This window comes from Seriola aureovittata, chromosome 5 (genome assembly GCF_021018895.1).
Source record: "Seriola aureovittata isolate HTS-2021-v1 ecotype China chromosome 5, ASM2101889v1, whole genome shotgun sequence".
Classification (NCBI taxonomy): domain Eukaryota; kingdom Metazoa; phylum Chordata; class Actinopteri; order Carangiformes; family Carangidae; genus Seriola; species Seriola aureovittata.
This window is the reverse complement of record NC_079368.1, coordinates 1,536,257-1,662,622: the sequence shown is the minus strand read 5'-3', so window position 1 is coordinate 1,662,622 and position 126,366 is coordinate 1,536,257. Positions and strand designations below refer to the sequence as shown.

Below are 126,366 nucleotides of genomic sequence, written 5' to 3'. Positions count from 1 at the left end.
ACATTTCACCATTGTAATCTGCATATTTGCGTAACCATTTTCGAATCCCCACAGACTCGTGCAGAGAACCACATGGTGTCTGATATTTTCTGGGAGTAGGAGCCTGGTTTTATCCATATCTCAGAAAAACGGATCTCGCAGACAGTTTTCTGTTTTATGTGTTGATGAATTTAATGCAAGGTAATTCACGACTAACCTGCACTGGATGTTTTCCCCTGTAATGCATTGTTTCCCTGCTCCTTACCACCTCATCCAGAAACTGCACTTTTCACTCTGCCTCTAAAATACAATCAGTAATCAGTTATGAACATTATGGTTATTGTGAAGTGAGTAAGACAGATGTTAAGTCAACAACCTGGCTGTAATATATCTGTACTGAACATAGCAACCTGTGCCAACCATACTGATAAATCACAAAGCAATACACTTAAGAATTGCAATTGATAAATTCATTTATAATAATTAATTCAATTTTTTTTTGCTCTCTCTATATATATATATGGTAAATATTCTTATAGACAGCAAGACAAAGGTTATTCAAGCAGCAGGAAACCGTGCCTTTGTTCGGGCCTGTTTTCAGCATGTGTGTGGCATTGAAGGAACATGTCACCCAGGGCAACAGTGTGGCTCAATGATGTGTTTTCATGGAGCTCTATGGCACAGAGGAATAAGGTCTACCAGGCTTTGGATACGTAGACGAGTCTTGTTAGTGGGACACGTTCATTGTTGGTTTGTGTTACAGAGAGAAAAAAAAACTTTAATACTTACCCTTTTAAAATGCATTTAAAAAGTGCAGCAAGAATAACTCATTATCCCTCAGACAGCTGCGGTGGCTGACAACGGCAGACGCGCTGCAACGGCCCAAAACACTTCAACCAGGAGAAAACAAGCTGCAAGTTCAGAAACGAATCAGATTCAAAAACACATACAACAAAACAAACACAACAATGTAAATGTGCTGCAAATGAAAAAATGTGCTGCAGGAAGACAAAACAAAGACATGAACAATAACATGCTGCAAATATAGAAAACATGCAACAACACACGAACCTCCAAAACGAATGCAACAGAAGAGCTCCAGGCCTCCAGGGCAGCTCGAAGTGGAACACCTTCAGCACTAGTTTTAGGTTCAACCCAAGATGCCAGACCTATGATCTGACCTTTGATCTTTGACCTCGGACCAAACAAGAGTATGAGGAAAGAAATAAGAGGTGACATAAAAAGGTTTTTGTTCTTTGTAACATTTGGTAATATATCATCAAAGAGCAACAGATAATATAAAGTGTTAGCATTAGCTTATATACAGTCTATGGGTGTTCCACTTAGAGCTCCCCCTGGAGGCCTGGAGCTCTTCTGTTGCGTCATCTCGATATGCAGCGTTTTTTCTGTTGCATTAGCTTTTCCAAGTTCATGTGTTTCTGTTGCTGCATCGTTTCTGTTTCCGCAGCTTGTTAGCGGCCCCTGCAGCACGTTGTCGTCCACCATGAACTGCTGATAGAGAATTACTGCACCAGTCAGAGAATGTACCACGTCTCAAAGAAATCAAGGTTCGCTGTTTCCCCCTCCCTACCGTCCAGGCTCCTCCCTCGTTGCTACACACCTGAACATTTTTGAAATCTCTATCAACTTCTTGTTACACCAAATATAAAACATGTGTAGTTCAGTTTGATTAGACTTTTTATTGTGTCGACAGGAAGTCTGTTTGGGGAGTATTTGGACATACTTCACTCTATCTGCCGATAGAAAAAAAAAAGAACCAATACAAGAATAAGTGATTTGCTCTGAAGGATATTTTTGTGCTGAAACAGCTGTGCAAGGGAAACACACAAGAGACATTAGCAGTTACATCAGCCACAAAGGAGGTTACATAACTGTGTTTAACAAAATGCTCCAGCCTCTCACCACTTACCGTATATACAGCTCTATAAATCTGTGTACAGTCTTATCTGTAGAAGCTATATTGCTAAATTATTTTTGAACAGGTTGCATTCACAAAATGCAAAAAAAAACAAAAACAAACCATAATCTCATTAACACATCATTAAAACAGCAGAGTATTTCTCACCAACATATAATCCTTGATCCAGACTATTTAGTGTTGCATTACATCTTATCACTAAACTCCTACATTTCTCTAGTACTATCTCAGTGAAGTGGGATTATATCATTAGACTGCAAAAATATAACCATCATCCTACGCCGTGCGTCATGTGACATTTAAGAGGATGTTGATAAATCAGCACCACGCTCTAACAGAATCAAGGACTTTATAATCCTCATGAAGGGCGGGTTTACTGCAGGGCAGTGCGTTTTAAATATGGGGTCTGATATTTCTGATCAGATATCTGACAAATATTCTATTCTATTATTATTATTATTATTATTATTATTATTAATAATAATAACGATAATAATAATGATATAATAACAGCAGTGAGGTGGAAATCAGATGATTGACTAAATATTAAACTATCAATGAGAAAACAAGATTTTTGCATTTCTGTAGGCATGTAATGATATCTCTGTTGTATTAGTTTGGATTATGGTTATGAAAACAACAGATACTAAAACATGTCTAAGGCTTATGGAACAAGCAAATGCGTTTAAAGAAACACAACAAATAGAAGCCAGACGTGTGACTTATATCTTCTACAGCAGAGTTTTGCAGGTGCTGTACTCACCAACATGCTCCTGCTAAGTTAGCTTTTTAGGTTGTCCTGAACACAGGTTAAAAATTGATTATGAAATAAATTCATGCTGTGGATCATAGAAACAATCTGTTGGACTTTTGTTGAAACAAGGTCCAATAAATCAAAGAATAAATACAGTAAATGCTTTTAAAGGGTCACTCCAGCCAGGCTTTGTCCACACTACTACGTTTTAGTTCTAAAACGCTTCACTTTTGCTACGTTTGCTCCTTCCATCCACACGACTCCAGAGTCTCTAAATCAGAAACTCTGCCGGACCTCTTTTAGTTAGAAAACTCTGGGGTTGTGTTTTATTTTGGGGTGGTGTTGTAGTCTGGACAGACACCCATGGTCTCTCCTGATTGGCTCTCATCAGCCTGGACCCCCAGTGGTGAATACAACATGATAATGAGTTACTGACCTTGTTGTCTTTGCTAGCAGCTGTTGTTCACTTACATTCTGTATGTTAACGATATTACTGTCTTTACTGTTCCTTGTTCAGAGGATTTTGTTTGACTAATCAACCACAGAGAAGACAATCTGCTTCCTGTTTACCAGTGGTGGATTTAGATATGGGCAACATTGGTATCTTTTCAGGTGGTAGCATGGGAGCTTGAAAAAAAAAAAAAAAATATATATATATATATTGCGTTTGCGCTATCGATCTCATTACGTCGATGACATCATGTCACCGTGGAGCTCGGAGTAGGTGAACTTTCTAGTTTGTGCAGGGTTCTGCTTGCTGAGAAGGTCTCCTCTCAGAGGTGGTGCGAGATGGTGAGTGGGTGGCGGGAGTTTGATCACAGGTCTCCTCACTGCTCCCCACTCCCACGGCTACCAAATAAACCACAGTTCATTCATAATACTGTGAATACCGACCTGTAGTTTCATTTTTCTGGGTTGTGTGAAATCGTTAAGACTATTGAGTAGTCATGTTTGAAGTGTGCAATAATAATAATAATTACAAGGGGTTGTTCGCCCAGGGATACGCATACCCAGTGTACATGAAAGGTCATGTGTCTACGTGTTTTCAGGTGTGTCAGTGTGGACGGAGATCGTTTCTGATACGGAGCTAAAACGTTTCGTTACGGCTTTAAAGCGCTGTTTTAAAATGAAAACATATTAGTGTTGACGTAACATTAGTGTCACGCTGACATTAGTTTGGAGGATAGATTTTTTGATGTTGAAATAGCAGCAGCAAAACATGATGACACATGATGCAACTAGCATTTACTCTGCCTCCTAACTTCACCTCTGATTTTTTTGTATTCATAAATTTGTGGTCAAGATTTTTTTAGACTTCAAAATAGCTCCTTCAGAAAAACAGAAGACATTAAACAGCTGTTTTGAAGGTTTCATGGGCAACTCCTCATTAATATCAACATGTGGTTCTTGTGTAAAACAGCTGATTGGACCTTTAACTGGAACTGTGTCTGATATTTTGCTCCAGTACTGCAGACACATCTTCACATTTTACACCTATAACATCTGCATATTCTTGTACTCCAGTTTGATTTGTCTGTGCGTTCATTGAGTGTCTTCACCTCTGAAACAGATGCACACAGCATCACTGCAACCTGGCCTGTTAAATCACAGGTCTGTCAACGTGCAGAGATTTCTGATGAAAAGGCTTTTGTTTTGTATCGCATTGAATTGCATTGAACATTTCCTACTATGTAAACCACTAGTTGTTTTAATACGTAGTTTGAAATGGTGGGATTGACTGCAGGACCTTTGTAGTGGGCTGCTTAAGTGTCGCGAGATGGATCTAATAAACTGGCAAGTTTCATTTTTTATGATGATTTTTTTTTCCTTTTTTTTTTTTACCAGAACTGTGAAGACAACCGCTCACCAGTCAGTGACTTAGTCGTTCTGTTCAACCTGACCTCTTCCTCACAGTGTAATCACAACAATCTGAAGAGTGTTTCCTGTACGCTGCGTTTACAGCTCCCTGATTCATTACTGCGTCCTCGTTAGCATCCCGCAGAGAGCATGATAATGATATGATCTCCATCATCTCCGCTGTGCTGGGGACGGGGTTTCATACAGACAACCCTGTCTAGTAGAAAAGATATATTTTTAATTGAATAATGAATGAATGAAGCGCTACATTTATTAAGAGCAGTGGAGTCATAGAGGTGGTGGGGATGTGTTCACTTCCATAGGCCTCTGTACTACAGAAGCACTTTGTTAGGGGACAGATGGTGGTTTTGGTTAAATGTAAATACACATGTTGTTTGTGAAATCATTGTGAACTTTTTCTGTATTAGACCAAGATCTGTTTCGCTAACCTTCCCCCAGTGCTGCGAGAGTCGTAACAGAATGATAAACAGTTTCATAATGCTGGAAACAGTTAACATTTTACTTCAACGTAAATCAACAACATATCCTCATTAAGTCAGTCATGATTACTTATTCTACTGAATGTTGCTGTTGCAGTGTTTTTGAATATAAAAGTCATTTCTATGAGACAACAACATTCTACTAAGAGAATAACATCCTCTTACAGAGAATATTAAAATGCCCTTCTACTGTTAAACTGTTTAATATTATGCTACAGGCCCCGTGTGCTTAACCCTGTTTCCTGTTGACCCGTATGCAAAGTGGGCTGCGTGGGTCTGCTTCGTGACTGGCCGCTGTTACTGGAGGGGGTGTGTCCGCCCATCGTGTTGCTGATTGGAGCGGCTGAAACCCTCCTTACTACTTATTATATTTTACCTAACCAATTCCAGCAGGTTGCGTTGGGCTTCCCCTATTGTGAGCTGGGTTGTAACAAATTATAAAACGTTGTAGTCATAGCAATCTACTGTATACCAACAAACTATCACTTGTATCAGAGGGACTGAAGGGCATATGAAAAATACTGCTAAAATACTGATCAAATGTTAAAGAATGTACATGTACATATTGAGTATGATGTGTTTATGGGAAACTAACATTATGAAATACAATAGGTCCACTTTTATCCAGGGTCTTCAGTCTCGGTCTCCTAGAGATGATGTTTATATAAAACTAATTTACAGCAAGAAATTTGTTTTGTAGTAAATGTAGCTGTGACCAAATTATGTTTGTCATTAAGGGTAATGAGGATATGTTGTATGTTGTTCATTTACGGATTTGGCAAGTTGTAATGTGGCTAAACTTGTTTTCAACCTAGATGATCGTGTTTGGCTCCGTCTCACTTTGCATTCAATTCGACCACAGTGTTATTTTTGCTGATCAAATGAAAACTACAATGATCTGATCTGATTTGATTAGATTTTTTTGATTTGATTTGATTTGATTTGATTTACTGTGATGACTGTGTGACTCAGATGATCCTCCTACCTGCCTCCATATATTGTATGAAACATTTTTATGTTTCATACAAAGGACAACTAAAGACTGAGAGTGCAAAGAATGTAACATTAGATTAAAATGAGGGCCATGATATGTATGTGTATATATATATATATATATATATATATATATATACATATTATGATTGAGTTCATATGGTTCCCTCAAAGCAGTAAAACAGTGTCTTCTTAGCTGCATAAAGTCCAAAATGATATCATATCAGAGTCCCGGCTCAACCACCAGAAAGTCAATGTAATCCTTCTCTTTGGACTTGAAGGCCTCTGCGATGATCCGGGCGGCTTCCTTATGCTCCCGACCTCTCAGGGAGATGCCGTTGACCTCCAGGATGACCAGACCCACCTTCAGCTGCTCGCAGTTATGAGCTGAGCCTCCTTTCTGGAAGGAGGGAAGGCAGACAGTATTTAGACAGAGAAAGCAAGTGTTTGCTGTTACTTACAGCACAAGGTAGCTTACACCTGAAGTCATAAAAGAGATTACTGTTATAGTATTTTGAAATTTATCGTTTTATACCTTTCAAGATTTCACCATAGACAATAAATTTTCTTTTAGTCTCCAGCTGTTCCGGTGCATTTGTTTGATTTACAGCTGACAACAACAAAAACCACAGCATCTAGCATTTAGCATCTAAACTGACAGATGTCAACATCAACAGCTCAGTTTTGAAGCTTAATGTGGGGCAGCTGACTGACAGGTCGAAGCCAGCGAGCTTGGAGAGCTACTGTATTGTGATGATGGACTGGCACTTGCATGTTCCCATCTGTCAGTGGTTGTAGACTGCCAGCTTGTCAGAGTTCATCATCCCACCGTGTGAGAAGTATCCAGTCTTCTAGCGCCACATGTTTTGTTCTTTTGTACTGTACCACTTCCTTGGCTTCATGCAAATAAGTTTAAAATGCAGAAATTTGGTTATTGATTATATGCAAAAGAATCTCCATGTAAGTCACTAACTGTGTCCCAATTCAGGGGCCACAGCGACTAAACTGTCCCATTCAAAGGCTCCTTCAGATTCAGCCGAGAAATGCATCTTTCTTTTCTTGGGCAATGAAGGCTCCAGCAGGGGGGCCCCTTCTTGGCCCAACCTATCCCAAGATTCATTGTGCACTGATAACGAAAGCAGACAAGACTGACAGAGAGCCTGAGGATTACACTTTTGAATGTAAGTATTGGGTTTCAGCTCAGTTGAACAGCTAACAGTACAACTGTTAAAACCAAGGCCCTTAAAACCTACGACGGCTACGAAGGGCCACACCTATATAGACCATGCACTCCGAAGGATGTGGCCCCTGAACTGGGACACAGTTACTGTTTGAGCCACTGTAACTAAGAACTAATCTGTTAATGATTTCACCAAAGAGTGTGTGCAGCCGTTTAGAACAGAGAATAATTACATTCCCCTGAAATGACAGGAACATAATTGGCTAAATGTGCAACGTCAAACTGATTATAGGGCACGTTGTGTCTGATGGTGACTGTTGAATCGGCTCACTGGTACTGACTGTCAGTGTCTTCACAGACATGGGTGACAGGGATGGCTGAAATGGAAATCACCGCACAGTCAAAGGTGCCCTGTTCATACACAAGTCTGGGTGGGGCTGGGTTCTGCTCAGGGGACCGAGGCTGCAGCTCGTTCAGTTCTTATGTGATGTTTGCGCCTCTCATCCTCACACTTATGGAAATGTACCGTTTTGCTTTTTTTTTTTGTACTTGAAAATGTGAAAGGAGGGGCGTCGTGTGGCGTAGTGGTCTAAGCAGGCGCCCCATGTGTAGAGGCTACAGTCCTCGCTGCAGTTGGCCCCGGTTCGAGTCCCGCATCGGACGGCCTTTACTGCATGTCATTCCCCCTCTCTCTGCCTCCCCATTTCCTGTCTCTCTCCACTATCCTGTCCAATAAAGGCACAAAAGCCCAAAAAAATATACTTTAAAAAAAAAAAAAAAGAAAATGTGAAAGGGGTTACAAGAAGGCTGATAAGCTAAGAATCAGATGTTGAAGGAAAACAGAAATTTCATCTGCAAAATTTTCCACTCAGGCCTTATACAGCACTTTGAAAGACAAGACACTGAATCTTCGCACAGAACAATGGCTTCAAACCAAATCTCAGCCAAATACAACTGTAAAACTGTCTCACCTGAATGGTGACTATGCGTGGCATAGGTTGGCGTGTATTGGCTCCGCCCTCAATAGCGATGCCAAGGGTGTTGGCATTTTTCACCACCCGTACCAGGGTAGCAGTGGGCTCCGTCAACGGTGAGCCAGTCTGCTGGGAGAGGTCAGTGATATTGAGAGCAAGGTTGAACTTCAGATCATCATCAATAATTTGTTTTTAGATCTAGACCAGAAATCAACATCCTCACCTTTTATCAACAGATTCAACTGTGCAGCACCATAAATGTACTGTTTTAAATCAGGTTTCTGCTTAACTACACATTGAATACTCAGCCAGTAATGCACTGATATAATAATTATAATTATCAGCTGCATGCGGCTACTTGAAATATTACTTTTTAACAAAGGTGCAATAAATGAACTGAATCTTGACGTCAGTGTGTTGAGATGGTGTGAAGCAGAGTTTGCCATTGTTCATTTTCCGTGCAAGTACTGTAGTAGTAATATAGTAGTATAGCATTTTTTTAGTCAGAGTTCAGGATGGAGAACAGACACAAAAAGGTTCAGGCAAACATTCTAATGCTAGGGAATAAGGTCAGAACACAGGTGGCATACCACTTTCCTTCCTGTGCCACAGGAAGGAAAGTGGTATGCTATAATCTCCCTTACAAAAAGCACATGTGAAATTCTACATCTCACATGTGAACTGAAGCATTTCACATGAGATGTTTGAGTTCACATGTAATGTAGTGGTGCACATGTGAATTTAATTTCACATTTGTTTTTCAAATGTATATATTATAATTCACATTATAAACTTTACATGCGAATACAAACTTTGCATGTGAAAGTGATAGTGAAATGTGAAGTGCAGCATTTCACATGTGGTTTGCTTTATATGTGAATGCTAATTGTGAAAAAGATAATGTCACGTTTGAAACGAATAGTCCCATGTTATGTTGTGATTTTACATGTAAATCTAAGTTTCATGTTAAGTACAGGTTTCACATGAGTTTCACATGTAATCCCAAAGGTTTCACATGGGAATTTACAAAAGGCTTCACACATTACACCACAAAAATGTTCCAAAACCACATGTGTTCTACACATTTCACATGTGATTTAATATGTCTTCACATGTTAAATTTCACATGTGCAAAATAATCATATGTACAAGTGATTACATGTGAAATTTATGTGGTTTTTCTGTAAGCACTAAGTAAATGATATTCAACCCCCCCCCCCCATCCCTCTCGAGTTACCCTTGTGCAGTGCCCTGCCCTGGTGGCTCTATTCTCTACACAGTCGGCACTCACAGAGATCAGCAAATATTTACACACTGGACACGACAGCTACCACACGTGTGAGATCTGTCAGAGCCGCCGGCACCTTTTGCTTCTCAGTTGAACTTGTTCTGCATCTTGAGCTGGTAGACTTTTTTTGAGAAGCCACCGCTCCATATTTCAGCCACTTTGCAGTAGTTAGCTAATGTCTGGCCTCCAGGTTGAGAACAACTGGTCTAAATGGTTTATCAGGGAAAAAGAAGCATGTGTGCAGGTGGGTTTGGTGACTGGGAGAGGCAGGAGTACTGTGAGTGCAGGTGGGAAATGTCTGGGTGGGTTAAATTCTTTGAATTCAGAGAAGAGTCATTAAAGCTGCAGAGTCTGAGGACAGACGACCTGAAGCTCATCAACACTTTGGCAGTTATTGTCACCTAATTGTCGCTCTATTCAGAACTTCATCTCTATAACTGCCACACAATGATACGTTCAATCCTCTCACCGTTATGAGACAGCACACAATGTGGCGCCGTGTAATTAATCACACTGATCTATCTGCAGTTAATAGGTTACGATGTAAGTTGTCTTTGCTTAACTTAATTCCATAAAGTAAAAGCAGTAAAACAAGTTCTAGAGAAAAAACCCAGTTATAAACTGATCAATAATCACCCAAATATTACCCAATAATTTATCAATTTGTGATCTCAGCACCGTGGGACAGGATGCAACATGAAGAATCATGATATGTTGAAGTGGTTATGGCAGTGTAGGGGCCTCACTTGTCTGGTGGCCCCTGAAGTAAGTGCGTGGGCCCCTGGCTGTTCAAGATGGCGCCTCTGGTTCTTGCTGGGTCGAGGGCTGCCGTCCTTACTGAGGCCTCCTGCCTCGGCTATATCCACCCCGCTGTCCTCACTCAGGGTCTGGCCACTGTCGGACAGCTGGGACAGTGTGGCCCCTGGATGAGACACTGTCATGTTAGTATACAAACAGCGACAGGGGTCAAGGGTGTGAGTCAGGTTTATATCAGGCTTCATAGCTAATATTTATATTTCAATACACCTGTGTTACATTATAGTATGATGCTACTTTACTTTTTCTGATCTGCTTTCATTGATGTTGATGATATTCACCGTTGATGCAAACCTGTTGCCTTGACTTCAGTATTATGTACATTTCCAAAATACATTCTAATTTACTAGTTTTACAGTCGTCGATACAAATACAGCCACACACTGTTTTTTTAACATTAAGTTTGAACTGCACTGTGAACATGTTGTGTATTTTGTAGTATGTTGCATAATACATCACTAACAAATTACAGATTTTCCTAGTAACTGTATCTTGTACGTTGATATACACACACACACACACACACACACAGCCATGTTCTGTACCTCTTTGTTGTGGTCTGGAGTCTGCAGACAGCCAGTTCATGTCCGTTAGCATAACTTTTTGAGTGAGGGCAGGTGAGCAGAGGCGGTCAGGACTACAGGGTGGAGCAGCAGGTGTGATGAGAGAGGGGCAGGGGGAGGGACATGGCGAGGGATGGGGTGATGGATGAGGGGATACCATGGGAGATGCTGCTTTGGAAGAGGACGCAGACTTTGACAAGATGAAGGATTTCTCGTAGGAGCTGGATCTGGAGGAGAGCTTGACGGATCCCTGTGGTTTTGCAGAGCTGGAGGAGTCCCGGTGGTGCAGGAAGCCCGGGCAGGTGTGATGTCCCGAACTAGATCTAATGTGGTTGCCGGGATGGTGGTGGAAGTGATGAGCAAAGTGGGGGTGGTTGAGGTGTTCAGCATCGCAGGGCTGGAAGAAAGTGTGATGGAGTGCATTGAGAGAAGTGTGGTGGGTGGCGGAGGCAGGGGAGGGCTGGTGGCTGGTGGGTAGGGATTTTAGCGACTTTTGGAGGCAGTCCTGGAGCAGCTGGGTGGGGCCAGCGAAGAGTAGGCTGGAGCCGGGCTGCACCAGCCGGGCTGGAGACTTCCTGCCCAGCTCCTTCTCCCTGGACAGCCTGCTCTGGGCCTGGAATGGAGCACTCCTCCACAGAAACTCACCAGAGGCCTGTATTTCATCCTGTCAGCAAAAAGACGGCAACAGAACGTGTCCCGCATGAACAGAGCAGCTCCTCTCTCTGAGCCAGATACGTAACAAGATGAAAGAAAGATTCAGAATTCTAAACCTTAAGATTTCAGTGCTGGATGATTTGGTCATGAGTTTGAACTGACTATTCAATTTTCTGAGAATGTGATGAAGATGATCAATATTCATCAAAAATGCAGCTCAGTGTAAAATCCACACTTCTAAACCTGTCTATAATCGGAAACATAATGATGACTAGTTTGATTTAAGAGGATGTGCTAAAGGTGTTTTTTCTTTTATAACCAGCAGTTTATCTGTTTGTGCACACGACTAAACAACCAGACTGAGAAAATATGAATTGCTAATTGAAGCCCTGCATCGACGTCCTGACGGCAGCCCTGTACTAACACACAGATGTGAGACTGACGTTCATCTACAGTACATCCAAAAATGTCGAGCTGTCTCTTTAATGAATAACACTACTAATATTAATAGTGATATCAAATGCTGGACACTGTATGTCCACTTTAGCATTAAGAGAAATGCGCACATGCAATGGTTTAACACTTCAACATGACATGTAATGCAGACATCGCTTCCTGTCGACTGCCTGTGTAAAGCCAAGCTGTTTTCTGTCAAGCTGTTACTGAGATATTATGTCCACGAGAATGGGACGAACAGACGTACGTACGTATGGACATTAGGACAGACAACCTGAAAACAATAATGCCTCTGGCTCTGGCTGTTGACCTTTTATATTAGGACTGTAAATATAAAGGGTCAAAGCTTTTTTGTATATTGTTTGGCATTTTAAAACTGATTGATGTTGGTCATTTTGGTTCATTTCTCCACAGACCAACACTCACTTTTGATGACTTGAAACAAATTTTCTACATCTACAATCCACAGTTCTGGAAAGTGATTTGGATATCTAAGGTCGCTGCCTGACTTTTCTTATAGTAACACCAACACTCAACATTTCTGCCTCGACATTCAACATCTAAGTTTGAACTGAGCACAGTCCTGCACCATAGATTAACTCTGGCTAAAAAGATATAAATATAAATGAGACATCCAGTCAATTCATGGTCAGTTTTCCATGAACTGTGCTGCTCCAAAGGGGATAAACTCTGCGCAGCAGCTCTGTTGTGTATAGCCTTTCTTATTCTCACCCTCAGTGCAGAGTTAATCCTCCACTTCTTCCTGTAGGATGTGATGACTATTAAAGCTTCAGTGAAACTCCTAATAAGGATTTTAACTCTAGTAATCTAATCTGTCCTCTGAAAAAACTATGATCCGTTAAACATCGCATCACAAACAATGTGGTTTTGCATGCATCATTTTTTTGGCAGATTAAATAAAAACTGACACATACCAGTGTGATGTTCTGTAAGCTTTTAGTGTTTTCCTCCTGCTCTTTTTGTGTCCAGTCACCAACAGAGTCATCAGTCTGAAAGAAAGCGAATGAGTATGAAGCACTGTAGCACTCCAGGGCCGAGTCTGGAATAACAACGTTAGCCTACTTAATGCAGATGCTACATGGACAGGATCTGCCCCACAGGACAGTGTGTGAGTCCAACAGGGTTTAGTCAGTGAGAACAAAGTGTTCGAGAAAGTTTCTCTGTAGCAGCTGAATCAGCTGAGGCTGTTTAAGGCTGGAGGCTCTGTCGTTTCATCACTGCAGAGCATTGTGGGATTTGTCTCTGATGTAGACTACTCCTGACCTGCTTATCATCATAAATCCAGGTTGATGTGCAACAGCTCCCATACACTGAAATTTATATAGAAATCGACTTAAGGTTGTCTTCGTGAATTCCCTAGCAGCTGGGCTGGTGCACATCATGGTTTACCCCTAAACACACGAACAGCAAGGCGGCGTTTTAACCGCTGTGAAGGTGGAAGCTGGAGGAGCTCAGGAAAACACACCCAACCATCGTAGTGTGGAGATAATTTGAATGTAGCAGCTGTCTACACAGATGCATTGGCTCACATTTCACTCTGTACAAACAAAACCCACAAACCGAACCACATATTTATGCCTCAAGATTATTTTCTTTCAGTCACATAACTAGAGTGATTGTGTGTTGGGCTCTTAACGCCTCCTGTGTAGACAGAGGCAGGGGACACACACAGGCTGGGTAGACGTGTAAATCTTTTGTCATAATAACAATAGATCTTCAGTAAAGAAAACAAGGCTTATGAGATTATCATCACAACCACAATATGAGTGTGTCATCAGGGCAGTTTCACAGACATCATCACCAAAATCAATTTAATAGCATCATCAAATAACTAAGCATTCATAACCTGAGGACGGTTGCAAAGCGTTTTTGTATTTCTGACTGTTTGTTCTAGACCAACCACACTTTTATACATTAAACTTACATCTGACTAATGACCCATACCATTTAAAGATGATTACATATGATTCATAATATTGATCTAAATAGAAGAATTCAGATGTTGCAACTGACCTCAACCCTGGGGACAGATGCAACACAGGTCACAGTTGCAACATATTATGAAAACATTAAATTTCACTAAATAACTTTTGTTTAACTGAGAATGTGCAGTATGAGTGTCATCACTCTTGCATGTTTCTGATTGGAGGAACCATCCCCAGTCTCCATCTATAAGCACTGTAAATCAAAGTACTGACTGACTAACTCCTGACTCCTCTGGCACTTACCACACACAATTACCCGCCTGATATAAGACATGAACCTTAACTTTACTGTCAGTTAAGCAGATTGGCAGCAACTGATATTAGATGTGAACTATTATTAGACCACATTTATCTTCCAAAAGTCATTATGTCTTGTGTTTATAACATCAGAGGTACACCACCTGTAAATTACCAGACAGCTTGATGAGCCGCAGCTCTGAAAGTGTCAAACATAAATCTCACTCCAAAAATTATTATTTACCTGCCTGAACAATGGAGCTACTGGACAGCTCTAAATTGTTCAAAACTCAGCAGCTCACCACACCAGTCTTGGCTTCACTGCATTGGCTTCCCATCTCCTTTAAAATCAATTTTAAAGTGCTTGTAATGACATAGAAACTTTTACACATGTTTGGATTAATGTAGAGTGATGGATTTCACAAGTGTTAAGAAATGAATAAGCACCTCTTTGTGGCAGCCTGCTGGTATTCTCTGCATTACTGCATCATATCACATAAATCATTTAATTTTTCTGTCAGACGATTTGGGAAGCAGCCGTGTAACTAGAGGCTGCAACAAGGTGGTCAGTAGTGCAAAATAACCTCAACAATGTCTTTTATCTCTATTGTGCTCTATTAAGCCTTATCTTTGTATTGATGTCACATGTTCAGCTGTAGTAGATAAGGGATCTACCGTCACAGGGACAGTCTGTCCTGCATCGTGGATCACAGGGGCTGTGTGGTTGCAGTGGCCCTGTAGGTGCGGCACTCCCAGGCCTCCTTGCCAGGGCTGGTGGGCTTCCATCTCACGGTGCAACACCAGCCTGTCGTACAGCTCCAGATCCTGGGGAGCCACCAGGCTCCTCACCTCTGACAACATGGACAGCTGCGGGGAAGGAGAGGAGAAAAAAAACTGATATTTATATTTATATTTATTCTGTATTTTTTATTGTTGATCATCAGTTGTTGCATTGATGATCAGGGCCTGTATTCACAAAGCATCTTAAGGCTAAACGTAGCACCTAACTTGCAGATTTAGGAGAAACTCCTAAAAATAATGGGCGTGTCAGTCCTAACTTTAGGAGTTAGAAGCAGTGGAGAGGACTCCTAACTCACTACGACCAAATCACAAAGAATCTTAAAGGGCAGCTGTCATTCCACATCACAGTGTTCTGGAAACCTTACACGATGCTGAATTACTTAAAAGATACAACTCAATCACGAGGGAATAATGATCGTAAAATGCTTTGTGAATACGGCCCAGATGTTTTCTTCTTTGAGTCTGAGAGGTCAACACACTGCGACTCAGGAAAACACAACCAAATACAGGAATGAGCAGCCAAAACAGGAGACACAAACACATATTAAACTGCAAGTAGCACAGCTTACAATGGAAATGTTTCCAGGGGACAATAAAAAGTCATGCACACTGCTAGAACAGGCTAGTTTTTGCCATGGTCAGTGGTGGTGTTTGTTTGGTCAATGTAACATTTATCAGTTCAATTTTCAGAATAAAATCAAAATACATAGTTGGAAAATTGAAGTCAATTTTCTAAAATTGAATCAACTTTGAATATGTCTAATATATTATTAAGATTTTGGACTTTCTCATCGTTCTATCTATAGAATGGTGGATAGAAAATTGGGAAAAATAGATGAATAGAGTAGTATTGATGTTTCTGGTTGCTTGAGAGGCAGTGGTGTTTTCCCCCGGAGGCCAAGTGAAGCCAGGCTTCCCCTTTTACAGACTGTAGTTGTCATTTAAATAAAAACAGTTAGACTGTGTAAATACTCTGTGCTGTAGCTGCCATCCCTCCTCTTCTCTGTTACCTCATTGAGGTAACTAGCGCCCCTCTAACTGATGTGTGAATGTGTGGTGAAGCTACGGTGGCTGTGAGCTATAAGCTTCTTTAGACTAATGTCACGTCTCTGAGGAGGCCAGGTCAGAGTTGGCAACCCCTGATGAAAAAAAAATGAATAATTAACCAATCAGATGAAGCTACCGTCATGCCACTGCCAAACTGTGATCAGTCGGACTACGCCAAGGGAAACCAGCCGCCCTCTGGCCTCACACCTATGTGACCAAATCATTTATAATGTCACTGACATTGAAATTACAGGAGTTAAATTACGTGTGCTAGTCCTGCTAGTCTTGGCTTCCTCAATCATGTTCCCCACTTAACACCACAGTTGAGATTTCCTATGTTTATGACCACCCTCCCTTTTTGACCCCACTGAGATCAGCTGTAGAGTCGCTGCTGCACCTTTGCATGTGTGTTGAAGAGCTCAAACAGAGCCATGGTCAATGACTCCACTCCTATGTGTCTGTCCTGGTACTCCTGCAAGTAGTAGCACATGGTCTTCCTCTCTGGCTCCGTCAGCAGCATGTAGGCCTGCTGCTCCAGAGACAGCTGCACACCTGGCGGGCCCACACCTCTGTGCACTGTGGGCTGGATGGACAGATAACGTGACACATGATGATGGGAGAAAAAGACAAGGGTCAGTATTATGCAGATAGAAAGTCTTAGATGTGTGCAGCTTCCATCCCCCCTCTCATCCTCCACACACACATCGCCGTGGCTGATCTGATCACACTCAGGAAAAAGTCATCACTTTAACTTGTTTTCCATCAGTGGTTCATAATCTTCAACAGCAGCTTGACTTGAAAACAGCTCTTCTCACTGTTGGTAGATTGAGTTTCAGTGAGATCCTTTGACCAACTGTGAAAAGCTTTGTTTGGGGAAAAGACTTTTCTCTGCCATAGTTATTGCCATGAAAAATCCAAGAAAAATTAAGCAATTCATAGATGGAAGACATTCTATATTTAATAGCTTCTGCTTGACATGCTTCAATATCAGTATCAATATCAATATTCAGTATGTTGACTGTCCCACAAGGGAAAATAAGACACTGGATCTGTTGTATGCAAACATCAAGGAGGCCTACACTGCCTTAGCTCTACCACCACTTGGCAGATCAGATCCTAATTGGTTTTCTTCAACCTTCCTACAAGCCCTGTCTACTGATGCAGGCTGCAACCACCTGCTCATTCAGGAACTGGACCCCGGAGGCCAGTGAGTGTCTAAAGGACACAGATTGGAATGGCCTGTTGGAGTCACAGGAAAATGATAACAGCAAGGACCCTGACCTTGATAAAATGGTTGAATGCACCACGGACTACATTAACTTCTGTATGGACACTGTAACACCAGCAAGGACTGTACACTGCTTTCCAAAAACAACAAGCCCTGGATCACCAGTAACATCAAGACCCTCCTCAACCAGAAAGTGGAGGCCTTCAGGGATGGAGACAGGGAGAAGCTCAGGTGTGTGCAACATGAGCTGAAGAGATGAAAGCAGGTGAAGGAGGACAGCTCAGCTCCCAGCTGCTGGAGACGTCCTGTCCTGTGTCACTGAATCTCTGCTTTTTAAAGTCAAACTGCTTTCTGGAGGTTTCTACTGGTTTTAATCCCCTGGTGTGTTTGTTGTGGAGAGGAGGACACTGTGTGGATGATTCAGCTGCTTGTAAAAACTTGCTGAACGTCTGCTTCATAAGTTATCAGAGAAACAATCAGAACAAAGGTTAGCATCAATGTCAGCTCCAACTCTTCCCTGAGTCTCTGTCCTCCGTACAGTGTCGCTCAAACTCTGACTTTAAATGTCAAACTGCTTCATTCAGTGTTTTTAACACTTAGGATCACTGGGTCTGTTTGATTTCCTGAACCACTCACACTGAAGGAATCTAAATGGGGAGGAGCTTACTGTAATGGTGGTGAAGACAACACCTTCTGTGGTCCCTATTACACTTACACTTACTATTACACTATCACTATTTCATGTTCATTCATTCTTTTGTTATTGTTTTGAGTGAGACCCCTAGAGGCAGAAGGTACTGACTGTGAGTTTAATGTCCAAATGTGATAATCTGAGGTATCATCTGTTGGGACAGGATTGAATAGTATTAGTATTAAGATTAAATTCAAGTTACAGATGTTATTTGACTTTGTTGACTCAAGCTCAAAGTTGTAAGATTAACCTGCCTCTAGTTCCACCTCTGCTCAGGAAAAAGATATGACATGCACAGATGGATCTACAGCATGTTGGAGTGTAGGATCTGTCTGAAAGGTCAATGATTAGTGTTAATATGTATACAGAGGGCAGTGATGCATGGCTGCCTTTCTTACCTTTCCTAATTCAAGTGTAGCTCTGGCTGATGATGGTCTGCAACAAAGAAGAAAACAACGCAGAGTATATTTAAGAAACAAACGATCCTCACTTTAGTTTATAATCATCCTACAAAACACTTTGTTGAGAGCAACCCACCAAAGTAAAAGCATCAACATGAATGTATTGTCTCACCGATTCTTATGCATCCAGAAGATTACAAAACACAACATTACTGCCCAGCCTGCGGCAGGCCCAGGCAACATGAATTTAATGAAGTGTGGAGCTGAGAGCCAACTTGAATGATTTATTAGGCAGCAGCAGGCAGAGGAATTTATACTTTCGCTACCTCCCAATCAGGGCCAGCTCCATTAGGGACTGGCGACAGATGGATGAGGGAGAGAGAGTGGAGTCTCCACGCACTGCTCTGCTGTCTGACACAATGGAGACGTCAAACACAATCCTCCACGACAGGGAGAGTTTTTTTTGTCCTCAAACAGACCCACTCCCAGTAATGGAGGTTCCATTAGATAAGATTATGTTCACAGAATGACAATGTTTCTGTTTAAGGGATTGATAGTCACTGACTATGTAGTTCCTTCTATTCAAAATAAGACTAGGTCTAAACCTAGTCTATGTCTGGACCGCCTCTGGTCAAATCATGATTTTATAACTGTGACATCGTCTGACCAAATTACCAGACACGTAATGAAAGACAAAGACTTAGCTGTGATTTCAGATGGATTTACTGTAACATGATCACTCAGAGATTAAGTTACAAGAGACAGACTGTAGTAAAGATTCCTATTTTATTTTATTTTGACACTACTTTTCTCCTTTACCTCACTTTCTTTCTTCTCCTTTCCTCAGCACTGATTGACTCTTTTCACCCTGTTCACTCCTCATTTACTTGATTGAGTTCACCTGTTCACTCCCTATTTAAACCCTGCACACCCTTTCACTCACTGTTTTCCTGATCATCACATGGGGAGGCAGTGCTGGTAAGCAGATTTTCTTTCTCTCTTTAGTTTTATCCATATGCATGAGTATTTGAACTGAGTATTATTTATCCTTATTCCCTCAAGATGGACATTTGATTAGTTTTGACTTGACTTCTATTTTTTTTTCTTTTAATTTGTTTCTTTCAGATTAACAGCCCATGTGTGTTTGCCCCTCCTTAATGTTTAAGTGCAACTTAATTGTGTTGGAAAAGCAAAGTTTCAAGGCTGACGCATTCTGACCGATGCCCATGTCTGTACACCTCTCCTTCTGAACCTCCTCCTTAACACACACTTTCTTATTCAGTCTCTCTCACAGAGCACAGCCTCCGTCTGGATCCACAATAGTTTAGTCCTTATTTAATTCAACTCCAGAGCATAAGAGACTTTTACCAGAGGCAGGTCTTACTGCATTACGTGTTAATACAAACTCAACACTTCCTTAAATTTCAAATTAAAAGCCCTCTAGTGTTTCAGTAGACAACCCTTTAGACATGTTAACAGGGCTTTTCTTGCTGTGCTGCAGTAAGTGTACTGTCTCATTTCTGGTTGCTGGTGTTTCTGTTGTTTACATGCTATTCAGATCTGCTATTTTCTTTAGCAGTTAGCAAGGACTTTGCTCTCCCTCCCTCTCTCTGCTCACTGTGTATTGTGTTGATACAATGATGAATGATACATGGAATCAAAGTAGTGTATTTGCTGTAATGGAGGCAAGGCTCAGTGTATCGGAAGCACTCCTCTTCCCTGCAGTTCCCGAGGAGCCAGGAAACAGAGTGGCTCAGCACTCCACTGACCAGTGGTGGAAATGTAGCCAGCCAGTCATTCTGTTCTGAATAGAAAACTGATGTGATGTGTTAGTCTCTGTCTCTCCATGTTCAACGGTCTCCTGCAGCATTGGGAACTTGTAGGAGCAAACACAAGCTGACTAATCACATGTTTGTATTTTGTATGTTTGTAGTTGCCACAGCCCTGACGTGGTTACATCTTTAAGAGAAGTACACGAGTCATGGTACAGCGTAGTTGTTGCAATGTCTGACACAACTGTAAATCAGCCACAATAGAATATTGCAGTTTCCTGTGGCTTTAAATGTCACTGTGAGGATCAAACTGTGGAATGATCCGATGCAAAAATGACTAATTCAGTCAGTGACGCTGAGAACTCAGTAGACTCAGGTTAACTTTAGGGTTTAAGGTTTAGTTTGTTTGTATACTGAACACTTCCAATTTAGAGTAAAGATTTTAGTCACAGGGTGTTGGATTAAATGTAATCTGGTTTCCCCCAGTACCTTAAGGGTTAGCAATTTATGTCAATGAAAAAAACACTTTAACTAGGTCAGTAAACCACTCACACAGCTCAGTTATCAGTCACAACGTCTCTGTTCATTGCTTTAACAGTTCTAGTATTAATATAATGTACTCACCTGGTGCTGCAGGTACTGGCACTGACACTAGTGTGAACACCAGCACTGGCAGTGGGGATGGTGACAGAGCTTGGGTTAGCTGTAGCGTTGGTCTCAGCGATGCCTTGACTGCAGATCCATTTGGTCTCATCCACCACCGTGCGTGCATGAGGCAGACGACCGACATCCCTCACCTTCATCAGCAGGTGGCGTCCCGATTTGAGGATGTGAACCGCCTCATCGTGGCAGATGATGACAAAGCTCTGACCGTTCACTTCCAGGATCTGGTCACCTACCTGTAACAGAGCAGTTTCACTAAAATAAGCACATGCTCATCTGCAGATGTCAGGTAGGGCACGAAAAATCTGCATGTAGCATCTCTGGATGACAACCAGAGGCGATGCTTAACATTTTCCATCTCTTCTACATTCAGAGATCTTATTAAAAAAAATCACATGTCTAGAATGAAGTATGAAGTTAGACGTAGGCTGGCTCTTGTGTGGGCTCTTTAACCTGCAACCCACGGTCCCCTTGTGGTTTATTTCATATGGAAAAATATTAGATTTGCTCTTTGATCGTAGGAGAATGCACTGTAGATTCTTTTAAAGGTCCCTTATTTTCAACACCACTGAACAGCGGCGTCTCTTCGTTGAGGAGCTTGTCAGTGTTTTTAACAGTTCTTGCTTGAACATTTTAGATTTTTAGGACGTGTGGTGCGACTGCTGAGGCTGCAGTCAGCATGGCTGTTAGTCTGAGGCTGAAACACGTCCTCTATCCACCGTTACAGGATGTTAGAGAGAAGGTTATAGGTGTTATTGAGCAGTCTTGGAGACACAGGTGAGGACAGCTACTGTGTCTCCATTGCACACATAAAGTATTAGTGTCAGTGTGGAAGGATACAAAGTTCTATGGTCTACAGTATGGAGCTCGAGCTGATTAAACACTTATGCATCTTTTACTTTCTACTCTTTTAGTGCTGAATCATTTTGTACATGAGTTTTGTACAGTTGATCTACTGAATGTGTAAATGCCTCAGAAACTGATTGAGAACTTTTGAACTGTCACATGAATGCCTTTCGTAAAATAATATACTATTAACATTTTCCAATCATTTAGGGTCCTCTGATAACACTATACTGACAACACTACATTTGTTTGCTGATTTCCAACAACAGACTTGAGAATTTTAGCCAATTAAATACTTTATGATGTTTGAAGCCTAAATACAATCGTCAGACGCAAAAAGCTAATGTTAGGCTATAAACCAACTACACCACGGTCACATGACTTCAACGTAACCACTACTTTGATTTAGCTCTGACCTCTTCTACAAAAGCCTTTCCTCTTACACAGTTAGTGACAGTTTGTTTAAACACAACGAGGCTGTGAAGGCGGACTGGTGAGTCGATCAGTTTTCATGTTCAACGTGACGGCGTTTAACGTCCCCGACAACCTCTTCAGTCTTACTTAGCACTCGTTAGCAACCGGGACGTTAAAGACCAAAGAAAGTATTTACTGATGTATTTTATGTTGTAGAATAAAATGTGAAAATTGTGTTAACACGGACCTTATTTCAGTCATCTAACTAATATCCATTCCATCTAGAATTACCTCCTCATGGTTGTCTGCCTCCTCCACTCAGACTACTTTATATAGAGTCAAATCATATCATATATGAACTGTTTGTGTGAAATTTAGTCATAATTGCTGTGTGAAGTCTTGAGTTAAGGCCAAAATCATGTTTTGTGAAGTCACCGCTATTTTGACCTTTGACCTTCAACCACCAAAATCCAATCCAATCCAGTTCATCCTTGAGACCTAGGGAACGTTTGTGCCAAATTTGAAGAAGTTCCACCTTGGCGTTACTGAGATATCGTGTCCACTAGAATGGGACGGACGGACGGACGGAGGGAGAGACGGACGGACGACCAGACAACAATATGCCTTCTTGCCGGCTCTGTCGCCCGCACAGAGGCATGGAAATCCAGAGACTTGGGAATGAGTGAACAGGAAGTGCTAAACTAACTATTTTCCAGATTTTAGGACTCAGTCCTGCGGCACTGTATATACTGAGTCACCTGACCTCCTCCTTTGGTCCCATCATAATTACTATGTCCACTAGAGGTCACCTAACAATTACACAAAACCCCTAATGGCAGAAGGGTTGTTCCACTGAAAACATACAACAACATATTTGCTGTTAAAAAACAAAGCAGTGGGTTGTGAGGTTAGATACATGGAACTGGAAACTGTTCTCTTTGAGACTGTCCTCCTATATTAAAAAAAAAAAACAACAACCCCAGAGGGTGTTAGCAACTCATTACAGTGAAACTCAAGGTCATCCTAACTTTCCCATCTGGCTGGGTCGTCTGCAGGGTGCCGCACTCACAGACACACACATACAAACTAATGCTGCGCTGAAGCAAACTATCCTCCTTTGGTGGTCAAATTTAAGTAGAGGATGTTTGGACTGAATCATGTGTCACCCAGTGCCTCTGTCAGTTTGTTCAACACTCAGGAGCAAAACACCCTCTAGTGTCAACCACTGGATAGATTCACATGAAGAATACTGAAGATATCCAGAGACTAACAACCCTGCCAGCAGCTCCGTGAGGCTGTACTTAGACACCATGCTGTTTTAAGCTAAATGCTAATGTGGGTGTATAAACATGCCAACACTGATAATGCTAACATGCTGATGTTTCACTTATATTATGTGTACCATGTTCACTGTCTTTTTTCAGCATGTTAACATTCACTCATTAGCACTACACACAGAGTAGGACTGAAGCTGATGGGAATGTTGTAAGTTTTACAGGTTTTTCCCTCTAAAACTTTATGAATTTCAAATGTGTTGGACTGAGTGGGAATTTGAGTGAGAAAAATTTTTAGTGACCCTCTCACAAAAATTTTTTTTAATCATCTTCACACCACTACATGTGTCAATTTGAACCACAGGAAAAGGTGTGTATGCCATGGTTGTTGCCTCACATTTGAGTTTGGCCATTCAGAATAGGTATCAACGCAAATGTTTTGGACAATAGAAACTAGTTCCTTGTTTGGCATAATGAGTCCTTGAATCCCACTATGACTCTCTGAGGCTCTAACATCAGAAGAAAAATCATTATGTTGTCTGATATGTCCACCACTTTTGTATTTTTGACTTTGATTATTAATTTGTAGCTATGGGGGGCACTAGCAATGTCATAGTTTGCCCTGACAGAACTATTTCTGTTGACTCATTATGTTTGGACCTTTGAGCGTTTTCCTATTTTATTCTGAAAATACTTCCCTGGTGTGTGTTGTGGTCAATTTACTTCCTGTCTTTATACTGTTTCCCTCCTGTGTGATTGTCTGCCCCGCCCTTATGTTTTTTACCTGTGTTCAATTAGCCTTACCTAGTCTCTCTGCTCCCTGTTGTCTGTGTCAGTTCGTCAGTTCTGTGTTTTTGGCATTTCTGTTTTGCTTCTGTTTTACCTGTTAAGTTCCCCGTGTTTTTTGGTCATAAGTGACTTTTTTTTCTTACCGCCTTGGGCCCGTGGGAGCGTATATGCTTCCAAATGTCACAATATCTTTAGAGTGTTATTCCTCTTTGACTGTTTGAGCTAGAGATGTGCCATTTTTTTCTCCTTACACTATAGATACTATCAGCTTTCTATCAAGCCCCTGTGAATAACTTACTTCAATCATATAAATATAAAAAGCATAGATAAAAATCTGGGCAAATACAAGTTTGAGACTTGGTATCGGCAGATACTCAGTATAAAAAAAAGCTGATCTAGACATCCCTAATTAAAAGTTGTTGGGACTTTGTTAAAATGGGAGCAGTACTGTTTATTCTGAGCTTTGAGTGAGGAGAAGTTCTTCTGAGTTTGAAGTGACAGATTAAAGACAGAAGGATGTGACCAGTCAGGTATTTAGTGCAGCAGAGGCTTTGGAGCAGATTTTTCAAGGAGCAAACAAAAAAAGTCCATAAATACTGCTCCAGTCAATGAGCATGTCTCATGAACAGATAAAGAGAAACTTCAAATCACCTCCACACCAATCCAAACTTCCTGTGTGTTCTGTGTTGTTGAAACCGTCCTTCTTTATTATGGTTTACACCTTTTATCTATAAAATAAGGAAATATTCAAGGTCCGTTTTTTGTTTTATTTTGCTTTATGGGCTAATAACCTCTGTTATAATGTGCTGAAATCTTTATTAAGTGACATGTAAAAATGACAATGACAATTTTATTGGGAAAAACACAAAGGTATTGTAACAAATTCTTACAATATTTCCATGTAGCATCAAATTGGTTTGAGTGATCTGTTTGGGAGATCGTTTAGTATTGATCATAAAGCTTGGGGCTTTGTAAGATATATATGTTTGGAACACAGTTTTTCTGTTAGTCCCAATCCAACATCATCAGGGATATTTTCCCAGACTTGATAAAACTCCTCACAGAGTCATAGAGGACATTATGCAGTTATTATGATAATGAATTATGCAACTGTTTTTCACAGACCAAGTAGAACTCCTCATTACTAGTAAACTGACCTTTCTGTGTAAAATGCATCATTTAATGAGCATCGGATGCTCCAGGGAACAATGCTGTTTTTCTGCAGACACACTGATACTTTTTTGTTTATAAAGGTTTTAAGCTCTCACCAGAGGTCTTATATGAAGAGAGGTCATAGCTAACCTCATTTATATCCATGCCTACATCAGTAATGGTTACCTCCTTGTTCATCTGATGATATAATCCTGTCTCCTTGAAAGCAATTTAGCCTAATGAGATTAAATCATAGGGAGTTGTCCTGTATAAGTTAATGCTCAACAGAATTCAGATATAATAAAGGTAGAATTGGGCCTCTTTATAAAGACTTAGACAGAGACTGAGTCAGAAATGAATTATGGACACCTCCCTTTCATCACCAACATGATTATGTGAAGCAGAAGCACCATGAATGAACCGCCATGACAGAGCCCTTTGAAGGTGAGAGAACCCTTGATTTACTTGTCGACAATGACTAATCACAAACAGGGACATGCAAACACTGGCTATAGGGGCTCAAGACACTGTCCCTTCCCCCGCATTGGCTGAAATGATCTTCTTCATGGTGTGATAGGTGTCACACCTCTCAATTTCTGCCCCTCACCTGCACCCTCCTGTAATGAGTTACAAGTTGTTTCATTGATCACCCGCGATAAAGTGTGAAATTAAGTGTGTGTGTGTGTGTGTGTGTGTGTGTGTGTGTGTGTGCGTGCGCGTGTGTGCGTGTGAGAGGCGCTAGTATTTGTCCTTTTCACAGAGGGAGGGCAAATTGCTATTTTCAGCAGCAGCAGCAGTTAGCTGGCCTGCAGTGGCCTCCGGGTCGTTACAGAGAAGAGATAGTGTTTGTTAATGACAAGAGGACCATCCAGCCCCAGGTGTTAAAGGAACATAGCATGGTAATCTTAGGATGTTTCAGGATTAATGTTAATGTCCTCACTTCCACCACTGTATCACAGTACAGGGTCAGATTTCTGCACCGCACAAAAATAACTTAAATGACTCCCTCCCTGTTTGTATTAACACTTAAAAGCATCTCTCGCTGCCCATGCCAGAAAAACAACAGCATTTATCTTGTGTTATTCTGACAACCAACCTCTTTGTGCACTAACACTGCCTTACATTTTCCTATCCTATCTTGAAAATAAAATTGTGACAACAGGAGATCCTGTCTTATTTTTTGCTGCATCCACTCAGTAACGTTATGGATCTAGATTGAAGAGGAGAGCAGGAGATAAAGGAGGAGTTTGCTGCTTTGATGCCCAGTGTTGACACTGCATGTGGAGCACTGATGAACATCCGTCATGATATTGAATTGATGCAGAGGCCGATGTGCGAGAGTTTGATGTAACGGGCAGACGCAGAATGAACTTCAAACAGACAGGCACAACGGTTTCATTTCATTGTCTCGTGGTTTTTCTGGTTGTTTACTGCAGCAGCTTGGTTTGGTCTTGATGTTGTGTTTTGTTATTTCTATCTTTAGTCATTAGTTAGGCAACTGTTCTTATGATGAAGACGCTAAATGAGGAAATCTGTTGCTTCATGTCGACTTTTACCGCACAGTTCTCTGGGATATTCAATATAGTATATGATAGTACATTGTAGCCTGTTGTTTTTCAGGCCTGTTGGTTGATCTTTAAAATGCATGTGGTAGCTAATCCGAGAGATTATGAGTGTGGGAAAACTAAAGGTAACCTACAAGCAGACAGGCAGTTCTTCTGTGTACTATGGAATATGAACCTGCTGTGTTGGATACACATGAGACTTGCCATGGTTTGGTCCAAGGCATCTCCAGAAAAATCCTTGTTTGGAAATAATATACAGCTGCATCCTGCCAACCATCTTACTGTGTCGGACCCTGTTTGCCAGCAACGACTCTACTGCAGGCTAACACAATCTGGAGGTCACAAAAGGCGGGTCTCTACAGCAACAGAGACAAGAGATGACATCCATACAGGCCGGACTAATGTGGTTACGAGAACATATTCCGGCAGGAGCTGAACATAAGACAAAGCATAAGAAAGAGGTGAGAATTTATCATTTTCATTCTTTACTATGGGTACCATGTGGTGAAATCTGTGGTGGGAAGAGCTTCCACACAGACACAATGCATAAGCCTACAGCACGGAGTCCTGCTTACAACCAGTTCTGGTAAACACGACTTTCAGCTTCCTTTTACATTACACAAATATTTCTTTTTCTTCTCTTCTTTTTTTTTGCATTTCTGTAAATACTGTTTTCATTACAACTTCTGGCTTTCCTGCTGATATAGTGTAGTATATTGTAGGTTATAAATAATATTTATGATATAATAATGTTTGTTCTAAAGATGCTGTTTAAATCTAAAGGTACTTTTATTTTCACATTATTTTCAGCTGTAAACACTCAGGATTCCCTACACTCTCAACTTCCTCAACTTTTCTGAACTTAAATGTAGTAAAAAAAAAAGTATCTAAACTATTTCCAAACAGCTTATGGAGAAAGTTTAAAAATTGAACTCATCACTGAGCCCAATTCTTTAGTCAACTACTTTCTGCTGCTTTCCTCAATGATAGTCTAGATCTGGTTCAGACTTGCAGCCACCGTTGTATAACAATGTATTCATATAGTTATCACCATCGCCTCTGGTCATGTCAGACACTGTTATGGATAGTCTTGTCTATGTCACTAAAGAGGACCAGACTGTACTTGAGTTGGGGAATTATGTGGGTCAGCTGGGAGCTGGGAGGTGACAGCATGCTGGAATTTGCAGCGACCGGGCCCAAAAGTTAAGCCAATCAGACTGAAACCAAGCAGATAGTGCTGCGTGTAAAGGGGATTATGTCATCAACAAAGATAAACTTCAAAGAAGCAAGTGAGTGCTCTCCTCCAAGTGGGAGGTCCAGAGAGGATTCAGAGGACGAGGAGCTCAGGTAGAGAAGAAGAAAAAGAGAAATATTTCTGTCAGCCTATTGGTTGTTTCATAAATAATCACACTTTACCACAACTCAGCAACATATAGAACATTGGTCTATTTTTTTTTAGAGATTTTAATGAGGAAAGGTTACATATTAGATCTTTAAAGTTCAGCTCAGTGATAATCCACCAACAGTTTATCTCCTAATTACAATTGTAACAGGCATAAACAACAACTGTGGTTGTATGGGGTGGGGGGGGGACTCTGAATCTCATCTCCAGTCTGAAGTTAGCGTTGGGGGACAAGGCGTGGCTGTCTTCTTCTGGGTGTAGATTAAACGCAAACAAACTGTATCCCTGTTGAAAGCCCTTTTGGTCAATGCAGAGAGGCTAATCTTTACAATGTCCTCCCGTCGTTGTGAGCATGTCGTAAAACTTTCTTGGTTGTTGTTAAATTGCGACTGAGAAGCCTTGGCAGGAATCTGCCTGCAGTCCCGACGAAGGTCAGAGTATTGTCTTGATTACATATCACTGAGTGTTCTTACATTTCTACGTGATAAGGGTTAGAGAGCGTTACTGACCGAGGTGCACAGTGCGAGCGACTGTGGCTTTCTGGACAGAGAGGCCCCCTGTATTTCTTTATTGGTAATTAGCGTTGGCAGGGGCCATGAGACAGAAGGTGTTGATTGCACGGGTCAGCTTAATTCTCAAATCCAGCTGCTTAAAATTAACAACAAAAACATGTTGTTGCGGAGAGGACCTCTGGATCTCTTCAGACTCCAGGCTGAGCCGAGCTCTCCGGACCAACCCTCTATTGGGTCTATTATTAGTGTCAGAGTCCACATCACTGGTCATGTTCCAGAGCTGAATTGACTTATGTTCAGAATAGTTTATGGTCAGTACAGGTGAGTGGCGCTGACTTGAGATATCAGTCTATCTCCCAGAGTTATATTGAGCAAAAATGGAATTCAGAGGATGATTGATGAGGGAGAGTCCCGAGCCAGGTCTGAAGTATTGTTCAAGTCCAAATCTACAGGAATAAAATATTCTATAGGACCTCTGTCAGTAATGGCAGCTATAGGTAAAAATTTCTGTGTAACACTTTTCTGTTGCACAGAGATATATCTTGGACATCTGGACGGAGAGCCTTCCTTTAGGCTTGATTTTTTCAACAAGTTTTCTCTTTCTGGACAGTGTGTCTTTCTTACACGTTGCTCCAGCGGGTGTTTCGTCACTCTCCGGGCTGAAATCATGATACCAGAGTCTTCTTGACCCTCCGACCCTCTGTCTTGAGTACAGATTATTTTACTTGTGGCTCAGCACCATGAAAGGCAGGAGACTTCCTCCTGCTTGATCTCAAAGACGCCTGCATTATGGCTGTCACAGAGGAGGCAAAGCTTCTGCAGTTTCACAATCGGTGGCTAAAAGCGGATGTATTGTCCACCTGCCTGAAATTCAAAGCTTTTGTGATTTGTACTAGACTTTAAAAAAAAAAGTCAGAATCATTTTTGCTAAAAAACCTCCAGTTGTCTCTTGAGCTAAAGCAGGTCGGCGTAACAACCCCCTCTGAACCTTTAACGTTAGACTTCAGATGCATCTTCATTCACAGGCTCAGAGGGTTTGTCAGGCTCTCTATCTAAAGAAGCTTGTCTCTGGAGTTATTGTTATCTTATGTTGTCTGTGTATGTGATGCCATGCTTCCAATAGGTTCACTGTCATAATCCTTCAGTTTGTACACAGGCGGGAGACGAGGTACGAGGTTCATTCAACTCATCTGTATAACTGTTTGTAAATGCTGGCTGGACAGCACCAGCATGGCCAGCCCTATAATCTTGAATGTCGCTGACTGACTGACTGACTGACTGACTGACTGACTGACTGACCAATCATATTTCCACCACAGGAAAATTTGAGAGGTGTGGAAGGGAGCTGTGATGGAACAGTGACTTAATCCTTGCTGCATTGTCTTTGAGGATTTACATCCAGACATTGACTGGGACGTTCAACATGCCCTGAAACACCCCACATGTAGAATTAATGCAGAATTAATCGACGACAAACTCTCCATCGCGGCCGTTTTCATCATTGACTCGACAGCTCATTCGATAAAATCAGCTACCAAAGGGGGCAGATCCTAGTCTCCCATAAAACTCTGTCTTTTCTGCGTCAGATACATCCGGCTCTATGCTGACCAATTCGCGAGGGAGGGCAGTGATGTCGTCACTGGAAAAAACTGTCATCTTAATTTGTCACGGTCTTGATTTAATGAGAGTCGGCCCATTTAACTCTCTCAAATTCATGCTGATAACCAGTGCTCCCCTCAGGATTGTGTCATGGGACCTGTGTTAGCTGAATCTTATCAGATTTAGATATACTTCCTGGTTACAATCCACTGCTGAATAGAGGGCCAATACTGACTCGTATATCTGTTTAATTTGGCACAGCAGTTTGAGTTCCTCCATTTTTTGTGGAGAAAGAAGCCGACTCACGGGACAGGACAGACAAAGCTGTGTGTCAAGTGAAGTAGTACCGTGAGATACTGAGAGGGAAGAGTTTGCTCATGACCAAAGGAAATCTCTCCCAAGAGACAGAATTCAACCAATATTAAAATGTTATATTCAGACAGAGAAGAAAAGATCCCCGAGTATATACCTTCTACTACTTAGTATTCAATATTACAAACACTGAATTAAATGTGTTTGTGTTCATATTTCCAATTTGGAGTCAAAGCAGAGATCTTTCCAAGGATAGAAAGCAATTTTTCATTGAATGTATTTAGAGCAGATCTATATCACTTTCTAATGGATATAACAGTTCACTCTCTTTAAGTAATGAATGGGCAACAACAACTGTCACTATGCTGCACAAATATAAATTAGTATTATGACTTCAGCCAGGGCTGTTTATGTAGAGCTGCGATGATAGATCTACTAGTTTCCCAGCATCCTGAGTTCAGGAGAATTTCACATCACAATCTCAAACTGTGTCCAAGCAAATTCTGCTTATTTCAGCTTTATAACAGCACGACTATCAATCTTCAGTCATTTCATTCTGGCCCTAAATGAACCAAGTGAAAAGATATTTAAAGGTGAAAAGGTATTTACATTGCTAATTCATCTGTTAGAGAGAGGCATGCAGGACTTTGTGTCACAAAAGTGATGGACCTTTGACCTTTGTCCCACCACTAACACTGCCCCGGCCAAAGAAAGGGTGGAATTAGTCAGAACCAATGAGAGAGGAGAGGGTGGAGCTAGTCTGAAGCAATGAGAGAGGAGAGAGTGCAGTTAGTCTGATCCAATGAGATGAGAAGTTGGAGTTAGCCTGAACCAATGAGATGAGAAGTTGGAGTTAGCCTGAACCAATGAGAGGAGAGGTTGAAGTTAGCCTAAACCAATGACAAAGGAGTGGGTGGAGTAAGCCTAAGCCAATGAGGGAGGAGAGAGTGGAGCTAGTCTGAACCAGTGAGAGATGAGAGGGGGAAGTTAGCCTGCACCAGTAAGAGAGGAGAGGGTGGAATTTGCCATAATTAATGAGTCTGAAAGTCTTAGTTTGAAGCATTGAAAAGGTCTGTTTTGAAAGCGTGTTTTCTTTTCCAAACAGTTCCTTCCCAGAATGCTCTGTGTAATAAACCGTATGCCGTGTCAGGTTATGGCGTAGACTGTAGTCATACAGTTATTTTCTTGAGGCAGTACATACCACAGTGTCAACTCAACTCTTATCAAACTTGCAGTGGAAAAGAAGAGTTTGGTTTGGCCAGCACTAATGTGGATGAAAATCCCTTGTATTTGGCTTGGGATGATGGCCTGCAGCTGTATGTAGTAAACCATCCATCTTCTTTACTACACAACACTGCCACACAGGGAGGGAGGGAAGGATGTAAACATGGGAAGAGGAATGGTTTTATAGGAAAGGATATACTGCCTCTTTCTCTTCCTCCTGCTCCCACTCTAATTGCAGGATCACTCAATCTTCTGTAGCCAGACTACCACACACATTCATGCACACTTAAAGGATGGACAGCAGCTCATGTCCACAGACAATGGATGGCTGCAGACTAGTGAATGGAGGCACATCAGTGAAGTGAAGAGAAACATCCACTACATTTCTTTTTATGTGCACCTACTCTCTTTCACGCTTTCTGCTCTCTCCCTTTTTCCTGCTTTCACGTATTCTTTAAGAGCATGTCAAAAGCTCCAGTTCTGCAGCATGACCAGCCAATCCTCCATGGTAAAAAAAAAAAAGTACCTCCTCAATTCTCTGTCAAGTCAACTGAGAGGTGTCACACAGCGTCATCCAGGGAACGTTTTGAATTTTTAGTGCCTTCCAAAGTCTGCTTTTTTTAAATCAACCCATAAATTGGATGTTTTATTTTTTTCCCCAAATAGGACAAAATGTGATATTGTGAGGGAAAGTGAAAGCCATATTCAGGTAAACTATATGGTTTACAGGTAGGAAACACTGGCTTCTCCTCTTCTTCCCTCAGGCAAGTTGCAAAATAGCACAGAATGAGAGTGGCCTGCTTGTTGAGGCAGAAAGCTGACCTGAAAGCACACGGCACAGATTCAGCCGGGCTGCTAAAGCATTTTTGGAGGCCTGTCATGGCGATGAAGTCAGCTGCTTGACTGAGGCCGTAAGGCAGGTAGCAGATGTTAGCAACACTAACAGGTTTAGCAGTGTAATAGCTAGCAGGTGGCAGGAATACTAATAGGTTCATCAAGACACTGGTGGCAGATGTTAACAGCTGACATGATGCCAGAAATCTTCATGTCAACATCTCATTTAATCCATGACTAAGATTTAAATTTTGTTCATATTTCAGGATGTTCTACCACAATTCAAATGCCCTTATACTGCTGACAACCTTTTGTGTTTTAGATATTCTTGAAAGAACAATCAATCAGTGATGAGACCATTTCATTCCTTTTCAGTGCATATCAGACAGTCAGAGTAAAGCTACTGGATGGATGTTGGTAGTCTCCCGAGTTTTCATCTAGCAAATTGCAGATGAGTCCCCAGATTAGAATTTAAAGGTGTCCAATAATTGATTTACCTCTACATACCTGTAAATTTTACAATATTCCAGCTATACTGATGTTTGTAGTTAGCATGCTAACATGCCAATATCTTCAGTATACTACGCTGTATATTACTGTAACTGCTAAACATCAGCATGTTAACGTTTTCATTATGAGCTTCAACATATAGCACCTTACAGCCTCACACATACTTTCTGTCATCTGACAGGACTGATACAGTTCTGTTTCAATCAGGCTGCTGCTCTGCTAACATGCTAATCCTGCTAGCCTCCTGTGTGGATACAGTGTTATCCTTGTTAAGACTTGAAGACTTTATTTGACTATGACTTAGGGTCAGATCTGACCAGAATTAGAGGAATAAACACACACACACACACACACACACACACATATTTCTTTGAAGGAATAACACCGTACTTTTTCCTAAATGTGATAAAATACAAGATAAATAAACAAATTAATAGAGCATTCTACAGTGTTGCAAGTCTTCTGAAAGCACTAATCAGAATTAGCCTGCGCACTAGCCAGATTTTAGCTGAATAAAGAAAGAATAAAGGTTAAGTCAGGGTACCTTCAGTGCACCAGCGTCTGCAGCAGATCCAGGGTCCACTCCAGTGATGTAGATCCCCAGCCCATACTCAGCACCACCCCTGATCATTAGGCCCAGAGAGCGGCCATCATCCATATTCAGGTTTACCTGCACGGAAGAAAGACATTCAGATCTCTCAGCTTTGTGAATAAACCAAACTCTTTAACGTAAAGATGATGTCATGATCTGCCCTGGAAGGAGTCTCTCTCTCTGGAATTTATGTTTGATGTTTGTTCCTGTTTCATTAACTTGTGTGCACTGTGTTCCCTCTGTCTTTCCTTGAGTCCTCATCAGTTCGTCTGTTGACTTTCCCTGGACTCTCCTCTTGTGTCTGTTCCCTTTTCCCTAGTGTTTCCATGTGCTTCAGTTTCTGTTTTGCTTGTCTTTTGGATTCTTTTAGTGGACAGCCTCACTGTTATGGACCCCTGCCTTCCTCATCTACATGTAAGTATGTGTAATAAGTCATTTGAACAGTATCAGCTCAGTGTCTGCATCTGCATTTGACAAATCATGTCTCAGTGTGGTGATTTAGCACGGTGTGTCAATCACAATCAGTGCATTTTGTCGTCACTACTACTGTGTTTTGTATATGCATGTCAAAGATATCACAAGTATTGATGTTTTTAGCATGGATGCCTTTCAAAACTGGCTTATAGATACATTTTTGATCAGTTTCACTTTGACATGAATCCCTTCAAATCCTTCAGCAATAACAGTTTTTAAACAAGACTTGGACTAACCCATAGTGTATGTCCGGACATAGTCATGGACCGCCTCTGGTCAAATCCTGATTTTACAACATTGTCTGACAAAATCACCAAACACATAAATGAAAGACAAAGACTGATCTGTGATTTCAGCTGGATTTACTGTAACATGATCAGAGAAAAAGTCAGAGGACACAGACTGTCTTTCTTTTTTAAATGATTGTTTTAGGCTTTTGCCTTTAATACAGTCTGAGAGAGAGAGAGAGAGAGAGAGAGAGAGAGAGAGAGATAAGATGTCACTAAGCAAAGGACCACAGGCTGGACTCAAACCCAGGCTGCCACAGGTTAAGGATTAAAAGTGCCAGGTGAGCTACTAAGGCAACCACCCGAGACAGACTATCTTTCTTATTTAGTGTCTCACACAGAGCACAGCCTCCATCTAGCTCCACAACAGTTTAGTCTTTATTTACTTCAACTTCACAACGTAACAGACTTTTATTAGGCAGGTTTTTATGTCTAACTCCCTCTGTTTGATATGTAGAGCTGGTTCTCTCTCTCTCTCCCTCTGTATTGCTCTCTCTGCTCAGTGTCTTATGTTTAATTATTCCTCTGCCTCCTTTAGTAATAATGATACATGCAATCAAAGCAGTTTATTTGCTGTAATAGAGGCAAGGCTCAGTGTATTGGAAGCACTCCTCCTCTTCCCTGCAGTTCCCTACAGCAGCTCTGTAGACTTATATTGCAGCCCCTGCTGCCAAAAACGGTCATGATGCAAATATTCAAGTGTAGTGGCGATGGCTGACTCTGTGTGACTCTGTGTTCACTGCAATGGTAGCTGCTAATCTGTGTGAACCAAAAACAGAGATTTAGCTATATAACATCCTTATATACAAGATGACCTGCTGCTTGGTTTGTCTAGTGTTCCTTCTGCAGTGTGCATAACTGCAGTAGCTTATCAGTGCATGCTGAAAACTCAGTTCCTTTGCTGCTTTTATTAGTCATTACTATATGATAACATACTTTTGTAGCAGCAGAATGGACCTTTGCTGCTCAACAGTGCACTTCATGTGGTTGATGCTGCTGTACAACATCTAAACTTGTATCTGTTCACCTCCACATATTTCTCAAATATGTATTTGCCACAAACACATGAACCAAACCTCATCCCATTTAAGTGAGACATCTCATTCAAAATATTCATGTATTACTACTGTATATAGTAATATACTCTCTGCAGGATGTCAAGCGCATGCTCAGAGGGTTATCACCAATTCTGTTTGATTCTTATGGACAGAACCTGCAAACACAGCCTGGGGGCAGTTAGAGTCTGGTCCAGCTGACATGAAAACATAGATTGCAGGTGATGTGGTTCTGGTCGATGAACCTTAATGCAAAGTTAAGTACTGAAAGTTGCTCACCAGTGAGAGGAAGCTGGAATGCAAGATCGTCAGGTGGACAGGTGGGAGAGGGAGTTGAGTCTGAAGGTGAAGCTCTCAATTTACCTACGGATCTATGTTCCACCTATCTCAAGACTTGAGTGACCCTGATCTTCTTTTTCCACAACTACCATGCAATTGATTATGGTAATCATTTACTATAGCCATTATTTTGCATATTTTATTTAATCATCTCTTGTGGAGATTCTGCAACTGATAATACAGGAGGACTTTCATTATTTTCATTATAGGAGAGCCACTCTAGAGTGTTATCTTCCATCACTGAATGGTCAGAGTGCTGAGTGCACTGCCTGTTATGGAAAGGAGAAGATTTTGATTGGCCACCACCACACCGAAGTGTCAAAGCTTCTGCCTCAAATGATCAAAACTATATGCCTCATACAACCACACTGTGCATCGCTGATCATGAGCCACTGAATACTGCTCTTCATGCTTTTACTGAATGCTTTTAGGAAAATTCACTTTTCAATATGTTGTGAGAAATAATACACACTAATATAGTGTGTGGTTTAGGTTAAGAGGATAGTTGACTAAGGACAATCACATGTGGACCTGCAGACTGTGTCATTATAAGGACAGATTGAACAATACTTTTCTGATATAATATGCATTCACAGTCCATCTCTTAAAAACCGTCAGTGTTTGTTTCTTTTAAGCATGATCTTCCTCCTTCACCCTGATCTTCATCCTTCACCCTCATCTTCCCCTATAAGGTAGTTATAGTCACCTAAACCACACATAGTGGTAACAGATCATAAAAGTGCTCAGGTGAGCACTCAAGTATTGTTTGTAATGGTTTTTGAAGAAATTGACTGACAATGTTGTCCTGTCTGTTTAGAAAGAGACTTGTTTCTCTACTAATGTTCACAGGAAAATGAATGAAAAAAGCTTGTCTAGATTCCTAATTCGATACTTGTGACAACATTAACCTGCTGCATTAATCAATTTTCTAGCACTTGAGACCAGCACAACATCGGACATATTATCGCCTCAGTTAGAAAAGAGTTGACTATCTACACATGCAGCAGGTACACAGCAACATTAGCATTCATTTGGACTTGTTTTTTCTCTCCACCACCAGCTCTGGTTTTGTCTCCAACAACTCCTGAGAGAAATATGTAACTCTTATACGTTCCCCAGCTAGTCGCTAACTTTACCTGTGTGCTGGTCAGTGATGGAAAGGAAGTGTACGCTGGATTTTATGGGCCATAAAACCAATGAGGCTTGAAAAGTTAGCGCTTAACAGAGCTGAGGGGAAATGTGGACTTGGTGAGAATTCTCTGTGACTTTGTCCCATCACGTTACACATAGTCATTAGATAATAGAGAAAATATTGATCAGTGTGGCTTTATATAATAGATAGTCTTTCCATTCACAATGTGTCATTTGTTGCACAGGCTAAAATTAAACAAAGCCACTGTTGAAATTCTGTTTTGGATGATTGTTCAATGTGCTGTAACTATCACAAAGTGATCCTGATGGAAACTGGAACAATTGTGAAAATCTAGATTCACTCAAAAAGTGTCCTTACAGATGACATGAAGGGCTAGTGCTACATTTCTCATACAAGAGAACAGTTCTAATAGACCCGAGTAATAAAATAAGACATATTGTATTTCAACAGACATATCTGGCACCTCACTGAAAAAGATTAATATCTTCTCCATATAAGAAGCCAAAAAATCATTTATATTGCATATGGCAGTGACAGCTTCTCAGACCTCTGTCCAAAAACTCCACTTCTCCCCTCAACCTTTAATTAGCTCTTCTCCAGGTCATCCAAGCTCATCTGAATAGAAGCAAATATAAGCAGTTTTCTGAAGTATCCTGCTGTACCAACATTTAATATAACAGGTGTAAATCAGCTCCTGAGCAGCTTTTAGAGGGATGATTTATCTGCATAGTTGCATTCTTAGGCACTCCCACCACATGCTTAGGCAGCAGTTTTAGCATAGTCCTGATTGCTACCAAATTGTCAGTGCATCATTATTGGATCAGGCTTACCAAAAGCTGTATAAAGCTTGGTGATAACTTGGTTTTCAAGATATTGATCAATGAACTTCAAAAGGGCGTGGCTCAACACATAAATAGACCAAAATGGGGGCACTATACAAATGCGAAAAAAAAGGGCCTGAAAGAACACAAATCAGACTGTAAATGAGAAAATGTTTGTCCAATCCTTACAAAACTCACAGGAAATGTTCCATTATAATGTCAATCAAATCAAATGTAAAAAACTATTTTGAAATTGCTCAATAAGAGGAACCACCAGCTCCAAACCAAGCCTCAACCTCTGAGACTGAAAAATGAAGCCAACAATGAAGTGCTGAAACCTGCAGTTCCTCTAATGACCACTAGAGTCTACCTCCAACAGTGAGTCAATCCCCACAGTTTTGGTCTCTAGAGCTTATTTCCTCCTTCATGACAACTGTTTATATAACTCACCTGTTTACTTTTTATTAAGGCTTCAAGTTATATAGAATTGAGGGTGTGGCCTCTTTGAGTGACAGGTGGGTGAGTGTATGTTTCCCACAAACCAGCATTCACCGAAGTCTCAGCTCTTTGTACATGTTTTAATTAGCTGGGAGTTAGGTGGAGTCGGACACTGCCAAGACGACGACGATGGAGTATCTCACTCATTGATTCAAATGAGTTTGTCTAATCATCACAAAACTTGGGGCGGGGGTACCACAAATCATTTCTATGTGTCTTTACAATATTTTTATGGGGCTTTTATTTTGGAACTGGGCTTTTTTGAGAATGGTAGCCTCTGTCCTAACGGCCTTGCTTACTCAAACATAAAGTGCATAGATTTGTGGAATTTAAAACACAGCAGTAAGATTAATTCTTACTTATTCAGTGTGTTGCTGCGTAGGCCTAACATTGGTAGATTGATGAATGGATATATATATATATATGCATATAATGAATGAGTAAGTTATAATGGAAACAATGTAATTGGATGGATGTGGGGACAGTGTAAAATGTACTGCGGGTGTCACAACCTAATTTACTATATTGTCATTTGCCTCTCATTTATATTGAGAGGTAAATTTTGTCACAACAGGGTTTCCTACCTATAGACTTTACTTGGACGGGCGGCCCAGGTATACTTTGACATTTCCTTTCTATGTTTTTTAATCGGTCAGAACGACGCCATCCACAATCGGTTAACTATTCTCTACTCGCTCCCCTGTACTGTTTCGTTCTGCTAACGCGCAAAGACAGAACTAACAGAAAGAGGGAAAGAGGGGGACACGTGGTGTTATGTTAGATGTGGATATAGAACACTCAAGTCAGTTCTTAATTCCAGTCGATGGTCAGTGAAGCTGCTGGCATAGGTAATGAGACAGCTGAGGCAGAGGCAGCAGGTCCTAGTGTGGTAAAAGGAATATGTCACTGAGGAATATTAAATAAATGCAAATGTTGTGTCAACATTCACCCCCCGCCCCCGCCCCCACCACCACAAGTATATTTCAGATTTGTGGGAATCGATGCACAATGAACAATATGGAGGCAAGTGTTGACAGTAATATGCAAGAAATGACTATTTTTATTTTCAGTTTCAGTAATAAGCACCAAAGGGTCAGAACCCAAAAATTGCTGTACTGTGGCTGTGTTTATTATCTGTCTTCTGTGGCTCAAACTGCTGTGAGCTGGAATGAGTTACAAACATGAAACTTGGCCTAATAACTGGAAATGATGTGCATGTGCTTCCCAAGAAATATGAGCCAAATCAACCACATGGTGGTGCTATAACTGAGGTTCAAAAATGCAATTTTGGAAAGGCCAGTCCCTCAACCATGTGTCTGATTGACTTGAAATTTGACACAACAGTCAAGCTCAATGTGCTCTACAAAAAAGCCTGAACCATACAGCACCGCCACATTGGATTTTTTGCTAATTCGCTTCCATTGCTCAATTTGCTGTGAACAGGAGCGAGCCAGCGGAATGAAAATAGGCACCATAATTAGAAATTATGTGCAATTGCTTAGTGGCCTCATGACATTAAAGGCCACCAGGATGGATATGGGGTTATTTTCGTGCCTCATTCTGAGCAGGCAGTGGGACTTTCTGAGCATGGACAAATACATATTGCAAACACACAATTATACATTGAAGAGAAAATATTTTTGAGCAAAGAATAATTTCCCAGAGCAAACAAAAATCTATTCTGTGCTCAATAAATGTATTTCTCCGTTTGCTATTATCCACATAGTGGCACAATAATCATGACTGTCACTCAGTTTTAGTCAGCTGTCCTCTCACAGATCTCTGCTTTGTGCTCACTCAACATGGTGCAGCGTTACAATGTGCCACAATACCAGCCAATCACAGACTTGGAGGAAGTAATCAAAACAATGATCTAGCAAAACCAGTTGTCGAGATGGAAATTCTAAAAATCATTCAGAAAGATAAAACTGGAAGAAGTCTGGGAAGTGATGGATTCACTAATGAATTCTATATGGAGTTCAGATACTTAGTCTCTCTCATCTTGTGAGGTTTTACAAACAGAACAATGGCCAGAAACATGGAATGCAGCAATCATCACCGTTATACCTAAACAAGGAAAAGACCCCCCAAAATGTTCATCATACAGACCAATATCCTTCTTAAATGTAAAGTTATTTACATCAATAATAGCAAATAGACTCTCACATATACTTCCAAAAACAATTAACTTAGACCAAACAGGCTTTGTCAAGGGCGTCTTTTAAGTGATAATGTGCGTCACACTCTTAATGTCATGCAACAAAATGAAGCAATGAAGCAACTAACTATCTATCAACTGTTGATATTGACGTTAGACCGCAAAAAAGCCTTTGACTGGGTGTCATGGCCCTTTATATTCTGAGTCTGTGAGAAATTTGGATTCTATCAAACCTTTTTCAAACTAATAAAATGAATGTATTATAAACCAAATGCAAGAGTAAGAGTAAATGGTACGCTTTCTAAAACCTTCACTTTAAAAAGGGGAACAAAACCAGGAGATCCATTATCGAAACAAATATTCACCTTATGTATAGAACCCTTAGCTGATAATATATGAAAAAATAGGGGGATAAAAAGTCTAACAATAAAAGATGAAAAACATTATACACAGATGATATCATATTGTATCTTACAGATATATATAACTCTCTACCTGTGTTACTAGATGGAATTACAAACTATGGTGGACTCTCTGGCTATAAGCTAAACTATAAATATACATATACATACTGCATATGCACACATAAGCTTACACACATACATACATAAATAATTTGTTTGTTTTATGTCACCATTTCATGTTAAATACTTAAATAATCTTCTCACCCTCTACAGAGGTGTTTACAGGTGCATTTGTGTACGTATGTGTATAGGTGTGCATGTTTGTATTTGTATATGGGTACCTGATAGTATAGATACATAGAACATGGAGATACACAGCATGATCAGTAACAACTATACTGTCGCTTACCCTATTGTGTTATGTATTCACTGTGTTATGGATTGAAGTGGGAAAAAAAGTTTAAATAACAAGAAATCTATAATGTTTCATTGACATTAACTAAAGTACATAAAAACTGCACAGATGGGGATGTCCAGTAGTGTAAATGTGACAAAAGTATAGAGGCACTTGAATGTAGTCTCTAACATTTCTGTTGTGTTGTAAAGATTAGCTATTTTTAGCAATTTTATTTTTAGTTATATTTTAACTAAGAGATCAGTGTGTAATGGTTAATGATGAACTATCTGACCAGAAAACATGGTAACAGGTGTATTTTTCAGATCACTGAATTTGAGTAAATCTTCTCTTGAGGGGCAGCCTGTCTCAGGCCTGTGGTGGGTGACTTTGCTGTGGGATGACTCAGTCTTTGAAAACTTCACGACACCAAAGGTCATGATGACAATGACTAGAGAGAGCCATATTCCAGTCCTGAACTGACTATTGTCAGACATGAGTGGGAGGACAATTACTGAAACCTTGGTAACATCCCGGATAATAAATTGTTTTGAATCTCTTTTGATTTAAATTTCAAAAATCCTGCAGCAGTATCTTTTTTTTCCATAGACAAATACTCCCTTATAAAGTCTACACTGCATTTATGTCTCTCTTCTTCTAATGTTTCATTTGTGTTGAATTGTACGGTGCATCACACCTTCTACACCTGGACCTTCTTTTTCTACCTCGCCACAACAAAACACACAGACACAAACCGTTCTTACCGTCCTCTCCTCCATGCCGGGCCCTAGCCTCTGGTTTCCCTCCTGGCTGTCGGGCGGTGGAGATACACTCCGGCCCTGAGGGTCCACCCAGCTGTACACGTGGTTGGTAATGTAGCCTCCAGGGATGCGACCCATAGAACACACTGACATCGCCAGTTTCTTGCATCCCTTCAGCACCTGCATCAGGAGAGGAGGGTGTGGTTATGGGTACATACAGTAGACCTCACGACCTCATGAAGAGCAACTCAACACCCTCTGAAATCCTGTTACAGATGAACCCCAAATTTAAAGTGTCACCTTACTGCAGTGATGTACAGGTGTATGCCAGAATATCAGTACACCTTGCCGTTACTGTTGGGCGTGAGCACACTTCTGTCCACACCCACTACAGCCATCAGTGATGCTGGGTGTGGTCAGAACTATAGAAGGGGGTAGTGACACCAACAAGACAGAAGAAGAACTGGGGGAGTCCGGGCACCTGTTCAGGGTTAGAACAGCGATAATAGCTCAGCAGATAACTGCATGTTTCAGGGGAAATCTTTCAAATGTGGATACAAGTTCTAAACTTGGCACAAATCCTCTCTTGGATATTACTCTTTTGATAAAAACACATTAGCCACTCAGAAATTCAAGATGGCCGCCATACCCAACATAGCTGACATTTCTGGCAAGGAAATGTCATTTTTTGCAATAAATTCACCCACAATTTTCCCATATGAATGATCTGAGGTGTCAAATCAAACATTTTAACAAGGTAGAAGGTGAAATTTAGTACACTGTAAAAAATGAAACCAGTGAAAATTTGAACAGTTTGCCTACATTTTACAAACTAAAAGACCTGCTGAATTAGAACAATTGTAGCGTGGGACAGGTCAAAAACCTCGTCAGCATGAAAATAATTTAAATAATTTATAAATATAATTGACAATAAGAGTTGTGGATTTGACGTCCTCATCGTCAAAAACATAGGATTCAATTGCAAATTCATTGAAATCTGTCCGCAGGGTAAAACTCTGAGTTAAAATATGTGTTTATGTGCTGGAAAAGGTGGCCATGTTGGAAAATGGCAGCCTTTTGAAATTTCAAATGGCTAATGGGATTTTTAATGGCCCCATAGGAATAAACAAAACCAATTTTGATTCTTGTATCCACAGATTATTACAGTTATCTGCTGCACTATAATAAACTGAAGGTTACAACCTTAAATTAACACAGTTCTCACAGTTTGAGCGCACTGTACACTCCACCCAAGTATGATTGATGTACTCGCATGCAGAGCAGCAACTTCCTGCATGTACATACAGGATATTTGGGTGCTGTTCAGGAGGATATTTTAGTCTGCCTTTCTGCTGCAAACTGGGTCTGGTCTACGCCTTTTCCCCGACTATATCTGTGATGGATGATGCTCTTCCTGCAGCTCTCCCAGATATGTCACCATTACAGTGGCACAACAGCTTTTTGATGGGACATGAAAAGTTCTCCATTTTGTGTGACAGCTCAGTTATTTCTGTTTGGAGAGGTATGAGGACAGATGAAGGAAAGCTGCTGTGACAGGTGATCAGTCTCTAAGACGGAGTAATTATAGATAATTAAACAGTTGGCTTTATGGTCCCAGAGCAGGGTGTCACAGGTCCGACAGAAGACAGTGGCAGTTATTTCTACTCGTTGATGAATGGAAATGGGCTCACTGGCAGAGAAGGTTAGACACGTGTTGATGTGAAGGTTTTAGGTCTGGGTGTTGAAGATGAATGACTCATACAGTCTTCAGACACCAGGGACTTAATGTGAAATAAGCAAGAACACTGAAATGCAAATTACACATTAGTTAACACAAATTATATCAACCTCAACCAACCACACAGCTGCTCTCGACTGTTTATATGTGATTAGTACAATTAACAGATGGGTTTAATTATTCAATCATATTTACGATGGTTTGATTGCTTTTATGTCCAACCACTTTATGAATCAACTGCGGCAGGGTGGCAGGGTGGAGAGCCAGCCATCATAGAGACATTATGTAATGGCCATGACTCTACGTCATTTTACACTTCAGATTACAGCTAGAAAAAAATCACTGTTGTAAATCATCCATAATTTAGCCAGAGTGAACTTTAATAAGGTGCTCAATGTTTTATCAGGTTGCAGCAGCACACGCAACAGAAGCTTAAAGAGTCTGTAAAGCTAATTTGTGGATTTTTTTTTTATAAACACAATTCAAACCTAACTTGACGGAGGGACACCTCGCCCTCTCGCTGTGTAAGTTGGCGCCCGCTACCCACCACAAGCTGGAGAATTTTGGGCTTTGGCATGCAACGTTAAGATTACCAAAACAACCAGCTGTAACATCTAGCAGCAGCAACAGCAGCCTATGAACAGTATGCGTAGTGGTTTCATACCTAACCTGTTTGCTTTGGTTAAAACAAACTCAGGCTTCTATGCACAGATACTGAAGCCTGGTGCAAACCAAACACACAGTCACAGCAACCTGTTCCTTTGACTTTTAATCAAAGAACCAGACATTTTAAAATATCAGAAATGCTCAAAGAGGAAGTCACACATATCGTGTCCTGTCTGTTTGGAACAGTAAATGTAGACGTTTTCAATAACTGTTGTGTAACAACTGGATCCTCCTGGAAGTTCTCAATCATACTGATAGAGACCTAAATGCTTCAGTGTGCTGTAAACAAACTAGCTCACATGAAGTCATTTCTGTATCACCTCAAAAGGCAAATACGCAGATATGGTGAAACTGTACATGTGAGTGAAATCTTCAGAGAGCCACCAAGTCTCCTCTACACAGTACAGTGTCCATATGTAGTAACTGCAGAATTATGAAACTTTTCTATGGTTATGTGTTGTGATTTTGGGACTTCAGGACCCGAACCCAGACAAAACATGGTACAGGTAGATGCTGTGAAGGTGCCTTAATAAAAGAGGCTGTCCAAAACTTACAAGCAGACAAGCAGGAAACTAAACTCAGGTGATCCAAACTCAGGTAATCAGGAATGGAACACCGCTCCCCTGTGTCATATTCATCCAGCCATCACAACCTCCTCCTGTCGTGGACTTTGTCTCTTTATACTACGTCACCACACTTTTTCCTTTGCGCCCATCATAATTACTGTGGCCACTAGATGTTGCCTGGCAACAAAAGTTAACTATGAGTCATAATAACCCGCTACACAGACGACCTATATATTATATATTATATATTATATATTATATATTGTATATTGCACATATTACAGTCTCATCCAAAGAGTCATTTCAGGGGCAGATCAGGACAGTTATATTTAGGCTCTCACAGCATTTAGTTCAGGTTAGAAAGATCCTGGTCTGGTTTAATACAAAAACAAGTCCAAAGTGACTTCAGACACAAAGTCTTGCCTTAAAGTTATAATCTGAAATCTGAAATCTTTTCCACATTAAAATGTCTAAAAACAACTAAATCTTTGTTCTATGTGTTCTTGAGTTGTGTTCTTACATTTTCACAAATGTTTCCATCAATTCTCCAACCACAGAGTGTTTGTCTGACAGGACAGAAGCTCAACATTGACTTTTATTGAGTTTTAAGTCACATACACTTTTGACACCTTGGTGGTTTTCAGCTCTATATTTGAACCAGATGAAGGATTTTAGTCGTCGGACGTCTGGATCTGAAGTTATCAGAGAAACAAGCTGAGGAAATGTTAGACAGCTCAGCTCCCAGCTGCTGGAGACGTCCTGTCCTGTGTCACTGAAGAGCGTCTGTGAATCTGAGTTTTAAAGTCAAACTGCTTTATTCAGTGTGTCCACTGGTTTTAATCCCTGGTGTGTGTGTTATGGAGAGGAGGACACTCCTGTGGATAATTCAGCTGCTGGTAAAAACCTGCTGAACGTCTGGTTCAGAAGTTATCAGAGAAACAATCAGAACAAAGGTTAGCATCAATCTCAGCACCAACTCTTCCCTGAGTCTCTGTCCTCTGTACAGCGTCGCTCAAACACTGACTTTAAATGTCAACCTGCTTCATTCAGTGTTTTTAACAGTTAGAATCACTGGGTCTATTTGATTTCCTGAACCACTCACACTGAAGGAATGCAAATCGGGAGGAGCTTACAGTGAAGGTGGTGAAGACAACAACTCCCATGAGACCCCTAGAGGCAGAAGTTACAGACCGTGTGTTTAACCGAACCACAGATTCTGGATGTTAACCCCGGTCTCTCTCTCTCACTTTGTACACCCACCATCCACCCCAGCCACTTACTGGTGACTCTGCTGCTGGTAATAAATAGTAGCACTTGAATCATTCATTCATTCATTCATTTAAAAACTACGCTGCCTCTGAACAGTGACAGAAGTAGTAGCAGAAATTAAAATCCTTTTCTCTGTGTCACCTGCAACTGATAAATCAGAGCGTAAAGTGGGTGTGATTGTTGGATTTTTCAGTTTGGAAATGTGTTTCTACAGCATTTTATTTCACTTTAGCAAAGATCTGAGAAGCAGAGTGATAAAGCATTTATTGCTATGGTCATGTCATTATTATCGTCAGTACAGTAGCTGTACAGTGAGGTCAGAGAGGTGAAGACCCTCATATCATTTATTAGCCCCTCTGCGATTTTACAATTCAGTGGCAAAAGCAGCAGGAACAAAATGCTGCTAATTATGTGCTGACTCATTATCAGTCATTATATTCATTATAACCCATTATCAATTGTTTACTTCAGCTTCCTCATATGTGTCCTCTAAGACAGAGATCTGAAGCATTGGATTCGATTTCCCATCATTACCTCTGACATCACACAGTAAAGACAAACAAGCCATTAAAGGACGTACCCACCATTACAGTGTCTCCTCTACCCAATTATAGCCCTGATAAAAATGTAAAGTAACAGGCTCCTCAACACACTCAGATAAAAAGAGCGACCCAGATAAACTGGAGGGTTGGCGATGGTAGTCTGCAACTAGAGCTTAACTAACAAATAACAGACAGCAAATGCTGCGTGACAAAGAAAGTGTCCTCCGGTCCATTCACTTTGTTCAGCGTTGTATCACAAGAGTAAATTAGAGGTTGAGGCAGAAGTAGCTGCTTTCTATTCTGGGCCCAGCATTTCTGCAGGCTCAGAGCCATTCAGAGATAGAAAGAGGCAAAGATCAGCCCCGTAACCGGCAGAAACCAGTGACACTCAAGAGCAATTTGGGCTATATATGAATCCCCACGGTGCTCCAGCCGGGATGGAGTGGGTGGACGAGGAGCTCTCAGTGGGTCTTGCATGGAGCAGGATGGGTAGGTGGATGTGGAGAGGATGTGAGGGAAGTGTTGCTATGATAAAGGTGATGGATGGGTTTATTTTTATGCCGAAGGAGAGGAGGTGATGTGCAGGACAAGAGGCCAATGCAGACATCAGCGCTAGTCCCCCAGTCTACAGGGGCCACTCTGAGGGCCCTTCACTGTGACTGAACCGCTACTTCACCCTCAAACCATCACTTCTACTGAAGTCTCTGCAGGTTTATTCTCGGCTTTTTCTGGAGATGGACGTACGGCCCCGAGCAGAGAAGAGTGTGTGTGTGTGCGTGTGTGTGTGTGTGTGTGTGTGTGTGTGTAGAGAAGTCGACCAGTGAAGCAGCAGTACAGAGTAGCACAGGCTCTGACAGCTGTATCCTCTCTGACTGTAAACACATACAGAGGTAAACAAAGGTTGTGTAATGTTGTGTTCATGTGCGTTTGTGTGTGTGTGTGTGTGTGTGTGTGTGTGTGTGTGTGTGTGTGTGTGTGTGTGTGTGGAGAAAGCGCTTGAATTAGGATCAGGGGTTAGAGAATGCATTATTTCAGTGAGTGTCCTCACAACTATAGTAACACCAACGTGCGCGTGTGTGTGTGTGTGCATGGGTTTGTGTGTTCGTGTGTATGTGTGTGTGCGTGTGTGTGTGTGTGTGTGTGTATGTGTGTGTGTATGGAGGAAGTATATTGAGTTAAATTGACTGTCACTTCAAATCTCCTGAGCCAGCTGCTTTCCTTTACTTGTTCATTTATCACAGTTACTGCACCTGATTCTCTCTCTCTCTCTCTCTCTCTCCCTCTCTTTCCTTTGCAGTGTCTCTCTCTCCGTCTCTCTCTCAAACAAACAAACACACATTCCCGCGTACATAAATGTGCATGTACGTATTAAAGTAAGCTTCTGCATTTAGCCCTGCTCCTCCACATCAGGGGGCTGATTCCCGTCGGCCTCTCCCGCGCACTGATGCCTGTTATCTAGAATATGCACTTTGAAAAATGGAGAGCTGTGTTCAAGGACACTTGACAACAGTAGCATCCAGCAGTGGAGTTTTGATAGGGAAAGCAGCCAAAGGAGCTGAGCAGTCAACAAGGTTTGTTCTGTAACGAGCAGTCACATGATGTTGGCCTTATCAAACTGACAGCAAAGGATACCCTCACCCACTGAAATACTTCCTCCTCCTCTTCCTCCATGGAGCAATGTGAGGCAGAGCTGCTGAAGGCCTGATGGGATTGATGTCATTATGTAATCTTATTTTTCCACACACATGTAGAATGAAGCAGTTATTGCTTAATTAAAATTCGCCCTTTTTAATTTGGCATAACCAAATGAAAAAACAGATGCTGAGGAGCTGTGAGGCCAAAAGTCTTTTAGTTTCTGTAAATGTATTTGTTCAGCATGGGACTACTACATCAAACTATATCAGTAAATATATGGCTCAAAAAAGTTTCTTTTTTTTTTTTTTTGTCCTCACCTAAAAAAGTCATGTTTGATAACAAAAACTAGGCCAGAACCACAAGGCAGAGATTCAAATGCACGACTCAGACACAAAAATAGGTTTCAAAAGTCTCATTAGTCTGCAAAAAGGGTTGTTACTCGAGAGAGCAAACAAACACAGGAACAACAATCCAAAGGAATCAGCTGAAGCAAGGTCAAACAACAGAGCTGAAGTCACAAAGCAGGAAAACAGACTGGAAACGGATGGAACTCTTGTCACTTTAGGAACAAAGTCAAACTGGCACAAGAGGAAGAGAAGACAGACTAAATAAACCAAGAGAGGGGACAACGTGCGTATAAATCCTAACTGTGTGTAATTCAGCGCCACATGGTGCTTAAGTTTATTTTTCATAGAACTGCTATCATGCATGTCTCTTCCTTTGAATACTATTTGGCAATGACATACATTTTCTCTTTATAGTCAGTCATCAGTCATTTTCCTGTGAAAGACTTCGCATGAATAGTGTTGGACTCTGTCACCTCATGAATATACCTGGAAGAATTTACAGGTCAGACTCTTCCAGACCTGCAAAGCTCCATGACTAAAACACAATCCACTTGTGTATTACAACAGCGATGAATGCCACAAGAAAATGGTAACACATGGCTATTGCATTATATATTATTACATATAAGCATATTCCGTACAGGGACGGGACGAGGACGACCAAAAAACCACAACATTCTGTTGATGTCGATGATTTAGCTCTATCTTGCTTCCTGTTATGCATATTAGAGGACAGTTGTTCGACAGTGTCTTTGGCATTCTTCATGTACTTGTCTTCTTTCTTTGTGATGTCTCTCCAATAAATGGTTCAAATGAAATGATTGTCATCAAGTTAATTTACATTAAATGTCATATTTCCCCTGCCATACAACTTCTCAACTCCATTACACATTTCTCCAGTCTCCTCTCTGCATTATCAATGGAGCATAAATATGAAGAACGCAAAGATGGTTCCAGTATTTCTTGGTAATGACGACACAAAGCTCTGGTAACGCATAGAACAAAAGTAAAGATCTTTCCAATGTTTTTGTTCTATTACAGAATGTATACAGTAGTTAACTCTGCTGGAGGCTGGATGGCAACTGCTTATCAGTGTTTGTGCCAATGTACCATCGTTTATGGTGGTTAGTGAAATCCGGCCATAATACCATTGGCTGCCAGGTTACTCTGAGGCAGACACTGCGCTGGAATTTGGGGACATGTTAACCACCTGAAACTTTGCAAGCTTCATTCAAGGATGGTGGCCTTTCATTCCCGGTACAGGCTGCTGAGGAGCTGCAGCCATTGCATGTTGAAAATGCTCAGATTCATATCTAGGAGGAGGTTCAGGACTATGTAAGAGTATGAACCCCCAGCTTTATGGTAGTGTAACCTTAATTATTGTGCAAATTTGGATCATTTTAATTATAAGTTTACCAGATTAAATTGTGTTGTATATTAAGTGGTGCAATATTATTTGAATTTATTATATTATTAATAAATTTTACCTCATTGAGTTTATTATATATTTTGTTATCAGTTGCAGTACTTCATTATTTCATATACATTTGAAGGTGTAACATTGAAGTTGGTTATTAACAACCTCTTTAGTGTGGAGCACTTTTGGTCCTCACCTGCCATTGTCTATGAGTTACACATGTCCTGCTAAGAGAGCAGAATAGAGGTGAGTCAACTCTCCTGCTGCAGTGATGGTGACTGTAGAAGACAGTTAAAGAAAATTGTAGCCCGCTTGTCACCCACAGCCCAGAGAGACTGGAGAACACTACTGACCAAGACATAAGAGTCCCCAAATCAAATCCGAACAGGAGGAGCAGATTTTGTTGCTTAGACCCTGGCAGGAAGTAGATCGCCATGGAACGAATAAGGTGCTTCCAAAAGGAAGGAAACTACCCCCAGAGTCCAGACACTGGTGGTGGTGGTGAGGAAAGGAGCTCAAGGACGGAATATCTTCATGAGAGAAAAACTTCTGATTGGAGGGTTTGATTGGAGATTGTCAGGCTTCCACAGTTGAGCCAGTGAAGGAGTGGAGGTGAGTCACAAAACCTTCACAGTGCTGAAATGATCACGCTCACATCACTGCAGTTGCAAGTGCATTGTGGTGGCAGAAAATAGAGGAAAGAAGTGGAGTAGAAGATTCTGGGAATAAAAAAAAAATTTGTGCCGGTAGACGCAAAACATTTAGAATTGCAAACCATTAAACAGACAGATTGGACCAATGAAATCAATCCAATCCTATCACGCATGAAGTCAAAATCAATGATGTGGTTAAAAACGATGAACTAAACAATAAATTACACAAGGCTTCCAGCCAGGCACAGAAAGGAAGTGGAAAGTAGATCTGAAACCAGTCTCTGATGAAACAGAGTTCCTTCACAAGCTTAAATACCTCAAGCTGCTCTCTGCACCTGAGGACGACCACACCCTCTTCCCTGCTGCTCCCCTTTGTCTTATCATCAGTGACTGCTAAGAAGACACCTTTCTGTTGCTGGTAACGATTGACTCTAAACACAGCGGGAGCTTCCTGCTTCGTAGTGACGTGTCAAGTTAGAAACCTCTGTTTGCTCTGTCCTCCGCGACTCCCCTTAACTGCACGCTGACCAGAGTGGCAAGCACAGTGCACTGCAAATCACATCCTGTCTGAAAACACCATGAGACACGTGTCTCTGAACTCCTGGGGGACGTCCTTTCTTCAGCTCCACCACAGTTTACTGGCCATTTCTGACATTAGTTCTGTTTAACAGATAAATGAAGAAGAGAACGCAGAAGAACAGAACACCAGGTCAGCTCCCTCCAACAGTGAAGAGGGCTGCTGTACATAGACGCTTGTCAGCAAGTCGAAGGACAGACCATAATACTGTAGGCAGAAATACTTCTTCTTGGTGGTACGTTCATTATTAGAAGCCAGACAACACAAGTGTGTAACTATCTTTTTTTTTTTTTTTTGTAACTATTTGCAAATGTTAGCTAACACATGGAATGCTAATTTTAAATGCTAACGGCTAAAACATTATACTTGTATAAGCTAGTTATCTATGAAGTTATATCTGTTTTAATATAATTATATTAATCTGTGTTTCTGTTCGTTCAGCCCAGTGTGACAGTCGGTTCTGTTTGTTTTCTTTTATATTTGTAATTACAGATGTGTATGAAAGATTTCATTGTGAAGAGGGGTGCTTTAAAGAGAGGACAAGACACATGGAAGACCCGTCCTCAGAGAGGGAAAGAAACTGCTGAGGTGAGAGGTGAGGTGTGAAGGTATGTTTTGATTATCATACCCATTCAGGAGCATCATCATTGCACTTTTATTCTTAAAAAGAAAAAGAATCACTCATCATAAATTGCCTGTTTGCTTTCTGAATATTTTTATGAAATGTTAAGCAAATTGTGCAGTTTTCATATAAGTGCAGCCCAGAGGGCAGGAGCTGCTGCTGCTGCTGCTGCTGCTGCTGCTGCTGCTACTGCTGCTGCTGCTGCTGCTGCTGCTACTGCTAGTGCTGCTACTGCTACTGCTGCTGCTGCTGCTGCTACTGCTACTGCTAGTGCTGCTACTGCTACTGCTGCTGCTGCTGCTGCTGCTGCTGCTGCTGCTGCTGCTGCTGCTGCTACTACTGCTAGTGCTGCTACTGCTACTGCTGCTGCTGCTGCTGCTGCTGCTGCTGCTGCTGCTGCTACTGCTACTGCTGCTGCTGCTGCTGCTACTGCTACTGCTAGTGCTGCTGCTGCTGCTGCTACTGCTGCTGCTGCTACTGCTACTACTGCTGCTGCTGCTGCTGCTGCTGCTACTGCCGCTGCTGCTGCTACTGCTAGTGCTGCTGCTACTGCTGCTGCTGCTGCTGCTGCTGCTACTACTGCTAGTGCTGCTACTGCTACTGCTGCTGCTGCTGCTGCTGCTGCTGCTACTGCTGCTGCTGCTGCTGCTACTGCTACTGCTAGTGCTGCTACTGCTGCTACTGCTGCTGCTACTGCTACTACTGCTGCTGCTGCTGCTGCTGCTACTGCCGCTGCTGCTGCTACTGCTAGTGCTGCTGCTACTGCTGCTGCTGCTGCTGCTGCTGCTGCTGCTGCTGCTGCTGCTGCTGCTGCTGCTAATGCTACTGCTAGTGCTGCTACTGCTGCTACTGCTACTGCTACTGCTGCTACTGCTGCTGCTGCTGCTGATGCTGCTACTGCTACTGTTACTACTGCTGCTACTGCTGCTGCTGCTGCTGCTGCTGCTGCTGCTACTGCTACTGTTACTACTGCTGCTGCTACTGCTGCTGCTGCTGCTACTGCTGCTGCTGCTGCTGCTACTACTGCTACTACTGCTGTTGCTGCTGCTGCTACTGCTACTACTGCTGCTGCTACTGCTGCTGCTGCTGCTACTGCTGCTGCTGCTGCTGCTACTACTGCTACTACTGCTATTACTGCTGCTGCTACTACTGCTGCTGCTGCTGCTGCTGCTGCTGCTACTACTGCTGCTGCTGCTGCTGTGCTGCTACTACTGCTGCTGCTACTACTGCTGCTGCTACTGCTGCTGCTGCTACTACTGCTACTACTACTGCTGCTACTGCTGCTACTACTACTGCTGCTGCTGCTGCTACTACTGCTACTACTGCTGCTGCTACTGCTGCTACTACTACTGCTGCTGCTACTACTGCTGCTGCTGCTGTGGGAGACAATCTTAAAGAGATCACCAGACATTACACAGAAAACAGACTGCTCCTCTGACGTTCACTGCAATGTCAGATGATTCAGATAAGGCCGACATCGACCTTGAAAACAGCAGAGACAAGCAAGGAAGAGAGCATAAGTAATGTTTTAATCTCAAAGTTTTTTGATGTGTAGCACTGAAAAAATGTTCAAGGATTCTGGTTAATTTCAGTCTGGCCTATTGTGGCTCTATGGGTCATGCTAACTTTGGACGCTCCTCCTCTGTTGTCTGACTTAATACATGTTGACCAGGTCAGCCGTCAGGTTGTCCCGGATGGAGCTCCTGAATGCAGTGTGCAAAATCATCATCCCAGGCGGCTAATTTCAAATAGTTTTGTTTGTTTTGTTTGTTTTTTGGAAAGCTGCGGGAGCTTGGTCTAGTTGCCCTGACATACATACTTAGCACAATGTTTTGCACGACTCTTTTAAAGTGCAAAGTTAACCCACAGTTAATCCATAGAGCCACAATAGCTGCAGCAAAAGGACATACATCAGGTTGAAATAAACCACAATTATCCTTTAAGACTACAAACTACTGTTTGTTTTTATCCACATTTACTGACCCTGCTTAACTTTATGACCCTTGTACATTTGTATGGTTGTATTGTAATGCTCACCAAAGCTCCACCTTTGTGTGTGTGTGTGTGTGTGTGTGTGTGTGTGTGTGTGTGTGTGTGTGTGTGTACTTTTCTCCTTAGGCTTTTGTAAATAAGGTGATTTGTTCAACTTTTTATAGTTGAACCTAACGTTTACCAACTGTAACCAACTTGAAACTTGTTCCAGATGTGAGTATGGAATCCCTGTTTAGCGGAGGAAAATGAAGAAAATGATAATGATAAAGATAAAGATTTAATGTAACAACAGCGTTGCAGTGTTTAATCATTAGACAGCTCTAATAAGGGTTTTTAATGACATCCTCCTGGCAAATGATTCTGGGGATTATGTGATTCTTGTCCCGCTGGACTTGACCGCAGCATTTGATACAGCGGACCACAATATTTTAGTAACTAGGCTGCAGCACCTTGTTGGAATTTCTGGTAGTGCTCTGGAATGGTTTAGGTCCTATCTGGCAGACAGAACCATGTGCGTAAACCTTGCTGGTTGTGAGTATTTTGGGGTTCCACAAGGCTCAATCCTAGGGCCGTTGCTGTTCTCCCTATACCTGCTTCCTCTGGGTTCTATTCTCAGAAAGCACGGAATCGCCTTCCATTGTTATGCTGATGACAGCCAAATGTATGTGCCACTGAAAAAGAAAGATGCCTTCTCTCTGATTCCACTTCTAGCATGTCTTGATGACATTAAAGCCTGGATGGCTTTAAACTTTTTGAATTTCAATGAGAAAAAAAACAGAAGTGATGGTGCTTGGTCCCAATAGTTCATGTGATCCCCCTCCTGTTGATTTGAGCCCTCTGGCATCGTATGTGAAGCCAACAGTTTCTAACTTGGGTTTTAAAATGGACAGTAATTTTAAATCAGACCAACAGATTAGCGCTGTTGTTAAGTCCAGCTTTTTCCACCTTAGGCAGCTGGCAAAAGTGAAGCCAATTCTTGCACGAGAGCACTTTGAGACAGTAATCCATGCCTTCATCACATCACGGCTGGATTACTGTAACGCACTTTATTATGGAGTCAGTCAGTCCTCCCTTGCACGTCTCCAGTTGGTCCAAAACACGGCCGCTCGTCTTTTAACTGGAACACGTAAGAGGGAGCACATCACCCCCATTCTGGCCTCCCTCCACTGGTTGCCTTTTAGAGTTCATTTTAAAATTCTTTTATTTGTTTTTAAATCCCTAAATGGTCTGGCCCTACCCTACCTCTCTGAGCTGCTTCACCCCTACGCTCCTGCCCGGTGCCTCAGGTCAGCTGATCAGCTGCTCCTGGAGGTACCGAGGTCTAAGCGGAGGCTCAGAGGAGACAGAGCTTTTTCTGTTGCTGCTCCCACTTTGTGGAACGACTTACCTCTCCACATTAGACAAACTCCCTCACTGTCCATTTTTAAAACCCGTCTAAAAACCTACTTTTATTCCTTGACTTTTGATCCAGCATGAGACGGCATTTGTTTTATTGCTTTTATTGTTTTTTATTTGCTATTTTATCGTTGTTTTTATGTTTTTATGTTTTTATGTTATTATGTACAGCACTTTGTATCAGCTTTGGCTGTATTTAAAGTGCTCTATAAATAAAGTTGAGTTGAGTTGAGTTGAGTTGAGTGTAATACAAATAAAGAACAAACCAAACTAGGTTTTGGTAATGCCCTAACAGTAAAATTAAATATACTTACACTTTTCTTTCTTTTAGAGCTTCCTAGAAGCTCATCTTACACCTCAAGTTCAAGCCCACATTCCAGCGAGCTGTGTATTCCTGCATGCTCAGACACGGTTAGAAAAAACCTGATGATAATCAAAATTGTTAAGTTTTAATAAGAATTTATTTCAGCTGTTTGTCTCTGTGTCTCTGTGTGTCTGTACAACCACTTGTGTAAATCTAGTAGCATGGTGGAGCAGTTGGACCCTCACAAGATTAATGTGATCATAGGTGTGTGTGGCTCCTGTACATCATGTCAAGGACATCTGACTAAAATAAACAAATGTTATTGGTAAAAAGTTCATGTATTAGAAAAATTATAATTGTAAGTAAAATGTTGGCTGGGTACTTTTGTACTGAAACAGAGCTGAACTAATTCTCAAATGATTGCTGTGGTACTGTGAAATGCCATGTAGACTGCAGTTCAGCAAGTCTCAGTGTTTATGCTTATTAATTACAGTTCATCATATATGAACTTCTTGGTTGAATTTTTATAATGTTTTATATTACATCTCTTATCATGTTGTTCACGAATTGAAAGAACTGAGGAGGTCAAAACACCAGCAACACTTGCAGTAAGCGGAAGAATTTTATTATTGGACCAACATGAAAGAACTGAGCATTAAATGGGTTGGGTGCCATGTGGAAAATCATTTCAGCTTGAAAGGTTACCAATTGTCAGAGAAATGTCTTGATGTCATGTTGTGTTGCAGGAACTTTGAAGAAAAAGTAAATGTATTCAAACAATGGTCCCCAGTTGCTGATTCCTGAGTTAGAGCATTGAATAATGGCCAGAAGTGTTTCCACAGAACATTATGATGTCACAGTGAAGTTGACCTTTGACCATTTGGATATAAAATGTCATCAAGTTATCATTTTATCCTGTTAGACATTTGTGTTAATTTGTGTCATATTTAGGGTTATGAGTTATGGCCAAAAATATATCTTGTGAAGTCACGGTGACCTTTGACCTTTGACCACCAAAATCTAATCATTTCATCCTTGAGTCCAAGTGAATGTTTTTTTTCCAATTGCCAACTGCCCAGGCTGAAAAATGAAGCCAACAATCAAGTGCTAAAACCTGCAGTTCCTCTAATGACCACTAGAGTCTGGCTCCAACAGTGAGTCAGTCCCCATAGACTCCCATGTTAAAATGTCCAACTTTACAGCAGAAATAAACATGTTCACAGCCTGGTACAGACTTTGAAGTTGTCAGGACCAGCCAAAATAAAATGACCTCACACTAATGGTTTCTAACCAAAATTATCCTCACAATCATAGAAAGACATGTACACACACACATACAACTACACAAACACACAGACATACAGAGTGTTTATTTGCCTCATAAATGCTGTTACAACTGAGAGTAAAAAGGCTAAGAGTTAATGAGTCCAATTAGCCAATCAGAATAAACTTTGTCCATTTCTGCCCAGAAACTGTGTCAGTAGCACCTGCTGAGACACTGGTCGCTGTGGTCACTGTGGCCATAGGGGGGACGTACACACAATCTCTTCTTTTTTTTTTTTTAAATTATATCTTTATTTGGAATGGACAGAAGAGTACATCTACATGGCATCAACAATACAGCAGAAGTAAATGCCATTCCAGTTTTTGTTTTAAATACAGAAAATGTGCAACATCAGACTCAGGGCTTATAAGTTCAAAGCATGTACAGTCACAAATCGGGGGTCAGACCCTGTTCGATCTATGCAGATCACACTCTCCTGTAGTAACATAAACTACGTGAGATTGGTGTTAGATTCGAAACAGTGAGAGCATAGTTATCTTCTTTACGCCCATGTTGACAGGTTGCCCAGACTAGATCGCTTAGGGAAAATTCTGATACATCTTAGTGAAAGGTAGACCAGTTAACTATGTACAGAACCCATGGGGGGGGGAACCCCTGCCGCCGCTGTCATAGAAATAATCCTCAAAAACAAGTCATAAATTAAATGAGTAAATTACAAAGCGATATTACCAGTGAGATCATATAAAGTCTGCTCTCGTGGGGGCAATGAATGAAATCCAGTTGTTCCAGATTTGGTCAAATTTGTCCCTTTGAAGTCTTATTTGATAGGTCAATTTTTCCATCCTATATATCTCCAGAATAATTCCAATCCAGTCATCTAGAGTAGGCGGAATCGGGCTTAACCATCTTCTTGTAACTGATTTCTTACTTGCCACCAAAAGAATTTGCAGCAGTTTTATCTCTCTCCTACATTGAAAAGAGGGAACATAACCCAGGTACAGGACATCAAAACTCAGAGGTATTTGAGTATTAAAGATTTTGCTTAAAGAAACCTTGATATCCCTCCAGAAAGCTTTTAACTTGGGACAATCCCAGAAGATATGGTAGTGGTTAGCAGCAGCCGAGCCACATTGTCTCCAGCACGGCATAGCTGTACCTTTGTACCTCTCCTGATACGGTGTTCTGAAAAATCTAATAATATTCTTCCAGCAATGTTCTCTCCAGTCCATAGAACTGGATGTTGTCCACTGGAAGGACCAGATGTTACCCCAAGCCTCCTCAGAAATCTCAATCCCAGATTCCACTTCCCATTTATCTTTAATGTATTGAGTGTTATTATTGTTGGCGTTGGAGAGAGCTATGTATAGCTTTGAAATTGATTTAGAAGGGATCATGGTCATAGCCCTTTTCAGAATGTGGTAAAATTCTACTTCAACATTTGAGAAGTTAGTTAAGTTACATTCATGGTCAATATAGGAGCGTAGTTGAAGGTATCTGTGGAATTCGATCCGTGCTAAGCCATGCTTGTCCCGCAAGGTATTGAAGCTGCACACAATGTTTTTTTGAGTAAGTGAAATGAATATTGTGAGACCATACATTGTCCATGATTTAAAACCGGAGTCGTGTCTATTGGGAGTAAAATCAGAGTCAAAAGCAAACCGTCTGAATATTCTCACACACAATCACTTCTGTCTCCCTAGGCAGACAACAGCTTTTAAGATTAAACTTTTCAACTAAAATTGAATAGTATTGAATTAATTTCTTCACTACCAGCATCACAAGGATTCAATAAAGTCAATGATATATTATATGTGTACCTACTGTTTACGGTTGAGGTTTTATCACGGTTTAAAAATTCCCCTCAACTAAGAACTTATGAGCTCAGTTTAACATGGCTGTTTAGTGGCAGCTGCGGTCTGGTTACACATTGAAATTTTTACGGAAGAAGAAGAAGAATATGACTGATTATAATCTATGCCTTCCATGCTATGCACAGCAGGCACATAACAATCGTCCACAGCACAACTATGATGACAGTGACACAGTGACACACAATATCATTGGGATCACTTTCAGAGAGATTTGATGAACAGTAAAAACACTGACAGCTAATCACAAGAAATCCGAATTTCCGGCATGTCATGTTCAACACTTTCAGAAAAGGAAATAATTAACTAAACAGTTATTAGCTTTATTGTGCTGACTCTGAAATTGTATCACTGGTTGAATAATTAAAAAGCTTCCACCTGACAATTCTGATTAACAGCATATTTCCACAAACTGAGCGAAATTTTCCATCTGTAAAACCCTATGGAGCTATTCTCTACACAATTTTATTTTATGTTATTTACTGCTGAGCTTCAGAAATACAGAACACAGTGAGCCTCAGCTCCCAGAATCCTTCTTTCACACAGAAATAAATAGATGCAGATCGATGCTCTTTCTGCAGAGCAAACATCACTGAATATCTATACCCCAAAATATCTCTTCCCATTTTTAAGTTTGATGTGGTGAGGCAGATTTTGTTGATACACACTCTGTGGAGAGTCTGCGGAGAGGTTTAGTATTCTGTCAGAGTTTCTAAAAAGAATACACAACTGAGTGCACAACTCTCACCAGGGAAAGAGAGAAGGCTGGTGAGAGAGATCAAGAAGGAAAGTGAGAGAGGGGGAGTCTGGGAGGCAAACATGAGGAGTTAGTTTAGGAGTTTACACGAGTGTTGCAAGTCAGATCAAGGTGACAGCTCAGACAAAGGGAAACAGAGCATACAGTGAGAGTGACAGTTTGGTAGCAAACCGTCCACACTGGCTGTGGTAAAGTCGTATATTCCAGCAGACATTATATTGTAGACTAAAGGCCTCAAACAAACACGTCTTACTAAGAAAGAAAAGGTTCACACCTGCTGTGAACAGCTACAGTCAGCGGAGGGATAAAAGCCTGCTGGCCTCCTCCTAGCTGCATTCGGAGACGTTCAAACTGCCCCAACTCCTCCACCTCCACACACCTGATCAACCACTGCAGGAAGTGGACGTGACTGTCTGATTGTCTGTGAGGGAATGTTAGAAAAATGTTCGGACTCAGTCTCCCTTGATTTCCCTGCCAGACGGTTTCAGACTCGAAGAAAGTAGCATAAGCAAACATGCCTGTGGTTTTGGTTGAGTTTGCAGTTGCAGCCTGTGTGTGTTCAGCTCATGATTTACTGGGACAGCGTACACTGTCAGCAGCTGGACGGATCCTGCTCCTGCCCTCAACAGGCAGTCAGTGAGTGAGGGAGTGCTCATCAGCGTAGTTCAGAGGTGGGGTCTCCGTGAAATCATAATTTAGTGAACTTGATTACAACATATTCACTTGGGCAAACATGACAGAAACTGCTTTAATGTAAGTGATGATATTATAATCTTTAACTGACACATTTGGAGGCGATAAACATGTTCATGGAACAGAAGATGGAGTGATACAAGACAAATCAAAGATGTACAAAATACACAAGTCACTGCAGGGGGGAGTGAGACAGAGAGAGAGAGAGAGCGAGGACAGGAGGAGGTGAAGAGTCAACATTCAAGATAAACTTTATTGTGCCACAGAGAGTGAAATTAAAAATTCAAATCAATATTTCATACATAAAATAAATGGATGTGCTAATAAATATGGTAAATAACAAACAGCCATAAGGTTATTGAAAAAGTACATAACCCCCATTTCACATACAAAAACATATGTCTAAATATATATGCACACATGCTGAACCATATATATATATATATATATATATATATATATATATATATATATACTGTACAGTTCTAAAAGTACTCAGACAGTTAATAAAAATCATTCAGTGTGTCCTGGCCTTATCTGCCACCATTTAAAAGTTTTATTGGCATAAATGAATTTGTAAATCTATTTAGTCTGACCCTCAGAGCTGTGGGTGGTATTCAGCATGTAGAACGTTAGTGTCCTGTTAGCTTGCCTCAGGGTGGCCTGTTCATCACTAGACTATAGGGACAAATGCGGTTTTACCCCTATAATCTTCCATGCAGTCTGCATCAGTCACACTAGTTTAGACTTAAGCTGCATGGAGAAGCTGTGATGCCTGATGTGATGTGACTCTGTGAAACTGCCTGATAGAAAACTAACATTAAATATTGATCAATACCATGAGTCGATGTAGGAAGTGCAGTCGTTTTAATCTGCGACAGAGATTACCCACATGGTTAGTTACTGAGTTGTCAATAAAAACATAAAGATATTTGTATGAGCAGACATGTGAGATGGACCCCCTCCCCTGGGGTCAAACACCATCTCCTCCATCTTTAGATTACCTTCCTTTTTTTGTTAAAGCTCAGATTGCAGGATCATTTGAGAATCTGATAATGTGATTGTTATGGTTCTGGCTTCTACACTCATTAGCGTATGAGGTAAAAAGGACAGATGAACTGATACAACCCTGGGGAGTCCCTGTGCTCAGGGTTCTAGGTTCTGAGCGAGCACCCGTGACACTAGCCCTTTGTCTACAATTAGTTAAAAAACAAGTGGTACCATTTAATAATGGACGGACATTAAAGTTCTTCTCCAGACATGTTTTAAACTCTGTAGAAATCCTACGGAGAAACTCTGCTATGATTAATATTTTTTTGAACATGATTTCCACACAGTGAAAAAAAAAATCTAAAACTGGGTCTGAAGCTCATGAAGGCCTGATCCAGAAATCTGGATCAGGCCTTATACCCCTCCCACTACCTGCTGGCTCCAGGTGGACAGGTGAAAGAGCAGCGAGTATGAAGATGGTTAGAGGAGGAGACATCAGAGAGTCTCAGTCAGACCCAGACTCAGATGAGGAGTCTGTTGAGACCAGAACCAGAGACTAGCAGACGGATCAGAACGGTTAGCGCAGTTAGCATATTTTATTTGTTTATGTTGTTTGTTAGCTTGTAACTGTCAGTGTCTGACACAGTGTTAGCGGTTGTGCTAATGCTAACTCTCTCTCTGCACTGACAAGGTTTCAGGTTTTTTTTAGCCCCGCCCCCCGTCAAAGACATGCATATGAGGCAGGGTCCTCTGATTGCTTAGATATAAAAAATATCCTGTTTATGACTGTATCATGTACCTCTATTATACCTATATGCAAACTGAAAGGGATCCAGTGAACCAATAACTCGTTTTTATTATAATCATAATTTTGTCAAACTACAAATAAATCCTGAAGTCAAATTGAGATTATTATTGTTTGATTAACATTAATAACTGAAAACTTGGTATTTCATTATTTGAATCTATAGAGTTTTACTTCAATTCCATGCCATTTATTAGTTACAATTTATAAACATTTATAAAGATTGCTTTTATGCATGTCTAGGTACCAGTAGGCGTATTGACAATAATTCCCCATAATCCCATTATAATCCCTCTCCTGCCACATATTTGCATATGGATATGAAAATGGAAAAGGAAATATATTCCCACAGTTTAATCCGCGAGTTCAGCTCTGCAGTCACAACAGAACTGGTTCTCATGTTGGTTCACATTACAGTAATGCTGCTATTAATACAAGCAGGTCAAAGCAGCTTTCCACTTGAGTTCTGTTTTGAGCATCTGATCAAACAGCTCCACAAAAGAAGAACTTCTGACTGTCATGAATTTTATTATTATCTCTCTTACGTCACTTTGCTACTGTGTTTCTTTATATATATAAAATGTGGCTCTTTGTGAAAGCTCCGGATAAAGGTCTTTGACCTCGTTCCTGCTGGTGTATAAACAGCATCATAGAGGTCTGTTTGCTTCTGAGTGTGGGATTTCAGCAAAACAAGCTTACTGAACGGATGGATGGAGGAGGAGGAGGAGGAGGAGGAGGAGGAGGAGGGTATAGGAGAATACTTTCTCTTTGTGTGTGAGCAAACACACAATAGAATCACTGACTTGCATAACAGTGAGTTTAACATACACTGATGAGCCAAAATATAATGACGACTCGCAGATGAAACTAATAACAACAGTGCATGTTGAGGTGTGGGGTAAGTGAACAGTTGCTTCTCCTGTTGGATGCAAGTGGCAACCCACCATGACATCCCCTGTTTGCTCTTTTGAAGCCTCGAGTTTAGCATTTTGGCCGTCTCCATCTTGGTTTCATGGAGCCAAAAGGGGTTGTAAAGCACACCCACCTACACCATCTTGGCTACTCTGTGAAAAGTAGCTGCCAACACAGTTACCCTGTATAATTCGAGGTAAGACTTTACAGGTTAGTCTTAAACTAGTATTAGAAGCTAATTTCATACGTCTCATTTGGCAAATGTCACGTATAAGGCCAGGAACACACTGGATGTGTCGCGTGTGCGTGGCCGCTGCGGAACATCTTGGTTTTCATTTCGGAATTTTGCAATTGTGCAGGATAATTTATCTCAAATTTATCTTTTCCAAAAAATGAAAGACTGCAGTATTACCCAAACTGGCAGATTTCAGAATGTCACTTCCTGGTTCAACATTAACCTGCAGTACTCAGTTTTACAATGCAATAGACACTCAAGTGGCATCAACCTTCACTACCAAAAGAATGAATAGGGATTGGTTTAAAACTTACACACCAAGGAGAGGCCACTCCCATTCTTTTTTCTCATTTATATTTTCATTTAAACAATCTCCTCAATGTGACTGATTTACAAGTTGATGACCTGCTTATCCGTTTGAATTATTTAATCTTGAGATCTTAAACAAGGTAAGAATTCAAAATTTTGCTTTATTAAGAGCAATGTGTGTTTTACATGCATATTCATGATTAGTGGCACGTTGGACAGCAACTTTACAGCCTGTAATGTTAGCTAAACCAAGTGATTTGCATTCATCCTGCAAAGAGCGAAACTTTTCTTGGCTCCACTTGACATGTGCAACATTAATATTGTTGTTAAAATCATTTTTGCTGTCATGTATGGAAAAATACAGGTGAGTATGATTGGCCTCGTTTCTCTAATGTTGAGAGGGCATTGTAGAGACACGCCATGTGGGCGGGGGAGGCTATACACATAATATGACGATGGTGACGCGTGTTGGCCTGGCCTGTCTCTCCTCCACACCTGATATTTTAAAACAGCTTCATGTTCGTTTTCGGTTCACAACATGTAACGTTAACGGTTGACTTGAGCCATTTCAGACATGCACAGTACACCCTGACGTTAGTTAAACGTATTGGCGTCATACAACTCTGAGTAGAGCTTGCTAGACCATATGCGCTGTCCAGTGAAACTTTCAGGGGAGTGGGAAAGTTGCGTACTGATACCAGAGGAAGATTTGATTCTTTCATCCGTTATATAAAGCAGTATAGTACACCACCAGTATGTTTAACAGTCTGTAACTTGTTAGTTTAATTATGAATAATGATTACTATAGCAACAAAAATAAATGTAAAATCTCACCTTTTCCTTTGTGTTTACAGGTTTGCTGTTGTTCCCTGAAAAGGTTAAAATTTTTGCTGAATTTGGTAAGTCCCCAAATGAATTTTTAGGTTAGTGTGATCAATTCAAAATATTTACTTGTTGATACTACTTTAATGAAATTAATAAGTACCCACTTTTAAAGGCGTTGCTTTCCTGTTGAAGAAGTAACTGACAACAAACAACTGTTTCTATAAATTAAATGCAAATGTACCATGCAGCATTTAGTAAATTTAATTAATTAAGAAATAGGTAAGGTGGTCTTTTTCTTTCTTTTCCAGTCCTCCAATGAATGTGGAAATGCAAAGACTGTGGTACCTCTGTGTCATGAAGATCTCAGCTTCTTAAACATTATAAGCTTGAACACAGACATTATGGACGCCACCATTCCTCTCCGTGCATCCATTTCAACTGTCCATGTACCTGCAAAACCTGGAATGCACTTTTGACCCACTTGTCAAGATGTCATCAGCCATCCTCACTAACTGAACTGACCACCCTTAAATGTCTCTTATGCAATAACAATCAACTTTCAAATTTAAAAGACTATTTTCAACATCAGTGGCGATTGCTCTCAGACTGCAAGGGAAGCTCAGCTTCCCCTAAAATGTCAACAAATTAAGTGGTCAAATATGTGCTGTTGTGTGAACATTTCATTGACTAAATATGCGCTAGAACACGTTCATCTTTTGTTCAGAATCAGCTCCTTATCACAGGTAACCGACACGACTTCTTCTCATTCATCCCCGCAGCGCCACAGAGCTTTACACAGTGTAGACGCCGAGCGTCTCCTGACTTCAATGGGGAAGCAGAGAGTGGGTTGTTCCACTGCAGCCAAACTAGACGGTCATTGGATAAATGCTGGGCTTTGTCCAATGTGATAAATGCCCACTGTCCCATAGACCCCCAGAGACGCTGAGCCCGGCTGGCCCGGACGCTCGGCTTCTGCATGATGATTGGATGATCTGTCTGAGGCTGAGTCCCTTTTTGATTGACAGCGAAATGAGCGAATCAGCGATCTTGAAGTATTAGCATCCACCGGAGCATTTTTCAAGTTTTTCATTCCGTTGTTCGGAGTTGATCTGGAGACGTTACTGATCCTCAGCGACTTTGTCTTTGTTAAAAACGACTAGCGTTGTGTTTGGCGACTCTCTTTTGTCATTCTGCGAATTTACATATAAATAAACGGACACATTTTATGATGTAGGCCGAAAATGAGCTTCCCCTCCTTATAAGACCAGCAGCCGCCACTGTTCAACATATAGCACAGCATCTAAAAAACTGTGAAACAGTGGTTTGTGTGTTTCAGGGGTGTTTGTACAGAACAAATATTTATGGTTCATTTCGAACGCACAGAAGCAGAAATCATAAGGATTGTTCAATAAATGACTTAAAGCCTGAAATACTTGAGTAACAGGGGTCAAGCTCGAGTCTTTCTGTTGAAAATCAATATACTGACAGTATCCAGATTGATAGAGCTGAGCCCTCAGATGTTTTAAGTGCAGAGGACTTGGGTGATGCAAGCTATGATGTTCAAAATTTAAATGACTTGCCAAATAATGTCGAACTAAAAGTTGCCTCTCTCTTACTGAAGCTAGAACATATTTATCTTTTTTCTAGTGTGGCTGTTGATGAACTTTTACAAGAGTTTGACTATTTAATAAGCACTGCTTCTGTCCCTTTTGTCCATCAAACTATAGCTCAGCACTTAAAAAATGGCAACTGTCAAGTCGATGAAACTGTTCTGCAGGACCTAGCATCTACCCCTTTGTAAGTCCAATCCAATTACAGCTTCTTTTGGTGGTCAGGGCCATCTTTCCACTGCCTGGAAGAGAAAGACTTATTACAAAAAACATTTTAAAACTGTAGAATCTATACAATTTGTTCTTGACCCCCAAACCAGAAAATCATTTCAGTACATTTCTATATTACAATCTTTGAAACAGATCTTAAGTTGTCAAACTGTTTTGGATAAAGCAATAAATTTGAGATATCCCCATCAAATTCAGTCTGATAAAATTCAGTATAACTGCTTTTTTGATGGTATTAATTACAAAGAAAATAAGCAGTTGTCAAAGGAGTGTGCTATTTCACTTATTTTGTATGTAGATGATTTTGAAATCTGCAATCCCCTCGGCACCTCAAAAAAAAAAACATAAAATCTGTGGAGTGTATTGGACTTTGGGGAACTTACCTGCTAGTTGTCACTCATTGCTGTCTAATATATATTTAGCTGCACTTATTCATAGGGAGGATGTTAAGAACTATGGTTTTGATACTGTATTGAAGCCCTTAGTAGATGACCTTATCACACTAGAACAGGAATGCCATGGTTACGGCCCGCGGGCCGGACCCGGCCCGATTGAACATCACATCCGGCCCATGGGTTGATATGGGAGAGCATTTTTTTTTTTAATTTAATGTTTTATTTATTTTATTTTATTTTATTTTATTTTTAAATCTAATGTTTTATTTTTATTTAAATCTAATGTTTTATTTTTTATTCTAATTTTCCTGGAACCCGTCAGTTGCATAGACTGCCTGGTGTGACTTTGAGCCCGGAGCGGGAGACAAACAGCGCAGTGAGCCCCCCCCTCTTTGTGAGAGCTAAAGTGAGCTCTGCGGTCTTGGCCATTAGGTAATATGTTGTCAAATATGTTTAAACTTAAATAAACTAGCCTAACTATACAGTAGTTATGTCTTGTTGTATTAGTTTGTCCTGGTATTGATGTGATGCGCGTCCTTGAATAATGCGCAAATAGATATTCAAATAGTTTGAATATATGTGTTTTTTAGAGGGAATATTCGAACATCATTTTTGAGCAGTTTTGACAACCCTAGCATGGATAGGACAATGTTACATTTTTCAGAGGTTACTGTAACTTGCTTTAGGCATTTATGTAATTGTAGGCCTCCTTGTGAGGCTATTGTGGTGCCAATGCAATTTCTTTTTGATGTGTAGGCCTTAATGAATAATTTCAAACATTGATGTTGAGTCAGTGTTTGGTTTTTTCAGTTCGAAAGTGTAATTCGGCCCGCTGAGGTCTCACGTGAAAAAAATCTGGCCCCCTGACCAATTTCACCCTGGCATCCCTGCACTAGAACAACAAGGACTGTTTATTGCCAAGTTGGGGAAAACTGTGAAAGGCTTTGTTCATTGTGTAGCAGCAGACAATCTTGGGGCTCACGGTATTGCAGGTTTCGTGCAAAATCTTTCAGGTAAATTTGTCTGCAGATTTTGTACTGCTGAAAATGTAGACATACAAACAAAAGCTATTGAAGAAAATTCATTGGATACTTATTTTGGTGTAAAAATGTTTGTTGTCAGAAAATTTGTCATATTTCAGTGTGAAACAGAGTTTTCCCTCAGATATAGCTCATGATCTCTTTGAGGGAATTATCCCTATTGAGATTGCTCTTTGTCTTGATGTGTTCATTTCCAAAAAATATTTTACACTAGCAAATTTGAATGAAGCAATAACAGCATTTCCATTTAAGTGGACTGATAAGACAAACCGTCCGTATCCTGTGCCTGTCACCTACACTACTAAGAGAACAACTGGAGGAAATGCCCATGAGTATTGGAGTCTATTGAGATTTCTTCCTCTCTTGATTGGCCCCATAGTTTCCTCAAACGAACCAGCGTGGCAAGTGCTCTGTGATTTAAAGGACATTGTAGAACATGTTGTTGCTACTTTTCACACTGAGGACTCGATTTCTTATCTGAACTTCAAGATATCTGAACACCGGGCAATATTCCAGGAAGTTTTCCCCCATGAAAGAATTCAACCCAAACATCATTACTTGGAGCATTATCCACAGCTGATCCGCCAGTTTGGCCCCCTTGTAGCACTATGGACTATGAGATTCGAGGCAAAACATGGCTTCTTCAAAAGAGTAATCCATCATACAAACTGTTACAAAAATGTGTTGCATTCATTAGCTCAAAGGCACCAATTTCAGACTGCATATACTCTGCACATGTGTAGCTTTTCTAAGCCGTCTCTGGACGTTACTGATGTTTCGACTCTTCCCCTTGATGTTTTGAATAAGGATATTGCACTGGAAGTGAAACAGAAACACCCACATATGGACACTGTGAACCTTGCAAAAAACGTGTCCTACAACGGCTTCAACTACAGGACTGGAATGGTGTTGGCCCATGGGTCTCTGGCTGGACTTCCAGAGTTCTGTGAAATACTTCAAATGATTGTGCTACAAGAGACACTAATTTTCATTGTCAAAATATTGGATGCCTGGTACCTGGAACATTATCGAGCCTACGACTTGGTCATATCTACTGCTAGAGAACTAAAGCTTGTTGGGGTGCATGAGCTGAAATCCCTACCCTCCGGCTCACTACATCATTGGTGGATGGCGCCTCATCTCTCTCGGATAAGATACATACATGCATAAGTTTGTATGGCTGTGTTGTTGGAAATGTGGGAGAAATTTTCAAACTTTTTAAACTTGCTTTTCTTTTATCAATGTCTATTTAATTGTCAGGCAATGCACAATTTTCTAAAAATGTCCACTTTAATCGCTTGTGATCTAATTTATTTATGATAAACTAGGCAGAAGTTTTAAAGTATGTTATACAAATGTGATAGACTAACTGAATAACTGAAATAGCTGAATATCTTTACATTTACAATATGAAGTATGCATCAGAGATTGACCTAAATGGTTCCCTATGAAGTTGTGAAATATAAGGCAGTGCTCTGCACGCTCCCAGTTTGTAAAAGCAGAGCATAGTGATGGCACAGAAGCAGTGTGATAAACTGTTGTGGATAGGGCCAACAACAGAAAGTATTTTAAGGTTACGGTTTAGGGTTCAAAAAAGTCAATATCAGTTAAAGTGTACTACATATTTAGAATATTGTCAGTGCTTCACCTTGGTGATCTGTGGTGTAATAGAGTACACAGCAGGCACAGTTCTGCTCATGTGCAAGAATATATAAGTTCTATGGATGAAAACAACTGGTTGACAACACATTGATTATTTCAGGTGGGAGCTCTTTCACAAGGCTAAAATATCTCTTGTTGGCCTCATCCACAGCAGTTTATCATTCTGCTTCTGTGCCAGCACTTACAAATTGTCCCTTTAAACAAATGCTAGGAATTTCCTTAAATGTACATTCAGTGTGTAATTTTGCTTTTGCAGCTCTCCCTTTTCACAATTCTGGTAAAAAAAACTATGAATCAATGACTTTGTGAACATGAATTAGTTGTAGGTTATATCCAATTTTGTACTACAACTAATACTACTGCTTTTTTCTTGTTTTTACTAGATCCGTTTGGATGGGCTGACTTGACAGTGAAAAGGCCAGCCAAGTTGCATGTAATTCTGAATCCTGATGACACCAGGAAGCTCATTCTACCTGATGGAATTCCAGAGACAATTGAGCAGCTTATGAATGAAGTCAGAAACGTGTGTGGGTTAAATGGGAATTTTAGACTGCAGTACCAAGACAAGGACTTTGGAGATCCACTAGTGAACCTGACATTTACGGATGAACTTGAGGATTAGGCAGCCATCAAGGTCATTCCAATAGCTGATGATAGCAGCCAAGAGGTTATTCTCACTTTCTGTGATGGCTTTGCATTAGGGATCGACCGATTATCGGCCGGGCCGATTATCGCCGCCGATATTCAGCATTTTGACGCATATCGGCATCGGCCTTTTTTAAAATTCGACAGCCGATAAGAGATCAATTTAAAACTGGGTTATTTTGGCTATGATGCAGCCGCGCCTCTCTGTCTGCTGTCACTACTCTGTCGCCAGCATTGTCCCACCCACAGCACCATCTGATTGGTTACAAGCAGAGCCACGGTAACAGCCAATCAGCAGTGTAAGCGGTGCATGAACAGTCCTTACACACACGGTGGAGAAGGTCCGGAGAGCAAATACTTGTTTTGAAGGTAAGTTAAGGCAGCAGAGTTTCCCGAAATTGTAATAAAAATCCCAGTCCTCTACAACTGACAACTACTAGTAAGATTACTGTGAGCCCATTAACGTTATATAAACATAAGCGGCAGCTCTGCTGCTCGCAGTCCCTCCAGACGTGCCTGTTAATCACTTGAAACAAGGTTGCTGATAATATCGATATGTCCGGTTTTATTGCAGGGAAGCCCGTCGAGGTGAAGGCTGGTTAGCTTTTAGCGTAACGTTAACCCATCGGTCCGCGGCTCTAGATGCTCAGCAGACTGTAGCAATGGGGAGAATGTCTGTTATGGTAGAGAAAAGTGTGTGTTTGTGTGGAAGTCACATGAGAAACTCTACAACTCACGACTACTAACGTTACTGTGAGGCCCAAGACGTTGGCGGCAGCTGTCTGTTCCTACGATAAACACTGATTATTAAAGTGAAGATGCTTTAGGCTATTTAGTGTTTAATCCCTTGAAACAAGGTTACTGATAACATTGATACTGAAATAGTTATAAAAGTAAGAAGTGTGTGTGAGAAAGAGAGACACAGAGAGAGAGAGAGATTGCAGGGAAGCACGTTGAGGGGATGGCTAGTGAATAGTGTGTTTGTGTTTGTGTAAGCCACATGAGAAGCTGCAGAAACTGACAGCAAGTACCGTCTGTCTGAGAGAAAACTGTAGGGCAATAATGGCTGTTTAACTACCAAGTACTTTACCTTTTTCTGTGTTGATTGAGAGATCCCAAGCAGCAGAAAATGACATATTGTTAGATGAAGTGTGTCCTGAAGCTGTCTTTGATAGTTTCTTGTAGAGAGGAGCAGGATATTGCTGTTCAAGACTTAAGACATAATGTAACTGCATCATAAAGCCTACATGAACTGCATTCTTCAAACTGCAAACTTCAGGGAACTATTTATTTATTTATTTAAATTTTCAGTTAACTTTATAAGAGATGCTGCTGACCCTGGGAACTCCTTGCACTTTTTGTTTTTGTTTGAACTTAAAACAAAGATAAGTGAAAGATTAACATTTCAGTTATATTGAAATTTTGGAAAACTTTATTTACTGTAGAAAACTTTAGTGAGCTATTTATTTGTTTAAGTTTTCATTTAACTTTATAAGACATGCTGCTGAGCCTGGGAGCTCCCTGCATTTTTTGTTAGAATTTTAAAACAAAGATATCTATTGTCTAAGAAAAAAAAAACTTTAACATGTTGCAAATCTGAAAAGCTGTTAAATAAACATATGATTAAAGGCATTTGAACAAAGTTAAGTGGAATTTTTCCATTATTCAAAATTTTCACGCCAATATTTTCCCTTTTATTGCAAATAAATATCGGCTCCAAATATCGGTTATCGGCCTCCTTGACTACTAATAATCGGTATCGGTATCGGCCCTGAAAAAACCATATCGGTCGATCTCTACTTTGCATCTACTCAATCAGATGATACAGAGGTCTTGTCCACACCCTCCAGCTCTGCCTCTACAAGAACCCAGATGTGGCCAAGAGAGTTTCTGATTCCAACATTCTCTTATGACACTGAACTGCAGTTAGAAAGAGGAAATGCAGCGTACAGGTCAAACATGACGAGGTTGACACTGCGTCTAAAACCAATGTCAGATATTCTGGAAAAGGTCACTGAAGACATCTACAAGTACAAAGGCTACCCACAAGATTCTGACTTCAGTGACGTTGCTGAAGCATTAATTAAGAAGCACCCATGCCTCTCTGAACCTGGTTTATACAACGACTGCTACGGGTGGAAGCAGCAGCTGAAGACAAAAATGGGCAACTCCCGAACTCAACTAAAGCACAGCGGTTGTGCTGAATTCCTTGCAAATTCACTCAAGTCAAAAGCCCCGGAGGATGCATTGCCAGCAAAAAAATTAAAAAGACAGAGGAGAGGAGAAGGCAACCACATACCCGACATTCCAACTGGAGAGACCCCAGACAACTTGGAAAATGAGAGACTGTCACTTTTAAGTGAAGTGAAGAGGCGGAACAATCGCACAGTGATAAAAGATAAAATGGCAAAGACATTTTCACTACGAAGATATGAAGTTGTGGGAAAGGGAACTGGAGTGGAAGAGTTGAAAGAGAGATGGCCTGCATTGTTCACAATGGATGAGGTAAGTAACTTTTTCAAATCAATGGCAATAGATCAGTGGTGGTCTGTAAAGTAGCCTAAATGATACTATCCACTGTCAGTACCTGATTTGTACCTTAGGTTAAACCCTGGAGTCGCTTGCGTGAACAGTCCACCATTACGGACTGAGGCTGAACTTGGACAAACCTGATAAAGCTGAGAGCCTGTTTTACTCTTGCTGCTGGGCTGTACATCTGCACCTTTTACAAGCACCTGATCCTTGGGATATTGTTGGATATAATGGGTGTAATGGATATTGAAATGTGTTTGGAAATGTAAAATTAAACTGCAAGAATAGCTGTTAACAATGCTCCGATAATCAGTTTTTAATTTATAACATAGTTAAATTGCTCTTGACTTTATCAAGTTTGTCGAATTAAGCTTCTGTTCATAATGGCAGACAATTCTGGGGTTTGACCAAAAGTACCAATCCGGTCCTGACATCCCCTATCGTAACAAACTTGCTAAGAAACTGAGCCAAATCAATTCAAAGTGCATGTTTTGGCCCCTGACGCACACCACATACACCACACAGTTGTAATGTTATATATAATGTAATAACATTTACATGTGCTATTTTGTTTTTTAAAGATCTGTGCTGAATTCATGAGAATAACAACTGTTCCACTTGAACCGCGATTCCTGGCTTCCTTGGATAAGCACCACAGAAAGCTGATTGAGATCATCAGAAACAAGGGAAGAGCTGTCAGAGAGAAGACTCGGGATATTCTTAAAGTTCTTGATCAGGTAATGTACTTGCCCAATACATGAAAATTTGCCTTATATCACATAAATAGTGACATTGTAAATAGAAGCAAAAAGTTTCATTTTTACAACACATTTGACCTTTTAACTTGTTTGCTCAAAACTTTTGTAAATCACAACTGTAACTCCAAGTGCCTACAGTTTGCATCTTCAGTCAAGTTACAAAATTGGACTTAATTTTACATTATGGGTGTGTTTGTGCTCTCACCTGTAGAGCCTCGAGGTGAATCTAAAACGAGAACGCCTGCTGAAGGGCCTTATTGTGTACCTTGGGGAAGATGTGGACAAACTCTTCATGGAGTATTTGGTAAGTATATGTATTGATCACTTAAGCTTTAGACAAAATTAAACAATAAATATTGTAACTTGCTCAGATACTGCAATGTATGTGCACTGGCCTCCTAACTAGATGTAATGTCACAAATTATGCTCATAGGCCCACCCCTTAAAATTGGATTTTGACGAGCTGAGAAACTTTTCACTCAGAGCAGATGAATGTGAAAACAACCTTCTTTGTCAGACATCATCAGACCATTGTTTTATTTGCAATGAAGTCAAGTCTTTGCTATGAGAAAATATTTGAAGGAGCCACTGTTAACCATCACCTGGATAAGTTATTAAATTTTCACATTACTAGAATTGCAATTTGACTCTCTTTGTTAGTTTAGACTTGATTAGGATTGTTTGTGTAGACATTTTTATCTTGGTTAATCAGACACTGGTTTCATCTGAATAACTTCATATCTTATCTTTAATCAGGTTGGTCAGAAGGATGAAGCAGAACAAGAGCTAGAGCGGTGCACCATAGCAGTGTTTGTCATCAGGGAGGAGAAAGATCTTCCACACCCACCATGTGACATTGGGATTGTTATTGAAGGTGTGCGCGTCCTCAATGAGTTGCCATCACTTGCACATGGATGTGCCATGTTATTTGGCCTCATCTATGCTCTAAACCTGAGCCATCCAAGTGAGTTCAAACACACTTTTGATGCACTGCAGAAAGTATTCATGGAGGTGGAACCTATTAAGTTGGACTAAACTGAAAATATTAAGTTATAACAACTTAAAAATAACAGTGTATGTTCTTTAAAATTAATTTTCTTTTTACTTTGAATCAATGTAAATTTTTGCCTTTGGCAAAATAAATAATTTTGATTGATATTAAATCAAAATTTATGGTTTCAACCAAATCAGAAATGTAATTTGAGAAAAACTAATAAATTTAGGTGTAACAAATTACATCCATTTTTAAGTTGATCCAAAGTATCACTTTTTTCAGTGCAGGAGGAAGTTTGCCATGTAAAAATAGCTGTTTATATTGTAACCATGACAACAAAGACCATGTAACGTTGAGGAAGTTCTTATTTTAACCCAAATCACCATCTATTACATGATGGCTATTATAGTAACCATGGCAGCAGAGTTAGGCAGGCTGATGTCGGTACAGTCCATGTGTTTATTATTGTAACCATGACAACCGATGTCCAGTATGCATGCTGTCGTAGGATACATTCCTATGGTTTGTGTCAGAGGGTTTAAAAAACGACCTATATGGTTGTTCAGGTTGGAGGAGTTGTTAGTCTTCGTTTTTTGAGAAATCAGGTTTTGTCACTTCAGCCTGACGAATGGCTACAATCACTGTAATACCCTTGAGCCTTCACTACCCTGCTGGAGAACAGTTGTGAAGTCACGTTTCAGACAAGGGGAAGAGCCTAGGTGCAGGGGGTCTTAAATCCTGAGCAGCTTCATTAAAAGCTGTAATGAATTACTTAACTCGTGATGAGAACGGGGCTGTGGACACACAGCGAGACGAAGGCCTTGAATTTAGCAGGAACTGGAAATATTAGCTTTATTTACATGCCTCTGAATATTAAGGGAGTCTAATAACTATAATTAAGGATAAGCAGTAAAGATAGATTCTTTGGTTGCAATAAAACTTGACAATATTTCCATTTGTCAACAGAAGGAAGAGATGATGTGACATCGCACTGAACAATGTGATTATAACCATAAAGGTTCCACAAATCTTGAGAATAAGTATTTGCTTCCTTTCTGAAAGAGAGATCGAAATCAAAAATGTCTGTGTTGTTTACACAGTGTCATGATCTGCCCTTGAAATTACCCTTTGTTTGATATTACTTCCCTTGTGTGTCTGTTGGATGTTTTAATTCCTGTCTTTGTCTAGTTTCCCGCTTTTGTGATTGTCTACGCCGCCATAATATACTTCACCTGTTCCCAGTTATTCTTGCCTTGCTTTGGGTGTTTGTCAATGTTTGCTATCCCTAACTAGACCTGCAGGCAGGTATCAACGGAGTCCAAGTCCCCGAACCATCCGCACCCAGTGGCCTGTCAAGGCGATGCAAGTCGGACCTGGAGCCAACGCAAGTGTCAGGTTGAGAAATAGACTAAATAAAGATGGTCATAGCCTCTGTGACATCACCCACAGGTTTCTGAAGAGCAATTTTGAAGCTCAGAGTGAGCTGCTCCACCATCGCCATCTTGGCAGTGCCTGACTCCGCCCCTAACTCAGAGCTAATCCAAAAAGGGTCAAAGAGGAGGGGCATGTGTGGAGCCAAGACTTCTGTGGGAAGCATACCTCACCCACCTGTCACTCAAAGGGGCCACACGCTTAATTTAGCATAACTTAACACCTTAATAAAATGTAACCAGGTGAGTTATATTAACAGTTGTCATGAAGGAGGAAATTAGCTCTAGAGACCAAAGCTGTTTTTGTACCAGGCTGTAAACATGTTTATTTCTGCTGTAAAGTTGGACATTTTAACATGGGAGTCTATGGGGATTGACTCACTGTTGGAGCCAGATCAGATGGTCATTAGAGGAACTGCAGGATTTAGCACTTCAGTTTTGGCTTCATTTTTCAGCATTGGCAGTTGATGTTTGGGTTGAGAGCAGCACAGATATTGGAAAACATTCAAGCAAGGTTGGAATGGTGTCAAACTTTGTGTGTAAGCGCCACCTAAACGACTCTCACTCGTGATCATGAGAGGACAAATAGTCGATGATAACGTGCAAAGTTTCATGCAAATTGCACGTACAGCCAAATAGTAGTTTTAAAAATTACCTGAGGGTATTTCATGATTTTTCAACAAATTGCCACTGATTGGTGCCAAATATTGCAAATGAACCAGAACCCCTAAGAATCTGAGTGATTACAATAGGGTCCCCAGCACCGCTGGTATTGGGAGCCACTCTGCTTTGCATGTGTGGCTCCATCCCCATTCAGCTAATGAATGCTAATAACTCCAGCAGCAACAAAAAATATAAATGATAGCCACTGGTATCAGACAGAACAACAGAAACACTTTCTTCCAGACATTACAGCCGCTGTCCTGCACAAATATTGGAACCAAGTATTCAGAGCAGACTGAACCCTGGAGCATTTTAACATAATATTCCACCTCACGTTCCGGAACTCTGGCAACATTTCACATGTACAACAGCATACAAATGAGAGAAAATCACAAAAAGCATAATATGTCCTGTTTAAAGTCTTTGTTTAAAGACAACCTGTCAGATGGCTTCACTGCAGGCAGCAAACAAACAGCTGCTCCTTCTATATGCTACAAATATCTAGGCTTTCCTGAGATGAACAAATAAGCTGCAATCCATCACCAGCACTCTAAAAGAAAAGGAGCTGTTTAGCTTTTTTCCCCCTCATGCTGGATTAATTCAATAAAGCCTTGTAAAGGCTGCTGAAAAGCTTCATTTGCTCTTAAATAAGATGATGTCCAAGGCCTGAGCCATTCCGCCTCACCGAAAAGTGTTGTTTCTGATTGGAAATGCTGTAGGTCTGTGAGTCTGACTCAGTGAGAAAATCTTACAAGGTCATAAAAAAAGTTCTCCAGTCAGACAGTCTAAATACAAGCAGTAAATAAAACATTAATGTCTAGGACAATAAAAAAAAAGTACTTCAGGGATATTTTTAAAAATGGTGACAGCAACTGAAGAACACATTTATTTTTCAGCTTCATCTGTTCTGTTAAATACCTCTCCTCCCACATGGAGGAGGTTTTCTTATTTATGTGTTTTCTCTTAAATTGAATCTTTACAGCAATTGCTGCCACTCTCTGTAGTTGCATTACAGGATTTATCAATCAGAAATGTTTTTACTGGCTACAGTCCAAACTAAAAACAGATCCTGCAGCTTCATTCTACAGATCTTTGCCTTTATCCTAATCTGGGTGTAATATGTAAGACTCATGCCCCTTAGCCACTGGTCTGGTGTGGCCCGCCCCTTTTTAGAAATGCTGCTGGACCCGGTTTAGTTTGAAAAACTCCAGAGTTGTGTTGTAATGTGGAAGAAACAGAGACTTTTTGAAACTATAATGAAGACACCCATGTTTGCTCCCTGATTGGTTCTTATCAGTCACAACTACCAGTGGTGCACAACATGATAAAAATTACAAGTGTTACTGACCTTGTTGTCTTTGCTAGCAGCTGTTGTTCAGTTAAATTCTGTATTTTAATGCTACAACCAGAGACCGTTGAGAAAAGTTTGACATGTTTTGACATGAACAAGCAATCACGACTACGCCCACTTAGGAGACAGGAAGTGTAAACCATGTCTTACCATTGACTCTGCCTGTAATGCATCTTTTGTTATAGAGGATCTTTGCTACAGGTGTCTTTGCTGTTACTCATTCGTGCTATTTTATGCAACTAACCAACTGCAGAGGAGACGATCTACTTCCTGTTTCGACCGGCACGCCCATTGCTCAGTGCACATCAATGGTCACGTGATATGTTATATCATGTGATAAGTTTTGAAATACGCTTTCTACCATTGAAAAGCGTTCTCTGTGGATTATTCACAGTCATTGGGACACTGTCTCTGGAAAGACATGTTTCTGTAATTAAATGACATTTTTGATAAATGTGCGCAGCAGAAATGGAAATCCATTCACCTCTATTGTGTTTTGATGGAGGCAGAGATCACAGAGACAGACCAGACCAAACCAAAACTGTTTGCATGGCTACAAACCACTAGAAGAGTAAAAATATATTTGGTGTAAAAATATGTTTTGGGTGAAGCGCCCCTTTAATTACATGTTTGAATAGGTTTATTGTAATTATTATTATAATCACAGGCAGTGTGGTCACTTAAACTCATCAACAACTGAAACCTTCCCGCAGGATAAATCTCATTAGCGCTGCTGCAATTATATTATATTAATAGGCAACTATTTAGACAATCAATTTTTGGTAAGACTTTATAATAACGTTCATAAGACATTTATAAGCCCTTAGTTAATGATGAAGTAATCATTCCCAAAACACTGATATACATTTGTAGATGATTAGTAAGTGCTGTGTTAACATATAACAAATGTGTAAGTCATCTGTAAACTTTTAGTAAATCATGAAGCAATCATTAACAAATCATTAGTAAATGATTAATAAGTAGTTAGTTGATATATTATGAATCACTGATATTTCACTAGTCTCTTGTAAGTCTATAATAATGTGATCTCTATACGCACTGGTTATTCAAATGATGTACAAGTAATTATTAATGCTCAGTATGTAATTTGTTGATGTATCATTAACGGCTTGTAAGTTAGCACATTACAAATACGAAAAACAATTATGATGGAGCTATTTTAAATGAATACTAAATGATTTGTCTTTCAGTGAACAGACATTTATACATGATTACATGTGTATTTAACACTGACCAGGTGGGTCAGAGTCAAATACACTGACTGGTCACCACAGAGACTTGGATTCTGTGTACAGTGAATGGGATATGGCCATAAAGTCAACAATGATTATTAGTTGCAGCCCTAAATCTCATCATGTATCCCTGGTGTCTGTGACATGAAGACATGAAGAACAAACCGCATCATGGAGAGAGAGTCAGAGAGAGAGAGGGAGAGAGAGAGAGTGAAAAACTACATTCTGCTGGTGGTGAACATTTTAGTTCATCTTGGTTCAGCAGTCACGGAGCATTAAGACCAGCATCAAGTGGTGCAGAAGAATTAATACAGAGGATGAAGCCAGACTAGAGGCGGATCCAGTGGGACCTAAAGGTCCACAGAGGAACTACATCTGGCAGCACTGCATTTCCCAGTGTTTCCGCGGTAAGGGAGAGCAGAGATGGTTGTAACATTTTTGACATGTCTGTCTGTATCTTTTAAATCAGTGAAAAGTCCAAATTTAACACAAACCGGTTCCACGTGTCTGTGTTAAATGCTGTAGCTACACAAACAGAACATGTCTGTGGTTTAAACACAAGGAGTGAAATGTTAGAATTGACTTCATGCTTAGTTGGAACATATCCTGAGCTGAGATGTAACATCATGATGTAAGGATATTTGATACTGAGAGATTTTTATTCAACACTTATATGACCCTGTGTGTGTGTGTGCGTGTGTGTGTGTGTGTTAGTTACTGTCATACATAGTAGTGATAAGAATGTGAAGAATTTGAATAAAACTGAACAAAATGTTCACCAGCTTCAACAAATGAGCGTGTGTGCGTGCGTGCGTGCGTGTGCGTGTGTGTGTGTGTGTGTGTGTAACCCAGACTCTTGTATGAACTAAAGTAACTTACAGCTAACAGCTAAAAGTTTAGCACTGACAACATGAAGACTCAGACTGTCCTGAAGAGCACCATGAACAGATAAGACACTGCACAGAAAGGCCTCTGGCAGAGGACCCGAGCTCGAGGGAGGATTTTAATCAATGAAGTAGAAAGAAATTCAGAATGAGTTTTTTCCTTCTAAAAGAGTGTGAGTGTGTGTGTGTGTGTGTGTGTGTGTGTGTGTGTGTGTGTGTGTGTGTGTGTGTGTATCACAAGGAGCTCCTTTCTCATATGAGGAGTGAGTAAGGACTAAACTGAGCAGGTATAGAGTGAATCGTGGTTTTTAACTTGTTCCTAATTGGAGAAATTGGACGTGTTACATATGACCCATGTTACAACCATCCCCGGTCTCCCCTAATGTTCACTCAGCGTTCACATCTGGACCACACAACTGCAGTAACAGGTTCACACTCTCTGACTGGACTCTGGGTCTCACTCACACACATGAACTCCTACCTTCACCGCGTCTATGTGCGTGACATTGTTGAACATCATGTCGTTCACGGTCACTATCTGGTCCCCGACCCTCAGTCCCTCTCTCTCTGCCGATGATCCCGGTTCCACGAGGGACACGTAGATCCCCACGCCGTGCTCCGACCCACCGCGGATGCTGAAGCCAAGACCCTCATGGCTCCTGGAGCGCGTCAGGGTGACTTTGCGGACCTCTCCAAATAAGCCCTCAAGAAACTGCGGGGCCATGGAAGCGCACAGCTCTGCCGCGGCGCTGAACCCATCCGGACAGCCCGAAGGAAGAGGCTGTTCGTGGATGGAACTGACATAATTTTGCAGAGCTGAGTCACCCTCTTGTCCAAAGCCCTCCGCGCTGCCGTTGCTGGGAAGCAGGTCCGTCTTTAGGTAGAGCCCCTCGGACGTGTACTGGTCGAACAGCAGCTGGTCGGACCTCGGGATGACCAGGCGCAACATGGGCAACAGCTGTCGTTTCTCGGCCGTGTTGAGAATCACGTTGAGAGTTTGGACCAAGTCGAAGACGTTGCGCTTTGCGTGGTAAACATTCAGGCAGTGGATGAAGTGCTCTCTCTCCAGGTCGCTGAGCAGCAGGTTGAGAGTGTTGTGGAGCCTCCGGACGTTTGCCGAGAGCGCACGGCCGCCGGAGCCGGCCGAGTTCAGCGATGTGTTGAGCGACACTCGCTCCAGATCAGCGTTCATCCTACAACATAACGGGGAAACGGTGCATCACACAGGACGGACTGGGCACCTGGCAAAGCGCTGCTCAAGTCGATTCTCCCACACAAAACGTGAAACAACTCAACGCGCATCAGGCAACTTCAACAGGTAACCGGAGATAAACGCGCGTTGCGCCGCGCGCACGGTGTGTCCGCCGGTAACAAACTATGTCCCAGTGGATGCGCGCATTTTTTCGCTGTCCGGTTGTATTTTTCACTCCTTCACCAGGTCGAGCCGCAGCGATTCAAACGTCCCGTGTAATGTCAGAAACCCGGCGGGTTGAAGTCCGTGGGAAGCTTTCTTTATTACTGTAAAGCAAACAACTGTGCCGGATAATAACCGCTGCTGTCCACCACGTTCACTCTGGCCACAAACTCCGGAGTCTGTTGCGTTTCTACGGCGGAACGAACGATGTGCGCAACCCGCTGGGTGAGCTGAATTAAAAGCGCTCAGACCCTCTGTGTATAGGAAATGACGCAGGTGTGTGTGTGTGTGTGTGTGTGTATGTGTGTGTGTGTGTGTGTGTGTGTGTGTGTGTGTGTGTGCGTGCGTGTGTGTGTGTGTGTGCCTGTGTACGTGTTGCTTAGAAACTGACAATACTATTCACTGTTATTTAATGATCATGTTTGGCTGATGTCATTCACTGTGGAGTGGAACAGGAATGACAGTTAAACTACAAACAACTTAGAACGTCAGAATTCACACATTTTATTTGACTGTTTCCTGAACAGAAGCAGGAGGATCAGCTCGGGACAGGGTCATTCATCTGGACAGAGCATGTGAACCTCTGCTCCGGCTTCATCTTCAAACTGTTTTGCTACTGGGCGCAATGGCGGTAGGTGTCTGCCTGTCAGCCTTTAAGCTGATCAAGCTGCATTATAGCAAATACTTCCCTGAGACTCCTTGTCATAACTGTAGCCTACAGCTATTTTTAAACAGCCTAGCTATTTATAGAAGCCGAGTCTTCCTCCTCATGGCGGTAACGAGCTCCCTCTGTCTGGACACTCGCGTAAGGAGAGTCCCTGGAAACATTCCTGCCACACCAAGATGCTGCTGAGGAGACGAGCTCCAGACAGAGGGCCCAGTGGGCCCCACGCTTTGAGGAGGTGTTCGGTCAATGCTGTTTAACACAAAACTTATATAGACTCATCAAGTCATCATTCCCCCCACGAGACCGTGGGGGGACAATGATCCTGCTGCCACCTACTGTCCTCCATTTGTTTGTCTCCTGTCATGTTTTTTTCCAAATATGTTTTTTATCGTGAACAACTGATAAATAAGAAATGTACAAGTTGAAAAAGAGTATTCCTCACTACCATCTCACCCAAACCTTCATCAGTCCTTAACTTTCACCCCAGTCAGCAACTCAGCGCTGTCAGACGTTTCCAACAATATAGACTTATTCAACAGAAATGACAGTCTGACATACAAACAATGTCTGAATCAGTACAACAGGAAAAATATTTAGGCAAAGAAAGTTTGTTGTTTTTGTGTGTTCTTCACATAAGCAATTCTATAAATAGATTGAAACGTTTAAAAGAAACAATGAATGAAAAATTAGAAACAATGTGCAGCAGGTTATTATGACCCTAGTGGTCGTAGTAATTACGTCAGGAGCAAAGGGAAAAGTGGGTGACATAGTATAAAGAGAGACCAAGTCCACGTCAGGAGGAGGTTGTGGTGGGTGGATGACAAAAGATTGCCTGATGTTGAGTAAGTACTTATTTTAACCCAAATCAACATCTTTTCCTAAACCTAACCAAGCCATGCCCGTTATAGTAACCATGGCGACTAAGTTGACCCATGGTAGGTAGGCCTCTCTTGGTACAGTCGGTGTGTTTATTATTGTAGATAATGTTGTGGAGAGGATGGTTGGTATTGTCCAAGATGGCCTCCATCTTACATTACATGCATCTCTCCACAACACTCCTGAGTGAGTCCAGACTCCTGCCAAGCACAGACCCAGCCTTTTTGACCAGCTCCAGTCTCCTTGTGTTCATGTCAGACATGCTGCTGCCCCAGCAGACTGCAGCATAATAGAGTACACTGGCCACCACTGACTGATAAAACATGTGCAGCATTTCACTGCAGACGTCAAAGGACCTGAGCCTCCTGAGGATAAAGAGCCGGCTCCGCCCCTTCAGGTAGATGGCATCTGTGTTCAGGGACCGGTCCAGTTTACTGTCCAGGTGCACACCTAGGTATTTATAAGTGTGCACCACCTCACTGTCCTTCCCTTGAATGTTGACTGGCTGAAGGGCCTAGACATGCGAAAGTCCATGACCATCTCCTTGGTCTTGAGGTGTTCAGAAGGAGGCAGTTCTTGTTGCTCCATTCACTGAAGGCCATCGTCAGATCCCTGTACTCCTCTTCCTGCCTGTTCCTGATACGCGCCACAATAGCTGTGTCATCCGAGTATTTCTGGATGTGGCAGGACTCAGAGTTGTATTGTAGTAGCCATGACAACCAAGGTCCAGTACACCTGCCGCCATAGGGCGCTATTTTAGGAGACACACCTATGGGTCGTATCACACCTGTTGTCCAGGTTGTGAGATTGGTTGGGAAATGATAAATAGGCTACTGTTAAATGCACAATATGTAATTTTCTGCCACTAGGAGTCTCTCAATCAAATCAATAATAAATACATAGTATGACATAGTATGGGATTATTATCCCACAGAGGTCTCCTCCTCTCCAAATCAAACCAGCTGATTAAATCCCATAAAAACACTAAATAAAGCAGTTTCACAATAAAAGTCAGTGTTTCTACCAAACTGTTCGTCAGACACAAGATGTGTGGGGGCTAGCAGCCGAGCTGTTGCTAACGTTTGCTCATCTTGTTTCTTAACTTAAAGTGATAGTTCGAGTTATTTGATGCGAGGTTGTGTGAGGTACTTATCTTAAATCAGTGTATTACCTGCAGTAGTTTGGGACCAGCACCAGACCATCTAGGGGTACCAGCCCAGAAGCTGAGCGCTGAGCTGCTGTGGACGGGGTTGCCGTCAAACAGCCTTTCCTTTGGGAACAGTTAAAACTAGCTGTATAATATATCATTTAAAGCAAGACTATATCATTTTTGATGGGTATGTTACAACAACTCCTCCAACCCGAACAACCCCCTGATACGACCCATAAAAGTGTCTCTTCCAAAGTATTGGACAAATTTCTGAGCAGATGGTGGTGCTACATGAATTATTACATATCATCCAGTTGGGCAAAGGAATTTTTCTACTAATGCAATCTATGTGATAGATTTCACTCAAAGCCACAAATGTCAACCTCATTGTGGTGCTTGATGAAATGTAATGGGCATCACCAAACTCAGTGGGATTCATCATCTGGGGACCATGAATATCTGACAATATTTGATCTCAATCCATTAGCTTTCTGCGCTTACACTAGATATACTGTATGTGGAAACCCAAATATTAATCTGAAAATACATATCTGTCAGTGATGCGCACATCTGCTCTGATGTCATCTAAATCCACACATATGCATAAATTATCCACCCGCCAGCCACACAAGCAAATTATTTTCCACGACGTAGAGACTCGCACCCCTGATCTCACACCACCATGATTTCTCAGTAGGATACTACATTTGATGATATCGTGACATTTCTACTGAAATAGGCTGGGTTTAAATAAACATTCTGTCATTTAAAGTAAAAGCTCTCCTTGTTTGGTAAAATGAAAATGGCAGCAGGTATTATCACAAAAGCCTGAGTTTAAATTCTGACTGTCGCTGCTGCCTCCTGAACACAAACAGTTTAAAAGCTCAAAAAAGGAAGTTTAAAATATGTTCACATTTCAGAGAATGTAGTTAATGTTTTCCTGACACATTACATATTATTTCGCCCACATGCAGCCTGTCCGCTGTTAATCACAATTTAATTCTTATGGCCCAGCCCACCCAAACCATGGATTAACCACAGTGCCAGCAGATATGACTGCAATCCCTGTATCACCAATGCCTATTGCTTTGGTCTGGATGTGGAGACAGCTGATCATAACACTGGCTCTGCCTTTTTTGTCTTGCATTGTAATGCCCCATACCATAGAAGGGCCAGGTTAATTATAAAAATTAGGGTGGTTTGTATCAGTTAAAGCATTATGTCCCAGATTTATCACAGTGTGTCATATTAATTGTGTCACCTCTGACTGAATGAGGACAGAAATTACTTAACACGTCAATATATGTATGTATGTAGGCACTGACATGCATTTCATTATTATTCAGTCAGAGCCAAAGCCAGGGATGTAACCTGAAATTAGTCTGAGTGGTTGAGGGATACGACCATGAGACGGTAATTCTAGTTTTCCACTGTCTGTCTTGTACTAAAGTCAAAAGAGGTAACTACTTGATTTAGATTAGATTAGATTAACTTTATTAATCCCTCAACTGGGAAATTCATTTACCACAGCAGAAAGTAAACATCTATAGAATAAACATCGATGGAAATATACATCAAATATACACCAATATACACCAATAAATACAATATACACAATACACACGATATGTACATGAAAAAGTGCAAGTTTGCAAATGGTCAGGAAGAGCAGGAGTTGTGGAGTCTGACAGCTGCTGGAATGAAGGACCTGCGGAACCTCTCCTTCTTACAGCGAGGTTGTAAAAGTCTGCTGCTGAAGAAGCTACTCAGAGACCCTACAGTGTCATGCAGAGGGTGAGAGCTATTGTTCATGATGGATGTCACCTTAGCTAACATCCTCCTGTCACCTACTTCCTCAATGGAGTCTAGGGGGGCAGCCCAGGACAGAGCTCGCTTTCCGGATCAGTTTGTTGAGCCTCTGCCTATCCCTGTCAGTGCTGCCCCCTCTCCAGCAGACCACAGGAAGTAGATGGCTGAGGCCACCACAGAGTCATAGAAGGTCCTGAGGAGAGCCCCACACAGGAGGACCTCAGTCTCCTCAGCAGGTGAAGGCCACTCTGACCCTTCTTGTAGAGAGCGTGGGTGTTGGTGGACCAGTCCAGTTTGTTGTTGAGGTGAACCCCCAGGGACTTGTAGTTCTCCACCACCTCGATGTCCAGTTCCTGGATGTTCACTGGTGTGAAGTGGGATGTCTTCCGCCTGGGGTTCACAATCTTCTCCTTTGTCTTGCTGGCATTAAGCTGAAGCTGGTTGATCTTGCACCAGCTGACAAAGTCCCTGATGACTGTCCTGTATTCCAGGAGAGTCATATTGTGAGACTCGATGACTTGCTGTTGATGAGGCTATAGTGAGCTCACTGATAAAACATCCCTACACTGTGCCCAGTGATTAGCTTCCAATAGGATTAAGAAATATGGCAAACTATACAACAATAATACAATGTAAATTTGTCTTCCACCTGAGATCTCTTCATATTGTTTATAACGTTGTGGCTCTCCCTTGATTGTCTGATGTACTAGAACATTATGGACTGTTTCATAGATATATTGGCGCTACAGGATTTTTGTGTCTTGATTTGTCAAGTATTGAATTCACTGGATAAGCCTGGTTATTTACTATATGATAGTGATATGATATACAAAAGCATAGTATCTCGGAGCCCACTGATGCCTTCCATATTCTCCCGTGATGTCCTGATCTCGCAAATCCAGCTGTCTCTTAAGGTGGTGCTGTTGCTTTAGTCTGAATCTGTGGGATAATCACGCTCCCTCACTTCAATAGAACAGATGGAAATTGATGAAAAACAAATTATTAAATAAAGTCCCCTGAAATAAATAAAAGTGTTACATATATGAATAAAAAATGTATTTTTTTATTTATTCATTTATAGAACTATTTATTTATTTATTAACTCATCTATATATTTATATTTACATATATTTATATATTTATTACTTAATTTATTTCAGGATTTACTTAATAGCTGTATTTATTTATTTATTTATTTATTTAATATTGTTTAAAATGGCATTCCATAGTTAAGGTCCACTAAAGAGAAATAGTAATATTTATTATATGCTTTAGAATAAGGCAGAACAGGGACAGGCAGTATTATGTGCACGCAGTACTCACTGTAGTAAATCTGGGTTTGAAGTGCACATTTTGCTCTCTTTCAGTCATCCCGCTGGGCTCTGTAGATTCCAGGTATAAAGTGGGTAAAAAGTAGAGAACATCTACAGCCTTGAACATTTTATAACCCCAAGTAATAAATATCCATCTTTATCAACAGACCTCCCACAGACAGTGGGACTTCTTACACTTACAGAGCTGTGTTAAAGGACTTAAATTAAGTGGAGTAGGTGAGTGAGGTTTTATCTTGAGACAACAACATTAATCCACTCCCTCTCTAAGTTAAAACTCACACTGACTCACCAGCAGAGCCACCTGTCTGTCTTCTTATCCAACAGTTCACAATGCTCAACATTAAGAAAACAATCTTCAGGAAACATGGAGAGTCTACAGGGAGAGAGATGTAAAGTCCGAACATTGTCTTATAAGAAAGGACAAAGAACAATTACTGCAGTTCACAAATGAGCAAATCAAGATGGTGGTGATTGCAAAACTCATTAAGTTTAAAAACTAAAAATAACTTCATTGGAGGTTCACCTGCATTGTGGTCCTTGAACAATTTCAGACCAAACTGAGCCACACACTGCAGCACAGAGAAAATCAGACAAACCCCTTTGAGGCAAATGTCTTGCTTTTTAAAGCTGCACTAATTATTATTTTTTGTATCAAAGGAATCAAATGACTATGTGTACTGTGAAAAATGTCATTTGTTATGATGGACTCACAGAATTATCATCAACTCTGCTGTTCCTGAATTCTCTTGGGCTGTTTAGCCTCTTTAGCTCATTGTTTTAGTTTTCTGACCTGCAAACTCTGCTGTCATCACCGCTTCCCAAAAGCAGGCAGCTATTTGCAGCAATGAAAATACATTATGGTCCCAGTCCAGACTGTTCTGGTCTGTGGTTCCCTGATGGTGGAATGAGCTACTGAGTGCTATCGGAGCAGGACGTCCCTCTCTATCTTCAAGAATTTCTTGAGGACTCATCTCACCTTCCTAAAACCCTAACCTGTCTACCCAGCACTTACTATGCACTTTTGATGCACACTGACCAGACAATTGACTTTTGGCACACAGAGTCTCTTATGCTCTCAGCAGTTTCTCATGGCTTGCTGTGGCCGCCGTTCGCCTTGTGTGTCTTGTGTGTCAGTCCTCTTTAGTCCAGCTCGCTACTGCATTAAAAAGGGGAAGAGACTCATTGACAGTCATGATCAATCACCTGGCACTGCTCTCATCAGCTCTCTCCACACTGCACACTCTTTCTCCTGCAGCCAGCTGCGTGCCGACCATGCCCATCTCCACACACCTATTAAACAGATGTAGGAGTTAATATCCTAAAGGAGTTTTTTAAATCGAAAACAACTGGACTAGGTTATTTGTCTGGGAAGACGTTTCACCTCTCATCCAAGAGGCTTCATCAGTTCATGTACGCATCTGACCAGGCTATGACCTGGACAAATGAGAATATACACAGGCGTAGGAGTTAATACTTACACCCAGGTTTCCTACTGCACTGAAGCTTACTGAAGTTCTTCACTTGCAGGATGCTTTGGATAAAAGCATCTCCCAAATGATCAAATGTAAATGTAAATGAAATTGAACAGACCAGGAAGCTGATGACCTATTACCTGCTAATGACTTTTTGCATTTTCTCTCTTACAATTAAATGACACCATCTGAAGCCGTTTTCTCATGGAAGTCTCGGACGATGTCTGAAGAACCAGGTTGAGACGTTGTCTGGAGTTTCCCTTTCACACAACATGAGATTCTCCGTGTCAGATGCATTCTCTCCTTCATTAAATACTCCATTTGGTTTAAGTGAGGGGGTGGCACCCCTGTAGAGCATGCAGGAGGCAAAACATTATCAACACGCCCACTCACTAAACCTACTCTATTCATACACTGGCACTGGCATTACACAGACTTTGTAGTAGGGAGCTGGCAGGTCCAAATCAGTTTAATTTCCGCTCCAACTGACTCGGGCATTTGCGTTCTCACATACAGCACCTCTGGATAACGTCAAGATAAGTTTAGAGCTGCAGTGCATGTGTGCATGCACAACAAGAATATCTTGAGAACCAGGTTGGTCTCTAGGGACTGGCGCTTTCCTGGTTCTATTCATATCTGAATTAAAGAACACAACGTGTTGCATGCAGTATTCCTATATCTTCCTGATCCAAGGTCCTAAACAGTGTTCCACAGGGATCGGTACTTGAATCACTTTTGTTCTGTGTGTACCTGTTGTCCATGGGTTACATATCAAAGTCACATATCAAATATATTACAAGAACTCCTCTCCCAAGAGTAAGCGTGTGACTGCATGGGCAACATAGACTGTAAATAAAGATGGACGTATCCATAAAGATGACGTCACCCACAGGTTTCTGAAGAGTGGTTTTGAAGCTCAGTGTGAGCTGTAGTCACCAACTTGGCAGTGTCTGACTCTGTCAAACTCCCGGCTAATCCAAAAATGGGTAAAGAGGAGGTCCGCTTTGTGGCAAGGATATGCTCAACCAATTGTCACTCAAAGAGGCCATGCCCTCAAACATGCAGAACTTTCCGACTTAATAAAATGCAAACGAGTGAGTTATATAAAAATGTACCCCCTGTACAGGTGTCATGAAGGATGAAATTAGTTCTAGAGACCAAAACTGTTTTTTGTACCAGGTTGTAAACATGTTTATTTCTGCTGTAAAGTTCGACATCTTAACATGAAAGTCTATTTGTTTGGGAGTTGGGAGAAGGACAGCCATCTCTATAACTTTCCATCAATCAGGCCGTGATGCTAGAGCTGCTAGACAGAAGTCATTTTGACTAAAAGGCATTTGACAGTCTGGTTGGAGTTTGCCAAATGGCATTCAAAGAAGCATGAGGAAAAACATTGTCTGCTCTGATTAACTTCTAATTATCATGGTAGCATGCTAACACACTAAACTGTGTTTTCATTTAGCTCAAAGCACTACTGTGAGCAGAGTGCAATTTCACAGAGCGACAAAGTGGCAACACATTTTGTTTTGTCTTTTTTTAATCAAGTATTGCACTATTTGCAATTACAATCACGTTAGGAAAATTACATTTTAACATTACCAAATTGTGTTTTTTCTATTATTCTTTTTGAATGACTGCTTTCACTCTCTATGTATAGCTAATATAACTCCCACTGGATTCATCCTTGTTACCAGCTGTGGCAGAGGAAAGTGGGTGCTGATTCTGTGTTGGGAGAGGAGTGCAGTAATTAGAGGCCTCTGTTTCATAAGCCATTTGAATGGAGCTCTCAGCAGCTCTGGTGCCCCCACCTCAACCATTTTTTACATCCACCATCTGTGACAACCGCTAAAAGCACCTGACATTTCCCTTGCTGGCAATTAATGCCTAAGCCAGTGAACTTCCCGCGATTGTGAGGAAGTTAAGCTCCTCCTGTCCATCTAATACACAGACCTGAGCAGCTATGGATTTGATTTAAAGCCATGTCTCAATTCACAAGGGCAAAATGAATTCCCTTTTCCTGCCCTCATCCCTCACCACATGTCACTCATCTTGATGTGTCAGCATGAAACCATGTCAAAACTAGAGACATGGAATCAGACCAGCTGCGACGCCCGTCAACATGTTGACGTTCCCACCCATGACCACAACCATCTTCGAACTCGACCTTCAGCTTGATATCAACCACACACCTGTAAAGTTTCCTGCCTGTGGTTGTTATCGCAATGACAGGAATCTATCTGCAGACAGACATATAAACACCTGCCAAAGTCCTAAAACCACCTCTGTGGTAGCTCCTGCTCCAGGAACACATGTTGCCATGATGACACACACAGAGACAGACTCTTTGTTGTAAGCCTCTGCCAACCAGACAAGTTACAGGAAATATGGTCACAGTCTTTCCTTCCTCAGTTACAGTATTGAATAATGACCAGAAGTGTCTTTGCAGAACATTATGATGTCACTGTGAAGTTGACCTTTGATCATTTGGATATAAATGAAGTAATGTAATCCCCTCAGGGTGTTCCTGATATATTGCATTCACGAGAACATGAGATCACTGTGACCTTGACCTTTGACCACCACAATCCAATCAGTTTATCCTTGTGTCCTAGTGGAATTTAGAAGTTGCGGCAAGAACTCTGCAACAAACGAACATTGAGCGTCTCAACTGACTTTCATGGTCAGTTAGCTTAGCTTGTGGTGCTGTTGGCTTCCATCAGCTCCTTACGACGGTTCTCAAGGTCGGAAATACAGGTGTCGTGGTCGGTGGAACATCCTTCTAGGTTTGTAATGCATGTTGCATGGTCGGTCAGGGACCTTTGGACAAGTTGTAGTTTTGAGTTCAAGGTATTGAATCTAGTCATCATGTCCTTCTTCAATTTCACGATAGCTGCTAGGATGTTAACTAATGTGGGCTGTGGGCTTGGTCCCTCATTGGTGTATGCACATTTCCCTCCTCCCCCTGGTGGCCACAGTCACCGAAGAAGCGAATGACTCAGCTCGTGCTACTGGCAGAAATTAACACAGCCGATTCTGATTGGCTGATTAGACTCATTAACTTTTAGCCTTTTTACTCTTAGCTGTAACAGCATTTATAAGACAAATCAACACTGCATATGTGTTTGTGTGGTTGTGTGTGTGTGTGTGTAGATGTCTTTCTATGATTGTGAGGACAATTTTTGTTAGAAACCATTATTGTGAGGTCCTTTTGGCCGGTCCTGAACACCATCTCCACAATGCGGATTCACCTTCAAAATAAGAGTCTCAAACAGGTACAAGGAGCTTACTGGAGGCTCTGTTTTACAAAAGCTCAACAATTTGATTCCTTTGATACAAAAATAGACACACACCACCTCCACCACATGGATTCACTTTCAAAATAATTAAGTCTCAAACAACTAAGAAGAACTTCCTGGAGGCTCTGTGGTAGAAAGATGAACTAGTTCCTAACAACACACACACAACATACAATAGTATCACCAAACAATACTTCATATAATAGATGAATGCCATTGTCACATCCGGTTACTGGCTACAAAGCAGTGCTCCCTCATATCCATTTGCACAAATACCCAGCAGCATCCGATAGCTATTTCATATGCACCAAGCAGCTTGTGCACCAGCAGCATTATCAGTGTAATTGTGTCATCACAACTCTTTAGCATTATGTTTCCGATTCAAAAAGTTTATCAACTGAATTTGACTTTTTATCCCACAGCAGTGCATTTCGGTAAATAATGGTGCTAGTTCCCCTGACTTTTAGATTGTTGAAGATGACCTAGCCTGCAATTAATGTATCTTTACTTTTGTCTTTCTCACCCATTTTTGATTATAAGCAGGTGTAACCTATATAACCTGCCAAATAAGGGTTGTCTTGTTGCTGGAGTGAGTGTTGATGAGGGACCCAAATTTGGAAATGGCCTGTAAAGGGTTCACATACTTTTTCTTGCCATTGTATAGGAATTCAAAACATACTACCTGCACCAGTCTACCATTCAGGTAGCACCAGGACCACAACCCTGAGGGATGCCAGAGACTCAGTGCCCCCCAGAATGTCCAACAAGCTCAGATTTAGTGTCATGGGAACATGAAGTTCCTCCACTCAGATATTTTAGAGTCATCACTTGTGGCAAAGACATGGGTGTGTTTCTTTGAATAACTGATAACTGCTTCCACTTATTAAGCTCTGCAGTAATGAAGTTCCTGGACAATGTTCAAGTGTACACAGTTTGTCCGTTTGTGACATAAGACTGTAACTTCACAGCTGCTGTGGGTGTTTTACTGTCCTCTCACCAGGATACTCGGTTTTTGTAAATTTATTATTTGCACCTTAACTCTACACAACTAATAATTATTGATAAGGACACACAGGGATTGATAAACACCTTCATTAAGAAAAAATATCAGAATACAATATCAGCCTATATGGCAATGCAGAGCAACCATAACACACTTTAAGTTGCCAGACCAGGATCATTATAACCCTATAGAACAGGCATTACAGGAACATAATGTTGATACCAAACTGGTCAAAAATATTTAATGCAGTATATCACAGATATTTGAATATTTTTGGAATACTGTAGGAATATTATAATGACACTATAAGACATAAAATACAGGAAACCCACAGCAGATTTAATGTAAACATACAGTTCAGTACCATAGACATACTCTGAGCCACTACAGCAAGTGATACCATGTGGGAGAGAAACATTTTTAAGGTTTATTGGAGATGACTGCACAGTAATTCGTCAGCTTTTATAACTCAGAGCTCTAGGTAATGTTGGCGTTCTCCCTGTAGGCAAAGCAGCTGGGGAAGATGCCGATGTTTCCTGCACAGTGCCCCTCCAGCCATTCCTCATTAACTAGAAGAGAGTGTAAAAGAGAAACAAAAAAAGAGGAACGGAGGACAAAACCGTGTGAGAACATTTCAGATCAAAGTGCCACTGACAAGCAGTTCAGTGTGAGGTTGACCTGCAGGGTCTCACCTTGACCCAGGATGTCAATGGTGTCTCCTTCACTGAACTCCAAGTCCTCTTGGCCCTGTGCAGTGTAGTCATAGAGCGCCACCATTTGGTAGAGGATGTTACGGTTGGCCAAGGGGTCTTCCATCTGAAGTACAATACAGGGGAGTGAGGGTCAATTTTCATTAGCCTAGCAGCAAAGTAAATAATTACCTGGACAAATCATCAGTTAAATCTATGTGACTTCAGGTATGAGGAAGCAACGTGATGCACTCCTATTAGGTTAGACCAGGTTGGAGTTTCCCAGTCATCAAATTAAATGCTACAGTGGAACAGTTTCTGTCTAATGTCTGTAAACAGCCTGCAGTAGTGCCAACTTAATGTCCCTCTCTGATGAAAATCAGTGTTTAACCATGTTAACATCCATATGATGTTTTTATATAATAAATTTATATAATGAGTGAAATAATCATCAACACCATGACTGAGTGTTTCCACCTTGAACTGCAGTGAACCAATGACAGTCTCATAAAAGCAGATTCAGACAGCCAGGGTTTCATACGTCACAAACCTAAGGAACCAATCCTGTCAACTTGTGGGGACAGTGGGCGGGGCTAAATAAACCTGAAACCTTGTCAGTACAGAGAGCGAGAGCTAGCATTAGCACAACCACTAACCCTGTGTCAGCCACTGCCAGTTACAAGCTAACAAACAACATAAACAAATAAAAGATGCTAACTATGCTAACCGTTCTGATCCGTCTGCTAGTCTCTGATTCTGGTCTCAACAGACCCCTCATCTGAGTCTGGGTCTGACTGACACTCAAACATGTGGCTGAGTCTCTCTGATGTTTCCTCTAACCATCTTGATACTCGCTGCTCTTTCACCTGTCCACCTGGAGCCAGCAGGTGGTGGGCGGGACTCAAGGCCTGATCCAGATGTCTTAGTCAGGAAGTAAGAGTAGATGAGCTTCCTTTTTTTTTTTTTTACCTTTTATGCGTGAAAACAATGTTCAGCAAAATATTCATCATAGCAGAGGATTTCTACAGAGTTTTAAACATGTCTGGTTTCCCAGCTGCTTGGGAGCTGCAGGGAAACAGAGTATCGCTTCCAATTCACTGAGCATCACGGCAAATAAACTCCTTTAATTGCATCTAAAGGAGGCAGAGGAATAACTAAACATAAGACAAACCGAGTATCAGAGAAGGAAACATATTCATCTGGTTACAGTGTTTCCCCTGGAATTATTTTCAGCAGCAGTGCTGTTATGCCAGTGTCCATCAGGATGCAACGAGTCAGAACAGTTTTAAATTAAAAGACCTTAGAATCATTTTAGATAGGATTATTCATGTTTGTCTTTTGTGTCTTAATTTACAGCGTTTGACATTTATGTGTAGAAATGAATATCAATAAATGAAACGGTCTGGTGTCTGCCGCTGAGAGAAGCTCTGTGTGCTGTGTAGTGTCATCCCGCCTCTCACCTTGTTCACTGTGCCGGCACACGACAGGCCGCCAAAACAAAAAATGTGGAACTTTTACAAAGTGTGTGAGACTGATAAAACATAAGCCATAAGCCTAAAAATAACATATTGGCCCACATATCGGTAAATCAGTGCATTTTTCAACTCTATGTCAGTCTGGTCTTAAAACGTAGCGACATAGATTACATCCTGCCTGTGAGCATTTTATTTTTCTGGGCTTTTGGTAGAAGAGCTTGAGGGCTCTTCTATAGTGGAATTCGGTGGTGATGGGGCCATTGCTAGGGCTATCCTCCTTCACTTGTCCAACAGTTGGGGAAACAACATATGACTTTTCTTGGTCTTCAGAGGCTGTAGCATTTATTAACCGACACACTGCAGCCCATACTGTACATTTACTGCTAACCTTTTTCTCTGCCCCCCACGCATTCATTCGCTTCACCATCACTTTTCTGCCGCTCACTTGTTACACACTGCCCTGGTCCCTAAAGGAGCTAAGCTACAGTAACGTTACCTTTTATGTAGATGTCCTGTGAAAAATGAGGAGAGGGTCTGGGAGTTAATGACTCAAACCAATTCTGGGATAACGTTGGGTGTTGTGCTCACACAGTGTGCAAGTGAAAATCATTAGTAGCCCGTTGATATTAATGATCATGTGAAATTTTAGCAGCAGCACTTGAATATATGGGAAACAGGGAAACACTGGGTTCTTTAGCTGCTAAATGCTCCTCTGTCCTCAGCAGCTCGTCGGTGCTGGGTTCATCAGAGCAGACAACAGACAACAGGGTTTGATCCACTGTTAGATTTGAACCGGTGCTGCTTTAACAACGGCAGGGGGAAATCTGGCTGGGGGGCAACTGCAAAACCTTCTGACGCACCTCTGCACCTCGCATTTGATGTCAATTTCATGTTCTGATGTGCGTGCTGTTGTGAGTTTAAATGCTCACCTGGCACCATAGGGTGGCTCTGCCGGCCTCAGCCACTTCCTGCATGGTGCGGCCTGGCTCCACCTCCCCACCCAGTGGAATCAGCACCCGGGAGCCATGCTGCTTATGTCTGATGAGAGAGCAGGAAGAGTGAGGGGGAATGGGCATCATGGAGGCAAATGTGGGTTGGCAGAAGATCAAAATAAATGAATATGACTTTATGGTAAAATGACACAGATCAATACAAAGTAAGGCTGTGATGAGTGTTATTTGTCATCGGATCCTGGTTTTATTCTGACTGCTATATAAATGAACTGGTCCCATCATAATGTTTTTGTGTCGCTATGTGTTATTGCTGCTCCTCTCGTGTGTGTGGAGCTGCAGCCTCAGTGTCCTATATCTCATGTTAGGTTTTCTTTGCCAGAGCAGATTTTGGACCCACAGGGTGGAGCGGACAAAGAAAGCATATTTTTAGAAAATGAAGCATCACTTGTTGAAATTCGTGTAGACAGAAGTGGGTTGGCGTGACTGCGGTTACCTGAGGCGCAGCTGAGATGCAGGCTGGCCCAATTTCTGTGCGATTTGTTCCTTCACTTCATGGTACGGAGTGTCCAGAGGGACAGACAGAGCCACAGTGTACGTGTAGTGGACCTTCACCACCACAGAGCCCACGTCTCCTGCCTGAGCTGAGCTGGTGCACTGGGAGCAGAGAGCAGAAACACATTAAAACATCATGTGACTGCTGCTACACCATTATATTAAAATCTGGATCTGTTCAAGTCAGTATATTTTTACATGGTTATTATGTAGTAATAATAGTACTAGTATTAGTATTGATAGTGCTACTATAATACTGCTGTCCCTACAATTCTGATTAGTATTTGTAATACTAGTACAAATAGGACTTGCAGTGGCAGTAAAAGTAGTTGTTTGAAGTTAGTTCTGATATTTTACAGAGACAGGGTCGGCCCAAATGTTTTAGGGGCTCCGAACAGGACTCCCCATCACAATCCACCCCCTATATAAACCAGCATATTGTAAAGGGAAATCAAGCCAGGTGACCACACACAGGCTACGAGTTTTAGAATTTCACAAATTTCCAATTTAAACTAGAAATAGAATAAATTAAGAAGGAAATTCAAGATTACCACAGTTTCCCAATCGTGTAAATGTAAAAGATTAAAAGAGTGCAAAATGGGCGGCCAAAGGTCCAAACAAGTCACTTTATTTGCTCGTGTTTGGGGTGTTTGTGGGTTATAATGAAAGACCTTCCGGAGGACAACTAACACCTGTCTCTTTTGCATGAAAATGCAAATTAAAATCATATCAAACATTGTGTAAATATAGTGTTGAGTCTTGTGTCGATATTTCAAGTGTAATGCTGACTGCATTTGATAATGTGCGTAGTGTGTGTATGTGGAAGCAGCTGAAGTTTCAGTGCCATGAAACTTCATCAAGCCTCTGCTACATGGCTGTGTTAGTTAAGACAACGTGTCCTACAGAGCTTCAGGATGTGACAGTTTGGGGAGAGGTGCCATCATGGGTGTCCTCTCAGTAGAAGAAGATGTGATGTCCTATAAAGTGCACTTTAAATGTAACAGAGAGTCCTGTTAGATGTTATTGCAGTGGGTTGTGATGGAGGTTCTGTATGGGAAAAGTGATCACTAAAAAATAGTAAAAATTAAAATAAAATAAAAGGAAACGTATGACGGTGAAAGCAGCTGAGACAAAAGCTTGTTAGTGTTTTAGAATGATTACAGATTTGTATGTGATGTAGCTCGTTAGTTTATAGTGGTAGAGCTGCCCTGCTGATAAACGAAGCAGCTTCGTGCTCAGTTTGAAAAACAGCTGGACAGTGAATAAGCTGCAGTTACATTATCACCATCTTCTCCTTAATGGGGACGTCAGACTGAAGGTTCCTTCATTAGAGCTTATACTATCATTTAAATTAATATAATTTTAAGAAGCTTGTGAAACACAGTGTTTCTTAAGGAATAATTTGTGATTGATGATTAGTTACTACAGAGCTGTGATGAGTTTTACTGATGGAAATAAACCAGCAGCATCATCAGAACAGTTGAATAACTTAGACTGAGTTGTTATTTAACATGACGCCTGTATGAAGACGAGTCAGTGTGACACACATACACAAACTTAATATCCTGTATGTACATATCTTACATTTCCATATATGACATTTAAGTAAGTACAAGCCTACATATAAAATGAAATAGTTATAAAAATTAGACATAAAGCCTGTTACAAAATTGGAACAATTTCATATACTGGAATATATGTATATCCCATACAAATATGTTTGTTTATGTAAGTATGTTTATATTGTTGACATATGTTACATATATCCATCCCAAAGCCTGTCAGTATGTGTTGATATTATATACAGTAGGGTCCAAAATCTGAGACACTTTCCCAGAATGGAAAGAGACACGTTTTAAATTAATAAGAAATTAATAAGAAAAACTATAAAGCATATAAATTATAAATGTATGTTGTTTTAATAAACTTAAGCATATGTTTTTACTATGGGCCTTTCATATATGTTAAAAACTTATACGTTTATATATCCAGAGGATGTATATATGTGATAATAATATAAGTGACATATTTGGCAACATCACTCTTGATATAGGGACATATACTGTATGTCATGTATATATTTATGTGTGGGCAGTGACAGCAGGTCTCCTCCTGTGCTTTCGGTTTTAATACTCAGCCAACTGTTGTGTATGTGTGTGCCTTTAGGTTTAGTTGCATTGTGCTGCTTCAGGGCTGAACATGATGATGGTTTTCCACCTTAATCTTCTAAAACCTCAAAGTAAAGCTTCATGCAGCAATTACAGTGTATTGAAAAGAAGCTGACATACATGGGGACTTTAGATTGTTCAGATAGTATTACAATATGCCTGAATACTGTGTAAACCACTACAGGTGAATGTATTAACACTTGTTGATGTTGTTATTCGTGCAGGCGTGCCAGTACAGAGTGAGGGCACCCACTGAGACTGTGTACAGGGCCCAGATGCTTGATCCACCCAAAACCACATGAATTTTTCCCATGTCTTCCACATGTGTTTCCTACATTTCATCACATGTGCTCTACATGGTACCACATGCTGCAACGCGTGGTACCATGTAGAGCACGCAAACTGTCACTGAACATGTCACATATACTGTCATTCACTCATGGAGCACTCCATACTTTTTACATTTTCTATGTTTTATAGATAAATATACACAATTCTCAAAAGTGAATCTTGAAAACAGAATTTGACATTGGTTTGAAATCTGCCTTTGGATGGATGGGCAGATCATATCATGCGCTCATATCAGGCTGCCTCAGTCACAGAATGGCGCCTCCTCCGTTCGTACCACTGACAGATAACTCAATAAGTTGATGTCTTGCTCTTGGTGTCAAATGTTGTGAGTTTGAATCCTGGGTGAAGCTGAGTAAATGTGCTTTATTTATTTAAGTCTCTTTTTCCACGACATCTGCTGGCCCATCCATGACTGCTTACAGTCCTACTTTAGATTTGTGTTTTATTTTTTGTTCTACACACAGGTGCAAATATATATTTCTGTATGCAAGATTTTACACGAGTTCGACAGGAAGTTACATTTTTACATAGGGTGCACATTGGTGACCAAGAGAATGTTCAAAAACCACATGTTTCCCATGTGCCACCACATGTGTTTCACACATTTCACATGTGATTTTAACATGTTTTCAAATGTTGAATTTCACATGTGCAGAAATCACATGATTTTGTTCAGTTTTTGAAATTCTGTATTTAATAAAGTTTCATTCATTCAAAAAAGTTGCCTCTGAAATAATCCAGCTAGCAATGACGTTTTCCTACAAAACATATTTGGTGTTGCAGTTAAGCTTTGTATGGACATGATTTCTAAGAAATGAGGTTGAGGAGGAGACAGCTGAGTTGCATAAGCTGGAAGTGAGAGGAAGAGAACTACCATGTGATTCCACCTTTCAGCTTGCACAAATGAATCTGGCTTTTCAGAGGGGAACACTACCTGGTTGCTGGCTGCGTTGGCTGTGTACTTGGGAGGCTGTGAGGCTGGCAGCGGTGCGTGGGTGGCAGTGGTGTAGGATGGAGGTGGAGTGTCTGAGGTACGGGCTGCAGGGAAATCAGCACAGGTACAGCCTGAGCACACACAATACCAGTCTAATGGAAGGTTAGGCAGGTACATTTTGTGTTTCGGAGTGTGTTATTACATATACTCTCGTAAGAATTATCAATAAAAACAATTCCATGTGTGTATGTACAATAATTCTTCATAATTTTCCCTCAAAATCAGCCACAGTACAACCTTTGAATGAAGTGGTTTTAATCATCTGGATAATCTGTCAGACTTATTTTTAGTGATGCTATTGTCTTCCCAGATCTCAGCATTTAACTCTGTGAGTACAGTTCAGTTCTACAACAATGAAACCCAGGATGTGATCAACATGAATTCTCTTGTAAATCGACTTGGATAAAAGCATGTGCCAAATTAGTAAATGTAAGGGGGCCCTGGTGGCTCACCTGGTGGAGCACGTACCATAAAGGCTTAGTCCTAACTGTAGGGGCCTGGGTTTGAGTCCAACCTGTGGCCCTTTGCTGCATGTCACCCCCCCATCCCCACCACCTTCCTGTCTCTCTCTCTCTCAGTGGCTAGAATAAAGGCAAAAAATGGGTAATTATAATCAAAATCATTTATCCCATTTGATTGTGATTGTGCAAAGTAAAAATTCAATGGCAATCTTCCTCAATAAGATTATGAATATCCTCTGGAAACCAATTAAAGCCATAAAGTAATGCTTTATGTTACAGGGCTTTAATTTCCTGGGAGTTCTCCTAGAAAGAACTAATAATTTAATAATTATCAGAAAATGAGACTGTGGTCAATCACTATACTACACATTAGTTCCTTTTAAATTACTTGAGGTGTTATGAAGGGCAGCGGTTCTCAGATTGCACCCTGTCATCATGATGTTTTTTTTCACAGCATTTCTTTTGATGCATTTCTCTGAGTTCAATTTACAGTGACAAATCTTTCCATTCCTGCTCCGACAATCACAAGTTATATAACGGTAACTGCAGTGTCCATTTATTGTATCATTTTCATATGTTTTACAACATGCACTGTGTGTTTTGTATGGTGAAACTTAATCAAAAATATGCAATAAAAAAGGAAATAAAGAGATTCTGTGGTACCCTTCCAGGACGTAGCCACACCCATTACAGTATCTACTGTTAAAGCCACTGACCCAGAGGCTGGTAGTCAGTGCACAGCATATCAGCTGATCACGTCAAAAGGTCTGTTTGTCAACAGATGAGCAAACGATTCAACGTGAACTCAGAATAGTTCAATCGATTAGAATGGAAAAAGGAAAGACATTTTTTTTCAGGAAACTTCCACCATAGAATAAAGCTTTACCAAATGTAATGAGGATCTATGCTGGGGAGTCTGCTGGCTGAATGGATATGTAAGATAACATCAATGTACACAGTTCAATTTCCAATGGGGGTCAGATCACATCACTCTCTCTCTCTAGACTGCAAATTATCAGATAAAGGCAAAATGCCAAAAAATGATCTAAAAAAAAAAACACACTTACACAATTAGTTACTCTCTGTCTTTGGAAAAAATATTGGTAATAAGCAAATAGCAGTAGATCAGATTAGGAGAGAAGGTGGAGAGGCCTTCCTCTCCTGAGGCAAGAGGACTTTAGAGTAAGAGTAGAGTAAGGATTGATCTTTACCCCCAGGTAGATCTTTACCCCCAGGTGGAGCTGCAGGGCTGGGCCCGGCCCGAGGACGAGTGGGTGGCTTGAGTCCTGGTGGGAGAGGAATACCACTGGGACATCTCTGTGGGAGAAAACAAGACAGGAAGGTCAGTGAAAGAGCAATTCATGTTTTTTTCCAACAGTGAAAAAAAAGAATGAATTGTTCTCCCAGCAGGAAGCTTGTATCTGTTGTTGACAGGTGTAGAGTAATGTTGGGCTGAGGGGCTTTAACATTTATTTAGAACATTTTCATGTATTTTCTCTGTTTTGTCTTCTTCCTGGTCACATGAGTGAAGCAGAGGTGTCAACACTAAAGCATTATAATGAAGATCGTTCCGTGTTTCCTCTCAACACAAGCCTGAAACATGTTGCTGAAGTGTCTCATCACATGGACCAATACATTACATTGTCCTTTTTGCCTTTGGACGTCTTCACATCTGCAGGATCAAGCAGGGACATTGGCAGAAGTCCTCTCTGAAAAATAAAGGACTGAAAATCAGACAGTGACAGTGAAATACACTGTTCTGAAAAACACATCTTTGTCAGCAGCCCCCAGGGTCGAAGTCATCATGTGTTTAAAAACCTGAGATGGAATAAATTCAAACAAATGCACAAGGTGTTTTCAAAGATGAAATATTTGTACATGTGAAGCAAATAACTGTTTTTGTTTTGTTTTGTTTTGTTTTGTCTGTCTGTCTGTCTGTCTGTCTGTCTGTCTGTCTGTCTGTCTGTCTGTTTGACTGTCTGACTGTCTGTCTGTCTGTCTGTCTCTCTCTCTCTCTCTCTCTCTCTCTCTCTCTCTCTCTCTCTCTCTCTCTTGGCAGGTGTTGTGCTGAGGACCCAAGGAAGTGCAGTGATGACTGTGAAGGTTTTTTTGGATGACATCGGCAGACAGAAATTTCTCCATCTTTATTATAACTGCACTTTCTGTTACCGTGGTAACCATGCTCAATTCATGCTCAATTAAAAGTCACGCTGCAGCTTGACGGACGCTGCACTAGTCACCTTGTAGCTTGGCTGTCAATGGCTTCTATTGACAATCTCACAAAACAACTGTTTGATGCTGAACTCAAAGCTTCTTTAGACTGGTAATAAAACACAGTGTGTAGAATCAGGACTCTCTCTATAATGGTGTAATATAGTGTTCATCATAGTTCATCATCGTTTTAGCAGTGAGTTTAAAAGAAAATATACAACAACGTGCTGAGGTGCTTTACCGTTGAGTCTCCATCAACAGAGCACTCAAAAAAAAGCACTCTGTCTGTTTAGACTAGACCTGCAGCCTCAAGCAGCAGACAGACAAAGTGATATAGTAGCTGGTGAACATAGTGGAGTAGTAGTCTCCAAAGAGACACATATTTTTCTCATGAGTTGATGGAGAGAAAATCAGAGATAAAAGGAGACTACATACAAACATGTCTCCAAATCAGCGATAATGTTGCTCTGTATCTGCTGGATGTTCACTCTATAAAAGTCATAGTGTGTGTTTCAGTTTCTGCTGCCCCCTGCTGGCCAAAACATTCAATGAATGCAGCTTTAAAATCTCTTAGTCTTATGTCATTGTTTCTGAGGTGTTTTAAAGCTTGAGGTGAGAAACAAGACACAACACTGAAATGTCAGTCGATAAGATTTAAACATGGCTTCTCTCTCTCTCCTCACCTGTCCATCATATATGACAGCTGCCATCCCGTTCCTATCCTCCTCACCGAATAAAAACACCGTAGCCCCTCCCGGCACAGTCAGCTGTCCTGGGCTCCGAGCCATGTAAGGGACCCGCATGCGCATGTATCGAGAATCCCTGACAGGCAGTGAGAAGACAGAATCAGTCACACATCACAGCCATTCTTTAGTATAGTGTGTGTGTGTGTGTGTGTGTGTGTGTTGTGTGTGTGTGTGTGTGTGTGTGTGTGTGTGTGTAGTATAATGTGCAATAGTAGCATTACCCTGACACAGTAATGTCACAAGCTCAGGGTCATAATATTTCTGTGTGACTGGTGATAATACTCACTGAGCTCCATCCACCTTGGGCTCATAGAAACCAGGTTGCTGTGAAGAAGAGAGAAAGACACTCATCAGACAGTCAGCAAAGGGCGAGACTGACAACAACATCAGATCATCTCTCATCTTTATTACCTGCAGCCTCAGAGGTTCAAAGCCTCCAAAATCATCATTGGGAATCATGGAGGAAATCACCTGCAAGTAGAACATCATATGTTAGTGAATTTGGCTGCCCAGTTTAAATGACCCAAGCATTGTGTTGGATGTAACCAAATGATCTGGGTGCAGTTTCTAAATGAAAAAAGGAGTTTCAGTCAGAAAGTTGGAATGAAATAGTTTTCTTGGCTTTTCAAAAAGTGCCTGAAGTTAGTCATTGGCACACAGTGAAATGTGCCAAAACCTGGGGGAGCAGTCAGCACACAAGTTAAATGATGTTTGGCCCATCACTAGATCCTGCAGTGGGTTCCAGGCTCTAATGTGCGGTGGCCCTGAGAGCTCTTGTTCTTCAATGCTTCATGACTTTTGAAGTGCCCATGGATATATTATAATGCAATTTTATTTTTTTTTAAATATATGTATAAATATACAATAAACAAAATAAATGAGGATTTAAAACTAAATTTTAGCAAGTGGAGCCTTTGGAAACAGCTTGCTACTGACCAAGCTTCTTCTACCACAACTTTCAAACCTGCTTCATACTGGGTATAAACATAAACAACAGAGGGGAAATTCTAATCTGAAGTCTGCTACTATTAGTTTTCTAAAGGTGACAAGAACAAGCTGAAATAAGTCAAGAATCTTACCATACACCCATGACACCACATTCATCATTTGGATACTCTTACCTTTGGTTTGCCCAAGAAGTCTCTTTGCTGCAGCTGCTCCACATCCTGCCTCCTGGGACGAAACACCACCCCCTCAGGCACCAGCAGAGGAGCCAGGACCTCCTTTCTCTGTTTTACAATCAGGGTCAAATGTTTCTTTTAATTCAAATGACAGTGATCGTATGTGCATGTACTGACCTGAGCAGTCTGTATTTGTTTTGTGAAGCAGTTGTTCAACAGTTTTATTAGTAGAACCATAGCCTCACCTTTTGTGAGGAACCACCAAACACACCTGAAATTAACAAACATGTCACTTAAAGTCACGATGAAAGGGCTTCTTTAATTCCTGTGATGTTATCCATGTTGAAACAGGTTAGTGGGTGGGATCTAGTACAGTGAGATATCACTCTAAAGTGGGCCGGGGCTGCAGGAGCAAAGCAATGCCCCAACCTCATTTCCTCCGACCCCCAGCTGCCGAGACTGTGCTCGTACTGGGCAGCTTCCAGATGTGAAGGTGTGTAAAGGTGTGAGTACGGTCAAGGTGTTCCTGCCCAGGTGAGCTGGGCTATCAGTCAAACTGACACAGTGACACGGGGGGGGGGGGGCTTTTTTGGCTGGATTTTGATGTTCTTGTGCAGGATGCGGTCACCCTGAATGGGCTGTACTACAAAAGCGGATCAGTACCGTTATGTAGTGGATGGACATGTTTTCCACTCTAGTACATGTCACTTTGCAAGCACTGCTTATACACCGCTCACAAACAGTGCTGTGACGTTCACGTGCTACTTTGCCCCAGTATTTCTGGGTCTGGACCTCTAAATGTGTGATTCCTTAAATGTTTTTATTTTATGTTAAAATGAGCAAATGTTGCTACATTTATTATGTTATGGGTCAAAACTGACCATATAGTCAGTTTCCAAAACAGACAACCGCACAGCAAGATTATCAACAACTGTCTCCAGCAAAGTGTGTGTGTGTGTGTGTGTGTGTGTGTGTGTGTGTGTGTGTGTGTGTGAGTGAGTGAAAGAAAGGGGGTGTGTGGGATCATATTTTCTGCATGTCACTCTACAATTGAATTCAAGTCAATACACTTTCTTGACATGAGACATAAGCACAGAGGGCCTATACTGAAACCTGTCAGTCTTTTTATTTTCCTAAACAGCATTATTATGTGCCTGCTGTGCTCAGTCGAGAGGTCAGACACCAGAGATTCTGTAGTCGGCACCGACACCATTGAATTTCCATGATTCTCAATAACAAATTCTAGGTAGTCATCAACTGTCCTAATTGTACAAGTCCTCCTCAACAGGAAGTGCTACCACCACGTTTACTCTACCTGCTGTTTGATTATCAGCTGATTGCATCGGACCAACCTGCTGCTGTACTCAGCTGAAATGTGATTTCCTGCTGTTGCCCTGACGTCATAAGCTGCACAAAGCTTGACCGAATTGAGCACAGGCAACGATTAACTGTTTTCCAGGAAGCTAAAGTTTCCATTTGATAGTTCATCTTTAAAGAGGTGAGGACAGAGCAAACCTTTTTTCATAAAGTATGGCAACATATATAACAAAAACAGTGCAAGTGTCACTGCAAGTGTCAGTGCAGTCTGTTGGGAAAGGTGTGACACTCACCACGACACTGTCCAGAGCCACCTCTATGTTTCCCCCTCGACCTCCTCCTCTCTCCTGAGACGCTGACATCAGGACCTCCCTGGCCCGCTCCCACTCGCCCATCCGACAGTACACAGCTGCTGCGTTATACAAAGCCTGGGGGACACATCACAATTGTACCATGCCATTAAAAGGGGGACCAAGCAGCAAAGGTGCATAGGCCCCATTGTGTTTCTATCTTTTCTTCTTCATCATCTTCCTCTTCTTCTTATGCCACTGGAGTCTATGGCAACCCCTAGAACCGTATTGTAAAAAGTTTTGAAATTTGCCACACTGGTTGAGGACACTCCTGTGATGTTATTCACCACGTTTATTGTCTTTAGCGCCACCAACAGGTCAAATTTGGAGTTGCGATCACGCATGTAACTTTTGAATCGTGTATCATCTGATTTTTTTAAATCAGCCAATCATATGTTGCAGCAAAGCCACCAAACAGGAAGTGAGATCATATCTCAGCAATGCTTTTATGGATAGATAGATAGATAGATAGATAGATAGATAGATAGATAGATAGATAGATAGATAGATAGATAGATAGATAGATAGATAGATAGATAGATAGATAGATAGATAGATAGATAGATAGATAGATAGATAGATAGATAGATAGATAGTAGTCCCACACTGGGGAAATTTGCATGGTGCATGAACATGAACAAACATGGTACCTCCTCTAAGCCACAGACTGTTACTGACCAGGTGCAAGCACAGGTGCAAGTCTTATCTGTACTGTGAGAAATATGTGATGCTATGTAACTTCTTCCTCAGCGTCCATCACTGAAGCTTTGTTAGCTCCCAGGAGTGTGTGGCGTTTGAACAAACCATGGAGGTGATGACACAGCACAGTTCTCTCTGCTTTCACTCCTCACTACTGACAGAGGAAGAATGGCGCAGACTGGCGTTTCCATGTGTGAATACAAGTGTGTGGTGCTGTGTGTGTGTGTGTGTGTGTGTGTGTGTGTGTGTGTGTCTGACCTGCCAGCTGTAGAGCTTGAATCGCAGGCCCAGCTGTTTGTAGTCAATGACCATGTTTCCTCTTAAATACTTCTGTGCCCAGATACAGTCGGACAGAGCCTCCTCCAACCTGGACAAACAGTGGTGGATGACAAACAGCTCCTTCTGTAAAAGCTTTATACAAAAACCCACACATTGTGGTTTTAAAGGTTTTATGGGTCAGAATATTTCTTAATTGGGCCCAGTACCTTTGTGGAGTCTCTGCAGGTTGCCTGGCAACCTCACAGTGATAAAAAGTCTCAGGAAGGTGCCTGTGCCTGGCCAAAAAAATAGTCCAGCACGTAACCTCCCATAAAACCACATTGTATGAATTACACAAACAAGATCTCACCGCTTTAGAAGTGCTGATAGGACAGAGCCAGGTTAGCTGTTTCCCCCTGTTTCCAGTCTTTATGCTCAGCTAAGATAACATATATACATAGACGCCGCATTGACCGCCCTGTAACCAAATTGGAATAAACGTAGGAGCTGCATTTTTTATGGATAAAAAGTCCAACATTTATATTTCTCAACTGATTTCAATTAGTTGTTTTTTTTTTTTTTTAATATCTGAGGGTTCATGATTATTTGCAGTAAAAATAAAAGTTTTGTCTCCAGTTATTTCATCAGTGAAAGAATGAGATACAACTTTACGATCCCAGAGGGAACTCAGGTGTTAAAGCAGGATAACATTTACGTGATAGGTTATGGTAGAAATACAGTTCACATATAGTACAGTATAATATGGAATATAAGTGTAATGTATAGTATAAAGTAAGATTTAGTGGTAGTAACATTATAATACAGCAGTACATCATATTATCATTATTAATAGCCTAAATACAATGAGGTGTAACATGAATATATTATGTTATAGTAGCAGCACAATATTAGATTAGTAATAGAAAATAGTAAATGTAGTATAAATAAATAGTACTTTAGTACATACAATAATGTGAGTTTTAAGTATTCCTTATGACAATGAATTCTTTTCCACCACATAAGTATTAAGTTCATGTAAACCTAAGGTTGATACACACTCCTCCTTATAGAAAACAGTGATTACAGCCTAAACTATCACGATTCTAAGTAACTGGAAAGAAAATTTTTATTTTCACAACACATAGATCATAAACCCTTGAATGTAAAAACAACTCATTGAGATCAGTTGAGAGATATAAACATTGTAAAACTTTTCATCCAGAAAAACGGCAGCTCCTCCGTTTATTCCTGTTTGTTCACACAGCAGTCTCGATCGGTTCAATATGGCGGCGATGTTGACGTATCGCAGTGACGGGCTGAAGCGACCAATGCAGCATCTATGTGTATGGTATACCCTATTCACAGTTACTACTTCTTCACCCTCTCAGGCTGGACGCTACAGTGACTCACTATCTACTCTTGAGGTACAAAGTGGTACGACACAGGGACAGGCCTGGGCCACCTGGTTAGCGTGCTAAGCAGATATCTCTGCAACACAGTACATGGACATTTTTGACGTCACTTGAAAACTTTAATTTCTCCACATTCTGTTGATAATCGCAGATGATTTTTGAATGTTTGAAACTAAAATATTTACATATTGCCCCTTTAAGTCATCCAAATTTTTTCAGTAATCCCTCTTCTCTGCCATCCTGTCAATCAAACCTTCTTTCCTTATATAGCCAATAGGTTTAAATATAAGACTGACCCATCACTCGCTACTTTCAACAGGAATTACATTAAGGAAGCAAACACTGCCTTTTACATGACCTGTAGAGCAAAACTCTGCACAGCAACAGCAGCCATCGTGGCAGTAACAGGATGACAGCACGCTAAGTCCGTTGTTTTAAAGTGACTCTAAAACAAAGTGTCCCAGTTCTTCCAAATGTTACATTGTCTGTCTCATAGTATCTGTGCATTGTGGTGTAAACTTTAAGTCAGTATTTATATATGTCTTCCTTTAAACTTGAAAATCACTGAGGGTAAAGCCCTCACAATAACAGAAGTTCAAAGGTCAGAGATTAAGAATATGAAATGACCAACGACTTCATTTTTAAAGTGCTTTGTAGTGAGTTCAGCTGGGTGTTGGAAAGAAGCCAAAAGTGTGAACCCGAGGGACGTGGAGTGTGAGCCAGTCATTAGTCCTGGTCTAATGTGGTCCAGTGGACCAGACTAACATGGAAGTAATGTATGACGGCAGTTTTTCAATAAGAGCTTTGTAAATAAACAAATACACAGGCAAATCACGCCTTTCTGAGAGAGAGGAACCTTCCCTTTTATACAGGATGCAGTGATGAGTGTTATAAGCATCAGCAGTAATGAAGGCAGAGTGGTCGACGGCATCAAGGGGTTTTAGAATTGCAGCTGAAGCGTGTCTGTACAAGATGTCAGCATAATCTAAAACTGATAAAACATTTGGGACAGGGCGATGGCTCCTACCTGTCGATCTGCATCATCACTGCTGCTCTCTGGAAGAAGCCAACAGCAAGACGTTCATCCCTGGCAATGGTGAGGTCTAAAGCCTGAGGAAGAAGACAAGACATCACATTTTCCAACATCACATGGAAACAAACGACTGACTATAACTGAAGAGAGAAAACTTTTCAATTAAAATCCAGTGTCGATTTATTTGGGATCCAGTATCAACCCATGGTAACCAGTAATGGTGCTGATGCCCATTGTGTGTGTGTGCGTGTGTGTGTGTGTGTGTGTGTGTGTGTGTGTGTGTTTGTAAGCCATTAATAAGAACAACTTACCACCTTCAGGGTTGACAGGTTAGTGTTCTATCTCTTTGTCTTTTTAGCTCTTTCATTCATCAGACAGACGGCTGTCACTCACTGTTTCACCACAGCTCCTCTTATAATAATCAGTGAAGTGTGCAGATGTAAATCCTTGTAAGAGAAATTTTATAAAGTTCAATTTTAGTGCAGATGCTCTGCAGTTGTTTTCCCCAGGAGGTCAAATAGTCTGTCAAAGGGGTCATCTGAATACACTTAAGTGGTATAACAAGTAAATCATTGGTAAAATATTTATTAAACATTTATGAACTTATAAACCCTTATTGGACAATGTATTGGCTGTCATGAAAGTGATAATGTAATAATAGTTTTGACAGGGATTTCAGGTTCATCCCCATCATCACATCATCAGTCCACACACAGACCTTGAGGGCCAGGTCCAGCTCTCCCAGAGCCAGGTGAGCTGAGGCGGTGTTGAACAGAGTGCGAGACGTCGGTTCACTGATCTGCCCCAGTTTGTTCAGAGCTCCTTGCCAGTCCCTGGCATCCACGGCCTGCACCGACTCATCCCACAACTGTAGTAACTCAGTGTACAGCATTCTGGAGAGAGGAGAGCAAAATACTGGATCACAGACAGAAATATACAACAGAGGAGGCTGCTCTTTGTTTTTTTTGTATCCCTCCGCACCGGCGACAGTCAGAGGCAGAGCCGTGTTGTTTTCAGGTTGTCCGTTCATCCCATTCTAGTGGACAGGATATCTCAGTAACGCCTCGACGGAACTTCTTCAAATTTGGCACAAATGTCCACTTGGACTCAAGGATAAACTGATTAGATTTTGGTGGCTAAAGGTCAAAGAACAAGGTCAGTGTGACCTAGCAAACTATTTTTTGCCATAACTCAAGGCTTCACACAGGAATTATGACAAAATTTCTCACAAATGGTTCATATTTTCTCTGACTCTGGATAAACAGGATGTAAGCTGAATCTAGTCTGAGTGGTGGAGGCAGACAACCACAAGGAGGTGATTCTAGTTTAAGAGTAAATTTTGATGATGATGAAAATGATGTTGACAGCAGAGCCTGTTCTTCTGGACCACTAACACTGATATTTTGGTCTTGAATGTGAAAGATTAAAGTAAAAGTGACTTTTACTCTTAATCATAAACTTAAGAATAAGAACTAACACTCTTATGACTTTAAAATGCTCTTGGAATGAGGAGAGCCCAAATGCAGTGGGTTAAATCTTCATACTACACAATACTATAGAGATAATCTAATAATAAGGAGTAATAATAACACAGATACAGAGGTGAACACACAGTTAACCTTCAGACAGGTTTGAGAGAGTGATAATACAACATCTCACTGGACATGATGAATCATGCAAAAATTTGTTGAAGCAAATGTGCCCTTTAGAATTTGGCAGTTTGAGCTCTATCTGCATTTGATGTTTTTCACCAAGAAAACAACTGTGCAAGTCCTGCATTTATAATCTTACTTAAGAGTAAAATATTATATCAAAAGTAACGCAGTGCGCAGCACCGAGTAGTGTTACTTATTATATTATATTTCACTATGTTAATGAATTATTATTACTGATTAATTAGCATGTAAGCAGCATTTTAACATTTTAACCAGTCTTGGTGGAGCTTTAAAAGTTTGTGCATTTAAAAGGGCATCATTTTTTTAAGGTGATTTTTGGATTAAATGTTTAAGTAACTAGTGACAAAAGCTGTTTAACAAATGTAGTTGAGTAAAAGGCACAATGTATGTGTAGTGGTGTCGGAATCAAAAGAACTCAAGTCAAAACCGTACTGTAGTACAGTATTTAAGTAAATGGGATTAGCAACTTTCCTCTGCTGCAGAAAGTTAATAGACCAATAGGCAAAACTAATTTCATGATTTTGCCAGCATCGATATGCATGTAGCTCAATGTCAAAATAAAGTAAGTGAAAGAGGAAAATGAGGTTATACATGAAGTATAAATTCATATTAAACGGTGGAAAAATCCCTCAAACAAAGAAGATAAGAGAGATGAGCAGGAGAGGCAGACAAAGACAAATACATATATTAACTCCTACACCAAACCTGATCTGTTACCTGGTAACTATATATGAAATCAATGGGGAAAAAAAAAGACTAAAAAGCAAAAACAGAGAAACTGCACTGATGTTTATCTGTAACATGCTGCACAATTTTACTGGAATACTTCCTTGTACTTTACCCGCTGCCTGTGTTACTACATGCTGTTCAGCTCAGATCACACAAGCTATTAAGAGTTTATAGGAGAAACTCTATAAATCACCTGCGGTCAGACTGCTTACCTTCTGCTCCTGAATGAGAGACCAGTAAGAGTTCAGTCAGCGTCCAGCTCGGTGCCTGCCGTCCTCCACGCTGTGCCAACAGGGAAGTGCGAGTGAGTGAAACAGGCCTCCTCCACAGTCTCCACCCTGCTGCTATAAGGAAGTTCTCTGTCCACATTCCCCAGCAAGGACCCACAGAGGAATTCACCTCCCAGTGTGGCACGTCCGCATGATAATTACAACATACATGGGTGACACAGGTATGAATCCCATGTAATAGCCCCATGTAGGTCAATTGCATCTTGTGATCAAACTGGTTTTGATCATGAATTTCATACAGCAGATGCTTCGTTTGCAACCTCTGGTAAATTGTAAATAACAGAAAAATGTATCAACAATATTTTCTAAATACATGAGATCTGTTCCTTGTGGTAAAACCCCACTTACTGTCTGGAAACTCCATGAGTGGGGAATCCTGTATTATCTGTGTAGTAAAAATAAAGGTTAAGGTTTCTATACTGGGTGTAATTACACTGAGTCATTATATTATGCTAACACACTGAATGGCTGCAGTTTGGATTGAAGATTTACTGAGACGTTTTGAATGAGCTCTTTTCAGTGTGACATTTTGACATCCCTTTATGAGGAATGTTTCAGAGAAGGAAGTCAGGAGAAAAATGACTTCACATTCCAGAAGTCACAGTAAACATGAAGTCATACAGGAGAAGCAAAAGAATGGTTATAATGTTTAAAAACAAGGAAAATCATTTGATATCTTCCATGCTTTGTCATGACTGGGTCAGCCTGCTGCACAGGTTGTGTTTTGTTGTTGCGTCAGTAGTACAGCCACAGTGTGGCCCCACCCATCTTTGAAACTCCACAGATAAATGCAGAACAGCATGACAACCTGTGGATGAAAAAATAGTAAAGGTAACAGTACAACAATATAAGAATACTCCTTTACAAGTCACACTTTCAAATTCTTACTTATGTATTATACAGTATGAGCCTCAGTTTAATGATCAAATATTATTATGCTAAATAGCACCTGTCATTGTTATACTGTATTAGATAAGTGATTTTTACTGTATGTTATTTTCTTATTAAATGTATTATATAATATGTGTTATGTGTAAATGTTAAATATTATAAAGTAACTAGTTTCCATTCCTTCCCCCTGTTATTCTCAGTGTGAACAACTCTACAACTACAACTACATTTTTTTTATGCTTGTGATTTGGAACATTGTGAATTTGCACTTTGCATCTCTCCTTTTTTCTATAATGTATTCTATTGTATTTCAGTATATGTGGAGTATGTATCACATGGCAGCTATGCCCCAAAGCATACCCGGCTTTATAGTCTATTTTACTCTAGATAGGCCTATGATTAAAAAAATGAACATCAAGCTGTAGTGAAGGAGACTTGAAACTAGAGACCATAAACTGAAGTTTACTGAAGTAATAAAACAAGTGAGAACTAGCGTCATTTTCCCATAGACTTCTATACAGACTTATTTACTACCAGTGGAGTCGCCTCCTGCTGGTGATTAGAAAGAATGTAGGTTTCAGGCGATTCCCCAGTTGGCTTCACTTCCCAGATCTAGAGTCTACTGTCCATGTTTTTAACAGTTCCATGGTCTAACTCAGTGGTTCCCAACCGGTGGGCCATGAAGGTATTGCAAGTGGGCCGACAAATCATTTGGAAAACAGTACAGTTTTGGTGAAAAAATATAATTATAAAAAATTTAAATATAGATGTTTTTAAATGTCTTAAAAACTAAATAATCTTTAACAGCTTTAACAGCAAATGTTTAAAAATGTACAGAGGGTTCCTTTTCATACCTTACGCCACTCATGGATAATAAGAACTTCTCACCTGGTATTAAAAGTGCTGTATTTCATTCCTGGTATGGACAAGGAGTTAGAGTGATAGGGGCTTTGTTTGATGATAATCATTTTTCTATGTCCTTTGCAAAAGTTCAAGAAACCTTTGGACTCCCACAAAAATACTTTTTTGCTTATCTTCAAGTCCACCACTTTGTCAACACAAATGTCAAGATAACACAGGATGCAAACCTGCTGGGACCAATTGAAAAGTTAATAATTGATTTTACTTTGAATAAAGGTTTTATTTCATATTTCTATAATAACTTCCAGAGCTGTAAAGAGCATAGTACTGAAATGCTTTTTAAACGATGGGAGGTAAACATTGAGAGTATCTATGCTGAAGATGCCTGGTGGGGATGTAATCGAGCCACCCACTTTCTGTTTCTGAGTAATAAATTTAAAGAAATATAGTATATAATATTTCACAGGAAACATAGGTCACCTCAGACGGTTGAAAAAATTTATTTTTCTGGCCAGAAAAATTATTCAACTGGCTCGAAAACCCCCCTACTGTAATTCAGTGGTATAAGGAAAATTTTAGTTTTTCTCCAATGGAGAGGCTCAGTGTCAGGCTAAGGGGAAATGACAACAGCTTTATGGATATTTGGCAACCTCTGATGTGTTACTTGCCCAGAGATCCAAGTGATGTCATCCAAAGAGGGCAAATTGGATTAAGAGGCTATGGGGTGAATTGCCTGTACACAGCAGTAACAGAGTGATGGTCAGGGTAAGTATGTCTTGATAGTGTAAAGATAGATAACTTAATGTTTGCAAGTGTATATATCAAAGTATAGTTTATTTTATATATTTATTAATTTGTAATTTTGGTTACTTATTTCTTTGTTTCATCTTTCATTTTTATTATTTTTTATTATTTTTCCCTCAGTTCAAGACATGATTTGTATGGTGATGATGTATGTATCATGCAAATAAATGAAGAAAAAATAGATAAATAAATAAAAAAGAAATTTCTCGTATTAAGTCGTTAAAGGTTGGGAACCACTGTTCTATCTTGATGCTAGTGCACTGCTCAGTAGAGCCATCTGGTTAACGTACATGATCGTCTTCACAACCGCGCCCCCTCCAGTGGGCACATTCAGCAAACAACACTTCCTGGAAGTCATGGATGACACACAGCTTTAATATTAATATAGTTGTTACGGTTAATATGTATGAATCACTATCACTATCACTATGTTTATTACAAATTACAACAGTGACACAGATAGTCTGGGAATAGGCTGGAAGAATGCCGCAGCCTAAATACTACACAGCTGGGGGACATGAGATGTGTTTGGGTCGTAGAGGCATACGTGATAGCACAGCCTAGAAACCTGTCAAACAAATCTAAAAGAAAAACATGGGAAAAACTGGGACTACATCAACACATCTGTCACAGTTGTGAACCTAAGGAATTTAGGTATTAACAATATGATAATTTCACATGATGTAATAAATGTAATTGAAAAAATACTACCCATTTCAGAATGACTAAAAGGAGTGTTTTGAATGAATGTCTTTTGAAACATTACCATTCAGAGATCAAAGTACTACTGTACTGTACTGTACAACTGTAGTACTAGTATTTACCACATTTCGAGGTGACCATTGAAGGCAGCATGCATGTGTCTGAATCATTTGTTGTTGTCAGCGAGCAGCATCACATCCAAAGCTACAAGTGGATTACATTCAACTAGCAGATTTTTTTTTATCGTCTGTACAATAATACGTGTTTTAAACATGAAGAGACCCCCGAGGCTATTTCATTAACGTTGAGCTAACGGCAAATGAAACGCTGATACTGTTGGTGGATTAGACTGGTGGCATATGTAACGCTGGAGACTTTTCAAGGTAATGTCAGTACATGTTTTGATTTTTTTCGGCAGGAAAACATTTTTTTTCAAAGAATCTTTCTGCCGTACTTTAATTGTGTTCCGAGTATTTGCCTGTGGTATTGGTTAGTTTAGGCCTCAAGCCATGCCTCGGTCCACAGTTAGTCTGCGAATCCGCTAAAACGTTACTTCGATCCATTAACGCCTAGACGAGGTAGCCGTCAACAGGGGCTACGAGTTTAGCCTCTTGTACGAGAGGTAAAATGTTTATTCTGTGGTTACAGTAAATTAGTATGCAGTACCTCCTGTAAACTTGTATCTACTGGATAAGCTATGAATATAAATATTCATTTAACATCAAGGTTAACATTCTTAATTAAGACAGCCTGTTGATTAAACTTTGCGTTGTATGGTGTAGCTACAGCTATGTAGCTAGCTAGCTGTACTGTGCTGACCATTAACATAAATGCTTATATTCCCCATGAATGAATAAGGACCAGCATTAACCAGCTACATGTTACTTAGCATTAAGTGTGCTGCAGCCACTGGGCTGGGTGTGTGGGTGTGTGTGTGTGTGTGTGTGGATTTAGGTTACAGCAACTTAAGCGAGCATCAAAACCTCTAAATAAAGCTAAATACTCAGCTCTTAAAGTGTGACAGGTTGGTGCTAGTTTGTCATTATACCACAAGCACACCTGTGTTCACCAGCCAGGCTGACATGCTAGCTGCATCTTGTTCCCCTAGCTTGCTTCGAAGTGGGTTAATGTCACATCACCAGATATTTCTCTCTCTCTCAGTCACACTACACTTAAATGTGTGTCTTCCTCCAGGGCTGGGTTACAGACATGCACCCACCATCTCGACAGGACTATGTATCTATAAGCCTTACTGGACAAGGAAGTGGAAGTTACAATAACAGTAAGCATTGGAGGAGGCAGTCCTGCTGGAGGGTAAGTGGGTCGCATCATGGAAGGATTTCCCTTTCTGCTCTCATCTTCACAGTGCTCTGGTTTCCCACCCTGCTAAGACCTGATAAAGGACACCACTATATTGTGTCCCACTTTTCCCATCACTGGCTGTAGTTGCTGTTGCTAGTCACTATATCTGTAGGAAAAGACACTGTGGATCTGGAGAATGCATGATCTCCTTGGGTGTTTGATGTTGTGAAATATTCAGTTTACCATCAACTGTAATAATTCTTTGATCAGCTCTCCAGGTGTCATTGTTGGGTCCAGTTTGATTTTTTTAGTTGCTATTTTGTAGACTCACAACAACACAGCAGTGCTGGGCTTGTTCTGTCTTATGATATTTTTCTTCATTTTAAATATTGTATGTTTAAAAAAATATTATACATGTATTATATTTGTGAAAGCAGGGCACAGGGGTCTCTCCAGAATTTTTAGGTATGCTTATGGTACTAGGGCTGGGCAATTAACCAAATTTTATTTTTGATTATGATTTTGGCCTCCAACGATTATAAAAACAAGGTAATCGAGAGAAAGCGATTATTGTGCTGTTTCACAACAAATTTCAGTTCAGTTCTTGGTACTGAAGAAATTAGGAAAACAGATTGCGTATTTGTTGTTGCAACATAAACGTTCTCTTGCACATTCACCAACTCCGCTACTGATTAGGACATTTGTCTATGATGCATTTTTGCTGTTCCCTATGCAGAAGTTCCGAAAACTTTTGAGAGGGGCGGGACAGCGCTCTCACACACCTTGGAGCACTGTGGCAATGAGAAATCATGCTGAATAATCGTGATAATCGATATTGATCAAAATAATCGTGATTATGATTTTTGCCATAATCGAGCAGCCCTGTACGGTACCATTTCAAATAGCGCATTTAGCAACTTATTTTACATATTCTATACTATGTGTACACTGTATGATTCTGTAATTACCATGTAGTAAATATTTATACAACGTATGCATTAATTGAGCAGCCAAGTAAAGAGGTGGAATGATGGTGCTACAACAGAATATGATGATGCATGGCCATTGCTCCATTCCTTTAACTGAAAATATTATATATGGCTCCTATCACAGTTCTGTTTAGTGCAGCATTAGTTCTTAATTTGTTTTTTGATAGAATCATCTACCACAGGAATGGGCTGGCCATTCTAAGTGATGAATTTCATCGGGACATCCCTAGTGTTTTTAGTGGTGTGTGAATAATTTCATGTTCAAATAGCATAAATAAGTAAGTAAGCATGGTGTGATTAACATGAGAAACAATGATGGGGTCAAACGATGTGGTTTCTTCAGGGCCGATTCTGATACTGATTATTAGTAATCAAGGAGACCAATAGCTGGTATTTGGAACCAATATATAAACACATAAGTACTGCTACATAAAGTCTATGGCGCCCTGGTGTCCAGGTGTTTTATATTATTTTGTCCACGCTATTCATAACAATGAATGTAGGCTAAAAAAAAAAAAAGGAGCACCTCTCAGTATAATGCAACACAGATCCACACACTACATCCTTCATCATGGGAATCATTGACTCTCTAAAACAAATTCTTAAAAACTGAACATTACAACATTCATGAAGGAAGATGTTGTATTAGACTTCATTAGTTTTAGCCAGATGTACCTAATAAAATGTCCGCTGAGTGTATATTTTTAATAATTAGTTGTATGTACAGGCTGCAAAGTGCCTGCAATTTGTTGGTTGCTTTTGGTGCTGCTCTTACCTGGGAATTGTCATATACATCAACCTACACCTGGCAGCCTAGAGATGTCATTTAAGTTGATATTTTTATCATTATTTTTTATAAAAGTCTATAAATTGTGGTACTGGGTAGTAACTGGTGTTATTCTCTATCTCCTGCTCTTCTATGTGCCTGCAGAAATGGAAGCAACTGTCCAGACTGCAGCGGAGCCTCATTCTCTTCCTCCTTATCCTTCTGTTCATTTGTGGAATTTCTTCCTATCCTACTGTTACTGAACACCTCAAAGGTAAGGCTCCATAAATTTAACATCTCCCATGGGGTCCTTTGTCTGAGCCACTGGCACGCTGTCAGGAGCTCTGGTTGTTGAATGCAAGTAGGATAATTAGTGTTTTGTCTTGTTTGCAGTTAAGACAAGTAAGTGTGCAGTTGTATGCAGATGTTTGGGCAAATTACATATTTTGTTGTTGCTGGAAGTGAAAAGAAGTAAAGAAAACGTACATTAAAAATTAACATTTCTTTTTGGCTGGACCACAACAGTGGGGCTGACTGATTGACTGACAGACAGATGATATTTCCACCACTGCATCAGCCACTCTGGTTTCTCAGCTGCTCAGGAACTGCAGGGAAGAGGAGGAGCTTTTCCAATAACTGAGCCTCACTTCGATCACAGCAAATAAACTACTTTGATTCCATGTATCATTATTACTAAAGGAGGCAGAGGAAGAACGCAACACAAGACACAGCGAGCAGAGAGAGCAGGAGAGAGGGAGGGAGAGAGAGAGAGAGAGAGAGAGAAGTCATCGGTAACAAGGCTTCGTACTAACGACTATGACCAACTCTACATATCAAACAGAGGGAGTTAGACATAAAGACCTGCCTCTAATAAAAGTCTGTGACGTTCTGGAGTTGAAGTAAATAAAGACTAAACTATTGTGGATCCAGACGGAGGCTGTGCTCTGTGTGAGACTGAATAAAAAAGATAGTCTATCTCGGCCTCGATGGCTCACGTGGTAGAGCACGTCACATTTGGGCTTAGTCCTTAACCAGTTAACTGGTTTAACTGAACCTCACACTGTCTGTCCTGATAACCTGTACTACGAAGCTGGTTATCACCTAGTTCAGTTAACTCTGGGTTTACCTGTCCAGGTACGAGCACGTTCAAGTGAAAGAGGCAGAGTTGTTAATTATAAACAACATCGTCACAACCACGAATAAACAACTTAATATGATATGAGAAGAAACACTGATACCTGCTAGTAATTTTGGTTACAGCCACGTCCAAAAGTGATATTCAACAAGGTGAAATTTAAACAATATGATCACATGAGTAGAATAAAATAAAATTCTATATATAATTTCTATTAAGGTCAGACTAAGGATATGTTGTAAATAAGTGTTACAATATATCCTACAGTGTTCTTACTGAGTATTTTCACTCTTTCATCTGATGATGAACAAAGTGGTATGAGCATGTGAAGCAGATAAAAGGTTAAAGTTCATTTCTGTTTCTGCTGCAGAGAGGCGAAAAAGAAAAGAGTAGAGGAGTTGATGATGATGTTGATGTCTGATGAGTCAGTCTGACTGGAATGTTTGAAATGTATCAATCAAATTTATAATATTGGAAATATTCAACAGTGTGTGGATCATTGTTCTAATCAAAGACATCACAGGTTTAGTTTTTATTTCCAGTTCTGGTCACAGAGTGTCCTCATGTTGTTCTGAGCTGCGGTGATGAAGAACAGAGTAAAAGCTTCATCTTTAATCCTGTCGGATTAAAGAGTCTGTGTTCAGTTCAAATGAAGCTAGAATAGTTGGACACATGCACGGTCTGGAATAGCAAAACTATTCCACTGATTTATAGTTGTCTACTGATCTTAATTATTGATCACTTTATTGTAAAGTCTTTGTCCCTGTCAGGATCCTGTAGAAATGATGACTCAGTTTTTCCAGTGATCTGATTAGTCTTGAGTTTGGCTGTTTTCATCTGATCCTCTGAAGTTAACCTGCCATGAGGAGGTTAGGAGTTCAGCATCAGTTACCATGGTGATTTACCATGGTGATTTACCCTGGTAACAAGTGGGCCACCATCCTAGGACTGAAAACCCAGAGTTAAACCTCAAGTTACCTCAATAACCTCAAATCCTGCTTAAGAGCACAGGCCTCAGTTTTGACCTAGTCTTGTTGTTAAATTAATTTAAAAAAGAAAAAAAGGATTTGTGGCCTTTGCATCTCATCTCTCTATTTATGAAGTGTCACAACTTCAACAACTCATTATGCCTGGATGGACTCACTAGATGTTGTAAGGCCGGAAATACACTGGATGTGTGGCGTGAGCGTGGCACCTGACGTCGCTGACCTGCTGCTGAGAATCAGGCGTGTGTTCACACCGGCTGCGTCTCTGCTGCTGCAGCTCTGTCTCTCTACATAGAGTTTGCAGGTTACTGGAACGTTGGATTTCTCCTCATTATTAATTAATTTCTGATTTATATTTGACAGGAAACGTCACTAAAATGTCTTCATGCAGCTGCTAAAATGGTTAAAAAATATATTAAAATTTGTCCATGTCTGTATCATAATGAGATTCAGCCTACACATAGACAACTTTAGTGGAAGCTGTCAGTTTTATGTGATGTTGCTAGTATGCTGTCAATACATCAGCAGTATTTTCTCTGTCTATTCTTGCTGGGGGACGCAAATCTCTAGATTATATTACGGGAGGATTTTCATTAAGGTGCCCATGTTAACGGATTAGAGCAGACACACCGACTGTGGACAGGCGCGCAAAATGTGCCTCTATCATGTAGCGGCTGTGTGGCGTGATCTAGAGATTCAACCTCTCCCGCATGCGTCTCCCAGCAAAAACAGACTGAGAAAAGACCCGTTGATGTCACATTGACATCATACCAGCAACATTACATTAAACTGACACCTTCCACTATAGTTGTTAGGTCTAGTCTGAATCTAAATATGATCTAGACGTGATAAAATATAGATATATTTTTTAACCAATGTAACAGCTACATGCGGAGACAGAGACATTTTAGTCACGTTTTCTGTCAAAAATAAATCAGAAATTAATTAATTAAAAGAAATCCAACATTCCAGTAACCTGCAAACTCTATATAGAGAGACAGAGCTGCAGCAGCTCAGTGACTTCAGCCGCCACGCTCAGCCAGGTATCCAGTGTGTTCCTGGCCAAATGCAGGTCAAGAATTGTCATTAGGAATTGTCAGCTGACAGTTCCACACTCAACAATGGGATCCTGACAATTTTGTGAGGATCTGAAAAAGAAGAAGCAAAAGAAGCAATTTGATGCCTACAAAGCAGAAAGGCTATAACAAGTAATCAAAGTGCTTCCACGTTGAAATTTCTACTCTTCAAAATGTCATTAAGAAATGGCAGTGAGGGGGAACTGTGGAAGATCAAGACAACTTACAGAGGAAACTGCACATCTGCTGTGCAAAGCAAAACTTCCATAAGACTGCAAAAGACCAGCAGGAAGGTTTATCTCGTTAATTACTCAGCACTGACTCGGTAGTGTGCCCAAACTCAAATTACTGTTTGTTTTTCCTATTTCCAATAAGGCCATGAAATAAGTAACAGTGCATTGTGCAGTGCACGTTTGCAGGCAGATTTTAATGTGTTTGCTGCAGAAGTTTTCAGTTCAAAATCAACAAATCAACAGAATATGGAATTTGCCCAGAGGGGCCTGAGGGTTTGCATACAAAAGTATTATGGATCAGTGTGATGGTTTCCTTCAGTAATGGTTTCATGCTAAGTCTTTTGATGTGTGTGTTGAGGCCTTACAGATGGAGAGCAAGACACAGACAGTAACAGCGTCCTGAAGCCCGTCATCCCTCATGTGCTGCCTGAGCCTGTCAAACAGGGACATCCAGCTCTGCCAGAGCAACTATCCCAGGTTTTTATCCCCCTCCTTCTGTTCTCTGAAGGTTATCACAAGGTTTCTGAAGGTTGTGAACCACAAGGCTTTTCCAAACTTCTTCCATGTAATGATGGAGGCCACTGTGCTCTCTGGAACATAAAATGCAGCAGAAATCTTTTGTAGTCTTCCCCTGATGTTAACCTTTACACAATCCTGTGGCTTTGCTCTGCAGGTAGTCTCTTCCTCCTTATGGTCTCTGCTCTGATCTGCATTGTCAGCTATGAGACCCTGTTGTATAGACAGGTGTGTTGAGTTTACCACAGGCACCTGTCACAATGATATTTCAGTTTTTCCTTTTCTAAAGTTCAGTGTTTCTGTCATAATGGGTTACTGAGTGTAGATAGATGAGGGAAAAATGTTTTTTTTAGCATAAAGCTGCAACATAACAAAATTAAAAACTCTGAAGAGAAGTGTGAGTTATGACATATAACATGTTTAAAACTGGGGATGATAGTAAACAATACTGTCACTGATGTGTATCTGGATGAGGTGAAAGAAAGAAAGAAAGATTACAAAACAGTTATTTTGAATATTAAGTCACCTCAATTTTATCAGAATGGGAGGCTGGAATAAATTATCATTCATTTTGTTAGAGCTCAGTTTAATGTGGCTAGTTTATGAATGACTTGACTGGTCACTCACTGGTTTAATATCCCTTGTGCAATAATTTAGCATTGTTGACAGGAAGTGTTTCTAATGTGTTCTGTTAATAGACATCTGCCAGAGCGTTTCATCCTGTTGTACCATTTGAACTTTCCTCTATCCCAGACTTTGTCAGAAGAAATTAGTATTATCCCATCATAAATTCATTCACAGGGAAATGAGTCTGTCATAGTGGTAATTTAATTACAAACCAAATTTGAAAGGGGCGTTATTGATAATGTAGTATTTGAAATACAGATATTAGGAATGTACATAACAATCTGCTTTCCTTTCTTAGTAACTTGCTCACAATAATTGAAGTTTTAAATGGTAAAATAAGTTTTTTTGTTTATGTCATAGAGGAAATTATCCAATAAGAGAGGACCGCCCATTCTTCAGAACCGTCTTCCGAAGAAAGAAAACGCTTCAAGTACAGTGCCTGAGGACAAGCCAGCTGGTGGCAAGAGAGAAGGGGAGGAGGAGGGAGTCATCAGGTGAGACTTGGAGTTTGATCACAACCAAAGTTAGATGTGTCACGTATGTTTATTTCTAAATCCAGCTGTGGCTTTCAGCTGGCGTGGAGCAGTGATTGACACTGAGCATGCCACAGAGGGCACCAAGGACCAGGAGAAGGAGGATTTACCTGCCGACCCAGAGGCCAAATCGTCTAAAGACTCAGGTATCTGCTGTTTTACCTCTTTCTGTGTAAATTATGAATCAGCAATTGTAATTTAGCACTTATAACAAAATACACTGGATGCATTGCGTGTGCGAGGCCGCTAGAGCGAACACACTGCCTGTGTGAGACATAGCTGCGTTGTGTTATACAGATATTCGCCACCTCGCCTATTTTTAACAGGTGACGTGTCTCCCAGCAAAAACAGACAGAGAAAAGACCTGTTGATGTCATAGTGACATCATATCAGCAACATTACATAAAACTGACACCTTCCACTATGGTTGTCTCTGTCTAGGCTGAATCTGAATATGATACAGAAATTAAGAAATAAATAAATAAATAAATATAGATATATTTTTTAACCATTTTAGCAGTTGCACATGAAGACAGAGACATGTTAAAGACAATTTCTGTCAGCATTCCAGTAACCTGTAAACTCTGTAGAGATAGAGCGGCAGCAGACACGCAGCCGGTGTAAACACACACGCACACACAGCACAGGCAGTGTGTTGCCGGCGTAAGTGGCTTGTCTGTGTTTGAGACTAACCATAAAATCTAATATCCACTTTAGTGTGTAAGAATTTCATCCCCAGAAATCATTTGTTTCTGAGTCAAACTATAGACCACGATGAGCTACTAAACAGGCATCTTGTCTGTGTTGTGTGTTCCAGAAGCCAGCTGGCTGGAGGAGGTGCGGGAAGCTTTCAGACATGCATGGAAGGGATATAAAGATTTTGCTTGGGGCCATGATGAGCTCAGGCCCATCTCCAAGTCCTACAGCGAGTGGTTTGGACTGGGTTTGACACTTATTGATGCCTTGGACACCATGTGGATCCTGGGGCTTAAAGAGGGTAGGCTGTCCCTTCCAAAACTAAAAATCCAATCTCTTGAATGCTTAAAAGGTTGTTCTGAAAAACATCTCTAAAACTTTCTCAAACCACTTTAGCAACCACTTTTTCTGTGTTTATTCTTAAAATGTTGTTGTTGTGTTGCAGAATTTGAAGAAGCAAAGGCATGGGTGACAGCAGAGCTCACATTCAACAAGAATGTAGATGTCAACTTGTTTGAGAGCACCATCCGCATCCTGGGAGGCCTGCTGAGCACCTACCACCTGACTGGAGACACGCTGTTCCTAGACAAAGCTGTGAGTCAACACGCGCTCTCATTCATGGCCACATAAGGAACAAATGTGTCTATCACATATACAGTACATAGGGCTGTAGTCCTTCTATATTTATTTTATTTAAAGTAAAGATGGTAAGCTTGGCCTACTGTAGTATAAAAATAAAAATACAATAAAAAGGAAAACAAATTTCTCAAAAAAGTATCTACTAGCGTGCTGTGCTTGTTACTGTGGACAGACAGAGCAGATTAAAATATCTGGTTCTAGTTGAACAGGTATATGGATAAAGTTTTGGTTTTTTATTTGCAAAGGTTTTATTGCACTTACTTACCGTAACTATGAGCGTAGTTCACATGAACTCGGGTAATCTTGCTTCATATCACCGCTCTGCCGCGATGCCCCGTGTGCGTGCAGAGAGATTCTGCAGACCAGATTCAGAGTTGAGGGAAAATATGTGTTTGTTGATCTACAGAGATTTTCTCCTCAAAAACAAATGGACGTGATTAAAACAATATAACACAGTTTCAGGTTAAAAATCTACATTTCTCTGACAGTCACGGGACGTCAGGAGGGAAAGAGTAGCCGGCTGGAAATGCTTTAATATCTGTTCCGTTTGGCCGCTGGCCTGCGCTTAGGGAAAACCCTGCTGTAACTCCTGTTGTGCTTTCAAAGCTTTAAAGCATATTTCAGTGGTTTGCAACTGGCAGGCCAAACCTGGCCCGCTAGCAATAATATCTGGGCTGCCAGATTATTTTGATAATGTTTTTTATTCTTTTAATCTAAAAAAAATAAATCTCTGTCTGAGCAGCAACAGATACCCACAGAATCAATTCCTCTTCAGTGATTTTGCCTAGGAAATAAAAGTTTTTTTTTGCAGCAGCAGTGCTTTATTTCGAGTAGGGATCAACCAATTATTGGCTGCAATACTCTGCATTTTGGTATCATTTTTCAACCGATAGACTACTTCCGCTCTAATGTAGCCGCCTGTCCCTGTCTGTGGTCAACACTCTGTGGTCTGAAGCAGTGTCCTGTCCACAGCACCATCTGATTGGTTACACATCATGAGTAATAGCCTATCACACTGAAGGCTGCTGTGTACACAGACGGTCACAGACTAGAGGAGCTGTAGTGAGCGAGCGGAGCTGTGCTTTGAAG

The 126,366-nt window shown here is 40.8% G+C and overlaps 3 protein-coding genes across 4 annotated transcripts in view; 1 reads left to right on the top strand and 2 right to left on the bottom strand.

Annotated features, from left to right (window-relative positions):
* Window positions 1-4,750: 4,750 nt before the first annotated feature.
* whrnb (whirlin b) lies at window positions 4,751-81,715 on the bottom strand. The gene is made up of 12 exons (XM_056377201.1): window positions 80,497-81,715; window positions 42,172-42,348; window positions 33,777-33,902; window positions 20,761-21,035; window positions 18,362-18,398; window positions 16,442-16,627; window positions 14,872-15,063; window positions 12,889-12,963; window positions 10,826-11,507; window positions 10,211-10,386; window positions 8,174-8,302; window positions 4,751-6,422 (listed from the first exon to the last, which is right to left on the bottom strand). Exons 1-12 carry the CDS (start codon window positions 81,205-81,207, stop codon window positions 6,246-6,248), a joined length of 2,943 nt encoding a protein of 980 aa, XP_056233176.1. The 5' UTR covers window positions 81,208-81,715; the 3' UTR covers window positions 4,751-6,245.
* An 11,323-nt stretch (window positions 81,716-93,038) lies between these two features.
* noxa1 (NADPH oxidase activator 1) lies at window positions 93,039-112,540 on the bottom strand. Of its 2 annotated transcripts, none has more exons than XM_056375414.1 (16): window positions 112,444-112,540; window positions 110,545-110,719; window positions 109,821-109,903; window positions 107,382-107,490; window positions 106,368-106,502; window positions 104,758-104,865; window positions 104,048-104,107; window positions 103,923-103,960; window positions 103,574-103,712; window positions 102,320-102,388; window positions 101,891-101,996; window positions 100,159-100,262; window positions 96,647-96,807; window positions 96,130-96,238; window positions 93,729-93,852; window positions 93,039-93,605 (listed from the first exon to the last, which is right to left on the bottom strand). In XM_056375414.1, exons 2-16 carry the CDS (start codon window positions 110,716-110,718, stop codon window positions 93,514-93,516), a joined length of 1,611 nt encoding a protein of 536 aa, XP_056231389.1. In that variant the 5' UTR covers window position 110,719; window positions 112,444-112,540; the 3' UTR covers window positions 93,039-93,513. The 2 variants fall into 2 exon arrangements, with proteins under 2 accessions (XP_056231389.1, XP_056231390.1); XM_056375415.1 differs by lacking the exon at window positions 112,444-112,540 and adding an exon at window positions 110,138-110,272 and having other exon boundaries at window positions 110,545-110,632.
* Window positions 112,541-115,926: 3,386 nt separating this feature from the next.
* man1b1b (mannosidase, alpha, class 1B, member 1b) overlaps window positions 115,927-126,366 on the top strand; it is a 21,160-nt gene continuing 10,720 nt past the window's right edge. The window contains exons 1-8 of the mRNA XM_056376182.1: window positions 115,927-116,162; window positions 116,974-117,093; window positions 119,002-119,110; window positions 122,625-122,743; window positions 123,770-123,903; window positions 123,982-124,088; window positions 124,760-124,939; window positions 125,084-125,232. Of these exons, the coding sequence (XP_056232157.1) occupies window positions 116,989-117,093; window positions 119,002-119,110; window positions 122,625-122,743; window positions 123,770-123,903; window positions 123,982-124,088; window positions 124,760-124,939; window positions 125,084-125,232 (903 nt within the window). The 5' untranslated portion in view covers window positions 115,927-116,162; window positions 116,974-116,988. The remainder of the gene's footprint in view (window positions 116,163-116,973; window positions 117,094-119,001; window positions 119,111-122,624; window positions 122,744-123,769; window positions 123,904-123,981; window positions 124,089-124,759; window positions 124,940-125,083; window positions 125,233-126,366) is intronic.

Excerpts from the sequence above, each read along its gene's own strand:
- noxa1 (XM_056375414.1), bottom strand. The coding sequence starts at position 110,718 with ATGCTGTACACTGAGTTACTACAGTTGTGGGATGAGTCGGTGCAGGCC. Across the intron at positions 107,491-109,820 it reads GTGATGATGCAGATCGACAG|GTTGGAGGAGGCTCTGTCCG; the intron begins GTAGGAGCCATC and ends CTGTTTGTCCAG. Across the intron at positions 104,108-104,757 it reads ACTTCTTGGGCAAACCAAAG|GTGATTTCCTCCATGATTCC; the intron begins GTAAGAGTATCC and ends TTCTACTTGCAG.
- whrnb (XM_056377201.1), bottom strand. The coding sequence starts at position 81,207 with ATGAACGCTGATCTGGAGCGAGTGTCGCTCAACACATCGCTGAACTCG. Across the intron at positions 16,628-18,361 it reads CTACACTTGAATTAGGAAAG|CCCACAGTGCACAGAGGTGT; the intron begins GTAAGAAAGGCA and ends CTGTCCATCCAG. Across the intron at positions 12,964-14,871 it reads GACAGACTGTCCCTGTGACG|ACTGATGACTCTGTTGGTGA; the intron begins GTAGATCCCTTA and ends GCTTTCTTTCAG.